This window comes from Orcinus orca, chromosome 3 (genome assembly GCF_937001465.1).
Source record: "Orcinus orca chromosome 3, mOrcOrc1.1, whole genome shotgun sequence".
NCBI lineage: Eukaryota > Metazoa > Chordata > Mammalia > Artiodactyla > Delphinidae > Orcinus > Orcinus orca.
In genome coordinates, this window is record NC_064561.1 from 111,803,612 (window position 1) to 111,947,790 (window position 144,179).

At 36.1% G+C, this 144,179-nt stretch overlaps 1 long non-coding RNA gene across 1 annotated transcript; it reads right to left on the minus strand.

Moving 5' to 3' along the window:
* Window positions 1-12,904: 12,904 nt before the first annotated feature.
* Window positions 12,905-79,933, minus strand: LOC125964089 (uncharacterized). The gene is made up of 4 exons (XR_007476724.1): window positions 76,697-79,933; window positions 75,479-75,535; window positions 69,275-69,327; window positions 12,905-13,133 (listed from the first exon to the last, which is right to left on the minus strand). It is a non-coding gene; the product is annotated as an uncharacterized LOC125964089 (long non-coding RNA).
* Window positions 79,934-144,179: the final 64,246 nt, after the last annotated feature.

A 144,179-nucleotide genomic window follows, 5' to 3' on the forward strand; every position in this document is an offset into this window, starting at 1 on the left:
ATACTCTAATACAGAGCTATTTAAAAAATACCGATAGAAACATGTAATGTGTTTAATCATATTAATGAAGGTTTACAGTTCTGTTGGAAACTTTGAGTAATATTAGTAATAATACATTCATAAATCATTTAAAATTAACAAAAATAGAGAGGGCAGGCAGCAGAAGTAAGAACTACAATCCTGCAACCTGAGGAACAAAAACCACATTCACGGAAAGATAGACAAGATGAAAAGGCAGAAGGCTATGTATGTACCAGATGAAGGAATAAGATAAAACTCCAAAAAAACAACTAAATGAAGTGGAGATAGGCAATCTTCCAGAAAAAGAATTCAAAATAATGATAGTGAAGATGATCCAGGACCTCGGGAAAAGAATGGAGGCAAAGATCAAGAAGATGCAAGAAATGTTTAACAAAGACCTAGAAGAATTAAAGAACAAACAAACAGAGATGAATAATACAATAACTGAAATGAAAAATACACTAGAAGGAATCAATAGCAGAATAACTGAGGCAGAAGAACAGATAGGTGACCTGGAAGACAGAATGGTGGAATTCACTGCTACAGAACAGAATAAAGAAAAAAAATGTAAAGAAATGACGACAGCCTAAGAGACCACTGGGACAACATTAAACACAACAACATTCACATTATACAGGTCCCAGAAGGAGAAGAGAGAGAAAATACCAGAGAAAATATTTGAAGAGATTATAGTCGAAAACTTACCAAACATGCGAAAGGAAATAGCCACCCACGTCTAAGAAGCGCAGAGTCCCATACAGGATAAACCCAAGGAGAAACATGCTGAGACACAGAGTAATCAAAATGGAAAAATTTAAAGACAAAGAAAAATTATTCAAAGCAGCAAGAGATAAATGAAAAATAACATACAAGGGAACTCCCATAAGGTTAGCAGCTGATTTCTCAGCAGAAACTCTACAAGACAGAAGGGAGTGGCATGAAATATTTAAAGTGATGAAAGGGAAGAACCTACAACCAAGATTACTCTACCCAGCAAGGAACTCATTCAGATTTGATGGAGAAATCAAAAGATTTGCATACAAGTAAAAGCTAAGAGAATTCAGCACCACCAAACCAGCTCTACGACAAATGCTAAAGGAACTTCTCTAAGTGGGAAACACAAGAGAAGAAAAGGACCTAAAAAAACAAACCCAAAACAACTAAGAAAATATTAATAGGAACATACATATCAATAATTACCTTAAACGTGAATGCATTAAATGCTCCAACCAAAAGACACAGGCTCACTGATTGGATACAAAAACAAGAACATATATATGCTGTCTACAAGAGAGCCCCTTCAGACCTAGGGATACATTCAGACTGAAAGTGAGGGGATGGAAAAAGATGTTCCATGCAAATGGAATTCAAAAGACTGCTGGAGTAGCAATACTCATATCAGATAAAATAGACTTTAAAATAAAGAATGTTACAAGAAACAAGGAAGGACACTACATAATGATCAAGGGATCAATCAAAGAAGAAGATGTAGCAATTACAAATATATATGCACCCAACATAGGAGTAGCTCAATACATAAGGCAACTGTTAACAGCTCTAAAAGAGGAAATCAACAGTAACACAATAATAGTGGAGGACTTTAACATCTCACTTACACCAAGGGACAGATCATCCAAACAGAAAATTAATAAGGAAAAACAAGCTTTAAATGACATAATAGACCAGATAGATTTAATTGATATTTATAGGACATTGCATCCAGAAACAACAGATTATACTCTCTTCTCAAGGGCATATGGAACATTCTCCAGGAGAGATCACATCTTGGGTCACAAATCAAGCCTCAGTAAATTTAAGAAAATTGAAATTGAAATTATATCAAGCATCTTATCTGACCACAACACTATGAGATTAGAAATCAATTACAGGGGAAAAAACGTAAAAAACACAAACAAATGGAGGCTAAACACTACGTTACTAAATAACCAAGAGATCACTGAAGAAATCAAACAGGAAATCAGAAAATACCAAGAGACAAATGACAATGAAAACACGACGATCCAAAACCTATGGGATGCAGCAAAAGCAGTTCTAAGAGGGAAGTTTATAGCAATACAAGCCTACCTCAAAAAACAAGAAAATTCTCAAATAAACAATCTAACCTTACACCTAAAGGAACTAGAGAAAGAAGAACAAACAAAACCCAAAGTTAGCAGAAGGAAAGAAATCATAAAGATCAGAGCCGAAATAAATGAAATAGAAACAAAGAAAACAATAGCAAAGACCAATAAAACTAAAAGCTGGTTCTTTGAGAAGATAAACAAAATTGATAAATCATTAGCCAGACTCATCAAGAAAAAATGGCAGAAGACTCAAATCAACAGAATTAGAAATGAAAAAGGAGACGTAACAACTGACGCTTCAAAAATACAACGGATTGGGCTTCCCTGGTGGCGCAGTGGTTAAGAGTCCGTCTGCTGATGCAGGGGACACGGGTTCGTGCCCTGGTCCAGGAAGATTCCACATGCCACGGAGTGACTGGGCCCGTGAGCCATGGCTGCTGGGCCTGTGTGTCCGGAGCCTGTGCTCCACAATGGGAGAGGCTGCAACAGTGAGAGGCCCATGTACCGCAAAAAAAAAAAAAAAAAAAAAAAATACAAAGGATCATGAGAGATTACTACAAGAAACTATATGCCAATAAAATGGACAATGGAAGAAATGGATGAATTCTTAGAAAGGTATAACCTTCCAAGACTGAGCCCGGAAGAAATAGAAAATATGAACAGATCAATCACAAGTAATGAAATTGAAACTGTGATTAAAAATCTTCCAACAAACAAAAGTCCAGGACCAGATGGCTTCACAGGTGAATTCTATCAAACATTTACGGAAGAGGTAACACCCATCCTTTTCAAACTCTTCCAAAAGATTGCAGAGGCAGGAACACTCCCAAATTCATTCTATGAGGCCACCATCACCCTGATACCAAAACCAGACAAAGATACTACAAAAGAAGAAAATTACAGACCAATATCACTGATGAATATAAATGCAAAAATCCTCAACAAAATACTAGCAAACAGAATCCAACAACACATTAAAAGAATCATACCCCACGATCAAGTGGGATTTATCCAGGGATGCAAGGATTCTTCAATATATGCAAATCAATCAATGTGATACACCATATTAACAAATTAAGGAATAAAAACCATATGATCATCTCAATGGATGCACAAAAAGCTTTTGACAAAATTCAACACCCATTTGTGATAAAAACTCTCCAGAAAGTGGGCATAGAGGGAACCTACCTCCACGAAATGAAGACCATATCTGACAAACCCACAGCAAACATCATTCTCAATGGTGAAAAACTGAAAGCATTTCCTCTAAGATCAGGAACAAGACAAGGATGTCCACTCTCACCACTATTATTCAACATAGTTTTGGAAGTCCCAGCCACAGCAATCAAAGAAGAAAAAGAAATAAAAGGAATACAAACTGGAAAAGAAGAAGTAAAACTGTCACTGTTTGTAGATGACATGGTGCTATACATAGAGAATCCTAAAGATGACACCAGACAACTACTGGAGCTAATCAATGAATTTGGTAAAGTTGCAGGATATGAAATTAATGCACAGAACTCTCTTGCATTCCTTTACAATAATGATGAAACATCTGAAAGAGAAATTAAGGAAACACTCCCATTTACCATTTCAACAAAAAGAATAAAATACGTAGGAATAAACCCACCTAAGGAGACAAAAGACCTGTATGCAGAAAACTATAAGACACTGATGAAAGAAACAAAAGATGATACAAGTAGATGGAGAGATATGCCATGTTCTTGGACTGAAAGAATCAATATGGTGAAAATGACTATACTACCCAAAACAATCTACAGATTCAATGCAATCCCTATCAAATTACCAATGGCATTTTTTACAGAACTGAAACAAAAAAACTTAAAATTTTTATGGAGACACAAAAGACCCTGAATAGCCAAAGCAGTCTTGAGGTAAAAATATGGAGCTGGAGGAATCAGACTCCCTGACTTCAGACTATACTACAAAGCTATAGTAATCAAGACAATATGGTATTGGCACAAACAGAAATATATATCAATGGAACAGGATAGAAATCCCAGAGATAAACCCATGCAGATATGGTCAACTAATCTATGACAAAGGAAGCAAGTATATACAATGGAGAAAAGACAGTCTCTTCAATAAGTGGTGCTCGGAAAACTCAACAGCTACATGTAAAAGAATGAAATTAGAACGGTCCCTAACACCACACACACAAATAAACTCAAAACGGATTAAAGAACTAAATATAAGACCGGACACTATAAAACTCGTAGAGGAAAACATAGGAAGAACACTCTTAGACATAAATCACAGCAAGATCTTTTTTGATCCACCTCCTAGAGTAATGGAAATAAAAACAAAAATAGACAAATGGAACCTACTGAAACTTAAAAGCTTTTGCAAAGCAAAGGAAACTACAAACAGACAAAAAGACAACCCATAGAATTGGAGAAAATATTTGCAAACGAATCAATGGACAAAGGATTAATCTCCAAAATATTTAAACAACTAATGCAGCTCAATATTAAAAAAACAAACAACCCAATAAAAAAATGGGCAGAAGACCTAAATAGACATTTCTCCAAAGAAGACATACAGTTGGCCAAGAAACACATGAAAAGCTGCTCAACATCACTACTTATTAGAGAAATGCAAAACTACAATGAGGTATCACCTCACCCAGTTAGAATGGGCATCATCAGAAAATCTACAAACAACAAATGCTGGAGAGAGTGTGGAGAAAAGGGAACCCTCTTGCACCGTTGGTGGGAATGTAAATTGATACAGCCACTATAGAGAACAGTATGGAGGTTCCTTAAAAAACTAAAAATAGAATTACCATATGAACCAGCAATCCCACTACTTGGTATATACCCAGAGAAAACCATAATTCAAAAAGACACATGTACCTCAGTGTTCATTACAGCACTATTTACAATAGCCCGGTCATGGAAGCAACCTAAATGCCCATCAACAGATGAATGGATAAAGATGTGGTACATATATACAGTGGAGTATTACTCAGCCATAAAGAGGATTGAAATTGGGTCATTTGTAGAGACATGGATGAATCTAGAGACTGTCATACAGAGTGAAGTAAGTCAGAAAGAGAAAAACAAATATCGTACATTAACGCATATATGTCAAACCTAGAAAAATAGTACAAATGAACCGGTTTGCAGGGCAGAAATTGAGACACAGATGGAGAGAACAAACGTATGGACACGAAGCGGGGAAAGTGGCGGGGGGGTGGTGGTGGCGGTGTGATGAATTGGGAGATTGGGATCGACATATATACACTAATATGTATTAAATGGATAACTAATTAGAACCTGCTGTATAAAAAATAAAATAAAATTCAAAAATTCAAAAAAATATATATACTGCATGATAATAAAAGAAAATTAACAAAAATAGGTTAGCTCTAAGAAAAAAGTTTACAAGAAAGGAAATATAACTATGATACACTTTATGATTTAACTGTGAAAAAATGTTACATAGAAAAATAAGTTGTGAATATTTATTTAACCAAAAGTTTAATATAACTCTATCTCTAGGGTAAAAGGATAGAAGTTATATGTGTGAGTTTAATATTATTTTTCTTTTAGAACTATGTTTATGAATTACTCTAATTTTTTTAAAGCTAAATTTGTAAAATAATAATGAATTCAGAATATATGATAAAAAAGTTTCTTGGGACTTTGTGTCTTCAACTGTCCAGTAAAATTATGAAAATATGTGTGGTTCATTTATTTTAAATAAAATATAGACATTTATCTAAAGTTATTTGTAAATGAATATGAAACACAAATAATATTTTGGTTTTCATTTGTCAAGTTTTTTCTGACAAAATTATATGATAACCTGAAATGACATTCTGTACTTCATGCTTGACTTTCTCAGCAGGTCAAAATGAGACTCATTTTGGCAAAATATATTGAAAGGGTTCATCATTTTTCTAATTATCTTACTTAATCCTTTCATATTCATTAATTCTCTCCTTTTGGACTGGTGTATACTTTATATACAATAACATCCCCTAATGTTAAGTGGATACCTTAATGACTTTTGACAAATGCATGTAGTACTCTAAACATCATTACATCACGATAGAGAAGATGTCCATGCCCTGATTTACTCTCTGAACATCATCATGCATTTTGACTTTCTGTTCCTTGATTGTTAAATTCCTAACTCTGCCAACTTTTTATTTGTTAATCAGATCCCAATATCACTTTCATTGACTTCGTGAAAACCTTCATCACTTTCATAACTTGCAATTTCACTTTTGCTTTTGCAACACCATATTGTTAAGTTAAACAAGCAGGAGTCATAAAATGAAAACACTAAAGGAACTTTATCACTTTCCTTTTAAATCAAGTTGATGTGTGTACCTTTCTTCCCCCATCCCCATTCCCAGATAAAAACTCAAGCAGTCCCCATGAGTTCACTGGTTACTCCTAGTACTCAGTCTCAATTAAAAATTTTAAAAGTCCAGACTCAAATAATAATTGAAAGTTTGAACTTGATACAAGTTAATCTTTCTAAATTCTGCACTTGTTAGCAGAAACCCCCCGTAGTTTCTTGAGGAGGCAGGGTGTAAGTTCCTTCTTCCCTCTTTCCACGTATGGTATTTCTACATGACATTTCTATCCCTTCTATTACTAACTAGAGTTTCTGCCAATTCCAAACAAGATTAAAGCAAGTAAAGTTCAGAGAGATGTGGAAAGAGGCAGAAGAGCCCAAGGAGCAAAAATTTCTCAAGTGATTGCTCCAGTTATGAGATGGTCTCAAGCTCTTTCCAGAGAAATGCTTAAATCTACCACTTTTTTCTGTGTTTTGGGGAATGTTCTTGCTGGATTTCTCCAACTTTAGCTTTTGTGACAGAATCATTGTTGTCCTTTGGCTCAGTGCTTAGTATTTCCTCTCAACTTCTGGCATCTTCTTGAGGTAGGTTCCTTCATTCTGTAGCAGAAGTCCTCATGCTGCTTTCTCTCTGATCCAGGCTGCTTTGCCAGATGTTTGTCCTTTAGCACTGGGTTCACTGTGATCTTCTACTGCAAAGAACACACTTCAGGCTATCTAGTGATCCAGCTGAAAACCCAAAATGGGGATCAGGCACATCCCTACATATACTCATGCTCAGACAATGAGAATCCCAACCAGGCTTTTTCCAAAGAAATTATCTCCTTCAAATTTTTTCCAGTTTCCTATAACCTGACCCTTTGATAGTCTTGATTTGTTTAATCTAATTATTTTGATCATCTACTTTAAATTTCTATGACCATGTCTCAATCAAAATGGATACAACGATAATCCCATTACAGAGATATACCACACCTGACAACTGGAAAGATAGTGAACTATGAAAATATTGAGGTGGACACTAGAATTAACTGTTGGGGAAAATACCTCAGTGGACACTAATTTCATAAATGACAGTTTGTTTATGAATAATTTTCAGGTTATAATGATTTTTACTTTGATATCCAACTTTGTAACTGCAAGAGTTTCTATATTAAAAATCCAAGTAAAGAGGATAAATGCCAGAATGACGGTGTTTAATTCTTCATTAACTTTTAATCTATGTCCTTTCCATATAAAATGCTCTCAAAGCAAAGCATTGGATCTCTTTCATAGTACATTCTCCCTTTATGGCAATGTTTCACATAATAAGCCCTATGGATCCTGTAAAGGCAAAGATATAGTTTTACACATAGAACCTTTTAAAACTTTCCTAGCTCACTTTCCTACCTCTAGATTCTTCCCTAATAATCCATGGAATGTGCTACTGTTAGCCTAATTTTGCTAAAGTACAACTCTGATCAAATCATTGTGTAATAGAAATGCTTCAGTGATTCCCTGTTGACAATAAAATAAAATTCTAATCCCTTGGCCTGGCATCATGGCTCTCCAGGATATGACCATCATTTTCTTTACCAGCCCAATATTTTTCTACAGCCTTTGCAATTTTCACAATCCTTGTGTTCAAAAGTTACAGAACCACTTTCAGTTCCAAGTACATGTCCAACACTTTCTCGTATCTCTGGCTTTACATCCATGATGCCCTAGGACTAGAATATCTAGAACACACACGTGCCCATACGCCATGCATGCACCCATCTTTGCATTGCTGAATCTTATCCACTTCTTAAGATCCAACTCGCAAGCTGACTAGTCAGCATTTCCTGATTCTTCCCAGTTAGTCCAATTATCTCTTTCCTCTAGATTTCAGTTTATCTGTACCTACCTTATGATACTTATTTTCTACTTAGATTTTTTTAATTTTTATTTTATATTGGAGTATAGTTGATTTACAGTGTTGTGTTGGTTTCAGGTGTACAGCAAAGTGATTCAGTTATACATACACATATATCCATTCTTTTCCCATATAGGTTATTACAGAGTATTGAGTAGAGTTCCCTGTGCTTGTTGATTATCTATTTTATATATAGTAGTGTATATAGATGTTCTTTTTAAAATTTGTTTCTGTAGCTCCTTTGTGAAAAAGACTGAATTTTATATATCCTTATCTCACATAGAACTTAAACCACTGCTTATGTAATAATCATGTAATAAGATATATTCAAAAAAATAGTAATTTCTATGGACTTGCCATATATTGCCCTGTAATAATATTGAATTTGAATACCTTTCAAAGTAAGGGAGAACAAAATTTATAATCTTAAACAACCTTTCATTGGAATTTTGGTTTCGAATCTGTATACATTAGAATTCCTCCAGGTAACATAATATATATACTGTTACTGCTGAAAAGAAAGCAAAATAGCACCTTAGGTAAGTTACTCTCAGTCTCAGCTTCCATATCTGTAAAATGGGAAAATAATACATTGTGAGGATTGACCAAAATGGCACATATACAAATGGTGTCTGGCAGATAGATGTGTTTACTCAATAAAATGATGTCAATTCCTATTAGACTATAATCTGCCACTACTTCTACTGACATAGCATTGTCCCTTAATTCTACTGCCTGAACACTCTTACTCCCTACTTTCTATACCATTAAGATGAATATTTTTAATAAAATTAATATAGGCTGATTTTTTAAAAAACTATTATAAAGATATGTGAAAAATAAATAAAATCCTTCCTATTGTCATCACCTAGAGATAACTATTGTTGACATTTTGGTAACACCATTCCAGGCTGATTTCTATTTCTATGTCTTCATAAATATATAAATGTTTTATTAAACATAGAATACTTAAAACCTGATTGTTTATTTAATAACTTATTATACCTCCTCTATATAAATACACATACCTCTTTCTCTATCTGTCCATCATCTATCTATCTATCTATCTATCTATCTATCTATCTATCTATCTATCATCTCCCTATCTACCTCTCTCTGCCTCTGAGAGAAAATACAAAGGAATAATATACAATATATGTATATATGTATCTATTTATATATTCATGAAATTACCTAAACTTTTTAGTATACATGGGAGTATAATTTCTATGCTAAAGTTATGTACTGTTTTATAGATATTAATACATATTGCTAAATTGCAACAGTATACAAAATGACTATTTTTTCACACTTAAAAAATCTGAGCATTAATATAAAAATTCACTGATTTGCTGAGATAAAACTGAGATTTTATTGTTTTAATAGGCATTTTTGTTTATTAGTGAGATTAAACATTATCCATACACTTATGTTCAGTTGTTTTGTTGTATAATTTTGTCTCTAATGAAAAGCTAATTTTAAACTAAAGTTACCTACATGTTTACCTTTCAAACATTATTTTTTTCTAAGTTACAGTATGCAGCAAATAAATTAAAAACAAACATTCAGCAAGGTGTTTTTAGAAGCTGACAGCATAATATATTTTAAAAAGAAAAAGTAAAGCCGGGAGAACCACCAAGCACACAGTGCCTTAGAGCTCCTCACTATAATATACTGAAACACTTGCAAGCATGAAGACAAGGCTGAGTTATCATAAACATTTAAAGTTAAATATTAGGAAAAAATAAAATTATGTATTAGATTTTAGAAATATTTTCATCTAAATTGTTAGCACTTGGTAGTTGGAAAGTTGATATTCAGTAGTCTAGAAATTTCACTTATGTGAATACTTTATTCCTATGATGAAAGATAAAGCATTGATTTATTTTATTCTATTGTTACAAAATTACTTTGTATACATAAAATACATACATACAGTTTTATGACCACAGAATATAATTTGGCATATATGTCAAAATGGTATTTGGACTTCTCAACTCCCATATATTTCCATAATACTGTAAACAAGAATATAGTATAAACTGGAGGAGGTCCAAATTACTTCTTCTTAACTCTAAATTTTCACATAATATTTCTTTTTCGCTAAGTGAAAACGCACTAATTTTCTTTAAAAAAATTGATTTTTACCATCATGGTAAAAAACATTGCTTAGAAGAAAACCTAATGTATAGTAAAAACTCAAGACATTTGTTGAATAAATAGCATTAAAGCAAAGTGACATGTTTATTTTTATGAACAAGAACATGCTAAAATCAAATGATTACTGTTAACTAAAAATATTTAGTCATTAATCAAATATTTGATAAAGTATTGTTTATATTTCTTGCATATATAATAAATTAATTACACTATGGATATGAAAAGCATGCAGTATGATCTTACATAGGCTAAGATTTAAAACCCCTAGGTTTTAGTCCTGTGGCTCCTCTAATAATTATGTGATATTGAACAAACCACTTAACCTTCGTATCATTTTCTCCAGCTGGAAAACAGTAATAATAGTAACTCCCTATGCAGCACAGACGGTTGTTGTAAAGATAAAATGAGATAATAGATGTAGGAGTGCTTTCAAATATAAAACTTACATAAATGTAGGATAATATATAGATGTGGTCAGACAAAAGGAGAATCAGAACAAGCCCACAAAGGCAAAATAGCTAAATCTGACTGCAATGCTTTCAACTCTGAATAGAGTTAGATAAGGAAAAATAACCTAAATAAATCCTGAAGGAACTAGGTTTCCTTTTAAGAAGAAGCAATTTGAAATAGATAACCTCTAAATGTCCATGTTGTACTCTGGATACCAGCCAAAGAACCTAAGTATTTCTAAACAGTAATAGGTGGGAGACTGGAAGTTCGAAGTCTGTGATTATTTTGTCTTACAAGGTGAATTTATTCCCTCGTGTCCCACATAAATGCACATGTAACTGACAAAGGAAATCTCAGTTATAGTAACAGTTTGCCCACACTAGTAGAGTGATCTAGAACAATTATTTTTCTTAATCTCTGAAGGCTTCATTTTTCACATGAGAAAAATGAAGATTATATATACACTATTTCCATAGAAACTTCCAGAATTAAAGATATACACATATATAAAGTATGGAGGCATGCATATATGTGAAAACTTTGCAAATATGTATATTACAAACATTCAGAAATATAAATTCAGAAATCCCCTACACTATTGATTCAACAATATTGCTAAGCACCTAAACGTTGCCAAGCATTGAGCTAGATCCGACCGATACCAAAATAAATAACCAATTTATGGCGCTCTATAGGAGGGGATGGCTCTCAATAGGAGGGGATATTTCAATAAACAAAGAATACAAAATTATGTATATATTTATGAATTATGTATGAAAAAGTGTCCAATTCCTGGCTCTTACCACTTAGTCCCAGAATATTAAAACTGAGCACTTTTAAAAAGTTGAAATTGGGCTTCCCTGGTGGCGCAGTGGTTAAGAGTCCGCCTGCCGATGCAGGGGACATGGGTTCGTGCCCCGGTCCGGGAAGATCCCACATGCCGCGGAGCAGCTGGGCCCGTGAGCCATGGCCGCTGAGCCTGCGCATCCGGAGCCTGTGCTCCGCAACGGGAGAGGCCACAACAGTGAGAGGCCCACGTACCGCAAAAAAAAAAAAAGTTGAAATGTTTTTAGGTTGCTTTTTAATTTACAGGAAAATAAAGATTTAAAAGGTACTTTCAACATTCAGAAGAAAGGCTTATATATGTATATTCAATTGCCGATGGACTAGAGATGATGGCATTGTCTGTCCAAAATCTTATATTAGTACCATAGAACTTTTTGTCATATTATAAAATAGGTGTACGCCAATTGAGTTTGACTTTGTTTAAACTTTGGAACTAGAGTCACTCAAATCAAAATAAAAAATAATTACAATTAAAATGTAAGCCTCTTAAAAATAAAGTTAAATTTCACATACAAATGGTTCTGGTTTAACAAAGCTAATTACTTTTTTACCTTGCTGATTCCTTTATTACAGTAGGATTTATCAACTTTACTGGTTTCTAGAATCAAATTATCCTCATTTTTAAATTATTGTTGCTTTTGTTTTTTTCAATTGCTAAACAAATTAACCCCTTAAACAGCGTACAGTTTTTAAAAGTGTTACTTTAATCATCTACCTTGAAAATGCTCTCTTTCTGCTTGTGTTTCCTCTCTATAGTTATCAATAGTCTGATTGAAAACTATTGGCACTGTACAACTTGGAGATCATTTTGATTAACATACTAAACTTAAATTGGAATTAATCTCTGTTTCCCTGATGTTTTTTCATAGAAATAGCTAAGAGAGTATCACAGAGACACTGGTGTCTTACATGCATTATAATATACTTTCAAATAAGGGTAGATTGTTGATAAAAACATTGTGCTACAAGGAATGTGTCCTAATTTCTGAAACATAATTATTTTCTTAATGTTTCTGGGAAGCATCAAAAAAGTATCTAAGGTTATAAAGCAGAAACTAACACACCACTGTAAAGCAATTATACTCCAAAAAAAGTAAGTTCATCGACCTACCTAGCTTCTCCAGTAGTGTTTAAACAGCCACTTAAAACAGCACGCAGGGGCTTCCCTGGTGGCGCAGTGGTTGAGAGTACGCCTGCCAATGCAGGGGCCACGGGTTCGTGCCCGGGTCCGGGAAGATCTCACATGCCGCGGAGCGGCTGGGCCCATGACCCATGGCCGCTGGGCCTGCGCGTCCAGAGCCTGTGCTCCGCAGCGGGAGGGGCCACAACAGGGAGAGGCTCGCGTACTGCAAAAAAAAAAAAAAAAAAAAGCACACAGATTTCCAGATCTAACAGAATGACAGATGAGAATCTGGAGAATATCAAAGAATTCACAATGGTTAAAAATTAGTGAAAAGAGGAACCCATGAATTTAAATCTTTCCATGAAGTGTTTGGCCAAATCCAGATTTCCTTGATTTTCCACTGATGATTTCATGGAAGAGGAAACAGGATCTAAAGCCTAGAACCTGATAAGGTAGGGAATGTAATAAGAAAGGCTCCATATCAAGGTAAGACCTCAATGGACACACCACCAGTGTAATGGTGAAGTAAAAATGAAGGTGCCACAAAGAAGAGAAGAGGAAGAAAAGCTGACTGTCTCAAACTTGGCACTAAGTAAAAGGAACAGACAAAATTTCTCCCCTAAGAATTTGTTGCAGTCATATCAGTCCTCTAATATATAGTAACTATTGTCTGAAAAGCCTCATGAGGGAAATTTAATTTTAAATGTCTCTGGCTTGTTATTATTTGAGGGAGTCAACAGAAGCAAGCATGAATCCTCTTGGAAGAATATAATTTTAACCCAAGTAGGAATGAATTCCCATACAAAAACTTTTACGGTAAATAAGCAGCTTACGTTAAAAAAAAAAAAAAAAAAAACACGGGGGAAAAGGTACCATGGATGATATCTAAAAGAACAGACTAACAGCCGATTCATATCCTTAAAGACTAGATATTAAAATTATCAGCAAATATAAAATAAGTATGATTAATATGAAAAAATAAATATAAGACAAGCTCAAAAATTCAAGCAAGGAAAAAGAGTCCATAAAGGGTATCCAATCATACTGAAAAAGAGCAAAACATAACTCTTAAAATGTAAAATATTATTAAAATGCAAAACTAACTGGACATATTTAAGAGCATAATGTTCATTGGTGAAGTGAGAATTATTGAATTGAAACACAGAACCAAAGAATTTATGTAAAAGAAACATTCAAACAAACCAATGAATGGAAAATTTTAAAGATAGTTTAAAATGCTCCAATGTACTAGAACTTTGAATTTCTGAAGAAAAATATGACAAAGAGATGAGGCAATTGTCAGAGATCATGGCAAAGAATTTTTCAGGCTATGGGAAAGCACTAAACCTGAGTCCAAGAAAGCCAAATGAAATTCTAGTGTTATAAATAAAAATAATCACATCTGTATCATGGAGAAATTACAGAACATCAAAGACAAAAAGAAGATATTAAATGTAACCAGAGAAAAAATAAAGATCCAATACAAAGGAAAGCAATAAAACTGACAGCTGACTTCTCAACAGCAACAATGGAAGACAAAACATGGCATATTTTCAATCCTCTCTAATGTCTGTATTGGAAGAATATATAGTTCTCTCTATTGCAAGTGGGAGAGCCAACTGGTACAAACACTTTAGAGAACTCTCAGACAATTTCTTAAAAAGTTAAATGTATATCTATCCAGCAATTGCATCCCTAGACATTCATCCAAGAGAAATGAAAATATACATGCACAGAAAGACTTGTACACAGATGTTCATAACAGGTATACATGAAATCCCAGTACTTCTGCAAGGCTAAGGACAGTGGCATCTGCATAGCTTCCGAACCCCCAATACTGCCCCAAACAATGAAAAGAAGATAAAATTAAATTCTACAAAAAACTATGTCTTCAACACCATTTGCAGATAGACAATACTAAAACATCAAAACAACTATAAGCAAAAAAAGAAAAATCACCACAACCCTGCATACCTTCTCTCCTGTTCCCACTCCACCCCTGCCCTGTTGCAGGGCTTTGAGGCAAGCAAAGGCAGACCTAGAAAAACTCCAGGGAGGAAAAAAGAGGAAACTAATGAAGAGTTCTGAGGGGGAATCAAAACAAGTTTCAGGAATATTAAGTTCACCCAAAATACTAAAAAGTGTCCAGGCAGATCAGAGCATGGACTATAGGGAAGGAAGTTCAAAGTACACATGATTTAAGAGCTCAGGTTCAATCTAAAAGGGGTACTTTTCAAAATATATAGCTTCTGGGGAAGAAAATAGAACAAAGAAGAATGGGAAAATCACTCTTTGCCAATTGGGTGGTGAAGGGGAAAAGGAAAAAAAAAAGTATATATATATAGCCTAGAGTAAAATAATTTTTGCCTATTTCCCTCATAAAAGTGAACACAGCCAATTGAAGTATCACACAACCAAGGGGGAAGGAGGCCTGTCATTTAGGAAAGCTTTTCTAGGTCTTCCTTGGCTTGCCTCAAAGTCCTAGATGTATATGTATACATGGGGGAAATCTAGGCTATGTCATAACAAAAGAGAACCATAAACCAGAGGACTTATAACCTCTGTTTCACCACACCAATACAAAAACAAATAAACAAACAAAAAGACAAAGTACCTGGACTATGCTCTACTAATAAATTAGGATGACATTAAGCTAGGAATCTTTTAAAACACCTAAATACCTTAAAGAGGAAGTTCAATAAATCCATATTAAACTATTGTAAAATATCAGGAAACAAAATGTCACATAGGTTAACTGAATAAAATCCTCCCTCCTGCAAAATAACCAGGAAGCAGAAGAAAATGAAAAAAATCAACATTCCAAATATGATTAAATATGCTCAACTCAGCCTTCAAGGATATGAGAAAGCAACTTGAATTAGAAATTCAAATACAATAAACAGAAACAAACCTAAATAGAGAGAAGTGATAAAAAGAAGTTGATTGAACTCAGGAAAGAAATGAAAAAACAAAAACAAAATTAATTCAGAAATAAAGAATAAATCACAAAGTGTCCAAAGGAAAATAGACTCAAATAGAAATTGAATAAGGGGCACTGAAAGGCAGAAAAGCAACCAAGAAAATAAAAATCATAAAATTAAAGAAGTAAAAAGGCTTAGAAAGTAGTAGAAATGGAAGACCAGCAAAGAAGGAATAATATTCTTATTACGTGAGTCCCTAAAGGAGTAGAACAAAATGATGGATAGAGCAAATACTTAAAACTATAATGCAAAATAATGTCCGTTTTTCTTCCTAAATGGCAGGCCTCCTTCCCCCTAGTTGTGTGACTCTTCAATTAGCTGCATTCATTTTTATGTTGAAAACAGTCAAAAATTATTTTACTCAATCAAATAAGATGATCTTAATTCCCTTCATATTTATAAAAGTTTATGTTTTTCAAAACATACAAACATTTTAAACTATTACCTACAATTCTGTAAACTGGAGAATGTGCTATTCCCATTGAGTGGATGGGGGAACTTGGCATGATAGAGTGAGACCTTGCTTAGGGTCTTCAGCTAGATAATCACAAACCTGGTTCTAGCAGTCACATGTTGAATTCTGCTCCCCAACACTCTTTAAAACACATGGATGTAGTCGCTGTACTGAATCAGTCAATATATGTTGAGTTTATACAATGTGGTAGCAATTGAACCAAGTCACAGGCTGTCCAAGCTCTCTTCAAAGATCCTTTCTGTGTTATCATGCTGCTATATCGATGCTGCTTGTAGTGTTTTTCTTAGATCCCCTTAAAAAATGAATGCTCTAACCAGAAATTTTAGCATCTCACTTTTCCAGGCCCTATATCAGATTCATCTACTATGGCTTCTCATTGCAGAAAAATGTGTTATTGGGGTTTTTTTTTTTTGCCTCTACCCTCCCTTATTACAACTGATTTTGCCAGGTAGAGCAGCAACAACTATAAAAAATTCTTTTATTTTTTTCCTATCAAAAAACAGTTATTCAATTTACCAGAGTTAATAAAAGTTGGAGTTTTTTTTTTTCTTTGTCTCACGTGGCTGGGTCACAATGATTTCACACACACACGCACATGTACACACCCAAAAACCTGTTTCCAATATATTTTTCTTCATTTCTAGTCTCAAGGAGTTTTTTTAAAAGTCACGTTCTATTGACATAATAATCAGTCTCTATTTTAAGAGTTCAATCTCTACTATCACCTACTTAAGAACAAATTAGCTACTATATAATCAATGGAAACTAAAATTTAAGATGTAGGAGTTTCAAATGTCTATTACAGCTAACCAAATGTGAGTTCCTACTGAGACCCACACTACATGTAGAAGAAAAGGTGTGGTTTATGCATAAAAAAGTTGTTTTTGTATCCAAAAATACAGCTCAAATCAGTCTGAAACTCTCATCTTAAAGGATGGTTCTGAATTTCTAGCAGCATAGTAGATATTTTCTGTTGAAGAGCTCAAAGCAACCACTGTCTCATCTGTGTTTTCTTCCCCTGTATTTAATCAGTCACTAAGTCTATCAATTGTTTTTCAAGTTTTTCTCACTTGAACCCTTCGTTTTCATCATTACCACCATTCTAGCCCTCGCTGCTTCACAACTGGACTGCTAATTCATTTCCCTATTTTTAGTCTCTTTTTCCTCCAATAGATTATATGTACTGCCACAAGAGCAAGATCAATGTCGCCGAGACACTACTTTCCCATTGTCTACGCGATGCAGGTCAAATGCTTAAAACTGAAATTTAAGACCCTTGTAGTCCAATTCCAACCTGGCTTCCTCACTTTCAACTTTTACATAAGTCCTTCTCCAACTAAACTAGGATAGTCAAACCAACTCACTACACTATGTTCCATTGTAAACTCTTATGTAAAAGAAATACATCGGCTAGAATAATTTGAGTTGATTGATAGCAACTGAGCACTCAATTCAAAACTACTTAAATAGTAAGTGGTTTATTATCTCACCTAACAAGAATTCTGCAACCGTTTTTCTCAGCTTTGTTTTTAATAGCTCAATGACATCAACGACACGTTATTTCCAACCTTCTGCTTAACCATGCTTGCTATATTAACCTAAACCTTCACAGATTGGAACTATGTAAGCTCCCATCTCTCAATCACTCACTTGGTAAGAAGAATGAAGTCACTTTTAATAGTTTAGACAAGCTAAGATTCACCCACTGTAGTTGGGGAGGTACCAGGATCCTTTAAAAGACAAAGACACTACAGAGAAAAATCAGGGCTCAGTTAACAAGACCGTCTGTTAGAAAGGCTAAGATCAATTTGCCATTAAGAGTCTACCTCGCCCTTGAAATTCTTGTGTCAATTACATATTTATTGATTAATATTTATAAAAGTTAAATTGGCTTTAACTATTATAGCAGTAGACTACCTAAAAGAGATAATGTATTGGTTAGCTGCACAATAAGAAGGAGTTTATCTGATTAAAACTTATATAACCCATTACCATTAATATAAAGAAATACACATACAAAACACACATACACAGACACACACACACACACCCCACACACACCCCTAAACAGAAAAACCAACAAAGACTTGCAAAATTTAGCTATATTTACAAGACATATTCTGTCAGATGAGCTCTAGATGAGCTCAGTTTGAATGAGGAAACTGAATTTATAGGAGCAAATGGCATGCAGGATCCCATTAGAAGTACTAGAAGAGCACATGAGAACTTAGCCTCCATTATAATTCTATTGGCAACATCAGATTCCTTCAAAAATAAATCTGAAGGCACTTTCTTTCAAGGTAACTTTCTTGTTAAGGCCGAATCTGCTACTTCTCTTACACATTTATTCTTTTATCTTCAGGACTGTGTTTTAAGAAACATTCAGAACTCCCCAGGAAATTCTTTAACCCAGCAGAACCTGTCAGAATGGGATCTTGTCAACTTACCCAGCTGCAAATAGTGAGCCATTAGTTTGCTATCACCTTCTTTATTATTCTCTGTGAGAATTATTATATCATATGTGATATGAGCTCATGGGCACCACAAAGAAAAAAATATTACAAAAGATCTGTAAAAAATATCTTATGTGGAAATAGCTTTTATAGTAATTAAAAAGTAAAGAAATAAAAAGACAGAAATATGTCTAATTGGGAAATGTTGTATTGACACCTCTGTAGGAAATGGTCACATTAGAGCTATAAACAACTGAGAGAATGCCTTTTCTTTAATTTTCTGTCCTTAGAGTCCCTGTTTTTTTTTTCTTTTCCTTTTTTTTTTCGCTCTTTTTATTTATTTTTCCAGGAAAATAATGCATGTACTCAAAGCCTTAGATAAAATTCTGGAAAACAAATTCCACTCCAAATAACAGCAATATTAAAGATGCCCCACTTTGGATTCTTTGCTACATGCTAGCTATTGTCATGTGGAAACAAGATGTCTACCCTCCATATCTCTAGCCTACTGAAGTTGTACTAAAGTATCTGTAGAAGGATGAATTCTGACAACGAGGACCAAAAAATATGAACCCTACAGCCTCAGACTTCATATGCTTTTGTGTACCAGTGGAAGCAATTTACATTAATACTCCAAATATCTGTAGTATCCTCATTTATTTGACTTGCAGGTGGACTTCTATTTTCTGAGTTTTTCCTCTACAATTTTTTCCAATTTTTTTGTCTGCTAACCTGCCTCCACACATCAAGCTGTTTTTTGGATACTGTTGTCACCAGTGAGAGAAGCTAGAACTGAGGGGTATTTCTCTGGGCCAGATACCTCAGTGGTGGTTCACAATCCATTGCTGAAGCCAACTGGACGTTATTTGTACCAGAACTTCATCAGTACCACCTACCTCAGAGTGAGAATCAGTACTCTGACTTTTTGTATTACATTTCATCAAGGGCTGTCCTACAGCAAAGCAGCCTAGAGCCCAAAGATTTGTACCCTTCTAATCCATAAAGTCAATTCCCAAGAGCCCTCAAATGTCAAAGAGATGCCTGGGTCATGATGTGCTCTGCTGTCCCCAACATGCTGTGTAAGAACTCACACTCCCCTCTAAGATACAGGCCTTGACCTTGGACACACTCTGTCAGACTCCTTTTATGGTGAGCCCTTTCTCAAGGCCCACACTTCTTTCAGTCCTGCTTTCTTTAAGATAGCCCAAATACGTCTCATATTTTATCTTTTTTGAAACATAATTATAAACAATGACGTAATTATAAACAATGACCTAATTATAAACAATGACATAATTATAAACAATAATTATAAACATAATTATAAACAATGACATAATTATAAACAATGACCTTAACTTCTCACAGACTTGGGTCAAATTCAGTTCAATCTCATTTGTGACCCTGGGTAAATGGTTTACTATCCCAAAGCCTCAGTTTCTGTTTATGATAATAAGGAGTAAAACTTTTCTCACAGCGTTGTTGTAAAGATCAAACGCAGTACATTCTGCTTCTAACACCATCTCTAACATATTCTAAATACCAAATTTTACATTTTTTTATCCTAGAAGCTTTCCAAATGCAAAAGAAAATCAGTGATGTATGAGCAAATAAGAAGAAAACAGGGCTGTTTCTGACCCTTTTTATCAAAAGTTTCTGGGCTTTGTACCTGCCCAGACAATGTGCCTGAAATGTGCTGTCATAATAATAAATAGCACAAATTACAAATTGGTTTTGATATTTAATTGAGTTTTTAATTCTACTGGAAGATTGGGAAACAGTCACTACAATATTGGATCTATTTGAAAATAGAAATAATTTAATAAACCTTAAGCGAGTCTAAAACATATATTAAAACTTGTCTTTTGACTGTTGTAGTCTTTAAAAATGTCTATTGAAAGAGCAGATGACTCACAGAAATTAAGAAAATATTAACAATAATTAAATGTGTGAACCCACCAAAAACAGGTTCCATTCCTTTCCAACACATGTACATGCAAACACACACACACTTGCATTAAACTCCATCACTTACACATAATCTATTCTTCAAATTAGGTTTATAAGAAAACATAGCAACATCTTTTAATAGTTGATTTTAAGTTATTGGTAACATTATTGTTGTAATTGATTATGATTGAGAAACCTGCTGGAACTTGGAATAAACTGACTCTGTTGCACCTCCACTTTCTTGTTTGAACACCATGATATGTGGCACATCTGACTTATTTACACCCATTTAATAGGGTTATTTTTGTGTATTTTTTTTTTTACTTTTCAGAGATTCTTAATTAAATAAGACCAAAAATACCTGATAACTCTAGAAACTGACAACAGAGAGAGAGAATAACCACCAATAAAAACAGATAGGCCACGTAGTCCATCACATTGACTGAAAAACTCTTGCGAATATGGAATCATTATGTTTTAGAAACATGTAAAGTTTCAGGCAAGCTAGGGAGATCCCAGTGGAAACAGGGTTTGTCTGTCAGCTGCCTTAATCAGAAAAGGGGCAGATCTTCTAAAATGTATGGATTTGGCAGCCATATTATGATTGGTCCCCCAAATGAGAAAGTCAATCATCTTTTAACTTGAGCAAAGTCTGATCCTGCTGTCTAGAGATCTTTTTCAAAAATAACATTTTCCAATTTTTAATGTAAAAAGTATTATAAATCTTATCACATACTTTCCACTAGTTACTTACTGGTTGATATTTGAATTTCACTTCCCTGACCCTTCCATACAGTCAAAATAAATAATAGCTTATCCTCAATAGTGAACAATATTATTTCTGCAAAATTTAATCAACTGCTACAAAACACACACTGGTTTCCATCTGTGTTTGACTCTTACCGTGTAAAACTTATTCCACTTTGGAAACAGAAGTTTAAGAGATGCTCTTAAATGTGAACTTTCCATTTCCTATCCAGGTGTTTTTTAACAGTGTTCCAATGTAATATTAGCATTTTTCTATCTCAACAACCTAAAAGTAAGCTCTCATAATATTTGCCCAGTTAATAATGCTCTACAGAAATATATACTATTTTCCTCCAATACAATCACGGAAACATATTTATGCAGCATTGCATTTTAAAATGCTCTCGATTGATTCCTCCACAGAGCTTGCTTGTCACAGCACTTTGTTAACCTACCCAGTACAGTACAGTGTATCAGACAACTTTGCCTTGCGTTGTCAATTAGGAAAAAAATAATAATAGTAACAAAAATAGTCTGCCTTCCAAATTCTCAGCTGCCCCAATGCTGAAAACCAATGATGTGTAGAAAAGAAAAACCCTCATAACTCCTTGCCTGATAAATGAGTAGGGAGAATTTGACAGATCAGAACGAGAGGAAGCAGCCTAAAACATTTGGCACCATGTGCGTCTGGCATACAGAGACTGCCTGTCAAATGCCTATGACTCCATACAGCAGCTAGGGACCCTATGGAGCAGCAGATGGGCCATTAAGGTAGTATTAATGTAGATGCCATCAGTTTTCAGTTCTGACTGGGACATACTCTTTAGAACTATGAGCAGCTGCTGCCATTTATTGTGACAGCTTCCTGCTAACTTTTGCCAACTGGCACAATCTGACTCTTTGTACCTGAGCTATTAAATGTGTGACTTCCACCATTTTATTCCTCCAGAGAACGCTTTTAATAATCCTCTAAAGAAGAAATGAAGCATTTATCACTAAAGTGAATATACATACCATGCCGTTCTATTGTATAAGACTCATTAATGTAAGGTCTATGAAGTATACAGTGTACTTCATAGACCTTATATTAACACACTTTTAGTAAAACCAAACATAGATCTTTTCATATGTATGGAAACGTTCAAGTGAAAATGATCACTCATACTAAACCTAAATCTTTAATGTAATATTTTTTAATGCAATATTGATGTACTTAGCTATGAAGTAACTGGAAACTTTTATCTTTTGAAATATTTTTCTCTGATGAGCAAATTTTTTTAAAAACTGTCACATGAAATATAGTAGTAAATTAACAAACCAAAAGTAAGTTATTTCGTGGCTCTCTAAGTATAGGTAAATATCTTCATCTCAAAAGGTTCAGATACACCTGGTGGTTTATTTAATATGTGTAAAGAAATTTTAGGTGTATGAATGGATTTAAAAGCTCGTGTCTCTACTATAGATCACGCACAATGCATTATAAAGGATGGTAATTGTGTATTTATCACCTGCAGAATAATTCCAACAGAATGTGCGACCAAACTATTGGCGAAGCAGCACTCTGCTGCCTTGCTTTCACCCAGCTAGACTTCTAGGGATACACTGCATCATTTTTTATTATGTCGAACAAGAAAGCTCACAGTACAGCACAGCATACGGTTTGTCAGACAATAAAAACTGCACCAAGCCATTATAAAAATGGTTGGCAGACATATTCATTATGCTGAGCTAACGTCTTTTCTGCTTCAGATATCTCTACAACCTGACCAGTAATCTATGTATGAGATTTCTAAACAACTCTCACCCACTCAATACAATATTTCATAGGAAGGTCTGTCTGTGTATTTATACATGTGCTCACACACATGTGCATACACACATGCTCACACACATAGACAAATGTTAAATCTCAAGGCAGCTAAACTTCCTAAATTCATTTAGATATGTGCAATAAAGAAAATGCCCCTATCAGAAAGCATAATAGAGGAAAGTTTCAAAGATGTTGACATTAATACAGCTTTTGAAATGCCTAAGATGTATGAAAGACATAATACAAAAATGACATTTAAAATGCTCCATGTTAACATGTAAAGGAAATATGTGAAATAATGATTGTTTATATAGAGCAAAGGATAGTTAGAGGGATGGCATCTAGATGTTAAGGCACTCTCAGTGACTCCCACATTTTCTTTCTTGAACAAATCTATGATATTTGACAGAATATCAGAAGCTTCCTTTACTACCTGTGAGTGAGTGAGAGAGTGTGTGAGTGTGTGTATGTGTGTTTGTGTGTGTTTTCACATGCCTTTACTTGCCTTTGGTATTATTTCTAACGGAGTTGAAAGGTATTTACTTCTGGGAAACTCCAAAGAGTGGAACATTATATTATAGAAATGGACCTGAAGAATAATATTACTGAAAGTGAGCATGATTTACAAGAGCTCAAAGAAAACTAAACTTGTTATGTTAAAACTTAGAACTTGACTATAAAACAAACATATTAAAGTTCTACTTAAAAGTTACATGATTTATTATTGTTGTTTTAACATTTCAGTTACCACACTGTATTTTTTCCCTTTACCTAAGCGTACTGAAATCACAAGACAACATGAACTTGTTTTGAATGTTTTAACAAGTAGTGGCATAAACGATGAAGTTATTTTGCAGTAGCTAACTTGTATCAGCCTTTCATAGGTTAACAAAAAGGAACCTTGCTTAATGCTGTAAAAAACTGGCAAAATCTGAAATGATTTTTGAAACTTCTCCATTTTTTACTTTGACTTGGTATCAAGTTAATGATGCCACTATATGATAAACATTTTGAAAATAATCTAATAATGTATTGGGAAAAAATTAACATCAAAACATGAGCACTGCTCACATTTAGCACCTGTAGCAGTGTTCCCTCAGAGGGGTATTTAACTAAGCTTCTGCAGAGAGGGGTACTCTGTTTCTTCATGTGGAAACCAAAACCCAAGAAATGAAACTACCATAGTGTCTCTGTTGTATGAAAAGAATAGATCCATGACCAGAGAATCTGGAGAGCAATTCTTTTAAGAGGAATTGAGAGTTTTAGAATGCTGTGCTGATATAATAAATTTGGAAATGATCCCAGAGAATTACATCACACATGTATTTCCAAGGAAAACTAAATTCAGAAAGAGCTACATGAAGTTTATATTATTGGCCTTATTTGAATACTACTGCTTTGGAGTGGTGATTTCGTACTTTTAAAGGTATATCTTATACATGTTATTTTCAAGGAAAAATCTAATAGAATATTTTAACAAAAAGCAAAGGATAGAAAGGCTATCTATTCCAATAAATTATTACATAATTATTTGTAATATATAATTCTAAATAATAAAATGATCTCTGGATAAGAAATTCTATTTGGTTTTGTGATCAGGGTCAGAAAATACTGATATTTTCAAGACTCATGATTTAAATGTTTATTGAAGAACTAAGAATAAGCAACATTACCTTTCAGATTCTATCTGCAAGGATAGTTTTGTAAATCACTGCAGTATCATATGTGGTAATGCTGTAACATCAATGAATATATGTAATGTCAAGTATTTTCATCAATGATATGTTTCACACACAATGGTGAAAATGTTTTACTAAAAGTCTATCCAAAGAATCTAAAATCTTTGAAACTCTGAGGAATCTTTCCATAGAGGAATTACTTGTATTCAATATTTCTAATCTGGTTCAAACTGCTATTGTCACTATTATCTGAATAGAAATATTTTACTGAAATATGAAAAGCGTGTAAAAAGGTAAAGGCCTTAAAGAGAGAATATACTTTAAGAGTTATTTTTATTAGAAATAAATGAACCTCTACTGTGACTTTTTTTAAGTTAGCAGATTTGGTCTTAATTAATAAAATGAATTTAGCCCCTTATGTTTTGGTTTTATAACCTATAGGAACAGGAAAACTTCATTGCCCATTTTAGATGTTTGTAATAAATTAAGATCATATGGTACTTGAATATAAAATGTGACAGACATTATTAATAATATTAATAATAAGTACCAAAATCATGGAATACATCCACAATCCCACCCAATCCATAAATAGGTACTGTTGATTTAATAAAACAGGCCAAAAGACAGTTTTTTAAAATACCTGTTTCTCTTTATCAATCCACATATTTTATGAATTTCAAAAGCATATCAATATCCTCTGTGGTTCAGCTAAAGTAAACAGAAATAATTGGAACAGGGACAGCTAAATTATTAGAGATTTACTTGGCTAGAATAGTACACTTTAAAGTACAAAAAGTTCCATTGGTAGTGATTTCTCAGAAAATTAATAGGGTTACAATGCTTGTTTCTTCTTTTGACTTTTAACCTTCATGGGAATAGTTTATCTAGAAAGGTGTTATTAAAAACATACAGAAACTTTAAGTTAAAGCAAAATTACATCCATTTGCATGTTCTTGCTTAGCTCTTCACTCTTATCAGATAAGCTCAATAGTAAAAAATGCCTCAGTACACATAAAGGAATTTCAGTTATAATATTGATTTCCCTTGAATTTGAAAACTAAACTCGTGGGCTTTGAGTGATTTTTCTTCTTCACACAAACAACCACATACAGATGTGTACCATATGCAGATAAAGGGGAATAAAATTGAGATCCACTCCAATCATCTTTCACCAAACTATCTCTTCCCATTCTTTCATACTTCTACTTATAGCTTACTTCCTCTTGAAACCCTTACAAACCATCTTAACTAGTCTTAATTCAATTTATAACTTGTTTATATAAAGAAAAAAATGTTTACTTAGCCTAGAATCACTCTAGTCTTCCTCCTAACCCCCAAATTGGGGTTATCCGGAAGAAATAAATAAGCGAACAAGAAATAAAAAGGCTAATTTGTAAAGCCTAAACTAAGTAATGATATAAATTGTCTATTTAAGGAGTGATTATTGTCTTGAATAACAATTCTCAGTTTCTCTCCACTCCATGTTTTCCTTTGTAAGATGAAGTCCAGGCGTACCAAAGTGTCCGAGACACAGAAGTAGGGAAAGGTCAAGCCCTCAAAATGTCCACCGTCTCCTCCAGGCTCTAAGGTTATGGAGGTGCTGGCCGTGGAGGGGGAGCATCCTGATGGCACAACATAATCTGACCTCTTAGTCTCTTCGAGAAGAGGCAGCATCCCTGTATGATTTAGGCCTCATCTAGGCTTGTGCTGGTGCTACAAGAATTCTTTCATTTAATTTTAAACACTTGAATCTGTAGCCATCCGCAGCAAGGTCCTTCTGGTGAGCCGTATATTGGCCATTTCCTCTGTTATAATGTTGCATAAAAACTCGTCCCCCACGTTTTAGTGACCTGCAAATACAAATTTATTTTTCTTGCACCAAGGTTTGTGGTTTGGCTTGAGGGACTCTGCTTTAGGCTCTAGATCCTGTTCAGGTCATTTTTATGTGTTTTTTATTTGGAGGGCAGTGACTACTCAGATTAGGATCTTTTCATGATGAGTAGCAGAAGTGCAAGAGGAGTCAGTAAAAACATGATGCTTCCTAAATCCATGGCACAGACTAGCACACTGTCACTTCTGCCCAGAGTCCACTGGCCAGAGAAAATAATATGACCAAGCCAAAATCAATGGAGAGGAGCTTGTCAGAAGCACCAAAAATTTAAATATTAGAGGGCATGAGTATATATTTCTATGACAGAAGCTAGTGACACATATTAGGAACAATAATTCAATTCACCACATCTCCTCTGGAAAACTCTCTAGCCTGATTACCATCTGCTCCTTGGTCCTGTCTTCGTCTTACTAGCTAAGCTCCGGTTTCTTGTTACCTGACCACAAAGAACTGCTGTGCTGTGTCTGAGCTTCTGCTCTCCCTCTCCACAGACCTTATTTAGCCCTCCTTCCCCTCTCTAAATCTAAGACAAGAGACAATCTGGCTGATTCTTTTTTCTCTGTTGCTGTTCTTCACAGCTTCTAATAATCCTACTCTAGACTAAAAACGAAATTTCTACTATATCATATCCTCTATCTTTGGTACTTCAACTTCCTGGGAAACACTAAGTGGTAAACAAGGATATTTTCTTATGTATTAGAAGAATTCCATGATGCAAATCCTCCAGGATCAAATGCTAAACAAAACAAAACAAAAACAGTGGGTATTTGGAAAATTTTCCATCAAGGTGATTGCTTTGTTTGCAAAGTTGGGTACCAAATTTGTAATTCTATTTTTGAATATCAGAAGCTGAATACCAACTAAGTCTTTCCCATTACATTTCCTTATAACACACACCTATTTCCCTTTAGACTTTGATGGCTAGGGAGAAGGTTATGTTTTCTAGAAAGCAAGAGATAAAAGAACATTAAGATTTTTGGTATTGCCATTATATATACAAGGTTATATTTTCCTTTTCTCTTTCAAGTGTCAACTCCTTGACAGTAGAATATGTTGTATATAGATTTTTCCCTTGTTATTAGATTTTTCCCCTAATAACAATTAGGGGAAAAATAAATATATGACATAAGCAAGAATTGTTGCCTTGAGACTTGATTCCTGGTAAAGAAATACTGATTGAAACAGCACTTGCACCCTCATTTAGGAATAGGATGTGCACAGGAAGAAGGAAAAGGAGGGTGGAAAAATGATTCTAGGAGTTCAGCTAAGGCAATGTGTAGGGAAAAACAGAATCAGTGTGCTCAGAGGAGACGTGTTTTTAAAAGTCAATAAGTAAAAATAAAATGAAGCTTATGTTAATCCATATTTGTGACAGTAAATTCACACATATTAAAAAAGAGATAGTATAGTGAAATACACTGTATGATACTATAATGACGGATACATGTCATTATACATTTGTCTAAACCCATACTCTGTACAACCGAGAGAGAACCCTAATGTAAACTATGGACTTTGGATATGTCAGTGTAGGTTCATCCATTGTAATAAATGTATCACTCCGTTCTAAAAGAAATAGTCTTGAAAAGAGAGAGAGGGAGAGAAAGAGAGATCATGTCCTTAAAACAAAGGTCAAAAAAAAAATTAGCCTACCCATCAGTCTAAGGATCTATAAATGATAGGTTGTGCTTTTGTATTCTTCAACATTCAAATTTTGGGGCTTATTTTGAAGGGAGATTATTATGTAGAGATCTTTAGAGAGCACAAACAATTTCTCTGGTTATAAAAAGTATAATTCTGGGAAGCAGTACCAAGAGAGAACAGCCTGATCTGGTTTATAATAATATGTATGAGTAACGTACAAAGCAATTTTGTTTGGGAAAGAATATTTTTAAAATACACCTGCTGGAATAACCGAAATATCTCATTATGTTACCTTTTAATCACTAGGACTTAATTTTATTCAGAATATTGGTACTTTAACTCAGTCTACTTCCATTTACATTTCCATTGAAGGTCAGGGTACAATGTGTATACTATGTATAATATCTGATGCTGGTGACAATTTGCTAATAATTAGGCTCAAAAATGCCTGTTGATAATTATCTTTCAACATGATTAATACAGGAGGAAGTATTGTGAATTAGGTATAAATATTACTGATTTCACAACAGAGAATTGTGTTTTCTTAATGATTTGCCATCCAATGCTCTTTTTTTAGAGGCGAGGAAATAGCACTATTTCCAGCAGACCACAGGCCATCTCATTGTGCCTGTGATATATTGGCTGTCTAAAGATCTTCCCTCAAATAAGCAACATATTTTCTTTTTAAAATGGATTGTTTTGAAATATTCAAAAATACATGTGGCACTAAAATATGAATACAATTTAAATCAGTTTATATTTTAAATAAATCCAAGTATTTTTGAAAAGTTATTTTTAATACTTCAAATTTTTTGGCACTTAGTTCATACTGACATTGTTTCAGATAAAAACTGTTCTGTTAAAAAAGAGACCAGGGGCTTCCCTGGTGGCGCAGTGGTTGAGAGTACGCCTGCCGATGCAGGGGACACGGGTTTGTGCCCCGGTCTGGGAAGATCCCACATGCTGCGGAGCGGCTAGGCCCGTGAGCCATGGCCGCTGAGCCTGCGCGTCCGGAGCCTGTGCTCCGCAACGGGAGAGACCACAACAGTGAGAGGCCCACGAACCACAAAAAAAAAAAAAAAGAGACCAAAACTTAAGGACAAGGCAGCAATCAATCTTAAAACTACCTATTTTTTTGCTTGTTTCCAAATAATAAAATTTTTACCATAATCTGTAATATCTATTTTAGTGATGTATACTCCAGAAAAATTCTCCAGAATTTTAGCAGGTAATAAATGTATGCATGTCTCTAGATAGCCATGTCTTTAATGATAGAACTTGTTCTCCATGAGGAAGAGTTTCCTAAATTTTAGGATTTTTTTTTCTCTCCCCCAACTAGTGTACTCTTAATATGTATTGGAAATTTATTATAGACTCTTACAGGTTTTTTAGGATCATATCACGGCCCTGCCAATTTAGTAATAACAAAAGACAAAATGCATGCTTTATTGAGCATTTGCTATATGCTAGACACGCTAACAAATGCTTAACATAGCTTATCTACTTTAATCCTTTCCTTATGGGATAGGTAAGCAAAAAAGTAGACAGATTCATTATGTCACTGTAGGTCCAGTAAACAGTTGCACTATTTTGAACTTTATTCTTTCAAAATGTCTTTGTGATGTTGAAAAGTCAGTGTGAGAGTGGTGAAGGGGTGGGAATGTGGGAGCAGGTGTGGAGGGAGGAGAGAGAAGGCACTAAGAAGATAATAATGCTAGTGTTAGAAAACATCTAAAATCAGTGTGGACTTGGTGGCCTTGGAAGACTTCTGCCTTCTCTGCTAACGTTCAAGACATGATATCGCCAACAGATATGGAGCTCAACATCATTTTCTAGATTTCCTTCCAGAAAGGCATTAGGTACTTTTATGGCAAAACACTGCTTTCTCCATTTCGTAATGTGTGTTAGTGTGTGTGTATGTGTGTGTGTAATAAGGAAGTAAAAAACTTTACAATGCTTTCACTCTCCTCATCAGAAATTCAATGAGATACAATTCTATTATTGATGGAAAAACAGGATCTCTATCCTGCTTTAAATCATAGTCCAAATAAGGAATTTGGCCTTATATATGCACATCAAAACCTCAACAATTCTCATGACCTTTCAGGCAGTAATTAAATTTCTCAAAATCTAAAATTTCAAAAAAAGATACCAAAATCAGACAGTTTTATTTATTTAGTGTAAAGTGAAACACTGGCAAAAGGCTAAATGCTCACAACTGCAACATTATATATATATATATATTTATGTGTGCCATATATGTGATATCATGTATGTGAAAATTATATATAAATTTTTTTAGTCTTAAATCCATATAGTATCATATAATATTAGATGGAAAGCACAGGATTCAATACTGTATAAAAATTCAGATGGTCTTCATCATATAAAACAAAAAAAGTAAGGTAAGAGACCTACACCAACATCTTTGAGTGTTTATATCTGAATGGGATATAACATGTTCTTGTTTTTATTTACTTACTCCTTGCCATTTCTACAATGAGGATTTACTACGTTTATTTTTGAAAAACTAATGCATTTAAAATTACAAGCAACTTATCTTGCTGTACCAGGTATACTTAATGAAACTAGATTTTTGAATTAAAGATTTTTTATTTTGAAGTTGATTAGATCTTTTAAAATTATTTCACAAATTATTTGCTGATGTCAATGATATTTTTGTATTTTAGATTCTACTTTAACAAATTTCAAAATCATTTAACAAAAATACATTTTAATAATCGAATTTATTCAAGACATAGGAAAATAACTTTTACTTAGGACAATATTAAAGAAGATATATTTAAATGGCTATCATAAATCAGAGAACTGGCTTCAAAAGTGTACATAAAAGTGCATAAGTAATATCTATACTGAGACTTAGCATTACTAAGTGCTCTACTATATCATTATAGAAAATTTCATTAGAAGAATACATGTTGGTCTGGTTTTGGATCCTGGATACTTCTTTAAACTTTGAGTCCAGAGAAGGGGGGTCTATCAAGAAAGGAGTAGATTTTGAACTTGAATGTTAGAGTTATGCTGCCTTACCTTTCTACAGTGTGTTATGTTTTCAAAGCTCTTTTACATTCAATTTATATTATTCTTACAATACCACTGTGAGGTATACAGGCCAAATACTTAATGAAGTTTGAAGAGTTTTGTGACTTTCTCATAGCGCATAGGTCTCAAATCTATGAACAGAGGCCAGATCTTATAGTCCTGTATTTTTTAAAGTAACATCCTTTTTCTTTCTAAAGACAGTTCTTTAAACCCAGGTAAGGGAAAGGTTGTAGGCAATAGGATCTCACTGCATGAGTCAAGTTATGTCAGATGAGTGATCTCCTTTGTCTAAATATAGAATGAAAGATTAAAACTAGAAATTATATGCACATAAGCTTGTCTGTTTCCCTCTAGTTCCTATTTCAGATCGCATGGTTCTCATCCGCTATTACAGCGCAAGGTGCCTAGAGTGTGTTTCCAGTTGTTCCTAGAGTTTGGAAACTAATAATAGTTTCCTAGTCATTATGCAGCCACAGAAAAACATTAACTAATATTTTGCCTCAGAACTCTCAATCAACATTTTACTCAGGCACTTCTGACATGCAAATTCATTAAAACAGTCTAAAAGGAGTGGGCACTTAAACAGCATGTTATGAAATCTATTCCTGGCCTTATGGAAAATGCATGTTGTATTCATACAGAAGTAAGGATACTAAAGTTACTGTAGTCAAAGTAGCCAGCCTTCTTCCTGATGCAAAGTAATAGGTTTGAATTTTGTTTTGTTTATGACCATTAAAACATTTCAACGAAATATCCATCACATATGTTGTTGAGTAAACTAAACTGAGCCACAGACAACGCAGACACAAAAACAATGGTGCTTCTGAAGTTTGTGAACAAGTAGGAGATGTCAGTCTTTACAAGTGCAGAACTTTATATATCAGTTTAATAAATTTCCAAATACCTTATGACTCCAGTGATTAGGCAATAGAGCTAATTACTCTAAGTATTTTTTTTCTTCAAGGCTTACTTCCTACTTTGACTCATTCAACTGAAACAATTAGATTCACCAAGAGAAATGGGTAATGTCTTTTCAAACCATATTTCCCATAACACTTAGTTTCCTGCAGCAAATCATTAAATAGTCAACAGATGCATTTAGTTTTCACTCTATACAATTTCAAGCAATTGTTTTGAAACAAGGGCAAAAGTAGTTTTTTTTTTTCCTCTTCTACCAAATATCTTCTCCTGCCCCAGTTAGACAGACAGGTTATTAAAGAAATCACTTTGCTCCTGTGCAACTTGCATACTACTTTCTGTTTCAACATTCTGAGGGGCGATATCAAATGCCATGAAAGGTCTTGGGGCAAGAAAGTTGAAGAGGTTTAAAGTTCACTCTGTGAACAAGGAAATTACTAACTGTTGATACATGCAGTAAAGGAACCATCCCTGTTAGTAAAGATTAGCATCCCACAATTATAACACCTAGGAAAATATATGCTCCAGAATTGACAAATTATCCAGAACCCCCCCCCCCAACTTCCTTTTGTTTCATCCCTAAAATATAAAGCAAGCATACTTTAGTGACATGATTTTTTTTCTGGCACCTTTCCACAGCCAATTCCATTCATGCAGAAAAAGGATGAAATTCCATCATTCGAGCATGACATCTCAAAATTCAAACTTAATGAGAGCTTTGGCAGCTTCTGTCGAAGGCAGACAGTGATTAACAAAACACTTCAGAGTACAAGGCACAGCAGTGCTCAAAGAAAACAGTGATGATCTCCACTTAATTGTAGAAAAGCCCAAAGCATCTGCCAGCCGAGGAGAGCTAGAGCCATAAGGAGCTATTGCTCAGATAGGCTGTCATCTCCAGAGATCAACAACCATATGCTCAGCTCAAGCACAAACTCCAAAGAAGTTAATTTTCTGACAAAATACAGGGATAAATATGACATTCAAACAAGTGTGCTCACCCATCCTGAACACACGTTCATCTGCACGCATCAGATTTATGCATCATTTAAACACAAGCAAATATAATTTGTTTGGAATACAAACATTGCTGCATGGGTACAGGTATAATTAATCTTTGTCTGCTCCACAGGTTCTTGTGTTCTACTGGTTAACCACGCTTTCAACAAACTTTTGATGAATGGAGAAGTCACTTGTTGCTTCATACCTAAACACACACCACACTTGTTCAAGCTCTTGAAATCAATGCAAATTTTTTAACACAAGATGAAAAATTAGCCTTATTATTGCTACGATTTGAAGTGTGATATACACACACACAGAGAGATCTATCTTCCTGTCTATCATTCATCTATCTATCTGTGTATCTATCTGTCTATCTAATCTATCTATCATTCTACCTATCTATGAAAGCAAAGCTGAGATCTTGACAAAACATTTCTGAGATATACTGCTTTACTTCTCTCTCTCTCTCTGAAATCAAAACTCTCTCTCTCTCTCTCTCTCTCTCTGAAATCAAAACAGATCTTGGCAAAACATTTCTGGGATACCGCTTTGCAAATAGAAGCAAGGTTTTCCCCCTGAGAGGTGGACATTTCCAGGATAAAATCACCAGAGAAATTGTTTGTTAGTACCTGTGGTCATAATGTATTCTAGTCGAAAATAACACAAGGTAAAAACAAGAAAATAAGTGAGAAATGGGTGTTGTACATAAGGGCTACAGAAAGTTAAAAAATAAGAGGTTGCCTTCTAAGAAGGAAAAACCCCCATATTCTCCCAACATTGAGAGGTGGAGATTCCTCTTGAGGTAATACTTCCCCCAAAAATGCAAAATGTAGCATCAGGTAGACTAGATTCAGCAGGCTATCAACTGTGAATGTCTTGAAAACAGGTGTTTGATTTAGCATTTGCACACTAACCAAATGGTAGTTAATTTTTCAGAGGTGAATAATCATATTCCTTATAAAAACTAAAGTATCTGATGGCAAAAAAGGGCTTCAGTAGCAAACCTAACTCCTATTTTGAAAAACACTCCTAATGCCCTTCACAAAAAAGGAATTCAATTTCTCCTTTGTTTGTATCATCAGCATCTTCCAAGGTTGCACACTGAAACTTAAGTGTTAGCTTATTTTCTAATCGTAGCCACTCTCCCCACGTTGAAGTTACAGTGGAAAATGTCACATTGTCATGTCCATGTATAAGCTTTGTTAGAGTCTGAGTTATCTTGTAATTTTGATGTTATTTTTGATGTTATTGTGCCATCATTTTAAAATATTTTAAATATTTTATAATATTTAATATTTTAATATTAAATTTAAAATATTTTAAAATATTTAAATATTTTAAAATATTTTCTCTGATTATAGAAGTAATTTATTCTTAAAATAATTTATAAAATGCACGTAGATGCAAAGAGGCAGTCTGAATCATCTTTAAAGCCACAATCAGCAAAAACAAATCAAACAAAACAAAAACTGGTTAATTTTGATAAATTTTCCTAATATATATACATGTATGTAAAAAATGCCAAGCCATTAAAATATGTTTATATGTTTATTTTTTCTCCCTATACTATACTCTGAACTTTAAGCACTACTCATATAATTATATAGATTTGAAAACATTTTTAAATGGCTAATTAACATCCCATTGCATCGATGGACTTATTTTACCATGAGTTATTTAACCACTTCCCTCTTTGGAGTTTTTCTAATTATTTGTGATTATAAAACGGCACTATAATGAAATTCATTATAAAAGTATTCTTAAATTATTTCAACTGGAGTTTCAAGATCAGTTGATACGATTATTTTTAAAATTTTGATATGTGCTATTAAATTTTCCTCAAGAATATTGATGACAAATCAAATGTAACCAGATATACATGAAGATTAGCACTTAATGGCATCTTCATTGATAGATATTCCTTTTAACTAAACCATGTTCTAGATTATTATATCAAAAAGAAAAGGGTTTCTTTGGAACAAAATTGAATATGATAAAATTGATTTAAATGCTTCTAAATTAAGGTGATTTGGGTAGAAGGAATATTTACAAATTAAATTTTAAGTGGAAAACTATAAGAATATTCGTAATTTCAATTAGAATTGAAATGTTATGGATTTGTGGTAAAAAATATACTTTTTACTTTATGAATGAGATAATAGAGGAAATAAAAGTCTATAAATAAACAAAAATAGAAAAGGCAACAAAAAATAATTCAAAGACAAAAGAAATACTTCTGACCCATAAGTACAGTTCATCCCTAGATCAAAAATATATATGGCTGGGCCCGTGAGCCATGGCCGCTGAGTCTGCGCTTCCGGAGCCTGTGCTCCGCAACGGGAGAGGCCACAACAGTGAGAGGCCCGCGTACTGCAAAAAAAAAAAAAAATATATATATATATATATATATATATATATATATATATTTAAGACTTTTACACACTTTTCAAGTCTGTCTTCAAGCATGCACATACGTCTCTTGAATAACTCTGTTTGAACATTCTGAATCCTTAATCTACTGCAGTAACTTTTCCATCAAACTTCATAAAATAAAATGTTCTACACCTCACTGCTTCTATTCCCTCACCATCCTCATCCTGATTAGCTGATTTGACTTCCATCCCCCCTATTCCACTGAAAACACTTTTCTAAGCACATCATTAATTTGTCTTTCTGGGTGTCTTTGGTTTATTTCTCTCCTTCTTTCTCTTATCTTTGTATTTCCTTCTTCTTGAAACTATTTTCTAATATGTCGAACATATTCTACCCCCTTCCTTTGCTCCTATTTTTCCTTCCTCTGAGAATGACCTCTCCCTCTTTTCTATCCCCAAACTGCTTTTTTTTTTTTTTTTTTTTTTTAGAAATAGCAAAATCAACACTTGCTCCAAAAAGCCTTCTGTCATGGTTGGGACTCTAAAGAATTCATGGCACACATTTGGCATTGATAACATATCACCTACTAGTACTCTTTTATGAACACGTTTTAACTCTCACAATAAATTTTAAACTGCTTGAAGGGAGAAGGCCTGAGGATCTTATATTTATGCATTTATTTGCCTATTATTTCATCCTTGTCAAAGAAGCCATACTATCAGTAGAGTCCAACTGTCTTATAAGGACCAGATGACTCTAGTATCTCTAAGAGTCTATAATTAAAACTGTCTCCTCTGCAGTCATTCCTACTCCTTTCTGTGTCATATGATGTTTATTCTATCATTCTGACATTACCATGAGCATTCTCCCATGAAATACTGAATTTTAAAATACCTAACATAATGTCTAGAATATAACAAATACTCAATACTTTGATACTGCACGCTCTCTCTTGCTTCAATTCTCAGTCCTTATCACTTCATTTTCTGTAGAAAACTGCCATTTCTTGGCCTCTAAATATCTGACTTATCTTCCTGTTTGTGGGACTCTCTCTCCCACATTGTGTTGTACAGTCAGTTCTGATCTAACATGGCATATGTGTTCCTAAAAATTGCCATGCTATGCAAAATTATACACTAAAATCACTTGACTTTTGGGGAAAATGGGGTAGGAGCACAACTTCATCAGTGACACACTTAAAAATTTTTAAACCTAACAAATATAATAGCACAGTTTTACACATCAAGTGATTAAGAAACTCATAAATAGTTCAATAAGTATGGTACTTTACCTTGACAAACACCTGAAGTTTGCTCATGAGTGAGGGTAGTGATACAGCATGTGAGTTAGTGGGAAGGGGCGGGAGGACGATTACCTGAAGCAGGATAGAGCACTGTAACACCAGATGTGGATGGCTGTGACTCATAATACTCAGGTATCTGGTAGATGTAGAAGTTTGTTTGTGGGTGGGTAGGTGAGCGTGTTTTGTGTATTCCTAAATGGCTCAGGTCAGTTGAGTAGTTTCCTGCATTCACCTAGTCTTTCTCACAATCATAATTAAAGAAACATGAAATGTTCATTATGCTCAAACTGTCCCCCAACATATCAATTGAAATTTGTGTTTTCAAAGTAAGTGTTATATCAGAAATGCATGCACATACCACATTGATACGGGCTTTTCTATCCCAGTTTCTGAATGCCCCAAATATTGCCAGCTTTGTGTAAAACTCAGAACAAGAACAGGCTCTTCAAATATTCCAGGTTCAATACAAACGTTTCTGTCATTTGGTCCTTTGAACCAGTGGGTCTATTGGTGCCCCCATAGCTGTGGTGGGTTGGGCTGCCATCTGGAGCTTATTATATACAAAAGATAATCACAATATCTTTTAGGGTTTATAGCAAAATTATGTCTTCTTCTGCAAATAGCTGTTTTCTTTTTGAGAAATAACTCGTGACTTTTCCTACCTTTCACTGTTAAACAACAGATAACCATATGCCCGGACCTGATTAGTGTTAAAGCCATAAACTCACAGATGTAGCCAACATCCATTGATTGTCAAGTGAAAGTTTTACTTATTGTAAAGGCCAGAAGTGCCTGAATGTGTAAGTTTCAGGAAAACTTGACTTACACTCTCAACATGACAATTCTTGCCATGCTTCTATCAATTTCTTAATCCACACTTATGGATTCATGACTATGATTAGTTACCTGAGGAGGAAAAATCTGAATTTGGTTTATAGCTGGCTTTGTACCATATGCTAGCCCAAACTAGAGTGTACCCTAAGGGCAAGCCAGGAAGAATAGAAAATAAAATCTTCTTTACGGTAGAACTTTGTATGACACATCTCATTGTCCTCTTTACCTGGAAGGATAAATAGTCTGATTTTGTACAATACAAGGACATACAATACATGGATAGTCGCTAAGCTCTGGTCAGACGGTCAGAGATTCAAAATATTTGAAGATTAATAACAAACTGGTTTAAGAGAAGGTATCTGGGTAGATCTATTGAAATAGTTTCAGAGTGGAAAGATGTTTTTATCCTTGAATGCTCACCTCCATTGTCACAGAGGTTCTCAATAATCAGGCAAACAAGATACTACTTTTTGTGAATGCCATTTAGCCTCTTTTTCCCAGTATCCTGCTTAAGCCAGTACTTTCAAAATGGGCTAACAAACAAAGTGCCAGTATGGCAAAGGCAGAGGCTAGATATGAGCCCAATTAAATGAACTCCCCTTCACCCAAACTGATATGGCTACTACCCTGCTAAGTGTCAGGATGCCAACATGATAGATCAATCTAAAACCAATATATCCCTAAAATCAAGCATCCACTTGATGGCTTGCTCATTACACTAAACTATTTCCAGCAGAGACTCGGCTGACTGGAACAAAACCACTTTTTCTGCATTTGGACTTTTCTTCTCTACCTACCGTGTTTCTGCCAGCAAAATCATCTGGTTTCTTACTGGATGTCTCATTCATCATCATCAGGGAATCTACTTTATAGTTAAGGAAGTAGGTAAAGGACTGATGCCTACAAGTTTCGTTGTTCTTACCATATCAGTTACAGAAATAGATGAACTTATAGAACTGAAAGATGGTCTACCAAATGCAATGGTGTCAATAGGTAGACAATGCCTTGAGCCGTTGAACTGCTGTCCTACATGATGAAATGGCTGCCCTGAACCAGCAAAAATATATGAAAAAATGGAGTTGCTATTTACTGAGAAGGGACAGACTGCAGAAGGAGGAAGTATAATAGAGAGTTTCAGGATTTCTGTTTTGACATTTTGAATTTGAATTGTCTATTAAATATCAGTGTGTAGACTTAGAGAAAAAGGGGTCTAGGAAAGATTTATATGAGACTCATCAACAAATAGATGGTATTTAAAGCTAGTAGACTAGATGAGCTCACCCAGGCAGCGAAAGTTGAATAAATTAGAAGTGGTCCAGTGATCTTATGGCTCTCTGGAACCAACCAAGGAGACTAAAAGAAGCAGCCACTAGGCAGGGCAACCAAGAGAATGGTGTCTTGGAACCTAACTGAAAAAACTTTCAAAAAGAAGAGGGTAATTAATTATGTCATAAATGCTACTGCAAAGTCAAGCTGAAAAATGATCATTACATTTTGCAACATGGAGGTCACTGTTGCCTATGACAACAGCTATTTCAGTGGATTGATAGGAGCAAAATCCTGATTGGAATGGGTTTGACAGAGTTTGAGAGGAAAATTCTTGGTAATAAATATATATGCAATTTTTGAGGAACTTTACTGTAAAGGAAAGTGGTTGGTTACAGAAATAAGGATAAACTTATGCCATGATAATCAAGCGAAGGTAGAACACAAATACTACATATGCAAATGCATTAACAGGCATGGGAACCTGTTGGAAGTTCTCTTCTGATACTTCCCTGCTTCTGTTTTCACTGTGAAGTAGGTAGCAAGGTCATCCACAGAGTGTGATGATATGGACCTGCTATAATAAGTTTAAGGGGAAAAAAGAAAATGTGAAATAGTGGTCAAGCACAGGGGAGGAGTGTGGGAAATGGAGTTGCACTGAGGAATGGAGACCAGTCACCTTGCATGTATTTTTCTCTAGTCTCTTTCAGCTCTTCCTGCAGGTTCATGGAGTAAGTAGAGAGTTATTTATAAAATGAGCTGAGGATTTGCTAAGCCAATAAAGATGTAGAGATAAGCAATAGTAAAGATGTAAGGGGGTTGACTATGATAATGGCCCATGTGATCTAAACCAGCAGAAGGAAAGTGAGGATCATGTGTAGCTCACCCTGCTGGAAGGAGTTAAATTCCTTAGTTTCTGCTCTATTCATCTGGGCTCCTAACAAACACAGTTTTTTATTGTCATTTACATATTGTTTTGTGTATCTTGAGGAGTAAGTTCTTTCAAAAACCAACAGCATGATTCTGATAGCAACTCAGTAATAAATAAGTGATCACTGACTACTAGCTTACTGTTTGAAATAGTCATTTATTCAGTCATTCCATTTCTGATCCCCAGAGAAGAAGAAAAATTAGGTAGTGGGCTTAACTGTGTAGCAAAACATTTTCAAGAGGTAAGAGAGAAGAGGATAAATCATGAGGTTTGAAATCACATAGACCTGGGTTTGAATTCTGGCCCAGCTGCTCATAAGGTTTCTGTCACCAAAGCAGGTAACTAAACTTCTCTGAACCCGAGTTTCCTCATCTTCAAAAGGAAGATAACACCTACCAGTTAGCTTTGCAGTGAATATTAAATAAGATAACATTACTTAATACCTTGTAGGCCAGTTTAATTTTAAAATGTACTTACTTTTTTCTGCTGTCAGTTGATATGCCAAAATTGTATTATCTGATATGCTAGTTTCCCTGGGTACTGTGTAATAAAGTGATTCCACGGTCAAATACATTTTAAAATGCTGTGTCAAACAAGGGTAAACAGTTTTCTTGACTGTAGAACTTCTCAGAGGGTTTGATAGGTTAATATACTTTTGTAATTTGAGAAAGTGTTATAACATGCAAGGTATCCCATAAGTATTTGACAGAAGAATCCATTCCATTTTTCCCAAATATTTAAATGGCCTACTATTTCACAAGATGTACTATTGGGAGAAACTGTTTTAGACATTTCTCTGCCTGAATTTCTACTCGGAAAAGTCATTCAAGGATAGCCAAGCTCTATATACTCTATTTGGCAGAGCTAATGGCATTTTCAAAGGCCATGCCATACTTTTAAAGATCTAGCATAGTTATTTTCCAGGGGAAAAAAATTCTGCAGCCTCTTGAGGAATCTAATTTTAAGTATAGCCTTTTCCCTAGCTAAATCCTCTGTATTTCAAGTTCGGTCAGCTTCTTCTTACTCAATACAATTTTGTCACCATAAGTATTTTGTCACACCCATAAAATTTGAAAGTTGGAATACAGATCATTTATTCCTTCATTTTTTTGCTATCTCAATGAGTTTTCATATAGCATAATTTATTAAACTATTTTTATTCTATAATACATCTAACTAAATTTTTGTAATCAAATTATATCATATCTTACACAGAGAAAACAAGTCAGCTACTACCTGGATATATAGTTGTTGAAGGAGATTTTTTAAAAAAATCCCCCAAATGGGGAATAGTTATAGAACTATACTGGAAAAAGAATACAAGTACCTTGTCTTTTTTATCAAAATAATGTCATTCATTAAGCAAGTACATGAAAAACCTTATTTCTAAAAATTGAAACTCATTTTTCTGTTTCCCTTATTCCCTTCTGGAATTTACCTCATTGTGCCAGTAAAGACCAGAAAGTTACTCTGCCTGCATCTCTCTGATCTTTTATACAGTTAACCAAGAAGTGAACAAATAGCAAATAAAAGATCATCACTTTTTTACATAATCATTTTTTCCTAGAATTGCACACAAATCTGTGGTCTGCCTTAACCACTGAAAATTGACATTTCCCATATCCTCGGGTTAGTGTGACATTAACTGGAGCATCACATTCTGCTAGTATCTCTTTCCCTTATTATTTTTACGCATTTTATGCTATTTTTAAAGTCATGCTGTTGAACATGTCATGACTGAATATGAGTGAATCCAAATATCAGCTCTTTTAATATGAATACAAATGTCAGATTGCAGGCAAGCCCTCCCTGCTTGAATTTGATAACAGAGAACGGGTCCCATGTCCAGCTAATGCTAGAATTCTATCTCAACCAGGTGTCCTTATAAAAGTACAAGCATAATGGTATGAGCATAATTTTAAACAAATTCAGGAAAACATAAATGTTTCAGGTTAATTTTGAGAGGAAAGTAAAGCTTCAAATCTATATGATCCAGTATCAGCCTAAATATGATATGAAGGAAAATATTAACTGGATCTTCCCAGGTAATTTAATTATCAGTTTCAGATTGTTAGTGACTAGTCCGAATGGGATAACTTGAAAATAAAATAACATTAGTTCCTTCTTTTTTGTTATTGGATTTTACATTTATTCTCCTTACTGGGTAGTACCTATAGCCAAGTCGTTTAGATTTTCAGTAATCCATTTCAAAAAGTGACCACAGGTGACAGGGAGCCTTTTGACATTCATCTTTTACAATTTTGATCCCAACAGTTGTTGAAGGAAATCACTGAAAGTTAGGTGACCCCGGGGTCTGGGGCCCTTTGACACAACATAGTTAGTGCATCAAACACAGGTGCATGCCAACCTGATTCTAATTATCTTGATTGCTAGAAAGAAATATCTTTTTACTTCATTTCAGGGTAACCTTCATTTTGCCATTCAACTGAAAATAATAATACTTAATGTGAGCTACATAAAGACTTATTTTGCCTTTGCAGCATCCTGTGCTCTGAGCAATGCCAATCCATACTTCTTTATTTGGGCAAATCACTTTCTCTTTGAGTCTGTGGAAGAACCCCAGCAGAGGGAAGGATACTTAACAGAGTCGCAGTATATAAATAGCTCTGCTGAGAGCATTACAAAGGCTCTGTTGTGCTATCACACAGCAAAGCCAATAATATACAATATGAAAAATCCCTGCCAAGTGCATAGAGAATACAGACAATGTTTGCCATTTCTCTGATCGGCTGTTTGTTATGTGTTGCAAGAGTTTATAGCCAGAGAGTCAGAAAAGTCTACCACACCCCAAAGTCTTTCTATTAGAACAATAACAACAACAACAACAATATAAGCCATAAACACACGCACACAAACACATGTGTGACTTGAAAGACATCAGGACAGCATTAACAACAACAAAAAAACAGTGGGTGGGAGTGGAATTGAAATGCAAACATTTCTATAGAAAGAGAAATGGAATTTTCACAAAGCACCAAAGCCTTGTATAACCACTTTCTTGAAGATGTCCTCTGTTTTCTGAAAGCACATCAATCCACAGATTTGTAAAAGAGTTAGAACATCAAGATTTTTAAGGAAAAATCATACTTTAAAAAAGCACATATGAATTGACTACCTTCTTGAAAATAAGTAAAACAAAGCCATTTTATTTGCCACGAAAAGTTAAAATTTTATTTTCAGAAGATGAACTTAAAATATGGCTCAGATGCATAGCAAGAAAATAAGATACTTGAAAGCTATGACTTAAGATTCTCTTTGACTTTATCTGCTGTATTTGAAGATGTGGTCATCAAATACACATTCAGGGCATTTTGATTTTTACTACTTTCAACAAACATTTTCAATTTTCTATGAGAAAGTTTTTCATGGAAATTATATTATTATGTTTTACTATAATGCCCTAAAATATAGATAACATTGCAGTCAGATCTTTTAAAATTTCTCTTGCCTTCTCACCCCATCTCTCCTTGGTCTCCTTTACTGTGATTCTTCCCTGTTTTATTTCACCTACAGTTCTCTGATGCCCTCTTTTCTCTTCCATTTCTGTCTTTCTTTTTTCCAGTCACTTCTAAAATCATTCACAACCCTTCTTTTGCTTTTATCTTTATTTGACATAAACCTACTTCTGGATTTCTCTCTTCTTGATTTCTACCACCACCCCCAAAAGCATGAGGCAGCACTAGAGATTTCTTTTGAAATAATACTTTATAAATTTTCTCAAGTTGTGGAGAGCAAAATGTTCAAGCTAAACTATTCCAGCATACGCAAAGTTCCTTTAGTGGAATCCAATCATACATTATATTCCAGTTCAAAATTCACCTCCACTGTGAAATCTTTCTCTCCTTAGGAAAAAATGTTTGCTTTCCTATCTGTCCCCCAAAGAACTGTATACATGACTCTACTTTGGAACTTATGTTATCTTATAGAAAGTTGTCTACGTATTCATCTGGCCTAGTAAAATCTTGATTGGAAGATATATGGCTTATATATCTTCTTATTTCCTATATACAAAATGATATCCTAAACCCAGCAGGTCCTCAATAAACAAAGCTTAAAGAAACACATACACCCAAATTGTTCTGAGTTTATAGCCCTGCTTTCTATTTATTGGGGAAGTCACTTAACCTATACAAACTCAGATTCCTAATTTGCAAATTTACTTCCTAAGGTGGTGAAATAATGCCTTTAAGGCACTTAGCACAGTACCTGGCAGCACATAGTAATTGCTCAATTTGTGTTAGCTGTTGCTTCTTGGGAAGGTGGACCTCTCCTAATATCAATAGTTTTGATGTGGTTGTAATTTCTTTTAAAATAAAACTGCTAGAACTCTCCCAAACACTTTTTTATGGCCAACATCATCCTACAAATGTGCTGCTGGATGTCTCATTAAATGATATATAGATTCCCTAAAGGTGAAGTTGAGGACTTGAAACTTTTTTGTAATGGGCATCACGAGGGAGTAGGAACTCCAGATGGTTCACGGCACAGCCAGCTGTCCAGGGAGCATTGCTTGATGAGAGCTCTGGCCCAGGAGAAGAGGGAAAGGTAAAGGCCCATCTGAAAGTCTGGCTCAGTGGCCTAGGATAAGACTGCATGCACATCAAATATGAGACCCATCATCTGATCCACTCATGAATCATTTATTATTACCCCATTCAATGTATTGCATGATTGTAAATTCTACTACATTAAAGAACAAACTAGCTAAGTCTTGCTTTGTATATAATCATCTTTTTCTGGAGAAATCTTATTTTCTTCGTAGTACCCTTAAAGAAAAAAAAAGTCACAGTCTAAACTATACCAAGAACATGATATAGATTCCTGGTGTTCTGCCTGAAATAAATATATCTATCTATACAACAAATGATTTCTTGACACATTGTTCCTGAAAGGCTGTTGTTTGTACTATGGGTAGACATGAGAGAAAGCTTCAGAGATTTTATTTCTTTCTGGCAATTAAAAAAATTTCACTTTCACTTCTTGCTGCTCACATCCAACTGCTTTTTCAAAAATAAATCTCAAAATTTCCCTAAATACTCAAATTTCTGAAACTGCTTAAAAGAAAAGAATCTAGGTTGTTTCCTCCCCTTAACTGTCTTAAATACATGGACCTTGGTTTAGATATTACCCATATCTATTCTTTTCCACTCATCTTTGTCTATTTCTCTACTCTGTACTTGTATCAAGTTTTTGTCACAAAGGATGCTACTTTGCACTTATATCAACTGAAACTCATCCCGATTGTTTTGTTAGATCATTTTCCTATTTCTTCAAGGTCATTTTTATTTTCACTGTTACTTCTCTCAACCAAGCAGCCCTTACAATAGATCTGAAGTATGCAGTTACCAATACATTTGAAAAAAGTGCTTGACTACTTTCCCTCTTTATCTGAAGTACCTACACTTCCAGGAATATCAGGCACTACCCTTGTCGTTTTCCAAGTCTCTAAATGGGTTTCCTCCTGGCTTTACCTTCCTTCTTATTCAGCCTAGAATCCTTAGACAGTGTCTTAAGTTTTTCTCTTGCTAGCACCTTTAGGATCATACTTCCTGTGTCCCTGTGCTACAAGTATTTAGCCCTGGATAAGCCCAGTCATCCACTCTCTACATTTCTACATACATACTGAGCAGTGCTAGAAAAAAATCACAGAAGCATGTCATTTGGTACATTTACAAATATATAGCTTCTGATTTTAACAATGCCCTCTAGGTTGATAAGTAATTTTAAATACATTTTACTAGTACCCTTTTCCATTTCTAGAGTATTTGTCCGAAGTTTTATTATTCCTTGGAAACCAGTACTAAACTTTTACCTACTTACTCCCAATGTATATTTGCCTCTTATTTTGAAAACCAAGATCATCTGGAATTTATTTCCTCAACTTCCTGCCTCTTACCTTTAAAAAGAAAAATGATTTACTCCTAAAACATTATAACCTCATCCCATGCTGCCTCCGGGAAAAAAAAAAAATAGCCCTATTCCTATTCAAAAATAGACCTTTTCCTCCTATCTAGATCTGTGGTACTGCTGAGTGATTAATTTTTTACTGATCAAAATCATAATAGAAAAGAAATAAGGAGTTTTTCATAAAGCATTTAATATCAAGGACCACGTTAATTCTGAGGGATACACTTCTACCTCACTCATCTTCCACTGAAAAAGAAAAAGAAGATTAAAAACATATATATTTCTTGTTTACCCACTCTTTATATCAGACCTTTTTCTTTTTTATTTCTTGTTTCTTTAGAGTCAAGCTTCTAAAGGAATAATATACATCCGCTGTTCAAATTCCATAATTCCCAGTCACTTCTTAACCGCTACCATTTGATTCCTATTCATTAAAGTTGCTTTTGTTAAGGTAAGTAACCACCTCCTTAATCATAAAAGCCAAGGGTCACATTTAAGTTCTCATTTTCTTTGATTCCGAAGATGCCTTTGGCACTATTGACCATTCCCACAGCTTTGAAAGTTTTTCCTCCCTTTGATAATTCAAAATTCTTTTGTTTCTCTACTTACTTTCTGACAACACTATTTGTCCTCCTTTTGGAGCTCTGCCTTATCTACAAGGGTCTTAAATTTTGATGTTCCTCCTGTGCTCTCTTCTTAGTTCATTCTAGTCTCACATGACTCACTTTCTGTGTAATCTCATTCCTATTCTTGATAACTTCAAATAATCTGGATCTTGACAGATATTTTTATAGAGCTATAAATCTGTTTTTAACTTCTCATTATGCATTTTTATCCATACATCCTGTTAACCTTCAGTTAAGTGTGCTCAAGGTACAAATCCTTTTACTCTTACATTTTCTCTCTCCATACGTTCTATCAAAATGGTGCTACCCTTGAACTAGCTGTCCAAGTCAGAAACTGCTTCTCCCTTCCTTCCACTCTCCATCCAGTCAGTTAGCTAAACCAACTTGCAAATTTCTCTTGTCTTCTCAATTCTGATGAGCACCACCTTAACCAGTTTCCCTTGATTTCATCATTATGGCCTTCATTAAAGCCATATCATTCTGACTGGAAACTCTTTCAAAATGCACCTGGAATGATCTTTCTAAACTGGCATGGTTTCTACAATCTACAGGATGTGGAGCATTTTTTCACTAATTATTAGAGAAATGCAAATCAAAACTACAATGAGGTATCACCTCACACTGGTCAGAATGGCCATCATGAAAAAATCTACAAACAATAAATGCTGGAGAAGGTGTGGAGAAAAGGGAACCCTCCTACACTGTTAGTGGGTATGTAAATTGGTAAAGCCGCCATGGAGAACAGTATGGAGGTTCCTTAAAAAACTAAAAATAGAACTACCATATGACCCAGCAATCTCTAGGCATATACCAGGAGGAAACCATAATTTGAAAAGATACATGCAACCCAATGTCCAGTGCAGCACTACTTACAATAGCCAGGACTTGGAAGCAACCTAAATGTCCATCAACAGAGGAATGGATAAAGAAGATGTGATACAAAAAAAAAAAAAAAAAAAAAAAAAAAGAAGATGTGATACATATATGCAATGGAATGTTACTCAGCCATAAAAAAGAACAAAATAATGCAATTTGCAGCAACATGGATGGCCCTAGAGATTGTCATACTGAGTGAAGTAAGTCAGACAGAGAAAGTGAAATATCATATGATATCGCTTATATGTGTAATTTAAAAAACAGGTACAGGGCTTCCCTGGTGACACAGTGGTTGAGAGTCCGCCTGCTGACGCAGGGGACGCGGGTTCGTGCCCCAGTCCAGGAAGATCCCGCATGCCACGGAGCGGCTGGGCCCGTGAGCCGAGGCCGCTGAGCCTGCGCGTCTGGAGCCTGTGCTCCGCAACGGGAGAGGCCACAACAGTGAGAGGGCTGCGTACAGCAAAACAAACAACAACAGAAAGACAGGTACAAATGAACTTAGTTACATAACAGAAGTAGAGTCACAGATGTAGAAAACAAATTTATGATTAGCAGGGGATAAAAGGGAGGAGGGATAAATTGGGAGATTGGGATTGACACATACACACTACTATATATAAAATAGATAACTAATAAGAACCTACTGTATAGCATAGGGAACTCTAGTCAATAGTCTGTAATGACCTATATGGGAAAAGAATTTTTAAAAAGAGTGGATATATGTATATGTATAACTTATTCACTTTGCTGTGCACCTGAAACTCACACAACATTGTAAATCAACTATACTCCAATAAAAATTAAAAAACAACAAAAAATCTACAAGATGAAGTCATGCTCTTAACCATGCTTTTCAAAGCCCCTGCCTCTCTTGTCATATTTCTCAGCACTCTTACACATCTTTCTCATGCTGCCTTACTAGACAACTTAGTGCACCCATCATGCCTTATGGTGGGCACATGTGTCCCTCTTGCTGCAATGTCCTTCTTTTTCTCCCAAATTCTTGAGCAACCTTCAAGATAGAGCTGAAAGTTCTCTCTGATACCTCTTTGGTTTCTTTTAGAGTGTCTGTTAAGGGATTGCTTACTTGCTTTGTTCAGCACAGGATTATAAGCTTCTTGACTAGGAGGAGTTTGCCTTTTTCATCTGGTATGGAACCTGGTTTGTTGCAGCCACTTAACAGGTGTGCACTGGTAAATAGTACTTAGCCACACTGTAGTTTTTCAAATATCCTGTCCTCCCGTTTAGAAAAGTGTGAATGGCAACGAAAACCTAATTAATTCAAAAATACTTTTTATTCTTAAATTTTAGTATTATAACCATATTTTATTAGACTACTCACAGATCTAAATCTTTTCTTCTTATGGAAGTTTAGAGGAAAAAGTGTAAAATATGTGACTCGGTCTTTGGCATTCTCATAGGTCCCTATTGCAGTGTCTCTCCCCTCTTTGAAAATGCCCCCTCCCCGAGCACCCAAACTCTATCCCCCACCTCTCCAGGCACCCAAACACTATCCCCCTAAGCACCCAGACACTATCCCCCACCTCTCCAGGCACCCAAATCATATTTCTGAAGTTAGCAGAGTAATAGCGTAATAAAGATTGAAGTTACACTCCTTCATGATAACTTTTATTTAAACATGGCACTTTAAAAGACCAAAAAATATTCAGGACCCAAAGGAATTATACTCACATGTGCATTTTAGACTCTGAATAACAATTGGTGGAACTGTTTTTTTTTTCGGGGAATGGTGTGAGAAGAGAAAACTATTTAATGCCGCTTAAATATAACGACTCATAAGACCAGATGTATTGTTAATTTCCTGGAAAACATATCAGAACTGGTTTGAAGACAGGCCTTTAGCTTGCTTTTTAAAAACTAATTTTATTTTCTTTTTCAACACTGAGGAAATTAGGATTCAATGATATGCTGCTGAGCACAGAAAATATCATTCAGGAACCAACCAACGAACACAACTCACGAGGTGATGAGCAAGGGATTAGGCGACGTAGCATAGTAAGCTTAAAGGAGTTTAGAAAGAAAACCGAAAAAGGAGCGTGCTTAAGAATACCTGGGGGACTTCCCTGGTGGCACAGTGGATAAGAATCCGCCTGCCAATGCAGGGGACACGGGTTCGATCCCTGGTCCAGGAAGATCCCACATGCCGTGGAGCAACTAAGCCCGTGCACCACAACTACTGAGCCTGCGCTCTAGAGCCCACATGCCACAACTGCTGAGCCCACAGGCCACAACTACTGAAGCCTGTGCGCCTAGAGCCCATGCTCCGCAACAAGAGAAGCCACCGCAAAGAGAAGCCCACACACCACAACAAAGAGTAGCCCCTGCTCACCACAACTAGAGAAAGCCTGCGCACAGCAACAAAGACCCAACACAGCCTAAATTAAATTAAATCAAATCAAAGAAAAAAAAAGAAAAGAAAAGGATACTTGGTCTCCAAGAAGTGTTAACTGGTGTTTACTTGAACACATACTTGGAGTGGGGCTGGAGGAGCATGAATAGTTTTTGAAAACTTTTATACAAGTTATTTTAAGCCATTAACCACACTTACTCACTGCTTCATCAATTCACAAGAAAAAAATTCAAAGATGAATAACATTTAAAGTAAGATAAATGAAAAAGGGGCAGTATCTTGAATCTATCATTGACTAGTTCCCATGCTTGTAAACCAGATTTTGGAATAGGAGTATAATTATTAGAAGATTTTTATCTTTCTCTTCATTGAGCTGAGGATCAATAGCATATAAGTTGAGGGGAGAATTTTCCCAGAGTTAGAGAGTTTTAGTAAATATCAATTTGCCAAGCCTTGGTGGAAATTTGAATTGCTATTTACAGATGTGGAAAGGAAAAAGGAAAAAATGCTATTCTTCAAAAGTGTCTTTGAATGTTGGATACTTGATAATAAATTTCAGGTTGATTCAAAATTATTTAAATGATAAATATATTTTTAAACTCTGGTCTCAAGAAATAGTTTTTAAGTTATATCTCTATCCTATTAATCACTGTGACCCCAATCTCCAGAAAAATATCTAACATGTAATGGTACTCAGTAAACAGTTCCTAAATAAATGGTGTAATCCATAAAGTGCATTGATTTGGGCTGCTAATATTAATAAGGTTTAAATGTTTATTGAGAGCTTACTATGCACCAGGAATTGGAACAGGGTTTTCTGTGTAATATCTTTTTTAATCCTCATGGCAACACTATAAAGTAAGTGGAATGGTGACCCTCACTTTAAATATAAGATAAATGAGGGACTGAGAGATGAAGTAGTTTTCCCAGCTAGTGAATGATGGAGTCACACAAGCAGATGGACTTCAGAATCCCTGCACTTAACCACCATGCCATACCTCTTCTGCATCTTCTACTGTATTTTTTCACATTCATTCATTCATTTATCAAGCATTTATTGAGTGGCTTTTAAGGGCTAAACACTGTTCTAGAACTGAGGTTATGAGAATGAGCCAAACACTAAGTATTCACATTCTCCTTAACCTTATTATGTTGGGGAGAGGGATGGGGAAGAAACACAAATTAAATTGATAAAGAAGAAATGAAAAGAAAACACAGAAGAAAGAGGACAGAGTATAACAGTTCAGGTTGCTATTTTAGATAGGAGTCAAGTGAAGCCATTCTCTTAAGGTGACACTTGACCAGAAACAGGAAGAAAGGAGGAACCAAGCTATGCAAACACATGAGAAGAACCTGTCCTAGCTGTGGCCGGGGGTACTCGTGGCTGGGAGCACAGCATCTCCAGAGATGGCCAGTGAGGGCAGAGCAGATGAGAAAGTAGAAAGAGAGAGATAGTGATAACAAAGGTGAGCCTGGAGAAGGCAGAAGACAGCATAGGCCATGATACAAAGACTTTGGGTTTTATTCTGAGTGTTTTGGGAGGCCACTTGAGAACTTTGAGAAGTGAAATGATTTAAAAAATAATAAACACACATAGACATACATCTTGTTATTGCATAGACAATAGGCTGCTCAGGATTGATTATATAGAAATGGGAGAAATATGTGTTTAGAAATGTTATGGAATTAAATATTTTACTTCTGTAACTCAGTGACTCTTAGGTCTAATGGGCTGAGCTGAGAAAATCTGCCTATAAGGAGAAAAGTGCTGAATTAGACCATAACACTGCCAGCTGCATCTGTGTATGGTCCTCTTTTTCAGGCTATATACACTCTCCGAACCATTTCTTTTCTCATTATCCCATATATCTCCCATATACTGGTAACTTATGGGTCAATAATCCCAACCGATACTGCTCTCTTCAGTCTCAGATGCACATATCAAGCACCCTACTGTCCCTCTTCTTGAATATCCCCCTCAAAAGCATTTTGAACATTACGTATCCAAAATTAAACTCTTCATCTTCTGTAAACTCTATTCCCTCTTAAATTCCATTTATAGCTAAATGATATCAACACACACTTATGCAAAGTCATAGTCCTGAGTCTGCTTACCCTTTTATTCAAGAATATTTATTAAGATCCTACTATATATCAGAAATGATATTGAGCCCAGGGGATGCATGTGTGAACAAACAAGTGCAGAGTCAACACACAAATCTTTGAGTCCAGTGGGTCGTGTGGTCAAGAAACAAATAATAGCACAAATGACTAGATATACAAGAAATGCACGGGGTGCGAAAAGATTATATAATTTGGACTGAGAAGTTGGAGAAGATCTCCCAGGGTAATTTTCACTGAATGTGAAACAGGAAGTGTTAAATGAGTATTAAAATCAGTGAGGATTGGGTGGTAACGGTGGAGGAGAGAAAGAAAGAGGGGACGGGTGGGTGACAGAAAGGGGGCAGGAAGGGAAAGAGAAAGAGAAAAACAGACATAAAGAGAGAGAGAGAGTTTATAGAGGGAAGGGAAGAGAACGTATTTTAGATTTTAGGCAGAAGGAGCCATTTATACAAAAGTCCTGGGTATACAGTGGATAATGAAAAGAGAAGAAAGTTCAGGATGGTGCTCTGAAGAACACTAGTTAACTGAGATTGGATTAAAAAATAAAGAGTAGAAACGAAGAGGAAGAGACTAAGGAAAGCCAGAGTAGGAAAAAAAATCAGGAGAGTATAATGTCAGGAAAAAAGCAGTTTTTAAATGCAACTGAGAAGTCAAAAAATCAAGTAAAACGGAGACTAAAAATTGTCCATTGGATTTGTTAACATTGAGATCAGTAAAGACCTCAACAAGAGCAACTTTGTGGGCATGACATCAGTAGCAGCTATAACTGGATGTTTTGAAGAGCGACCAGAACTCCTAGGATTCTGTGATATAAGAATAAAAACCTAAATAGAAATTGTCACATATCCTGAAGAGGTGATTCACACTGTAGGAAATTTGATTGGCCAAAAAAACATAGGAAAAGCTACTCAATCTTCTTAGTGATCAAGGAAATTCTGTTATTATTTCACATACCAGCACACCAGATTAAAAAACATTCCATTTTGGAGAGGGGGAAGATGGCGGAAGAGTAAGACATGGAGATAACATTCCTCCCCACATCAGAAATACATCTACACGTGGAACAACTCCTACAGAACACCAACTGAACGCTGGCAGAAGACCTCAGACCTCCCAAAGGCAAGAAACTCCCCACATACCAGGGTAGGTCAAAAGAAAAGAGAATAAACAGAGACAAAAGAATAGGGACGGGCCCTGCACCAGTGGGAGGGAGCTGTAAAGGAGGAAACGTTTGCACACACTAGGAAGCCCCTTCACAGGCGGAGACTGCGGGTGGCGGAGGGGAAAAGCTTCGGGGCCGCGGAGGAGAGCACAGCAACAGGGGTGCGGAGGGCAAAGCTGAGAGATTCCCGCACAGAGGATCCGTGCTGACCAGCACTCACCAGCCCGAGAGGCTTGTCTGCTCACCCGCCGGGGTGGGCGGGGGCTGGGAGCTGAGGCTCGGGCTTCGGTCGGAGCGCAGGGAGAGGACTGGGGTTGGCGGCGTGAACACAGCATGCAGGGGTTTAGTGCACCACGGCTAGCCGGGATGGAGTCCAGGAAAATTCTGGACCTGCCGAAGAGGCTAGAGACTTTTTCTTCCCTCTTTGTTTCCTGGTGTGCGAGGAGAGGGGATTAAGAGCGCTGCTTAAAGGAGCTCCAGAGACGGGCGCGAGCCCCAGCTATCAGCACGGACCCCAGAGACAGGCATGAGACGCTAAGGCTCCTGCTGCCGCCACCAAGAAGCCTGTGTGCGAGCACAGGTCACTCTCCACACCTCCCTTCCTGGAGCCTGTGCAGCCCGCCACTGCCAGGGCCCCGTGATCCAGGGACAACTTCCCCGGAAGAATGAACGGCGCGCCTCAGGCTGGTTCAACGTCACATCGCCCTCTGCCGCTGCAGGCTCGCCCCGCATCGTGCCCTTACCTTCCCCCGGCCTCAGTGAGCCAGAGCCCCGGAATCAGCTGCTCCTTTAACCCCATCCTGTCTCAGCGGAAGAACAGACGCCCTCCACGACCTACAAGCAGAGGCGGGGCCAAAACCAAATCTGAGCCCCGGGTGCTGTGAGAACAAGGAAGAGAAACGGAAATCTCTCCCAGCAGCCTCAGAAGCAGCGGATTAAAGCTCCACAATCAACTTGATGTACCCTGCATCTGTGGAATACATGAATAGACAACGAATCATCCCAAATTGAGGAGGTGGACTTTGAGATCAAGATTTATTATTTTTTCCCCTTTTCCTCTTTTTGTGAATGTGTATGTGTATGCTTCTGTGTGAGATTTTGTCTGTATAGCTTTGCTTTCACCATTTGCCCTAGCGTTCTATCCGTCCTTTTTTTTGTTGTTTTTTTTCTTTTTTTACTTTTTAAAAAATTTTTCTCTTAATAATTATTTTTATCTAATAACTTTATTTATCTTACTTTATTTTATTTTCTTTTATCCTCTTCCTTTCTTTCTTTCTACTTTTTCTCCCTTTTATTCTGAGCCGTGTGGATGAAAGGCTCTTGGTGCTGCAGCCAGGAGTCAGTGCTGTGCCTCTGAGGTGGGAGAGCCAACTTCAGGACACTGGTACGCAAGAGACCTTCCAGCTCCACGTAATATCAAACGGCGAAAATCTCCCAGAGATCTCTATCTCAACACCAGCACCCAGCTTCACTCAATGACCAGCAAGCTACAGTGCTGGACACCCTATGCCAAACAACTAGCAAGACAGGAACACAACCCCACCCATTAGCAGAGAGGCTGCCTAAAATCATAATAAGTCCACAGACACCCCAAAACACACCACCAGACATGGATTGCCCACCAGAAAGACAAGATCCAGCCTCATCCACCAGAACACAGGCACTAGTCCCCTCCACCAGGAAGCGTACACAACCCACTGAAGCAAATTTAGCCACTGGAGACAGACACCAAAAACAACGGGAACTATGAATCAGCAGACTGCAAAAAGGAGACCCCAAACACAGTAAGGTAAGCAAAATGAGAAGACAGAAAAACACACAGCAGATGAAGGAGCAAGATAAAAACCCACCAGACCTAACAAATGAAGAGGAAATAGGCAGTCTACCTGAAAAAGAATTCAGAATAATGACAGTAAAGATGATCCAAAATCTTGGAAATAGAATAGACAAAATGCAAGGAACATTTAACAAGGACATAGAAGAACTAAAGATGAAACAAACAATGATCAACAACACAATAAATGAAATTAAAAATACTCTAGATGGGATCAATAGCAGAATAACTGAGGCAGAAGAACGGATAAGTGACCTGGAAGATAAAATAGTGGAAATAACTACTGCAGAGCTGAATAAAGAAAAAAGAATGAAAAGAACTGAGGACAGTCTCAGAGACCTCTGGGACAACATTAAACGCACCAACACTCAAATTATAGGGGTTCCAGAAGAAGAAGAGAAAAACAAAGGGACTGGGAAAATATTTGAAGAGATTATAGTTGAAAACTTCCCTAATATGGGAAAGGAAATAGTTAATCAAGTCCAGGAAGCACAGAGAGTCCCATACAGGGTAAATCCAAGGAGAAACACGCCAGGACACATATTAATCAAACAGTCAAAAATTAAATACAAAGAAAACATACTAAAAGCAGCAAGGGAAAAACAACAAATAACACATAAGGGAATCCCCATAAGGTTAACAGCTGATCTTTCAGCAGAAACTCTGCCAGCCAGAAGGGACTGGCAGGAGACATTTAAAGTGATGAAGGAGAAAAACCTACAACCAAGATTACTCTACACAGCTAGGATCTCATTCAGATTTGATGGAGAAATTAAAACCTTTACAGACAAGCAAAAGCTGAGAGAGTTCAGCACCACCAAACCAGCTTTACAACAAATGCTGAAGGATCTTCTCTAGGCAAGAAACACAAGAGAAGGAAAAGACCTACAATAACAAACCCAAAACAATTAAGAAAACGGGAATAGGAACATACATATCAATAATTACCTTAAATGTAAATGGATTAAATGCTCCCACCAAAAGACACAGACTGGCAGAATGGATACAAAAACGAGACCCATATATATGCTGCCTACAAGAGACCCACTTCAGACCTAGAGACACATACAGACTGAAAGTAAGGGGATGGAAAAAGATATTCCATGCAAATGGAAATAAAAAGAAACCTGGAGTAGCAATTCTCATATCAGACAAAACAGACTTTAAAATAAAGACTATTAGAAGAGACAAAAAAAGGACACTACATAATGATCAAGGGATTGATCCAAGAAGAAGATATAACAATTGTAAATATTTATGCGCCCAACATAGGAGCACCTCAATACATAAGGCAAATACTAACAGCCATAAAAGGGGAAATCGACAGTAACACATTCATAGTAGGGGACTGTAACACCCCACTTTCACCAATGGACAGATCATCCAAAAGGAAAATAACTAAGGAAACACAAGCTTTAAATGATACATTAAACAAGATGGACTTAATTGAGATTTATAGGACATTCCATCCAAAAACAACAGAATACACATTTTTCTCAAGTTCTCATGGAACGTTCTCCAGGATAGATCATATCTTGGGTCACAAATCTAGCCTTGGTAAATTTAAGAAAACTGAAATCATATCAAGTATCTATTCTGACCACAATGCTATGAGACTAGATATCAATTACAGGAAAAGATCTGTAAAAAATACAAACACATGGAGGCTGAACATACACTACTTAATAACGAAGTGATCACTGAAGAAATCAAAGAGGAAATCAAAAAATACCTAGAAACAAAAGACAATGGAGACATGACGACCCAAAATCAATGGGATGCAGCAAAAGCAGTTCTAAGAGGGAAGTTTATAGCAATACAATCCTACCTGAAGAAACAGGAAACACCTCGAATAAACAACCTAACCTTGCTCCTAAAGCAATTAGAGAAAGAAGAACAAAACAACCCCAAAATTAGCAGAAGGAAAGAAATCATAAAAATCAGATCAGAAATAAATGAAAAAGAAATGAAGGAAACAATAGCAAAGATCAATAAAACTAAAAGCGGGTTCTAAACAAAATTGATAACCCATTAGCCACACTCATCAAGAAAAAAAGGGAGAAGACTCAAATCAATAGAATTAGAAATGAAAAAGGAGAAGTAACAACGGACAATGCAGAAATACAAAAGATCATGAGAGATTACTATAAGCAACTCTAGGCCAATAAAATGGACAACCTGGAAGAAATGGACAAATTCTTAGAAATGCACAACCTGCCAAGACTGAATCAGGAAGAAATAGAAAATATGAACAGACCAAACACAAGCACTGAAATTGAAACTGTGATTATAAATCTTCCAACAAACAAAAGCCCAGGACCAGATGGCGTCACAGGCGAATTCTATCAAACATTTAGAGAAGAGCTAACACCTATCCTTCTCAAACTCTTCCAAAATATAGCAAAGGGAGGAACACTCCCAAACTCATTCTATGAGGCCACCATCATCCTGATACCAAAACCAGACAAGGATGTCACAAAGAAAGAAAACTACAGGCCAATATCACTGATGAACATAGATGCAAAAATCCTCAACAAAATACTAGCAAACAGAATCCAACAGCACATCAAACGGATCATACACAATGATCAAGTGGGGTTTATTCCAGGAATGCAAGGATTCTTCAATATACGCAAATCAATCAATGTGATATACCATATTAACAAATTGAAGGAGAAAAACCATATGGTCATCTCAATAGATGCAGAGAAAGCTTTTGACAAAATTCCACACCCATTTATGATAAAAACCCTCCAGAAAGTAGGCATAGAGGGAAATTTCCTCAACATAACAAAGGCCATATATGACAAACCCACAGCCAACATCATCCTCAATGGTGAAAAACTGAAAGCATTTCCACTAAGATCAGGAACAAGACAAGGGTGCCCACTCTCACCACTCTGATTCAACATAGTTTTGGAAGTTTTAGCCACAGCAATCAGAGAAGAAAAGGAATCCAAATCGGAAAAGAAGAAGTAAAGCTGTCACTGTTTGCAGATGACATGATACTATACATAGAGAATCCTAAAGATGCTACCAGAATACTACTAGAGCTAATCAATGAATTTGGTAAAGTAGCAGGATACAAAAGCAATGCACAGAAATCTCTGGCATTCCTATACACTAATGATGAAAAATCTGAAAGTGAAATCAAGAAAACACTCCCATTTACCGTTGCAACAAAAAGAATAAAATATCTAGGAATAAACCTACCTAAGGAGACAAAAGACCTGTATGCAGAAAATTACAAGACACTGATGAAAGAAATTAAAGATGATACAAATAGATGAGGAGATATTCCATGTTCTTGGATTGGAAGAATCAACATTGTGAAAATGACTCTACTACCCAAAGCAATCTACAGATTCAATGCAATCCCTATCAAACTACCACTGGCATTTTTCACAGAACTAGAACAAAAAATTTCACAATTTGTATGGAAACACAAAAGACCCCGAATAGCCAAAGCAATCTTGAGAACGAAAAACGGAGCTGGAGGAATCAGGCTCCCTGACTTCAGACTATACTAGAAAGCTACAGTAATCAAGACAGTATGGTACTGGCACAAAAACAGAAAGATAGATCAATGGAACAGGATAGAAAGCCCAGAGATAAACCCACGCACATATGGTCACCTTATCTTTGCTAAAGGAGGCAGAAATGTACAGTGGAGAAACGACAGCCTCTTTAATAAGTGGTGCTGGGAAAACTGGACAGCTACATGTAAAAGAATGAAATTGGAACACTCCCTAACACCATACACAAAAATAAGCTCAAAATGGATTAAAGACCTAAATGTAAGGTCAGAAACTATCAAACTCTTAGAGGAAAACATAGGCAGAACACTCCATGACATAAATCACAGCAAGATCCTTTTTGACTCACCTCCTAGAGAAATGGAAATAAAAACAAAAATAAACAAATGGGACCTAATGAAACTTAAAAGTTTTGCACAGCAAAGGAAACCATAGAAAAGACCAAAAGACAACCCTCAGAATGGGAGAAAATATTTGCAAATGAAGCAACTGACAAAGGATTAATCGCAAAAATTTACAAGCAGCTCATGCAGGTCAATATCAGAAAAACAAAGAACCCAATCAAAAAATGGGCAGAAGACCTAAATAGACATTTCTCCAAAGAAGATATACAGATTGCCAACAAACACATGAAAGAATGCTCAACATCATTAATCATTAGAGAGATGCAAATCAAAACTACAATGAGATATCATCTCACACCAGTCAGAATGGCCATCATCAAAAAATCTAGAAACAGTAAATGCTGGAGAGGGTGTGGAGAAAAGGGAACACTCTTGCACTGCTGGTGGAACGTGAATTGGTACAGCCACTATGGAGAAAAGTATGGAGGTTCCTTAAAAGACTACAAATAGAACTACCATATGACCCAGCAATCCCACTACTAGGCATATACACTGATAAAACCATAATTCAAAAATAGTCATGTACCAAAATGTTCACTGCAGCTCTATTTACAATAGCCAGGAGATGGAAACAACCTAAGTGTCCATCATCAGATGAATGGATAAAGAAGATGTGGCAGATATATACAATGGAATATTACTCAGCCATAAAAAGAAATGAAATTGAGTTATCTGTAGTGAGGTGGATGGACCTAGAGTCTGTCATACAGAGTGAAGTAAGTCAGAAAGAGAAAGACAAATACCATATGCTAACACATATATATGGAATCTAAGAAAAAAAGAATGCCATGAAGAACCTAGGGCTAAGACAGGAATAAAGACACAGACCTACTAGAGAATGGACTTGAGGATATGGGGAGGGGGAAGGGTAAGCTGTGACGAAGTGAGAGGGTGTCATGGACATATATACACTACCAAACGTAAAATAGATAGCTAGTGGGAAGCAGCCGCATAGCACAGGGAGATCAGCTTGGTGCTTTGTGACCACCTAAAGGGGTGGGATAGGGAGCGTGGGAGGGAGGGAGACGCAAGAGGGAAGAGATATGGGAACATATGTATATGTATAACTGATTCACTTTGGTATAAAGCAGATACTAACACACCATTGTAAAGCAATTATACTCCAATAAAGATGTAAAATTAATTAATTAATTAAAAAATATATTCTATTTTGACAACATCAAGTACTGACAATACAATAACATGAAACCACAGGAACACTTATACACTGCTGGTTATGTTGCACCTCTTGGAAACAACTTGCCTTCACCTAGAAAAGTGAAAGATACCCATGTCCTGAGACCCAGAAATGCCCTAGAGAAATTCATACACATGTACACCATGTGTAAATACACTAAAACCTGCACACACACAGTATTATTTTTTAAAAGCACAAAACCTGGAAGTAAATGTCTATCAGGAATAAAATAGATAAATATATTGTGGTACAAAAATATGACAGAGCACAATACAATGGATTTGTAAAAATAAAGGAACTATAGCTACACATATCAACATAGATGAATCTCAAAAGCATACCACAGAAGAATACTACAGAATGATCCAATGTGTAAAATGTTATCAAGCAGGTAAAAGTGAACAATAGTTTTTAGTAATATATACATAGTGGCAAATCAATAAAGAAGAACACAGAGAAAACAAAAAATTCAATATAGTGTCTATCTTTTTGCATTATATATAATATGATGTAAGGGAGATATGAATAAGGAGAGATACATTAGAAATGTAAGTTATTGGTAATATTCATTTAATTGTCCTTTGCTTCTTTGAATCCATGGTATACTTTTTCACTAATTTTTTAAAAGAATGACTAATAGGATAAGAAAGCAATAGGGAAAGTATAGATGATCCTTTGAAGAATCCTATAAAAGAAGAGAGAGAGTGATAAGAAGAGGATGTGAAGACCAAGATAATTTTGTAAGATGATAGAGAGTCTTTTAATACCACTGAATAGTATCTAGAAGAGAGAACATGATCACAGATCCAGGAGAGATAGAATAAGTTCTGAAATAGCTGGGATGGGGACATAAATGAAGAGAAGTTTTCACGGCTTCCTTTTTCTTATTTATTAATTGAGGAAATAACTTTCACACAGATGTATGTGATAAAATACCTAAGGACATAAATCATAACGTTTTTGGAAAGAAAATGTAGAGTAAATTCAAATATTCAAGTCCTGTGTAACTTATTTCTTCACATTTCCTTTTAAAGATATTTTATTGCAGAACATTTTCAATGGACACAAGAGTAAACAGAGTCAGTATAATAAACCCCCATATATCCATTGCCCAGATCCAAAAATTATCAACATGTGGCGTTTATTTCATCTGTACCACCATTCATTTCTCCCATGTTATTTTAAAGCAAATCCTGGATATCATATCATTTAACCTATAAACATTTTCATAGATATCTCTAAAAAATGACCCTTAAAAAACCATATCCACAATGCTGTCACCATGCCTTAATACATAATTCTTAATGTCATCAAATAGCCATAATTGATTTCCTTCTAATACATACTCCAGAAAACTCACACCTTCCACCTCACTAGAGCTTACCTCTGACCAGTACCATTTGAACATAATTTAAAATAGATCCACTGTATCCTTGACTTGCATGAGACCTCAGCAACTTCCAGCCACCAAACCTGTAGATCTCCCCAAATTTACACCACTCTCTCCGACTTGACTTTTTTTAGTGGAAGAATATGTTCTCCCAATCTCCTACTCATGTTTTGAGTCACAAGTTATTCAAGTTAACTTACATTCCAAGTAATTAGTCCTGGACCCACTTATCAATTAGAATTTTATTGCAATAATAGAGTAATGTTTCATAGGAAGGGTTAAAAGAAAGTTGTAAAGAAAACGGAGATCAAAAAAATGTCAAGTCTATAAAAAATTCACAGTGGTGATCAAATTTGGAGTTTCTACTGTGTACTTGGTGCAGAAAAAGAACTCAGTACATGCACAGAGAAGCATGTCAAAATGGTTCAGTTTGTTCCCAGAGCACTGACACCAGCTGATTTCGATTAAATAGCAGTGAGCTGGAAAAGCATTCTGGGTATTGGTATGCAAATAAATTCACCAAGCATTTCTTCCTATGGTTTTGGAATTCGCACAGCCACAAGTACAATGACACGTATATTTTAAAGTTGCATTTTAAGCGAGTAAATATAAGACTAAAACGGTCCTTTAATCCTAAGGGAGTTAAATTTTTTTTTTCTAAGAGGAACAAAAGTATTTCTTTAATATAAGATTATTTTTAAAGTGTTTTCAAAGATACATGGGAACAAATGCACAGGGCATAATCTTTAATCCATAGTTTCAGCCTCAAGACACTGGAATGGCTTTCTTTGAATTAAGACATTTCTGTTTGGGAGTGTTAAAGGAAGGACGTAATTGGTATGTGTACAAAGCAATTAAAGACCAATGACTGTATAGTGAAATGCTGTTCATATAGCCTCTAGAGCATCAGTTTGGCTTTTTTTTTTTTTTTTTTTTTTTGCGGTATGCGGGCGGGCATCTCACTGTTGTGGCCTCTCCCGTTGCGGAGCACAGGCTCTGAACGCGCAGGCTCAGCGGCCATGGCTCACGGGGGCAGCCGCTCTGCGGCACGTGGGATCCTCCCGGACCGGGGCACGAACCCGTGTCCCCTGCATCGGCAGGCGGACTCTCAAACACTGCGCCACTAGGGAAGCCCTCAGTTTGGCTTTTAAAATAAATAGTCTCAATCATTTAATTTTATAGGAAACTAATAGCAATCTGAAGCAGTAACTACTTTGTAAAAACGGGGAAGAAAAAATCATTCTCTCTCCAGTACAGAAATTCACATAGGAAATTTTAAAATATACTTATATGTGACACCTTGATTGTCATTCCCTTATTCTAAAGAGAATGAATTATAATAAAGGCATCTCTGGCTCAGGGAAAATATTCTGGTGGCAGTGCTTTAGTAATATGACACAGCATCTTGATTTTTCTTAGTGTGTCCCCCCATCTTAAATAAAGTAGTATTCGATTCTAAAATTATAAACTGAAATATAAAGTGCATAATGCAAACCATCCTTTTTCTGTGTAAGCCAAGATCACTTTGCCGCATACCCCTGCAGGGGACCTAACAGGGAATTTCCAAAAACATTAATGTATTCAGAAGAAATGTCAAAATAAAGAAAGCCTGTAAACATCGTCTGTGGGAAGCTTTTTTGTGCCCTTCTCGAAAGCAAAACGAACTCTCATTCTCCCACAGAAGTAGGATCTGTTTCTGCCATCTAGTGACAATAAGGCCAATGGGTGCTTAGAAAAGAAGAACATTTTCTAAACAGGCTCAACAAATCCATGCAAAGCAGCCAGGATTTTACACACACATACAGGCACACATACACACACACACAAACACACACAAAGATTCTTTAGAAAGGAGTCTTTAACAGGGTACCCAGAGAGTAAGTGGGGTCTAGATGTTCCTGGCTGATCTCTGAAATAAGAAAAAAAAAAAAAAAAGGATAATAGTATCTATATGTTCAGAGTGCTTTTAAAATTGCCAAATCACTTTCACATGTGCTATCTTCGCAAGAGTCCAAGACACAGTTCAAGTACTGGTTGGCAGTATGGGCTCTAGAGTCAGACTGTCTGAATGTAAAGCTTACCTACTCCTGTATTTGAAATCTTGTTCATGACCCATCCAAGCAGAGGATTCAGTTCTCCTGATTATTAGGCTTTTGTTCACTGCCTATATTTCACGTCCTTCTATCCATTAAGTTCCGTTACACGGCTGCATTATGGTGAAAGCACTAAAGTAAAATATCGCCTTTATTTAAAACATTCTGACTCTGGAACTCTATAGGAATATTAACATCGACAAGTAGATATAGAACTATTTGGTGGCAGAGACATCTGTGGTCAAAGAAGTTGAGGCAGGATGATTATGATCTGAACAACTTATTACATGCATAACTTGTTTTATTTGTGCTTCTCAGATACTGCATCTTTACAAATTGGAGGTTCGTAGCAACACTGTGTTGAGCAAAGTCTACTGGCGCCATTTTTCCAACAGCATTTGCTCACTTCCTGTCTCCATGTCACATTTTGGTGACTCTTGCAATAGTTAAACTTTTTCATTATTAAATTTTTATTGTGATCAGTGATCTTTGATGTTCCTACTACAGCTCATTGAAGGCTCAGAGGATGGTTAGCATTTTTAGCAATCAGATATTTTTAAATTAAGTATGTACATTTCTTTTTTTCGATGTAATGCTATTGCACATTTAATAGACTACAGTGTAGTGTAAATATAACTTTTATATGCATTGGGAAACCAAAAAATTCGTGTGACTCACTTTATTTTGATATTCACTTTATTGCAGTGGTCTGGAACCAAACCCACAACATCTCTGAGGTATGCCTGTATCTTTTGGGGATGTTAGTTCCCTAGCCACCCCTTGGAACTTGGGTTTGAAGGCTTCAGCAGAAAGGAAACAAAGGCAGTGATTACTTGCTACAGTACTACAGTACTATTTATTTCTTTCCTGACTTTTACCTATTAAATAAAGCAAAACCTCTATATTTAACTCAGACTGTTCTTTTTCCATCAGAGAGGATGGGAAAATACAGAAAAGGGGAGGATGACCTTTTCTAGGAATATGTGAGTTCCATCCATAACACTGAATAGAAGGCTGATTATTGAGACATAGACACAGGCTGGTGGAGGGGGCCTGTGAAAGTCTTTTCCGTTTTATCCTTTCCACTTTTTATATTTCTATATATCTCTGCTTCCAAGACCACATTTTCCTGATTTTTATCCTATATCTATGGATGCTCATTTTCATATTCTTTACTGGTTTTCTCTTATCTCCCATATTTTTGCATGTTGGAATCTCAGGGAGTCATTCCTTGGACCTTTTGTCTTTTCTATCTAGTCTCAAACCTACAGCAATCTCATCCAGCTTCACAGCTTTAAAAACCATGTATACACTAACAACTCACAAATTTGTACCTACAGCCATTTCCCTGATTTACATAGCCAACTGTCCTATTGAGGTCCCCATTTGAAAATATAACTGGCATCTCAAAATGAATATGTCCAAAACTGAGCTCCTGCATTTCCCTCTGAAACTTATATGCCCAACCCACCTTTTTAAATGGCAACTCCATCCCTCCACACTGTTTAGGTTGTTAGTGATGATACCATTTGAGCCTCTTGATGATCTGGGCTTGAAATTACCACTGCACGTCCTGGTTACAGCAGCCAGTAATTACTTTCATTTGCCAGGAAAAAAGCATCTTGACTATCGTACCTACGTATGCCTAGCCAATATCTCATAATCATCTTGATAACATACTGGAAGTTTTAACCTCTGGAAAACCTTCTCCAATCTCACAAGACTGAGTCAGGCACCCTTCTCATGTGATGCCACACATTATATACTTGTATACTAACAGTGTGTTGTAATGCAGAATTGTCTAATTACTGATTCAATTGCAAAATCCGAGGGCAGAGACTACATCTGTATTCTTCACCATGTGCTCTCTTTTGAAAAGCCCATGTCACATGCCTAATAAGTATTTTCAAAGTCTTGAATACTTACAAACTATATCCCAAATTCAACTCTTTAACTGTATATCAATGTAAATGTCTTAGGCCACAAATAACCAAAAAATCCAACTCAAATTTCTTAATTTAAAAAAGTTATCATCTTACATAAAAAGAAGCCTCTAGCAACACAATTCCAGGATCAATGTAATCAGAGTTTTAACCTCATCATCAAAGATCTCAGTGTGTCAGATCTGTCCTCAAAATGGTACCCTCATGGTCATAAAGTGACTGCAGTAACTCCAGACATCATATCCAAACATGACAACATTTAGAGGAAGAAAGACACTATCTCTTTCTTGAGTCTCTCTTTAAGACTGAGGGAGTGAGGGAAACCTTGCCAGAAGTGCCTTCTAGACTATCTCTCATGTATCAGTGGCCAATCCCTGGTAAGGGAGAATGAAAACACTTTGATTGTTTTGGAATGATGATTTGGAGTAGACGATTTAAGTATTAACCACCATATCACAACTTGGTAAATTTGAATCACCCCAATCTGTCTAAATAGCTCCTAGTAAAATACCTTTCCAAAATATGTAACCAGAAGTTAAATTACTGAGCACATCCATCTCAACTCTCAGAGTAGGCATGGATATATTTAAAGAAGCAGCTCAATGTGTCAAGACGGCAGCTCTCCTATCCTATTGTTCCATTGTCTGGTATAGGAATGAATGATGTCCATAAACTACCCTCCTATCCTATTGTTCCATTGTCTGGTATAGGAATGAATGATGTGCGTAAACTACTCCAATTTCCAGAAAGCATAACTACCAGTGTTTTTCTGGTCTGTGTTTCTACCCATAAAATGTCATGTGTGAAACTTTCATACCAGAGTACATGCGCCAATTCCCCTGCTATTTGCTAGTATCTCTCTTGGTAGTTGCTGTGTTGGAATAGAAGTAGAGTTGGGAGATAGGGGAACAATGTTTTGTCTCTGAGAGGCTAACACCTGCGAGGTAGAAGAGGAAAGGGGCTCCAAATGGGAGAGAATTATATTTTGATAAACTTAAAATAGAAAATGAACTAGGACTCAGTCAATATGTATAGATTAGAGCTATAATCCATAGAGGTGAGAGAAATATTTAGCTTTTTCTCCTATGATGGAATAAATAGCATAAACCCAATTAAACATCTAAGAATCCAAAGGATACATAAATACTCTTTCAACATTGCTCCAGAACCTCAAAGACATAGCTAATCAAATTGAGAGGAGAGGGAATTCCTGTCACAAATAACAGCTTTCTTCCTTTTATCGTAATGCTCTCTCTCTCTACTCTACTTTTTCAAGTTCACTTAGAATATTTTCACAAGGATCTACCAAACAGGTGGCTAACAGTTATTGAGCATACACTACGAATAGAACACTGGGTCACACACATTACTTTGTTTAATTCACAGAACCATGTGATACAAGTATGCATACTTTCATTTTACTGATGTAAACTGACACCCAGAGAAGTAGAGTAGTTTGTACATTACCAAGTAAATGACTGAGTCAAGATATGAACCTAGATCAGTCTGATGACACAGCCCACTAGGTAAGAGATTAAATTTTATAGAATTAAAAAATTCTTTTATCTCATAGATAATTCTAAAAGGTTGTGTCTCCTACTTACAAAAATTCTGACAATCCTAAAGCATAAGATCCAAGTATTATGCAGACAACTGAAGCTTTTTCAGTAACTGTTATCAGTCGAGTACAACAGTTTATGTTGTGAAAATAAACAATGACGACAACAAAAAGTTTATTACTTGTTCACTGGAACTAACGCACACTATTTTGGCTCACATGTCTTTGACTGGAGGAAGTCTCATGCCCATGCCTAACTTTAAGGGAATGGGAAACTGAAGTCTTTTTGCATGTCCAGAAGAAGCAGAGACCCAAAGGTGTTGGTGAGTGTTAGTGATGTCTATGAAATCACCACTTGGACATCGTGCTCTTTGTTTCTTTGAAGGTGAATTCATAGAGGAGAAGAGCTACCTCTGCCTAGTAACATGGTACAATGGGAATTTATTTGGCCATCTTTGCATAGTTAGTTCTATCTTCCTATATCATGTATGACATTTACAGGTACTACATATAAATAAGGTCTGAAATGAGTTTTTCTACTTATATACTCCAAAAGAAATCTGGTGTCAAAAGCCAAAAGTAGACACCTTTAGAGAAAAATAGAAATGCTTACTAGAAGAAAATAATTTTAATGATAAGAAAAGTGTTTCCTAAATAACAGAGGAGCAACTAAGCCCGTGCACCACAACCACTGAGCCTGCACTCTAGAGCCCACGTGCCACAACTACTGAACCCACACGCTGCATCTACTGAAGCCAGTGCGCCTACAGACCGTGCTCCGCAACAAGAGAAGCCACCACAATGAGAAACCCACGCACCACAATGAAGAGAAGCCCCCGCTCGCCACAACTAGAGAAAGCCCGCACAGAGCAACGAAGACCCAACGCAGCTAAAAAATAAATAAAAATTAAATAAAAAATAACAGAGGCAGATATATTTATATATCTTTCTCTCAGTTTTTCTTTAGAAAACTTAGTAAACGTTATCATTTTCAAAATTACAAAAGAAATGTGTGCTTGCTGTATCACGCTGAATAATAGAGAGGCATTAAAATGTTATTAGCTAAGATTCTTTCCCCAGCTATGCTGCCCTTGGGTTAAATGTTAACTTTTTAGTATATATTCTTTGAGGCATGACTCTATTCTCATACCAATACAGAGAGATTTTTCTTCTAAGAGAAATTGGTTCATACAATACCTGTTTTCCTACAGCTGCCCTTTTACAAATCAAGAGCATCTATTCATGTCAGGATGTATTAGTTTAACTCATTTATATTAATAGATGCAAAATATTCTCTATTAGAACTGTACCTTCACTTATACAATCATTCACCTATTTTTAGATATTCAGAGTAATTCCAGGTCTTTGAAATTATAAACAAGGGTAAAATAAACCCCGTTGTATAAATATTTTATATATTATCACTTTTATTTTTGTATACTGCATTCCTAAAAACAAATAGGCTAAGTGCAAAGATATGTGAATATGTTAAAATAGATAGTGGCATATTATTTTCCAAATGTTTACTGTGAGCCAATACATCATTTATTGTCTAGCTCTGACTCTATCTCAGAGGCAGAGAGAAAAGATAAATGGGTTTCACCTGCATCCTTAAAAAAATTTATAGCACCTAAAGATTTGCTTGTAACTTTTGGTTTTACTCACCAAATGTAAATGAAATGTAAATGAAAGTTATCTCAAGAAATGATGTAAGAAGGAAAAAAATAGAATGGCTGATAAAAAGATAAAGAGCAATTAAATTTATAGGGATTTAACTAGAATATACCTGAGTTCTCCACCACTTCTTCCTCCCTTGACCAACAAAATAAAGTTCAAAGAGTCTTACCTCATAACAAGAGATATTTTCCAAGAAAGGAAATATATTGTTTCTTCAAAGGCTGATATATGTCCAAACAAAGGATACTGTGGTACTGTGTATTTAGTTCATTTGTCTACATGGATCCTATTAATTTAGAAGATGAAGTCAAGGATCCTCACCATTTCAGTAGGTTTGGATGATTTGCTTTCCAGCTGGCTTTTCCTCATGTGACCTAAAAGTATGTAAGAATGCTTTAAAATAAATTCCACATTTGAAAATTGCTAAAGCATTGTATCTTTTAAACAAACATATAATTAAGTATCAATATCATTTCAGAAGTTAAGTAAAGCAAGGAGAAAATCAGTCAGAATTGTAAGCCAAAGTGGATAGTGTGCAAAATATCTTGACCAAAAGGATAAGTCTTGTTAATAACATTTAACAGTTCAAACATAAAAGCAGAACTAGAAGAAAGAAGTGGGGTTTTCCCTCTTTACTTTTATATGCCATCATGATCAATGGCCAGTTACAACAGTTTACCAAAGCACTACAATAATGAGAGTATACTGGTAAATTTCCCCTGTGATTGGCCAGCTCTGCTCTGTTATGTGATCACAAGCTTTATCCCAACCCTAAATGTATCTTATAATGTAACCTGGGCTCTGAAGATGTTTGAGGACTATAAACAGATAAAATGATTACAAGTCCACCACCCAAAGCAAAGAAATGAAGTAATGATGATATAAAAATCATGCCTTACTAACAAAAATAAAGCAGCAATATTGTTTCAATCTGATAAAGAACAGCACATTAAACATGACAAAATTCCTGGTTTAAATGGTTTAAAGCTAAAAAAAGAACGCTCTAAACTTTGATGTTTTCTTATATACCATAATAAGTCAAAATCTAGCCAAATGTATTTCCTTAAGCACTGTTATGAAACTACATTTTATATATTCCATTCCCAATCTTAGGTAGGGCTTCACAGAAACAAATTCTAACAGGAGGCACAAGTGACTTATTAAGGAAGAATTTCCAGGAGAAACTTATAAGGGAGTAAAGAAAGCAGGACATAGAAAGGGGAAGCAGTAAGCAAGGGTGAGATTTCAGGCAAGGTCCCCCAGAGGCTGGTTTCAGACTGATCCTGACGAGGAACTCTATAGTGTACGTTTATATTAAAGTTGTCCTCTCTGCAGGTGAGGAAACTGGGATTTCATGAACCAGTCAATTACTGGTTTGCATGCTCCCAAAAGCAAGTGGCTCCAGTAACTCGAAGACAGTCTTCTGAAGAGAATTTCAAATGCATGCTATTAGATGCAGAAGCACACAGAAGGCGAGAAAACAATGTCGATTGTAAACAGGATCTGCAGGGTTCTGGATGGAGCACTGCCATTTCAAATTTTATTAGCGCCATCTAGAAAAGGTCACAACCAAACACAACCTGTCCCAGTGGATCTAGATTAGGTTACTGTATTTTCAAACATTTCTCCAATCTCAGCAGCTTAAAATGAGAAAAGTTTATTTTTACTCATGATAAATGTCAATTGTAGGCCAGCAGAGGGCTCTGATCATTGACCTGACTCCAGGATCTAGGTCTGACAAGACAGCCAGCATCTTAAGTGTTGTCAGCCACTGCACCTGGGAGGAAGATAACTCTAGAAGAGCCTGTACTGATTAGGAAATATTTTGATTCAGGAGTGACATACATTACTTTTGCTCAGAATTCAATGGACAGAACTAGTCCTATGGCCTCCTCCTCACAACCACAACAGAGCCTGAAAGTTATGTACTATCATACGCCTAAAAGGTGAAAACTGGAAATATTTAGCAAATTAATAACCACCACCATGCTCAATGGATTCAATATCTAAACCATCACTTTTAAACAAGGTAAGACTATAATTAAGTAAAACTCTAAAATTTGAAATCGCAAAGTCAAGAAACGCACAGATGGCTCAAAAAGACCAAATAATTTCTCTATTATAATGAGTTAAATTCTGTTAGCTTAAATCATAGATTGGAAAGTAATAGATTAGAAATCACATTTAAATGTATTATAGAATTTTAGATATAAAATTAAAAATGTAAATGTCTGAAAAAAAATCTCTACATTAACAGGAATAAGAAGAGAGAGGAGCTAGAAGAAAAGGTATATATTTCTCAAGGATAAAACCAAAATTTTCAAAATTCCTGCAGGAAACGTAGATCAAGGAGAAGGACAACAGCAGAAAAAACTTGGCCTTTTGCATGGATGAAAGTATACCCAAATATGCAATGTGATATTATTAAACGTATACATATACCTATCTCCTAAAAGATGGAAATATGATACTAAGATTATTTCCAAAATGGCATGATTTTTCCTTTCTTCAATTCTATATGAGTTTTATGTCCCAATAAATAAAACAGTGGAGTAAAGGAAGAGTTCCTAGTCAAGGATAGATTTCAGAACATCTCTGATTATGCCTCTTAATGCTCAAGAAGGGGCTGCCAATCAACAGGCCCTTGAAGGAAAATGTTATTTTAAACCAAACTGTGGCCAGTTTGGAAATCTCTAACTCAACATTACATTATATAGTACAAGAGAATCTAAGAACAAATACTGGAGATTGGATTTCCAAGGCAGTATGGAAGAAAATTGTATCATTTGAATAGAGAATAATGTGTTATTTTATAGAAGGGTCATATATGGAGGAAGACAAATTATTTACTAATAAACATGACAGTATGCTAGCAAGATGAGGTTAGAAAATTTAAGTATATTTAGAAACCAATGGTTTGCCCATCAATCAATTATTGTCACTTAATTGATAAAACTTACTCAGAATCTACTTAATCAAGTAATATAATCTGAAACTTACTATTGCATAATACCAATCAAAATATCAATACAGAGAAAAATAAATATTTAGGGAGGATTATCAAGAATATGCAGTCCATCCATTCTAGAATCTAGGTCAATGGTTACAATTTTTTTGAAAGAAGGCTAATGCAATAGGAAAAAAAAACAAAACACCTCTCCAAACTGTTTTTTTATCCCCATTCAAATAAAATATACTTACACTGAGTCTCATGGGAAAAAAATACATTCTTATAACTTAGATTATTTACTAAAGTAAAGTCAGTCAGAACATTAGCACAGATATTTTTCCAATAAAATATTTACTGTGGCAGTACTGAGATAATCCACTAATTACTCATCTATTACATTGTACAGTGTTTTAGAGTTCAGTGGTTGATTCAGCAAATATTTATTAAGCACTGTTTATTGGCCAGTGTGTCCCTATGTCTTATCTTCTCCTGGAAACATCCCATTGAGGTTAGTATCATTATTCCTCCTTACAAAGGCAAAGTTATGTGCCTATATTAAAACAGTGAGTTAATTTTTGAGCTTGGGTCAGGAATAACCTCAATACAAAGCAACAAGTACCTGGCTCCTATCATGTGCCAGGCATTCCACTAGCGGGCCCAGGGGTTATAGTGATAAGAGAGAAATGGTCTCTGCCCCCGCTTACCTGGGCCTTTACTACTCCCGGCTCTAGGACATCTTTGCTAAACCTGTGAGGTAACAAGGAACCCCTTTTACTCAGAAGCAACAAATGCCATCAGTTTCCAAGAAGGATCGGGGGATATGAGCTGAACTGATGTTTTATTATAAAGTGGTTTAAGTTGAAGCTTTGGAGCCATTTATAGGCCTGACATTGCTCCTTACTTCTACTGATATTCTCAAGTCTCTCCTTGCACCGGCTGGATCATCAAAGGGTGCCATGACTGGATCATATAATATAGCCACCACTCTCCCATAAAAATGTTTTTTATTGCATTATACCATTGCAAGGTTGCATCTCCCAATATTTAGGGATTTTACACAAAACAGACCTATGATACTCCTTACTCTATGATAAATATGTTTTCAATTTTGCTTTCTTACCATATACAAATATATAAAATTTTTCTACCTGATCTTGGTTTCATGAATAGTTAATATGCTTTTTCAAATCAACTCATTTCCTTTTAACTTAGAGACAGGAATCACATTTCTGTTCTCTGATTGGTTTCTAGAAAGCTTAGAGTCAAATTTGTGATCTATCTTTAGCAAACATATAGAACTTCAGAGCAAATATTTTATATACCAACCTCACCCCTGGTTCAATTTTACTTTTTTATTCTTATTTTCCCTTAACCTTGGCTTTTCCAAACATTTAAAATTCATTTCATCCTGCTTGCATGTTTAAAAGTTCTGATAAATAATTTTTGTTGTAACTCAGAGTACTGGTAAATAAACAACTAAACACTCTGGAATTTATTTGCAAGGGAATATATTCCAGAGTTCATAGAACTTATTTGTTGAAAAGGTAGGAAATGGCAGTAGCAACACAATCTTTCAATAATTTTGAGTAATGTTGATAAAATAATAAAGATGTAAGTCAGAGTTACAAGCAGAGATACAAATTACAGGTATAGACTAAAAAACAGCACACTTAAGTTTCCTAGGTTCACAGAGAGACACAAGCTGAGTTGCTGGTAGAACGAGTTTTCAGTCTCCCTTGCTCCCATGCTGACCATTAGTAGTATATTAAAGGAGCACACTGGAAAATTTGAACAAGAAAACAGATCCATATTTATATATGGTACTAATGGAAGATACAGACGCCGGTGGTCTAATGACCATATATTTATTGATAAGGTGAGGCTTAACCTGAAAGACCCTCTGAGCACATTTATTCCAAATCTTATGAGATGAAACTGAGTCCCATAACAGTAGCAATACATAAAGTTCACGGCTTTGAACTTAACTCTAAGTTCATGAGCGATCATATTCATCATATAAATTTATAGTCAAGGAGACTCTCAATAGTTAAGTCCATTGACTTTCAATTCCTGGTGAATGTGTATGCTGTGATCAGCTACTAAATGGGTTGTAGAAACCTCTCTTACGGGAGCGTCATGAGACTAAAGACATCACCAGGGCAGGAGAGTCAGGTGTTCATATCTTTGCTCATTCACTCCTATTCTAGGACCTACAGGGCTCAATTACAAATAAACTTTCTCCATATTTTAAATTTTCACTTGGAAATGATAGAAATTATCATTAACACATCAGAAATAATACTGCGTAACTGAACATGTGGAGAAATCACCTATTTTGTGATCTAATACGTTGGCAGGATGTTAACCAGTGTGAAACATGAGGGAAACAGACATTTCCCCAGGCAACAGACACGTCAAAGAAAGTATTTCCCATTTTACAATTTCTCAATTCATATTTGTAATAATCCAGTTTTGATAAATAACTATGTCTGGGAATTACCACAGCCTCTAATTCAGGTGCTGAGGTTCCATGAGAGAAGCTAGTAGTGCTGTCCTTACAACCCTCCTACAGCAGACCAGGTCAAGCAGGGGCCTTGGGCTCCAGTTCAGAACAGTGAGGAAGTGCCTGTGGCTTCAGGGCCAATTGCCTGGTCTGAAATCTTTCTCCTGAAATTTATTCACAAGTTACATAACTCCTGAGCTTTGATTTAATTACAGGTAAAATGTAGATAATAAGAACGTGGAGGAACAGGATTATTGAAAGGATTAAATGAGATGATGTATAATAAGGAGTACAGCAACTGAATAAGCTTTTGATAATGTCTAAATAAAAATGCTTTGCATGTTGTTTTTAAGTGAGGAATTTTAAGCTTGATAATGTGCTTATTTCTTGTCCATGCCAGCTTTATTTAAATTAACTGATATAAAGGATACCTTAACATAGTTTATAAAAGGCTTTTATCTTAGATCCTTTAGTTAGCTTAGATTTAAAATAGTAGAATTAAGATCATGAATTCATCAAATATTTTTAAGCAAGAAGAATTATGTTCACAGTTCAATTTTGAAATTAAAGAGAACACAAAAAAGATTGATGGAGAATAAATGTCTGACATCTTTTATAACTATTCTTTATTGAAAACTGTATCATTCAATCCATAAAAGGGGCTTTAGAAAACCACTTTCTCAAGTTAAACCTGGTCAAATGGGAGGTTTTACTTACATTAATAAATCGAATGAACAGTTTTAATTAAAAACTGATGCTATTTTCAAAATAATGTTGAAGAGTAGATTTCTGATCAATTGTAACTGCCAGATGGGAGATTTTCATAAGCTGTTTTTAATATTTCACTTTCATGAGCACATCACTTTAATATGCTGCCTACTAATCTCAAATATAAATGCTATTCAATCACGGTATTAAAATACTGCAATAACTTAAGTACTTTTCTGTAATTTTTGTTTATAGACTTTAAATATAAGGCATGAAATTCAATAATTGAATTAACAAAGCTTTTCATCAAATTACTTTAAGTAAATTTCCAGAGCAAGCACATTGACGAGGAATTACGACATACCTGGTCCCTAAGTTAATGTTGTGCCCGAGATGACAATTCGACAAGTGTCACTGATGACTGCAATGAGAAAAAAGTAATGTATATGTGCGTGTTCCATAGGATTTTTATTTATATTAAGTTTTATGAAATTAAGTTACATTGATATTTATAGTTGAATGTGTTAGAGTTAGTATAAAAGAGAAGGGGAAGCATTGCTTATTTGGGACAGTTTACATTTGTCTAAAAATGACATTTTGCTTTTGCAAAAAATTTTGACATTCATCATTTTATCTGATTCTCAAGATAACCCTGTGATGTAGGGAGGCCATTACTTACTCTGCTTAATAAGTAGGAAAACTGAGAAACATAGAGATTTAAGGGTTTGCTAAAGACACAACACTGATTATAGAGCCCAGGTCTGGAGCGCCCATGATGGTATTCTCTTTTCACTACTTATCCCACATTTAGGGAGAGGTAAAAGGGCTGAATCTCACTCATATTCCTTAGTTAAATGTGACAAGTATTAGAACCTAGAAAGGAAAGAATGAGAAGAATTCATTTTTTACTTTCTCTTAAAATTTCTCAAAAAGCATATAACTATTTTTTGCTTTTTTCTTCACCAGAAGGGGAAAAAAAAGGCAGTAAGAGAACTAGTTGCAAAGTGATCCAAAAAAGTGATAGCAGAGTCTTTATAGACTGACACCATCAGATGAACCACCAACAAACCAAATGAATAAATAGACACCTTGCTCATCTCTAGCTCAGGACTGGACTATGTCCTCTCTTTTTTATTTTGGCTTATGCTCTCACTTTTTTGAAGAAAGTTGCTTTCAAATTCCCTTGCCAGGTTCAAAAAAGGGTTGGAGGATTTTCATAAGGAGCTATACTAGAAATTTTAGAATTTAGCAGCCATAATGAAGCCAAGGATCAAATGGAGGTCAGGGTATAATACATGGTCACAATTTGGAAAGAAGTCATTTAGAGATGGAAACGTCTTCCAAGACATGGGCGTGTGTTTATAAAGAGGGTCAGAATTTGTAAGATCAAGAGTAAAAATACAGAGTATGATATTCTTTCTGTATATGAAGGCCAAGGATAAATAAAATATCCCTGAAAGCAACCCTCAAGGAAGCCCAGATCAAATAAATGCAGAGTTTTAAACAGTGTTAACAAGAGTTTCAATCAGAATCAACAAGATCAAATCCCAAATGACATTTCAGTATTTTTAAGGCAAAATACCTGTGCTGGTCACTTTCATGTATGTTATCTGATTTTCTGTAATATCCTTATGAAGTATGCAATGATATTCCCATTTTACAGATGAAGAAATTAAGATCCAATTATTTGAGTAATTTTTCCAATTGATAAAAAATATAAGCAGGATAAATCCAAGGCTTTTGGAAATCAATGCATTTGCACTGAACTCCTGAATATATACCTACAATAGAACAGATTTTAATATGAGACACATCAGCACATTTGGCAAATATCATGAAGTTTTTTTTTGAGAACTAGTGCCAAGCACTATGGTGCTACAGAGAATCAGAGAGGCATCTTGCTGATTCTCTCTGAGGTGACAGCTATGGCTTCCTCTTTCTCATTTCATCCATGTTATAAACAACCCACCTTGAAGTCATGATCTTCATTCTGATTCAAAAAGAAAACCTGATGACTGTTTGCTTGACTCATGCTCCAGGACTATTATAATACTAAATATTTTTTAATCGAGCCTGTGTAAAGTATTCTCACAGTAAATATATTTGTAATTTTCATACGTTTTTATGGCAAAAACAACTTTACTTGTGACTGTTTCAATTAATCACTCAATCCCAGACTTGGCAATTGTTTTGTAGGCAGTGTCATATCAGGATTCTGTTAATGGAGAAATTAGAGTGACTATTAAGGAGAACATTATTAATCAAATCAGCACTTTTTTCCAGCTATCCTTTACAGACACTGATGATGGGATAAGAAAGATAATTCCTTTGGTGAAAGCCAGTAAGTTGCCTTTTTATTGGCAGAAAAGTTGGGGATAAAATAAAGAGTGCGTTGACTGAAAAGTCTTAGACTAAGGCACAGCTTATATAAAATTTGTTGTATTGCCTTGCAAAGGTTATGAGTCCAACTAAGGAAAAGTAGTAGTCTCGTCTGAAAAGCCCAGCTTCCATGAGTCTAGAGGGCCGACTCAATAATGCTTATAGGACATCAGAAGTTTGTCATATAAACTCCCTAGCCAAGGCTAAGATTTGCTTTGTTATCTAGTATGGCATTGATTTTTGGGTTAATTACTCTTTCCTGAGAAAATAAGAAGTAAGATGATGTTTGTACGAACATTCACTTTTAAAAATAGGCAAAATTTGATGTGGAAGGCTAAAGAGTAGCATCCAGTTAAAATGGGCCATGACTGCATTATTTGAATAAATTCAAGGTCAAATTCCACCCGGTACAGAATATTCACATGAAATAAAAACTTGACACAACATGGTTAGGATATGCGATAAAGATTGCTAAGTGTTCACAAAACTTCCTCTTTTTTCCTTCTGGGCATACCAGTCAAGTACATTTCCTAGTCTCCCTTACAGATAGGTGGGGCCATGTGAGCTTTCATAAATAGGGCACAGACAAATCCCCCAAGCAGACTTCCATGCTCTCGTTCTCTTCCTTCACCCAGCAACCAGAGCAGTTTCCAGTGGAGGCATCTGAGATCCTAAGGATCCTAGGGATAGAAAAGCCACTAGGTGAAAGGAACTTGGATTCTCTCAACCCATACTGAACAGAAACATGAGCAAGAAATAAAGTTCTCAGTGATTTAGATCACTGTAATTTGGTGTTCGTTTTGCATACAGCAATCCCTGGTCTGACCAATACAGCACCATTTTTATCACTCAACAACTGTTAGTTTTCAAGTCTCCCAACCTCCCTATTTTCTAACTCTCTTATGTTTGAAGAAACAAACCTTATGTGCCTTCTCAGATTCTCTTGACCACCTTTTTCTTTCTCTCTTTTGGTCAGGTCCCCATTCATATCAGGTCACTTCTCCCTTTTTGGACTTGGTTGAAATAACACTCTTTAATACAAGGGATCTCTCTTCCTGAGTGGCACCAAAGGGTCAGATAATGCAACCCAATGCTACAAAGGTAAAAACTCTCCATGGAGTTTGACAAATAGGTAATTTGAGATGGGAGTGAGCTGAGGAGACAAACTTCTTTTTTCTTTCTCGTAGGCATGCTTTATTCTTATCAGAATAAACTTCCAGATAAGTTCTATGTGCTGAGTGAACACATCTGCTAAGCAACCTGCATATCTCATCATGCAATGGTGACCAGTGTTGTAAGACAATGCATTAAATTGCTCTGCAAATTTCCTTGCCTCATTTGCATTTTCCTTCTTATTTCAGATGGCTTGCATCTTTCAAAAACATAATAGCATCTTATTCCTTACCTTTCTCTACTTACTGTTATTCAGCATAAGTCCTCCTCTGGGTAGACGAACACTTTGAAGTCCAAACACTTACTATCATTTTTGCCCTGGGAAGTTTCAAAATGAGTTAACTTTCTTAGAATATAATTGAATACAGAAAAAAATTAAAAGAACCTAGAATTGGATATTAGTAATATAATTTCATTATGTTGTTTTAATTTCCTAAAGATCAGAAATAACTATATTCAAAATTTAAATGAGACATATTTCAAAGTCAAATATTGGCTATGTGAGTTTTACCAGGAGCTCTTGTTCTCTTCTACCAATTCAGATGGTCAAAGTTTGTATCATATAAAAAAGAAAACAATGAATCTGTCTCTTCTTTAGCTCCTGGGCATTTTATATATGTTTCCTCACTTAATCTTTACCATTGTCCCATAAGGTAGGTGTTACCCTCATTTTCTACAGAGAAAACAGAGGCTCAGAAGTTTGAAAGCTTTGCATAAAATTACTTAACAATCAGTTATTGAGCTATAATTCAAACTCAGATTTGATACCCAAGTCCATCTAGAAGATTAAAAAGATACATTAACATTTATAGGCTAAAATACTTTTGAAAAAGCCAGAAGTATCTACATTATTTTGCTAAGGTATATTCTTATAATAAGTAGGGTTCCATAAAGAATACCAAGATAATAAGTTATATCCCTCTGATCTGAAAGAATTAACTCAACTTTTTAAATGTAACTTTCACCTAAGGCATAGTTTCCTCAGTAAGAAATTCTGGCATACTTAATAAAGTAACAGATGCTATCTCAACGAACACAAAATATAAGAGCATTCTTCTTTCACTGGGCATTTGGCCACTTGTAAGGGAAATCAGGCAGCTGGGTCATAGCACAGTAAATTATTTAAAAGTCAAATATGCTCACCCCACACCATATGCTGAAACAAGTTCCAGATGTAGTATTAAAAAAGTTTAATATTTTGAAAATCAAGCCAAAGAAAATGAAAATAATATTGAATACTTATCAAAACAAATGACAAAGAAATCATTTTCTGTGCTTTGAATTTATAAAGAATACACAAAGGAAAATAACAAATGTTACCATAATATTTGAAATGTTAATGTTAAAAAAACAAAAACTTTGGGAAATTTTTCAGCCAATGTGGCACTGGATTAAAAACTTGATTACATATTTTTATGTGTATAAAACATGGAATATTCCGGGCTTCCCTGGTGGCGCAGTGGTTGAGAGTCCGCCTGCCGATGCAGGGGACACAGGTTCGTGCCCCGGTCCGGTAAGATCCCACATGCCACGGAGCGGCTGGGCCCGTGAGCCATGGCTGCTGAGTCTGCGCGTCCGGAGCCTGTGCTCCACAACGGGAGAGGCCACAACAGTGAGAGGCCCACGTATCGCAAAAAAAAAAAAAAAAAAAAAAAAAAAATGGAATATTCAAACTTCCAATAGAAAGTCACTAAGAATATAATAGAAAAACTGGCAATAGCTTAAACAGATAACATTAAAAAGAAAAATAATATCAAATACAGATTTGAAAATATTTAAACTTTCTAGTAGCCAGAAAGTGTAAGTTAAAACAAATACCATTTTGACATGTGAAACAAAAATAAAAAAGTAACTAAATGCCCAAAATGCTGGTAAAAGTGCAATGAATTCACCATCCCATTCATTCCTGATGACAATATAAATTGGTACAATTCTTATAGAAAGCAATTTGGCAAATACCTTGTCAAAGTTGGGCCCAATATTCACAGACCAATGAATCTGGCCTGAGGAAATCAGCCAAAATATATACAAAGATAAATTTACTAAGGCCCAGCATTACACTAAGGACAATTAGAAGCAACTCACCATCTAATAGTAGAGGAATGTTTTAGGACATTATCACATTTCCACTGGATAAGACACCTGGCTGTTTTTACAATATTACTTGTAAGGCCTGTTCAAGAATGAAGACTAGCATTTAAAATAAGTATTTCCTGAAACAAAATTATATGGTTCTGATTATTATTATAAGTACACTTTTAATCTTGTAAGAGGACTTCCGGGAAGATGGCAGAAGAGTAAGACTCGGAGATCACCTTCCTCCCCACAGATACACCAGAAATACATCTACACATGGAACAACTCCTACAGAACACCTACTGAATGCTGGCAGAAGACCTCAGACCTCCCCAAAGCCAAGAAACTCCCCACGTACCTGGGTAGGGCAAAAGAAAAAAGAATAAACAGACACAAAAGGATAGGAATGGGACCTGCACCAGTGGGAAGGAGCTGTGAAGGAGGAGAGGTTTCCACACACTAGGAAGCCCCTTCGCGGGCGGAGACTGCGGGTGGCGGAGGGGGAAGCTTCGGAGCCGCACGGAGGAGAGCACAGCAACAGGGGTGCGGAGGGCAAAGCGGAGAGATTCCCGCACAGAGGATCCGTGCCGACCAGCACTCACCAGCCCGAGAGGCTTGTCTGCTCACCCGCCGGGGCGGGCGTGGCTGGGAGTTGAGGCTCGGCTTCGGTCGGAGCGCCGGAAGAGGACTGGGGTTGGCGGCGTGAACACAGCATGCAGGGGGTTAGTGCACCACGGCTAGCCGGGAGGGCGTCCAGGGAAAAGTCTGGACCTGCCGAAGAGGCAAGAGACTTTTTCTTCCCTCTTTGTTTCCTGGTGTGCGAGGAGAGGGGATTAAGAGCGCTGCTTAAAGGAGCTCCAGAGACGGGCGCGAGCCACGGCTAATAGCGCGGACCCCAGAGACGGGCATGAGACGCTAAGGCTGCTGCTGCCACCACCAAGAAGCCTGTGTGCGAGCACAGGTCACTATCCACACCCCGCTTCTGGGGAGCCTGTGCAGCCCGTCACTGCCAGGGTCCCGGATCCAGGGACAACTTCCCCGGGAGAACGCACAGCGCGCCTCAGGCTGGTGCAACGTCACGCCGGCCTCTGCCGCCGCAGGCTCGTCCCGCACTCCGTACACCTCCCTCCCCCGGCCTGAGTGAGCCAGAGCCCCCGAATCAGCGGCTCCTTTAACCCCGTCCTATCTGAGCGAAGAACAGTCGCCCTCCGGTGACCTACACAAAGAGGCAGGGCCAAATCCAAAGCTGAACCCCTGGGAGCTGTGAGAACAAAGAAGAGAAAGGGATATCTCTCCCAGAAGCCTCAGAAGCAGCGGATTAAAGCTCCACAAACAACTTGATGTACCCTGCATCTGTGGAATACATGAATAGACAACGAATCATCCCAAATTAAGGAGGTGGGCTTTGACAGCAAGATTTATGATTTTCTCCCCTTTTCCTCTTTTTGTGAGTGTGTATGTGTATGCTTCTGTGTGAGATTTTGTCTGTATAGCATTGCTTCCACCATTTGTCCTAGGGTTCTATCTGTCCGTTATTTGGTTTTTTTTTAAATTTTTTTTCTTAATAATTATTTTTTATTTTAATAACTTTGTTTTATTTTACTTTATCTTCTTTCTTTCTTTCTTTCCTTCCTTCCCTCCTTTACACAACGAATCATCCCAAATTGAGGAGGTGGACTTTGAGAGCAAGATTTATGATTTTATTCCCATTTTCCTCTTTTTGTGAGTGTGTATGTGTATGCTTCTGTGTGAGATTTTGTCTGTATAGCTTTGCTTCCACCATTTGTCCTAGGGTTCTATCTGTCCTTTTATTTTCCTCTAATAATTATTTTTTTATTTTAATGACTTTATTATATTTTATCTTATTTTATTTTACTTTACCTTCTTTCTTTCTTTCCTTCCTTCCCTCCTTCGTTCCTTCCTCCCACCCTCCCTCCCTCCCTCCTTTCGTTCTTTCTTTCTTTCTACTTCTACTAATTCTTCCTTTCTACTTTTTCTCCCTTTTATTCTGAGCCGTGTGGATGAAAGGCTCTTGGTGCTGCAGCCAGGAGTCAGTGCTGTGCCTCTGAGGTGGGAGAGCCAACCTCAGGACACTGGTACACAAGAGACCTCCCAGCTCCACATAACATCAAATGGTGAAAATCTCCCAGAGATCTCCATCTCATCACCAGCACCCAGCTTCACTCAACAACAAGCAAGCTACCGTGCTGAACATCCTATGCCAAACAACTAGCAACACAGGAACACAACCCCACCCATTAGCAGAGAGGCTGCCTAAAATCATAGTAAGTCCACAGACACCCCAAAACACACCACCAGACGTGGACCTGCCCACCAGAAAGACAAGATCCAGCCTCATCCACCACAACATAGGCACTAGTACCCTCCACCAGGAAGCGTACACAACCCACTGAACCAACCTTAGCCACTGGGGACAGACACCAAAAACAACGGGAACTACGAACCTGCAGCCTGCAAAAAGGAGACCCCAAACACAGTAAGGTAAGCAAAATGAGAAGACAGAAAAACACACAGCAGATGAAGGAGCAAGATAAAAACCCACCAGACCTAACAAATGAAGAGGAAATAGGCAGTCTACCTGAAAAAGAATTCAGAATAATGACAGTAAAGATGATCCAAAATCTTGGAAATAGAATAGACAAAATGCAAGGAACATTTAACAAGGACATAGAAGAACTAAAGATGAAACAAACAATGATCAACAACACAATAAATGAAATTAAAAATACTCTAGATGGGATCAATAGCAGAATAACTGAGGCAGAAGAACGGATAAGTGACCTGGAAGATAAAATAGTGGAAATAACTACTGCAGAGCTGAATAAAGAAAAAAGAATGAAAAGAACTGAGGACAGTCTCAGAAACCTCTGGGACAACATTAAACGCACCAACATTCAAATTATAGGGGTTCCAGAAGAAGAAGAGAAAAAGAAAGGGACTAGGAAAATATTTGAAGGATTATAGTTGAAAACTTCCCTAATATGGGAAAGGAAATAGTTAATCAAGTCCAGGAAGCACAGAGAGTCCCATACAGGATAAATCCAAGGAGAAATACGACAGTAACACAATCGTAGTAGGGGACTTTAACACCCCACTTTCACCAATGGACAGATCATCCAAAATGAAAATAAATAAGGAAACACAAGCTTTAAATGATACATTAAACAAGATGGACTTAATTGATATATATAGGACATTCCATCCAAAAACAACAGAATACACTTTCTTCTCAAATGCCCATGGAACATTCCCCAGGATAGATCATCTCTTGGGTCACAAATCAAGCCCTGGTAAATTTAAGAAAACTGAAATCGTATCAAGTATCTTTTCCAACCACAACGCTATGAGACTAAATATTAATAACAGGAAAAATCCTGTAAAAAATGCAAACACTTGGAGGCTAAACAATACACTACTTAATAACGAAGAGATCACTGAAGAAATCAAAGAGGAAATCAAAAAATACCTAGAAACAAATGACAATGACAACACGGTGATGCAAAACCTATGGGATGCAACATAAGCAGTTCTAAGAGGGAAGTCTATAGCAATACAATCCTACCTTAAGAAACAAGAAACATCTCAAATAAACAACCTAACCTTTCACCTAAAGCAATTAGAGAAAGAGGAACAACAATCCCACAAAGTTAGCAGAAGGAGAGAAATCATAAAGATCAGATCAGAAATAAATGAAAAAGAAATGAAGGAAACAATAGCAAAGATCAATAAAACTAAAAGCTGGTTCTTTGAGAAGATAAACAAAATTGATAAACCATTAGCCAGACTCATCAAGAAAAAAAGGGAGAAGACTCAAATCAATAGAATTACAAATGAAAAAGGAGAAGTAACAACTGACACTGCAGAAATACAGAGGATCATGAGAGATTACTACAAGCAGCTATATGCTAATAAAATGGACAACGTAAAAGAAATGAACAAATTCTTAGAAAAGCACAACCTTCTGAGACTGAAACAGGAAGAAATAGAAAATATAAACAGACCAATCACAAGCACTGAAATTGAAACTGTGATTTAAAATCTTACAGCAAACAAAAGCCCAGGACTAGATGGCTTCACAGGCGAATTCTAACAAACATTTAGAGAAGAGCTAACACTTATCCTTCTCAAACTCTTCCAAAATATAGTAGAGGGAGGAACACTCCCAAACTCATTCTACAAGGCCACCATCACCCTGATACTAAAATTAGACAAAGATGTCACAAAGAAAGAAAACTACAGGCCAATATCACTAATGAACATAGACGCAAAAATCCTCAACAAAATACTAGCAAACAGAATCCAACAGCACATTAAAAGGATCATACACCATGATCAAGTGGGGTTTATCCCAGGAATGTAAGGATTCTTCAATATACGTAAATCAATCAATGTGATAGACCATATTAACAAATTGAAGAATAAAACCCATATGATCTTCTCAATAGATGCAGAAGAAACTTTTGACAAAATTCAGCACCCATTTAGGATAAAAACCCTCCAGAAAGGAGGCATAGAGGGAACTTACCTCAACATAATAAAGGCCATATATGACAAACCCACAGCCAACATCGTACTCAATGGTGAAAAAGTGTACTCAATTTCCACAAAGATCAGGAACAAGACAAGGTTGCCCACTCTCACCACTATTATTCAACATTGTTTTGGAAGTTTTAGCCACAGAAATCAGATAAGAAAAAGAAATAAAAGGAATCCAAATCGGAAAAGAAGTAAAGCTGTCACTGTTTGCAGATGATATGATACTATACATAGAGAATCCTAAAGATGCTACCAGAAAACTACTAGAGCTAATCAATGAATTTGGTAAAGTAGCAGGATACAAAATTAATGCACAGAAATCTCTGGCATTCCTATACACTAATGATGAAAAATCTGAAAGTGAAATTAAGGAAACACTCCCATTTACCATTGCAACAAAAAGAATAAAATACCTCAGAATAAACCTACCTAAGGAGAAAAAAGACCTGTATGCAGAAAACTATAAGACACTGATGAAAGAAATTAAAGATGATATGGAGAGATATACCATGTTCTTGGATTGGAAGAATCAACATTGTGAAAATGACTCTACTACCCAAAGCAATCTACAGATTCAATGCAATCCCTATCAAACTACCACTGGCATTTTTCACAGAACTAGAACAAAAAATTTCACAATTTGTATGGAAACACAAAAGACCCCGAATAGCCAAAGCAATCTTGAGAAAGAAAAATGAAGCTGGATGAATCAGGCTCCCTGACATCAGACTATAGTACAAAGCTACAGTAATCAAGACAGTATGGTACTGGCACAAAAACAGAAATACAGATCAATGGAACAGAATAGAAAGCCCAGAGATAAACCCACACACATACGGTCACCTTATTTTTGATAAAGGAGGTAAGAATATACAATGGAGAATAGACAGCCTCTTCAATAAGTGGTGCTGGGAAAACTGGACAGCTACATGTAAAAGAATGAAATTGGAACACTCCCTAACACCATACACAAAATTAAACTCCAAATGGATTAAAGACCTGAATGTAAGGCCAGAAACTATCAAACTCTTAGAGGAAAACACAGGCAGAACACACTATGACATAAATCCCAGCAAGATCCTTTTTGAACCACCTCCTAGAGAAATGGCAAAAAAAACAGAAATAAACAAATGGGACATAATGAAACTTCAAAGCTTTTGCACAGCAAAGGAAACCATAAACAAGACAAAACGGCAACGCTTAGAGTGGGAGAAAATATTTGCTAATGAAGCAACTGACAAAAGGATTAATCTCCAAAATTTACAAGCAGCTCAGGCAGGTCAATATCAGAAAAACAAAGAACCCAATCAAAAAATGGGCGGAAGAGCTAAATAGACATTTCTCTAAAGAAGATATACAGATTGCCAACAAACACATGAAAGAATGTTCAACATCATTAATCATTAGAGAAATGCAAATCAAATCCACAATGAGATATCATCTCACACTAGTCAGAATGACCATCATCAAAAAATCTACAAACAATAAACGTTGGAGAGGGTGTGGAGAAAAGGTAATCCTCTTGCACTGTTGGTGGGAATGTAAATTGATACAACCACTATGGAGAACATTACGGAGGTTCCTCAAAAAACTAAAAATAGCACGACCTTACAACCCAGCAATCCCACTACTAGGCATATACCCTGAGAAAACCATAATTCAAATAGAATCATGTACCACAATGTTCATTGCAGCTCTATTTACAATAGCCAGTACATAGACACAACCTAAATATCCATCGACAGATGAATGGATAAAGAAGATGTGGTGCATATATACAATGAAATATTACTCAGCCATAAAAAAAACAAAATTGAGTGATTTGTAGTGAGGTGGATGTACCTAGGGTCTGTCATACAGAGTGAAGTAAGTCAGAAAGAGAAAAACAAATACTGTATGCTAACACATATATATGGAATCTAAAAAAAAAAAAAAAATGGTCATGAAGAACCTAGGCGCACAACGGGAATAAATACTCAGACTTACTACAGAATGGACTTGAGGACATGGGGAGGGGCAAGGGTAAGACTGGACAAAGTGAGAGAGTGGCATGGACATATATACGCTACCAAATGTAAAACCGATAGCTAGTGGGAAGCAGCCACATAGCACAGGGAGATCAGCTCGGTGCTCTGTGACCACCTAGAGGTGTGGGATAGGGAGGGTGGGAGGGAGGGAGATGCAAGAGGGAAGAGATATGGGGATATATGTATATGTATAGCTGATTCACTTTGTTATAAAGCAGAAACTAACACACCATTGTAAAGCAATTATACTCCAATAAAGATGTTAAAAAAAAAAAAAAGAAGTTATATATCAAAACTGTTAGAAGGGCTTCCCTGTTGGCGCAGTGGTTGAGAGTCCACGTGCCAATGCAGGGGACACGGGTTCATGCCCCGGTCCGGGAACATCCCACATGCCGCGGTGCGGCTGGGCCCGTGAGCCATGGCCGCTGGACCTGCGCATCCGGAGCCTGTGCTCTGCAACGCGAGAGGCCACAACAGTGAGAGGCCCACATACCGCAAAGAAAAAATAAAAAAAACTGTTAGGAAAAGGCATTCCTAAACACTGGGATAAGGAATAGCGTAATCAAGATAAACAGGGACAGACAATAAAAGTCAACAGCAAATGTTTTGTTAAGTATTGCCTCTTACCAGCGGGATTCACATACACTTGTTGACTGCAGTAGGACATTTGTATCTGATGAGTGAAGAAATTTTCTAAGAGAACATAATTAGGTCAAACCTTTAAAACGTAGAAAACATCACTATCAGGGCAAGTGACACTAAACAGAGCACTGTGATGAAAGCAGTAAAAACTGAGTAACCTTGTAAGTGATTTGTATTAACTTTATCCTAACTTTGCAAAATGGGTGCTTTTCAATAAAGAAATTGGAAAGTCAATTGAGCTGGGGGAGTGAGGAGAGGATATATACAGATAGGCAGACTGATAGAAAAATAAATATCTCTTCTGTGTCTAAGCATTTTGTATATAGCCCCACCTCTACCATTTGTTGAGCCATGTGCCTCCCAGGCACCAGGCACTTTGCATCTGTTATCTTGTTTATTTCCAACCACAACCTTGTGAGGTCTGGATAATGGCTCTTGGAGGGCTATCCATAGCTCCTGAAACCCACTATCAGCAACCCTTCCCTCTATCTGCTCATCAGACTAATTGGGCCAGCTCTCAAAAATACTGTATGGAAACCAATTTTCAGGATTTATGATCTGCATGGTGATCTCACACATCATCCAGCAGGTGATCTAAGAAAAATGCAAAACCAGATATGAGGAGTAGATTGTTGTAGCAGAGAGAAAACAAGCTGAAATGTCATGAGTACATTTGGTTCTATTCTTGGTTCCTGGCTCTGTTGTTCATAAGTTTGGTGATCTTAGTTAAGTCATTGCAACTCTCCAACTCCCCAAGCCTGGGGACCTCATATTCACATCAGAATGACCACCATTTTAGTCAAGAGTTTTTTAATTGTAACAGAGTTTTTTAATTGTATCAGACATGCTTAGGCAAAAGGTAAGATTACCAGAGTTATACAGAGATGTTGCTGGAAATGTAGCTAAATTTCCTCAGAATTTTGGACCAGAAACTACAATGTTTCTAGGAACCTGAATAACTCCTTTTGGAGGCAGACACTCCAAAACCAACCAGCAGGCCTAAATTTGAACCCTAATTTTGCCACTTAAACTGATTTGCTAATAGTGCTTAATATAGTATATGGCCCAATATAGGCATTCAATAAATGGAAGCTATTTTATCATGATTTTATCATTGGGAATAATTCAATAATAATCAGTGACATATTTCCTCCAAAGGGTTGTGAGAATATATTTCATAAACCATTAGGTTTGCAGAAGTAGTGTAGAGAAATTACTAAGAGTTCAGGCTCTGGAGTCAGTTTGCTTGACTTCCAATTCCAACCCTACCGCCTATTAGCTGTGTGACTTTAAGAACATAATTGTAGATTATGATAAGAAGCCATTTGTTTAATGGTGAAGATTAAATGAGCTAATATGTATAAAACATTTAAACTGAGTCCTGGTGGTTACTAAATGTTCAGTAAGTATTAGTTACAAAATTATTTTTTTTTAATTTTTATGTGTTTAGGCATTAAAAATCTAGGTAAACTAAAGGGATTTCTGAAAGAAATCAGAAACCAGTGTGACAGCTACAACAAAGTGGCATTTAATGGGAAAATACAACTTAACTTTGCCCCTAGTCTGTCCTTCTTGTATTTCATTTTCCCTTTTCTTCTTTTCCAAGTCATCAGGAGTAAGGAAATGACTAAACTGACATCATTTAACTGACTTACCATACATTCTAGTGCAGCATCAGCATCACCCAGGAACCTGTTGGAAAGTACATGCTCAGGCACCTGGCACACTCACTGGATCAGAAGCTCTTTGGTGTGTACAGGGTGTACAGAAGCTCTTTGGTGTGTACACAGCACGCTGTGTTTCAACAACCCTCCACATGACCCGGAGGCAAGCTCAAGTAGGAGAACTCTGGCTGCAGATTAGAATTACCTGTGGAAATTAAATACAGATCTATATAGATGCCAGTGCCCTATCCTGAAACAGTTGGATCAAATCACTGAGGATGGGGCCGGGACAACAATACAGATATTTTTAAAAGGTAACAAAAACCTCCCCCTACTGTAGCCAAAAAGAGAATAACTGCAATTAATCTACTCTACACAATCATGATGCAAGTGGCTCTGAGGCCATCACCAAGGATGCCTCTGAAAAGCATGAAAATGGAGGTGGAGTTGCTTTTAAGCATCTCTAATCCTCACATTATAGATACTTTAATACTCTAAGACCTCCCCTTTCCTCATCTCAGGGCACACTCCTCACGTGCATCTGATTCCATAAGGAAACCAGTTCTTAGATCTTTCATTCCTACTGATAGAAAATCTCAGTCAACCCAGAAGAACATTTTAAGTGAAAGTTTATACATCAGCCAAATGAAATTTCAGACACTGGCTAAATGGAGTGTATAAGGGGACAGGGAATGGGGGATGCTTTCCACTGTTTCCTTTTAATTACCCAGCCTGTTTTCTCAGCTACAATGAATTATAGAGCACTGATTATTTATTATATTGAGTGGCATACCTTAATGAATACTAACTCATTTCAAACCTTTTTGGCAAACCTCAGGAGGAACTGAACTAACTCTGTATCGTTCCGAGAACAGCCACTCAGCAGCAGCAAAGGTGCTAATTGGTAGATTTAAGAGCAGTGAAAACAAAACCTGCAAAGATATTTGAAGGCAGAAAATGGAAGCACATTCTAATATGGCCTAGAATGATAAAATTTCTATTATGGTGTGTAACAAAAATAAAGCCATTTTAATGGAATCATGTCAAAGGACCCATGTCTCCCGTTTTGAAAACAAATGTGCTGGCTTCCAGTCAACATTTCCAGGGCTTAGCAGCAGGAGGTCATTACCCTTTGACAATGTTCAGTTACTCAGACATTACCTCCAATTAACAGGTTTTAAATACAAGGATTTCTCTTTTATTGAAAATGGTGTTATTTTTTAAATAAGTAACTATAGAAGTTTGTCAGTAATCTTGTCTCACTGAGCGGGATGATTACAGTTCCTCCTATAAACACACACATACACACACACATCTGAGTCAGCAGAGTACTTGTGGGTGTCCTTGAACCTTTTCAAAGCATGGTAGACAAATATTCTAAATATTCTAATTTTTATATAAACAGTTCACAAAGACATCTTTCTCATCTCAAAAAAAATCAAAAAACAAACAAAAGCTAAAAAGCACTTCCCCATGTTGTTGTAGCCAAGATATTCTGAGTGTTTAAAATTTCCAAAATAAAGTACAAATGAAACTTTTATCAATTGTAATGAATTATGTTTTCTGTCTCGTTTCAGAAGGTATTACGGAATCCTGGATGATGGCCAGAAGCTCCGAGGAGAATTTTTAGCACCCTCTCAGTAGACACATTTATAGCTTTTAACTATACAGAGCACTGGTGTTATCAGTGCATAGCAGGGAAATGATTAAAATGTTCCAGGCAAACTTAAACTTCGTTGTCCTTAGGTGGAAATGAAGCATCATTCTGGGCTGAAACCTCCAATTATATAAGATAGGAAGTCACAGAAAGACATCAGATTTGTACACTGTCAGTCTATACGGCAGATGGTAGTGTCTGGCAGAGCCTTTTTTATAACAGAAAATATTATTATAAAAATATCCACAGAAGACATTTTTAGTTCCTTTACTTAATATGTGGAAAAATTAGAGATTTCTATAGAAATTAGAGGTTTAATAACCAACACTATGAAACAGTAATTTTCTTTGAAATCTATGCATTAACTATTCTGTCATTTCTAAGAGAACTTTTTATAGTTGGAAGTCATCTGGTATTTTCATCTCTCCCTCTCTCTTTCTCTTTTTCTCTCTCTCCCTCCCTCTTAGCCATCTATTTAAATTCAACCTAAATCTATATGTTTTTATACAACAGTCAAATCACACTATAGTGTGTTGTGGTGTGCTGTAAATCACATTTTAGCCTTCCCCAATGTTATTACAAAAGAATTGCCTTTATCTCAAAGGGGATATTTCCTTATAGATGAGGTTTCTTGCAGGTAAAAGTCTCCTGAGAGCTACACTTTTGAGTGGCATGTTCTTAAGCACATTGCATTATGTGTCAGTACAATTAGCATATTCTTCCGGATTGTAAAAAGTAACAATAGCTGACAGCTGAATATGTAGGGAAATGGTCTGTAAAACTATCTAAGAACTAGGAAACCCAGTCCTTGTGTGGAACAAGCAGAAATAGCAGTTTCTGAAACTACTCATTTGAAAATGAATGGAGGAAGATTAGACTCCCAGATGGATAGCCCATTCCTGTCTTATACTGAGACATCATGTTCAGTGTTGATATAGTTTGAGGAGCAAAGGGAGCCCAGGGGATAGCTGAAAGAGAGGGAACAGAAATGGAAATATCCCAGCCTGGTTTTGGCAAAACACAGAAGATGTATCAATATAGCAATGGAAATGTCCCCAAAGATTTTCAAAGACTCTTACTAGCTGGAAAAAGGTTTCTGTGTGCTCAGAAATGTTCTATTGCAGCAGTGAGTGTTCTCAAACTGCCAAAGCACTGAGTCTGGTTCTTCCCACCAGAATGAGCCTGGAAATGTGGGCAGTGAGCTCCACTGCATAACTAGACATAGATTCAGAATGTGCAAAACCCACTGTTAGGTAGAAAACCACAACAAAGGCAAAAGAGCCACAGCCCCAAACCACGATTTTAGAGAATTTTATAAGGCCACCCTCTTAATTATATATACTGGAAGGGTATTTCAAGGAGCTGAAGGAGTATTAGGGTGGCCTGGGAAACAGCATGCTGTCTTCATTCCCTGGTGCATACTTGTTATTTTGATATACTTGTTTAATTTCAAATGTAAATGATAGGAATAAAAATGCCTGAGATCATTCCTATAGCTATCTTTTCTTTGTCCTAAATCTCATTTTTGTAGATAAAGATTATTGAAATTCAAAGATTTTCATTTACAAATAAAATTGGAGAATTAAAAAATATTAGAATCAAGACCCTAGCCTAGGGAAAGAATACCGCAGCTTGAGGACACGTTATTCATTGCAACATGTCACTCCCCTCACTCTCCACACGTCCATACGTAAACCTGAGAAATCCCTGTGGATCAAAGAAGTCACTGGAAAGGGCCCAGACAGTCTCATCATTATGAATTTTACTCTAAATTTACAAATCCATGTAACACTACCACACATTAAGTAAACCATACACGTCTACTTCAAATCAAAATGCACACCCCAATCCCAGCTGTAACTTGATTCCAGTCACCCACTATTGCCTCTAAAACTTTTTACTGCTGCAGAAGCCCTCTCACAGTAAGAACACTGGAACTAACTCATTTACATGTTTTTGTGCTACAACTGCTTGCCCTTGTAGACAAAGAAGCATAATACTTCCATGAAGTCCAGAGTCTCAAGTGTCCCTTATTTATATTGAAATTTCATTATTAGAAACACATCAGAGTCTCCTGGAGGTTCTCTTTTATAGTACAAAAACTTCTAGGAAGTCTATCTTTTTAAGTCCATACACTTTAGAGAGTCAACGCACTTCTAGAATGATAGAAGAGGGGGGTCAAAACTGTGTGGCTGAGAGGTAGGTTGTGGCATGACGAACACAAACATCTTGAATACATTGCCTGGAATCAGTTCCAATAAGTGGCTCCCTGTGGTAGGCAACTTCTAAGGTAACAGGTATTTGGGGCATTTTTCTCTTCCCTGAAGTAACTAGAGGTCATCCTCAAAGACTGCCCTGGCAAATGCCAGTTAATCTTTGGGATAGGTGTAACTTTGGATCAATCAGTCATTGACATCAATACATTATTTATTTCTTACTTCAATTAATATTTATTGAGGCCCCCAGTACTCAGCTGTCATTGTACTAGATGCCAGGGATAACACAGTACTTACCCAGAGGAGAGGAACAGTAAAGTGCAGATTAAAGTGGATCTGTAGGGAAAAAAAATAAAATAAATAAATAAAGTGGATTTGTAGAAATAAGAATTCATTTCAAATCTTGGTTAATTCTGATGTAATGAACTCATATTACATTGGAATATTTCTGAAAATCATGGACCTCTTAGTTAACTCCACATAACCAGCTCAACATCCTTTTCCTTTGTGTCATTGCTAAAATATGATGGACACTTTGATTTTTTAACTTTGATACTTATGAAAAGGATACCTGCATAAAAATGAAATTAAATATTCAATCATAGGTATATGACTTCTTTTCCTGAGATATCCAAGAAACATAGAAGGATTTGGTTTTTCCAAATGCTTTGGTTAAATAAGGATGTCCAGATAGGCTATCAGAGCCTGGTCTCACAGTGGACTCATACCTGCTACAGTCAATCAATTGTTTACTGAGAATCACAGGCCAAAGTACTTTGGGGCACAAAGGGGCACAAAGAGATTGTGCCACAAAGAGACATGATTGGGGCACAAAGAGACATGAAACTCATTCCCAGTTTAAAATATAGATGACAAGCAGAGAAGTACACACATAGTTAACTAAAAATCATATAAGTTCTTGACTTGTTAACTGACAAATATCCAGAGAGTGTAGGTAATAAAAACTAATTCTGGGTGGAGCATACATTCTATTTCCTGATCTATGAACCTCTCTGTTACAGTCTACATGAACACCTACTCATTTTTATATCAAACTCGTAACACCTGGCTGACATGTTAAAAGCCAGAAATTGTGGTTGGTTCATTAAGGTAAGTGCTACTTATGCATCTCTGTATAATCAGAATGTAGCATGATATATTGAATCACAAAGCACGAGAAAATAAATGCTTTTTTTTAAAAAGTGCTTGATTTAAGAACACACAGAACATAGAAGCTTTTCTGGTAATGCTGAGTAATATGATTTTTTGAGTTATATGGCTCTAGAGGAATATGAGAGTTAACTAAAACAAGTCGTGTTCAACAACATAGAAAATGGAAGGTATAAGTCACACCCTAATTTGTTCAGGAAATTTTGTAGGAAAAAAAAAGGAAATACTATTCTCTAATTATCCATTGGAAGTCATGTTAATGTAATTTTGTTCAGAGAACTATTGAAGGGACAATGAAATGTAAATTTTATTTTACTAAGAAACCATCCTGGAACTCAATCTTGTACACATAATATTAGTGATTTAGAGTCAGAAGAATTTCTGGTTATTTGGTGGTTGAATAAATGTTGAGCATATACATTCTTTCAAAATGCAAACATAAGTCTATGACTATATATTTAATTTCATTTTTATGCAGTTATCCATTTTATAAGTATCAAAGTTAAAAAATTAAACCGTCCATAACACTTTTTAGCAATGCAATTGACAAAAAGTAATGAGATATATAGATAATATCAGATAATGTGTTTATATATATACAGATATATATGTACACGTGTATTTAAAGGGACAAAGAGTTATGACTATAAATTCACTGTAATTTCAAATGGAAAAAGAAATGGGAAATTCCACAATGCAATATATTCCCTTTCTACATTCAAACATTCAAACTGCCAAATTCTACCACTTTTTCTTTACAAAATTTCTAAAATCCATCTGTTCCATGATGAAATATACATTTTATCCTACTTTCAAACATATCAACCACCTCATTTCCTACATCACAGTCTCCATGAATGCAGGGATTTGTTAAACATGTGTCCGGTCAAGCCAAAATAATGGAATGGGTAGGACAGGCTCTTCTCTTTCTCCCTCCTTACTTTGTATGCCTGACTGTCATTTCCACCTTGTCCCCTGACTACCGATGAATTCAGAAAAGCCCATGTGTTCCCCTTCTAGGCTAATGACCCCTAGCTCTGCTTGTAGTTATTTCTCTCTCTACATAGTCTTCTCATTGAACCCACTAATCAGATCTCAATTTAGAATGTAATTTAATTCATTACATAAACTACAGTGAAATGTTAATAACTGCAAGGATGTAATCAGCTCCTAGAGATATTTATATTTTAAAGGTTGACTATTATTCAATAAACAAAGTATTAATTTAGCACTGCCTTGGCACTGGCTATGAAGCATTGGCTGAGTGATACACAAAAGATATAGAACAGATTGTCCCTGTTCTTGAGTTTAACACTGTTTGGGTTGGTGGAGACATTGCTAATATGAAAACTTTGAGCTAATTTGTCAATCTTCGATTCCAATACAAGTGGAATTTTCAGTTGGAAGCATTCAAGGTGGGATGGAGTAGGTAGAAAAATCTTCAGGAAGGATTTCAGTCATTAACAGAACCTTGAGAAGCACCTTGGATTTGAAAAAGTAGAGACAATGATTGAGGTTATTTTCGAAGCTGGAAAGAGAATAAAGAAAGGGACAGATTTCTGTGCATTAATTTTGTATCCTGCTACTTTACCAAATTCATTGATTAGCTCTAGTAGTTTTCTGGTAGCATCTTTAGGATTCTCTATGTATAGTATCATGTCATCTGCAAACAGTGACAGCTTTACTTCTTCTTTTCCAATTTGGATTCCTTTCATTTCTTTTTCTTCTCTGATTGCTGCGGTTAAAACTTCCAAAACTATGTTGAATAATATTGGTGACAGTGGGCAACCTTGTCTTGTTCCTGATCTTAGTGGAAACTACTAGAGCTAATCAATGAATTTGGTAAGGTAGCAGGACACAAAATTAATGCACAGAAATCTCTGGCATTCCTACACACTAATGATGAAAAATCTTAAAGTGAAATTAAGGAAACACTCCCATTTACCATTGCAACAAAAAGAATAAAATACCTAGGAATAAACCTACCTAAGGAGGAAAAAAACCTGTATGCAGAAAATTATAAGACACTGATGAAAGAAATTAAAGATGATACAAACAGATGGAGAGATATTCCATGTTCTTGGATTGGAAGAATCAACATTGTGAAAATGACTATACTACCCAAAGCAATCTACAGATTCAATGCAATCTCTATCAAACTACAACTGGCATTTTTCACAGAACTAGAACAAAAAATTTCACAATTTGTATGGAAACACAAAAGACCTCGAATAGCCAAAGTAATCTTGAAAAAGAAAAACGGAGCTGGAGGCATCAGACTCCCTGACTTCAGACTATATTACAAAGCTACAGTAATCAAGACAGTATGGTACTGGCACAAAAACAGAAATACAGATCAATGGAACAGGATAGAAAGCCCAGAGATAAACCCATGCACATATGGTCACCTTATCTTTGATAAAGGAGGCAAGAATATACAATGGAGAAAAGACAGCCCCTTCAATAAGTGGTGCTGGGAAAACTGGACAGCTACATGTAAAAGAATGAAATTGGAACACTCCCTAACACCATACACAAAACTAAACTCCAAATGGATTAAAGACCTAAATGTAAGGCCAGACACTATCGAACTCTTAGAGGAAAACATAGGCAGAACACTCTATGACATAAATCACAGCAAGATCCTTTTTGACCCACCTCCTAGAGAAATGGAAATAAGAACAAAAATAAACAAATGGGACCTAATGAAACTTCAAAGCTTTCGCACAGTAAAGGAAACCATAAACAAGACGAAAAGACAACCCTCAGAATGGGAGAAAATATTTGCTAATGAAGCAACTGACAAAGGATTAATCTCCAAAATTTACAAGCAGCTCAGGCAGCTCAATATCAAAAAACAAAGAACCCAATCCAAAAATGGGCAGAAGACCTAAATACACATTTCTCCAAAGAAGATATACAGATTGTCAACAAACACATGAAAGAAGGCTCAACATAATTAATCATTAGAGAAATGCAAATCAAAACTACAATGAGATATCATCTCACATCAGTCAGAATGGCCATCATCAAAAAATCTAGAAACAATAAATGCTGGAGAGGGTGTGGAGAAAAGGGACCCCTCTTGCACTGTTGGTGGGAATGAAAATTGATACAGCCACTATGGAGAACAGTATGGAAGTTCTTTAAAAAACTAAAAATACGACCTACCATACGACCCAGCAATCCCACTACTGGGCATATACCCTGAGAAACCCATAATTCAAAAAGAGTCATGTACCAAAATGTTCATTGCAGCTCTATTTACAATAGTCAGGACATGGAAGCAACCTAAGTGTCCATCAACAGATGAATGGATAAAGAAGATGTGGCACATATATACAATGGAATATTACTCAGCCATAAATAGAAACAAAAATGAGTTGTTTGTAGTGAGGTGGATAGACCTAGAGTCTGTCATACAGAGTGAAGTAAGTCAGAAAGAGAAAAACAAATACCGCATGCTAACACATATATATGGAATCTAAAAAAAAAAAAAAGTGGTCATGAAGAACCTAGGGGCGAGATTGGAATAAAGACACAGATCTACTAGAGAATGGACTTGAGGACATGGGGAGGGGCAAGGGTAAGCCTGAACAAAGTGAGAGAGTGCCATGGACATATATACACTACCAAATGTAAAACCGATAGCTAGTGGGAAGCAGCCACATAGCACAGGGAGATCAGCTCGGTGCTTTGTGACCACCTAGAGGGGTGGGATAGGGAGGGTGGGGGGGAGGGAGACGCAAGAGAGAAGAGATATGGGGATATATGTATATGTATAGCTGATTCACTTTGTTATAAAGTAGAAACTAACACACCATTGTAAAGCAATTACACTCCAATAAAGAGGTTAAAAAAAAAAAAAGAAAAGAAAGGGACAGAGATAGGAAACAAAATAGCCTGTGCAAGGGACACTTTGGAGGCTAGACTAATCGAATAGGATGTCTGCTAGCCAGCCAGATCAGCAGATTCACCCCTCGGGATAAAGCAGGCAAGGGCTATATCTATTGGGAAGTGCACCATAGTGCAGTGAAAAATAAATTCAGGTAGATTGAGTAGAATGTTCATTTTCTATTGCTGCTTTCCTTTCTGGAGGCTGTAGGGAATGATCCTTTTCCTTACATTTTCCAGCTTCTAGACTCTGCCCAAATTCTTTAGCCCACCAAAGACGCCCACGACCTAATCCCAGGAACCTGGGAATAGGTTACCTACATGGCAAATGGGACTTTACAGGTGTGATTAAGTTAGGAACCTTGATAGAAAAAGACTATTTTGGAATTGCCAGCTGGGCTCAATCTTAACACATGGGTCCTTCAAATCAGTGAAACTTTCCCAACCATGATCAAAAGGAGATATGACCACAGAAGAATGGTCAGATAAATGCAATATTTTCGGATCTGAAGTTAGAGGTAGGGGGCCAAGATCCAAGGGATGTGGGCAGTTTATAAAACCTGGGAAGGCAAGAAATGGACTATCCCCTAGAGCATTCTAAAAGGAACAATAGCCCAGTCCAATAGCTCAATTGTACCCCCGTGAGACGTCAGACTTCTCACCTACATAAATGGAAGATAACAAGTCTGTACTGTTTTTAGCCATAGAAAAGAATAAGCCTGAGGTGGATGGATCTAGAGTCTGTCATACAGAGTGAAGTAAGTCAGAAAGAGAAAAACAAATACCGTATGCTAACACATATATATGGAATCTAAAAAATAAATAAAAGACGCAGACATAGAGAATGGACTTGAGGACACGGGGAGGGGGAAGGGTAAGCTGGGAGGATGAAGTGAGAGAGTAGCATGGACTTATATATACTACGAAACATAAAATAGATAGCTAGTGGGAAGCAGCCACATAGCACAGGGAGATCAGCTCGGTGCTTTGTGACTACCTAGAGGGGTGGGATAGGGAGGGTGGGAGGGAGGGAGACGCAAGAGGGAAGAGATATGGGGATATATGTATATGTATAGCTGATTCACTTGAAACTAACACACCATTGTAAAGCAATTATACTCCAATAAAGATGTTAAAAAAATTTTCAAAAAAAGAATAAGCATACCTAAGTGCTTAAATAAGTGGATATTATCTACAAATAAAAAGCATCATACTCTATTCAGATTCCTTTTCTCCTGTTAAACAACATTTGCCACCCCGAGTGTTAGGAGCTAAGTAAGAGTCCAGTAAATAATTGTATATTTATTTTCATTGATTCTGAACTATGATTTTTCTAAAGTCTTTCATATATTTGTAGTGAAGATGTCATAAAGGTAGTACATATCACTATCATAAAAAACAACCAACCTTGTAAAAAAAATTTCTAGAACAAGAAAATCTTTCAACAAATCATTCTTCAAATAAACCATATTTGATACTAAGTTGCTTTTTTCACTATAAGGAAAATGAGACACAAAGAAATTAAGTTACTTAAAATCTTAAAGTTGGTGAGTGGCAAAACCAGGATCTGAACTTAGGTTCCTATGGCTCTTCATTACTGGATCAGTTAAGTGCACTTGTTTTCTTAGAATTTGATAGTGTTCTAAGAAGGCTAGCGCTTCCACCCTAGGAAAATCGTCCCCTGACAGTCTATTACATTTTACTTCCAAGTCATGCAGAAAAGAAAGAATAAGAAAGTGAAGAGGATCCAACACAGAAGTGTTTTGCAAGTTTGGAGGATTTGTATGGATATAAACTCATAAGAGAAGCCACATAGGCTAAGTCATCTTTGCCCTTTGTTACAAATGAATGTATAAAGGTCATTCCTTCTTAGAACTCTACTTCTGTGCTCTCTTTAGAAAGCCTGCTGCACCAGTCACAGAGCTGCCCTCAGATCTCCTTTTAAGGAGGACTTGCCACAGAAGTGCTGTCAACCAACAGCCTCTAGTTGCAGCAGCTCTGGATTCCACCCAGGTGTTTGCTGTGAGAACACACTCTCCATGGGCAGCTCTGGCCAGTGACGGCAGAGGTAACAAGTTCTAGGACCTGGCCATTTTTGCCCACCACAGGCCCTTCTTATAGGCACCCTCCCCTGTGGAGTTACTCACTGGGCTGGTTGCCACTTTGTCTGGGTATCCTTGTTTTCTTTCAATTTATGTTATTGAAGTATAGTTGATTTACAATGTTGTGTTCATTTCTGCTGTACAGCAAAGTGATTCAGTTATACATATACATACATTCTTTTTAAAATTCTTTTCCATTATGGTTTCTCACAGGATATTGAATATAGTTCCTGTGTCATACAGTAGGACCTTGTTGTTTATCCATTCTATATATAATAGTTTTCATCTGCTAATCCCAAACTCCCAATCCATCCCTCCCCCACACCCCACCCCTTGGCAACCACAAGCTTGTTCTCTATGTCTGTGAGTCTGTTTCTCTTTCATAGATAAGTTAATTTGTGTCGTAGTTTGGATTGCACATATGAGTGATATCATATGGTATTTCTCTTTCTCTGTTCGACTCACTTCACTTAGTATGATAATCTCTAGGTCCATCCATGTTGCTGCAAATGGCATTATTTCACTTTCTTATAGCTGAGTAATATGCCATTGTGTATATATGAACCATATCTTCTTTATCCATTCACCTGTCAATGGACATTTAGGCTATCTCCATGTCTTGGCTATTGTGAACAGTGGGAAGCACTGTTTTCTGAGACTCTTTCCATCCAATTCTCCATCCTGCCTCCCTCATTTCACAGGTGTCAGACCTGCATCATAGTCTGAAGTTTTTCCCTTCTCTTCCTCCCTCTCCTCGTATCTTCAATGCATCCTACCTCCAGTATATCTTCTGCACTTGTAACTCAGTCTTAGCCCCAGCTTCCACTGCCCCTGAACTGACACTCCAAGCTCCAATGATTACAAGAAGTTCAGGAGTCCACTTCCCCACCAAAATAAACTAAGACACACTTTAAAATAACAAGGCTACTTTTCCTCCTATGCGAATCAATTGCTGGTAACCAGGAATTTCTGCTCAGCAGGTGGCCACCTGGATGCATAGTCAATGTTGTTCCACCAGAGCATCACAGGAGAGGCACGCGGGTGGCAACAAGAGTGAAAACTATCTATAAATACTTCCAATCTCCTTGCCAGAAAAGCTGGTGTGTTCTGTTGTTTCATCCATACCTGCAAAGAACAACCTGTGCCTTTATTTCCATCTGCTGCTGTGAGAAAATCAAACCTGTACTTCCTCACTGAGCATATTCCCAGCCTTTGCTTACATTCATACGGCCTGTCACCCTTTCATTTTATTAACACAGGAATGAATTATGAGCCGCCAGAGGAAGTATCATATCTAATGCCATATCTGAGATCACTTCAAGATTATGATTTCTTCTCCAAAATTATTCTAATGCTATTTACAAAAATAATCACGTACATAGCATGTGGTTGAATTTTACCTGAACCATTTACTAGTTCTATTATAAACCTTTGTTTTTCCTTTGCTTTCAACATGGCATATGTGCTGTTTTTTTATACTCTGGTAAAGCAACTTGACAGTTGGTAGCTGTCTGGCTGTTTATTCAACATATGTACCACTTAATGCACAGGTCTCAGTGAGACGGTCCCCAAAGTCAATGCAACTGGGATAAAAGTCAACAAATAGAGCTTTGCAGGGAGTGCATTTACTTGGGGAGAGTTAAGTATTTGAAAGGTGTTTAGCAGTTAAGATTTAAGCCTAATGTCATAAGAATTTACAGGGTCAGCATCTCCCCCCAGCACAGCACATCCTCTGGATTTCACATAGGAGCTCCATATGTTAGGAAATCATCTTTTTAATTAGATCTCTGTAGCCTCATTCTAAGTTACCACTGTCACAAGTCCTGGATAAAATCCTATTCTCAGGAAACCTTTCAGTAAACAGTTAGCTGTAGGTTCTTACAAGAAGATATGGAGACAGATTCTCTCACATTGCAAGTGATTTTAAATTAGCTGCTCTGGAAAGTGGTGGGTGCAGTGTTATTTCAACATCCTCATCTGTTACCTGAGGCTTTTCCCCAAGGAAAGCAAAATGTGCTCAGTAGTGTGCACTTCTGAAAGTAGAATTGGTTAGGGAGTTCTATAGCCTATTCTGGTCTGTCTGGACTAGCAGATGGGATGAAACAGAAATTCCCATCTCATTTTGGCCACTAGGACTTCTCAAACGTGAATCCATCTGAGAAGTAAGGTTTCCTGAAATTTTAGTAATGTTCAAGGGAGAAGGAAGTGAATGGAAATTTATGCATGAGCTATTTTGTACCAAGTCCATTTAATAGATTTTTAGATACCATCTTCCATAAAAACCCTAAAGGGAAAGCAGTATTAATATTTTCACCTTTTTTTTTTTTTTTTTTTTTTTTTGCGGTACGCGGGCCTTTCACTGTTGTGGCCTCTCCCGTTGCGGAGCACAGGTTCCGGACGCGCAGGCTCAGCGGCCATGGCTCACGGGCCCAGCCGCTCCGCTGCATGTGGGATCTTCCCGGACTGGGGCATGAACCCGTGTGCCCTGCATCGGCAGGCGTACTCTCAACCACTGCACCACCAGGGAAGCCCTATTTTCACTTTTTTTTGTTTGTTTGTTTGCAGTACGCGGGCCTCTCACTGTTGTGGCCTCTCCGGTTGCGGAGCACAGGCTCCGGACACGCAGGCCCAGCGGCCACGGCTCACGGGCCCAGCCGCTCTGCGGCATGTGGGACCCTCCCGGACCAGGGCACAAACCCGCGTCCCCTGCATCGGCAGACGGACTCCCAACCACTGCGCCACCAGGGAAGCCCTATTTTCACTTTTTTAGATAAAAAAATAATTGAGGCTGAGTGGCAAAATGACTTTCTCAAGGTGACAAACAAACCACAGCACTGGTCCGATTCAAGTCCCAATTGTGGACGAAACCAAAGTTCTATTCTTAACCAGTGTGGTACACTGTCTACCAGTTATATAGCTTATAATGAAGATGCTTTAAAACTTCTGTAGAAGTTGCAGGGCTACCCAAAATGAGCCTCTTTTGGACCTGGAGTTAGCCTAGGCTCCAGGGATAAATTTACTTCTAAGGTCATCAATTCTCAAATTTCGTGTATCAGTGTGATATTGCGATTTATTATAAGAAATATGTATTTGGTCTTACCCTTGGTTCCTGGATCACACTCCCCAAATCCTTGAAGTTGCCTAAGCACAAAGAGCAAGGAAGGTGTCTTCTGTTATGTTAAAAAATGACTTTTGGAAACCACTGAAAGATGGGGGCTGGTTGCCTGTGGAGCTAATCCAGTGATTAGAGGGTTGGAACTTTTGGTCCCACGCCCGCCTCTGGGGAAGGGAAAGGGAGCTGCAGATGGAGTCAATAATTTAATCAACTGTGCCTGTGTAATGAAGCCTCCATAAAAACCCAAAGGACAGGTTGGAGAACATTTGAAGGTTCTGGGACAGTGGCGCCCCTGGAGACGGCATGGAAGCTCCTCGCCCTTTCCCATGCCTTGCCCTATACATCTCTTCAATCTGGGTTGTGTCCTTTTACAATAAACTAGTGATCTAATCAGTGAAATTTTTCTCTGAGTTCTGTGAGCCTCTCAAGCAAAGTAGCCAAATCCAAGGAGGAAGTCGTGGGAACCTCTCATTTATAGCTGGTCGGTCAGAAGTACAGGTAACAACCTGGACTCTCAGTCGGCATCCTGAGTTGGAGGGCGTTACTGGAACTTCCAATTTGTGAACAGTCAGTCAAAAGCACAGGTAACAACCTATGTTGTGGGGCGGGGGGGCAGGGGGGAGGCGGTCTCCTAGGCCTGAGCCCTTAACCTGTGGAACCTGACACTCTTCTCCAGGTAGACAGTGTCAAAATTGATTTGACTTGTAGGACACCCAGTCGGTGTCCAGAAAGTTGCTTGTTGGATGTGTGAGGGAAACATCGTCTCCACCCTTGCCCCATCCCCTGACCACCAACACCAAATTGTAATTTCGTGGGTACAGCACAAAAGAATCAGACAAAAAATGTTATCTTTTTCAAATTCCCATGGTCCTCCCATATCCTGGATCACGCTGCTGCCACTGAGCCCAACCAATCATCTTCTGTGGATGTCAAGATGTCCTCTCTTGGCAGCCACCATACACCTGGCAGGCAGATCAAAAGTGCCTGGAGTTTTTAGCCTTTCCCTCTACTTTTAGATTTGAATAAAATCCCTTATCTCAGGACATGGGATCTGGCACACCTTGGTTTGCACCAAAAGTAGTTGGCATGCAAAGAAACTGGATGGTACAATGTGCAAATGATGGAGAGTTAACTCACTAACATGAAAACATTCACCAATGGAAAAGAGAAGACAGGAAGGAGCCAAGCAGACAAATTTCTTCTTTCCTGCACGACCTATGGTGGATTATCTCATGCAACATGCCCAGGAATATACTGTGTGCCGAGTAGATACACCTGCCTGGCAACATCATGGCTCAAGGTGAAGCAGTAGTCAGACATATAAACACAACATTTCATTTTTCTTCCACATCTTTTCTTGTCTCATTGCCCTTATTCTTCACTCTCCTTCTCTTAGGTTTGCATATACAAAATAAAATGCTGGCACTTAATCCTTACCTCAGGCTCCATATTCTAGGGAAACTGGCAAACAAAGTCATTTAGTGAATTTAAGAATTACTACATGGGATTGTTAAAATGAAAATTCCCTAATGTTGACTTTCTCTACCTTAAAAATGGAAACTTTTCTGGGTCATTATTTAATTATAGATGCTATCTTTTTTTCACATTGATCCATGCATTTAAAAGAGATTCTGTGGAATAACTCAATTTTCCCAAGTAGTAAGTTTTGCTTTCCTCCTCCATGCTAAGAAAACTACCAATTTTGTTAGAATCAGAGATATGTTTAGAAACAGGCAATGAAACATGATTGGTCTAACTCAGCAATGACAACACTACTCCCAAATTTCCAAGCCTCCCTTGAAGAGGGGTGCTGCCTGTCCCAGCTCTGCATGGGATGGTGCTGGAAAAGCTTTGTTCTAATAATAAAGAAGTACAGATGGGGCTGGCTTAGAGTCTGACACTTCCCTAGCCATTCTTTCTTGAACGTAGACATGATGCCTAGAGATGCAATACCATTTATCCACCAGCTTCAACAGCCACCTACCCATCATAAACGGCAAGAAGAGGAAGAGTAAACATGCCAAGGATGATGGAATAGAAAGATAAAACTGTTGGTCTTCACTTCCTGCAATGTGAAAAAACAATCAAAAACTCTGTTTAAACTATTGTACTTAGGTTTCCTGAGACTTATAGCCAAATGCATCATTAACTGCATCTTGTGTATTGAGTGACAACTTCTTGAAATCCATGATTTCACATGTGGAACTTATCTAACAATGACATTGACTTCAATCTCATAAAAATAGGAAAATTTTAAAAAAACCAACTAAAATAGCATAGCAGAAGTGGAATGTGCAGTAAATTGATACATCACATAAGCCATATATTATAAATACAAGTGTAGGATAAATATTAGTATTTCCCCTACTTTGCAAATAAGAATTGACACCTAAGAAAGAACTAAATATTTTCTTCTTTAGTGTTATAGTTAAATGGTTGAGCCAGTATTTAAACACAATTGTTATGAGGTTTTAACATGTATATTTTTGCCAGTATAAAGCTTTCTTTCCCAAATGTATATTTGGAACAGTGATGAAATTTTTAATAAAGGTTTTACATTAATCCTTATAATGAGACCAAATAGGTTTTGGAAACATTAGCTCTAGTTCTGCATTCTTTCCCACAGTCTTTAATTTTCCAATTAATGTTATAAATCTCCCAAAATAAAAAATAAATTTACATTTATTTCAACAAGGACCCCCTTTTTTTCCCAAAGAATACCTATCAACGTCTTATGAAACACCAGTATTCCAAAGAACAAAGTTTGGGAAAGCTGTATCAGCACAATTGCATGTATTTATTCAATATTTATGTGACATACTACAGTTCATCACTTACTACAATGATTTATATATACTACACACACATAAATACCTCTATCTACCCATCCATCCATCTACCCATCCGTCCATGTATCTATCTATCTAGATATATATTAGAGACATCCAAAAATCTTTAGGCTTGATTCTAAGGGGTCAAATGTCTTTTTTGTATAATGCCCTATGTACCTCAATTTCTCAATACACATTAAACTCTAGTTCCTTATTGTCCTTATAAGCAGTTTCCAAGACAAAAACAAATGTAGGAAGGATTTATTAACTTGTTCAAGTTGACATAGTGGGTCTATAGTTGTAATGAGACTGAAGTTTCTGCTTTCAGTTTATTCTTCCAGTCACTGGGCAGTCCTTCAGTAGTCTATTCAAGCTAACTTTTGAGTTCTGGAAAGTGAGGAAGGAGAAAAGAAAGTAGATAATATTTAATTTCAAAGGACAATTCTTTCTAATTTTCTCTTTTGGGTAAGAGAGGAAACAACAAAAATGTTGTAGTGTGAAACTATCACTTGGAAGAAATCATCTACATTTAAGACTAATTGAAAATTATCAGCATTTCGATTAGCATGGATGTTGTTTATTTTCAGTTTTGCAAGTTTACTGACAACAGTCATATGGTCATAATGGTGATGGAGCTCTTATTTTAATTATGAGTTTTGCTTCTGCAGAAAGAAAAATGTAGACTTATCATGCCTGCTCTAATAGATAATAAGAGTTCAAATTCTAGATAGTACAATGACTTTCCCCCAAACAGATCTTTTCCTTTTAAGCACCAGATCAATAAATGACCCTTTTGATCAGAGAACAAACTAAAACCTCCTCGTATTTTGCTTGTTACTTTCATTTTTCCCTCAAGAAAAGATGAAGCCACTTAAGTAGCAGACCACAAAAGCACAATGGCACTTTCATCGTAGTAAAGAGTTCAAAAAGTAAATAAAACTTTGTGGAACTTATATTCAAGAACAAAGCTAGCACCCAGTAGCTCAATATGCCTTTGGGATTAGGGGTTTATTCAGAGCATCAAGAATCAGTATTTCCATTTAGACATACAAATGATCTAAATAGCATTCATAGGACTTTGAAAGTCTTTTTGAAATAAAAAGCAGAGCAAACTACAAAAGTATAAATTCTAAATTTTCCTACATTATTCCTACTTTGTAGAGCATCTGGTCAGGATGGGGGCTGCCAGGACATCACATATCAATCACATATGAAAGAACACACTGATCCACGTGACCATGGCACAGGAATAGACTAATGAGAACCCAGCAGCATGCCTCTCCTTTTCAATTAGCTTTCTGTCCATTTTCACAGAAATACACTGGGGGAGGAAACTTTGTGGGTATTTGCCACCACCAACAGATCCTTTTCTTGTCTTAATCTATTGAAATACAAACTAGTAAAAGGGAGTTTAAATGCCAAAAAAGTAAAAAGAAACACAAGACAGGTATCCATGGCAAGGACTGACGCACACTTTGGCAGTCAAAATGGATATTTTGGTAGAAAATGAATGATTGGTGGGAGGGGGGAGCTCTCTGCAAGGCTGACATTTCTATTTTTTTAAGAGGTGATATGGGTCATTTAGTGCATAATGGGATAAGGAGATTAAATTGTGAATAATATTAATAAATATTACTTTCAAATGTATCTTAAATGTGAGGAGAAAGTACAAAAATCTGTCCGCATCTCCATCCTCTCGCACATTGACAAAATAAGCATTCACTCGATGGTTTGTTTGGTTCATATCTTCTGTATTATTGAGTAGGCAAAGCTACTGAGAATACAGTCAAGTTTAAGTTGCACACTTTGATCACCTGTTATTTATTTCCTCTTGGCCCTAAGAACATTCAATGCCTATTTTGCTCCCACAATCACAGTTAAACTCACCCACACAACTAAAATCTAATTGGCAAAAAAAAAAAAAAAAAAAAAAGCTTAGATATTTACATGGAAAATATACCCTGAGGAAAAAACCATTCTAATGTCATAACTAAAAAATGACAATTTTGTATTTGAGCATTTCTTGCTGGAAATGTTAATTGCAAAACGTGCCAGCTAAGATTTGCTCCATTGTTACCAGCACATGTGTATCTCATTTGCTCCTTTGTCTTGCTTTACAGCCATACTGCAGTCTCAGTGAGTGATGTTCTTGAATTATTTCTCTTTCCAAATTCTTTTTCCTCTGCTTTCCTTGTTTTACTAGTTCTCAGGTTTCAGTCTGTGTTGTTCCCCTTGTCTGCTACTCCTTCTGGAATTCTAGCTTTATAAAACGCTGTAGTGAAGGGTTGCAGGATTTTTTCCCCTCTACTTCTATACTGCCAAGGGACTCTTTTTGAAGACCTTACTTTTACCATCAAGAACTAGGGAGGCAGACCCAGTGGCCTTAAGGGATTTAATTAGAGTTCACCAAGTTAGAATCTCCGCGCTCTCAAAGACCTAATTTAAATACAAGTTCACTCATTTTTTCAACTATTTCTTAGGCCCTTATTAAAATTTCAGGTTATTAAAGGGAACATCCCGTGTTTTGCAATACACAGAAAATAAACCTGGGTTATGCAGAATCTCAAACACCCTCCAGGTGCAAATGCAGAATTCTGCCAATCGCTAGGAAACTTATAAGGAATTAGCATATAAATTATTAAAACTATCATGGAATTTTGTTGATCATTATCAATTACGTTTATATGTGTGGCATCAGTTTTAGAGGAGATAAACATTGGCTGTAGATTGGTGAGAGAAAATTTGTAATTTAATGTATTTTTGGTCAGTTGTCCTACTATTGCCTTGTATACAAATGATTATTATTATGACTACTCTTTACTTTAGGTGGTGTTATATTCCTTTTGTTAAGCTGTCAGCCAGAACCCTTGTGAAAAACTAATGACAAATCATATCAATTTATAAAAACTTTCTGGTCAATCAAACCTCTGTTACGGTTATGACAGGAGAGCCACGTAAAACACAATTTCTGATTGACAGCACTGCAATTTTATGAGAAAAAAAAATGCTGGTCTTTACGTGCTCTTTCCTTTCTACATTAAGAATTGTGTCTTAATTAGACGTTCTAGCCAGAAATTGGCTTAAAACATGAATTGACTACACCATGATGTCAAAATTTAAACAACTAGCAACATTAAAATCCGCATAACTTTGGCATGAAGAAACACAGAGCAACAATGGAAGGTGCCACTAAGCCAGTTGTCACATAAATAGGAGAAATGGGCAAAAAGAAAAGCTAACAGGTTGCTTCCACAGCATTTAGTTGTTTAAGCCTCCTTGTAAAGATCACTCAAACAGAATAGAAGAAATTCATAGGGGTCAGAGAGATGGAAAGAAAATGAAAGCTTTGTTACTTCAGTTTGATTTGGGGTGCAATTTATAAAACACTTCAACATTGTTTCGTTGCCTTTTTTTTAAATTGCCACCAGAAAGAACACTTCTTAGTGAAATAACTGTGAGAACTCTGTAACAGCTATTGTTTTCAAGTATTTCTCCACTCACATCCCTGTAGTATTATCATATAATTAGCATATTAACTTTCTCAAAGTTAACTTTCACTATGGCTTTAATAACTGGATTGAAGATCTGGGTCTTTCAGAGAGCTAACTGGTGAAACGTAGAATTTAGGTAATCTCTACACTTTGGATTTTTTATCATTTAGATGCTTTAGAGGACATAAAATCTTAGGTACTTCTCCATTTAGTATTTCATTCATTTCATTCTTACAAAAAATATGGCAGTAGAGATACAAATATGAAATATTTTATGCCAATTTACACCATAAGTTGTCATCTCTTAAACCTGATTATTTTTTGGCATAACTGCACAGAAAAATAGTAAAATTGTCATCTTATAAAAGCACACTCTACACGCTAACTTCATTTGTGCGATTGAAATAAAATTGCAGTATATACAAAACAAAACAAAAAAAGCACACTAATTCTCACTTACAACATTACAAGACTAGTTTACTGGTATAAATTCACATGAACTTCCCAAGATGAGATCTTTTTCATAATTTAAAATTTTAAAGTTACGGTTTATAATGATCACCCTGGAGCAGTAAAGGAAAATCTGTTTCTTTAGTGGATGTGTTAAAAATTCTTTCCATTTGCTTTCCACCAAAAGACCATGCTTAAGTACTTCCATTAAATATAAAATATTTTACAGGTTTGCCTTGTTATTTAATGAAATTCAAAATCAGTTTGCAAAGGCAATCGCCCCACTCCCCCAACTCTCCAAAAAAAATCTTCATTTCATGACAAACATAGATTTCCTGAGAGATGGAAAACATTCACTGTGAAAATCGCTATATTTATCCTTGAGACATATTTGGTAAAATTCACTAATTTGCCCAGTGCATAATTGCAGTATGTTCATGGAAAAACAAACTGTCTTACCAATGACTTTAAAACAGAATCCCTCTGCTCTTAGAATTCGATGGAAGCAAGCACTATGTAAATACTAATGACTGAGTATGATCTTCCCAGGCAGTGGGAAGGAAAATGCTTACTTTGGTCACACACACGCAGACACACAATTGTGTGTATATGATCTTTTTAGGAAAGGCCTTTATAATACAGTCATAAAAATAATCAAAATAATGACTTACAAGTAAACATTTAAGTCAGAGACCAAGATTGAGAAAAAAAGCATGATAACTATTTTTCTTTCTTTTTTTTTGTTTTGTTTTGTGACTACTTTTCTAAATCACACAGGTCAGATGCTATTTGCCTCTCCAGTGGTCTCTGAAGATTCTAGGTGAACTTAATTTGCTTTAATTTGATGTTGCAAATTTTTTTTAATAATATACTAAAAATCAAGTGCAGTCTACTTTTGCTTCCCTGTGATGTAATTTTTTAGTTGCATATAAACTAGTTTATAAAAAGGAAATGAATTTTCCAAATTTGAAGGTGAACATAGACTTTCACATTGGAATGGAACTCCCAGCCCCCTGTCCTAGAAGAGTTCAAACACTCCAAAATCATGACCAGATTGCCTTCTGTACATTATAAAGTAAAATCCATTAGACATTTTACTTAATTTAAAAAAAACATAGAATCCGATTTTTTCATCTGATTTTGACTACTCACATATAGGTTGGTATTGCACATTCCTCTAAGTTATTGTGTAATAGATTTCACAAAGAATTATCAACAAAACATAAACACATTGAAATAGTCCTAATTTAACCATTTCTTCTGCTTATAATTCTAGCATCTAAAGAGGCAGGAAAGGGTAGCTAAATTGAAGATATCACGACCATAATAGACCATAAAAGGCTATAAAATGTAGTTTAATTCCTTGCATACCAAAATGTGTTGAGCAAACTAAGTGTAGTTGTTATAAACTAAATATCTGTGTACCCCGCCCCCAGGTTTATATGTTGAAATCCTAACACCCAATGTGATAGTATTGGGAGGTGGGCCTTTGGGAGATAGTTAGGTTGTGAGGGTGGAGCCTTCTTGAATGGGATTAGTGTCATGATAAAAAAGCCCACAGAGAGCTCTCTCGCCCATTCTGCAACAAGATAGCCATCTATGAACCAGAAAGCAGCTATCATCAGACACCAAATTTGCCAATGCCTTGACCTTGGATTTCCCATCCTCCAGAATTGTGAGAAATAAATTTCTGTTGTTTATAAGCCACTTGGTCTAGGGTACGTTGTTATAGCAGCTCAAACAGACTAAGACAGTAGCAATAACTTAAATCATGTACATTTTTGAAAAACACTTGCCTTTGTAAAGAAAACCCCATCCTACATGTCTGCCTCTTTTGACTAGGGTATTTGAATAATATTACATAATTCTTACTATATCCTGACTAACTGAAAAAATACTTATAAAAAAATCAATATATAAAGAGGAGATGTGAGACTGGAAAATCATAAAACCTCACAAAAATGGGGGCAGGTATTATTAGGTAGGGAAAGGACTAAAACCTTCCTGTATTTTTTTAAGATCCTGTCAAAATACTGTATTAAACCAAAAGACATAGGAAGAACCCAGGGAAAGTCCAGAGCTCAAGATTAAAAGCACAGAAGAGTTTCAAATAGAGATTGACTAACTGGAAGGTAAAAGTATAAAATAATATATTCACAGTCTAGGAAACTGCTAGTTATGGTAGATGAAACATTTTGAAGATAATCACGAAGGAATGAAACTCAAAATATATCTAAGATCTACCAGTTTTTCATGCCTATTCTAATCCTTGCTCTCTTCAGTTTAATTCTGGGTTACTGCATCACTCATCTACACAAATGCACTTGATTTTCGGGAAAAAATAAAAAACTAGAAGCTACAAAAATAGCCACTCAACTAGTCCTCAGGCCTCTTGCATCTGTCCTTCCACAAAGATATTCTGTTTATCATTGACCACGAATATGTGAGACTTATGATCAAAAAGGCTCATTTTTAATGTCTTGATTTAATACTTACTGATAGATTCACATTGATTATACCAAGACCATCATTGTTTTCACCTGATAATATAGCAGACAGAAACTTGAACTAAGTGTAAAAGAACTGCCAACACAGCAGTTTTCTTATAGTTTACTTGTGCTAGTACTATTAGTATTGCCTTCAATATGAACTTTCTTTTTTTTTTTTTTTTAATGGGTTTTGTTTTTGTATCCATTAAGTGAGCCTGTGTCGTTCGGTTGGAGCATTTAACCCATTCACATTTAAGGTGATTATCAATATGTATGTTCCAATTACCATTTTCTTAATTGTTTTGGGTTTGGTTTGTTTTTTGTTTTGAATTTTATTTTATTTATTTTTTATACAGTAGGTTCTTATTAGTTAAATATGAACTTTCTATATAGGATTTTTTAAATTCACTAGTAATTGTTGGAGACTTAAATTAGATAAAACCAGAAAATATATGAATCACCTTAATTGAATACTCATCAACTGCAATACGTAGCGAGACACAGAAAGCAAACGAACAACTGTGTGTGTACCGTAAGATAATGTGGAGCATCCTCCTTGCCCTGAGAATAGTCCACATACAGTATGTGTAATTTGTGACTCTTTTGACATGTTGTCCAAGATTGGGTGCCAGTGTTGATCTGTATGTTGAATAGGAATCAAGTTTGATTTTTTTATACAGATTACATCTAGCATTCTAACATAGTATACTGGGTACTCCTCTGGGGTCAATGCATGCCTCACCTCCACACACACACACACATGGGATGGAGTCAATAACTGTATAATACTATCAGACCAACACTCATAAAACTACTAAAGACTGCGTCAGTCCTCTCAAGCATTTACATCATGATCCCTCATGGATTTCCTGTACAAATCCATGTCATTCTAACATTCAGAGTTTTAATATCATCTGCCCTCATTTTATCCTTCTCCCTCAGTTCCCATTACTTCTCAACACTGAAGCCCTGCTTCTTTGCCTTGCTTCTCTACCACACAGTAGACTTTTTTCTAAAAGTGTCTTCTTTTCTTCTATATTCCTGTTCAATTTCTACTTCTTGAAACTTTCTGCAGCTGAGTCCAGACTGCTTACCACTTTTGTAAAATTGTACCCCATAAATCATTCATTCATCTGAAAATCCCTTGCCTTTGGCCTCTTCTGCCTCCTCCCCAATCCATTTTCCAGTCTTTAGTCCTTGTCTTTCATCTGCATAGAACAATTAAACTCTTGCTCGTAAGATAAAGTGAAAAATCTTTAATATGTTGCTTTACTGAGTATATGGCTAAACTCTGAGTAACAAAACCCAACAAAAGAGTGATTTAAACTAGGAACTAAGTTCTTACTAACATAGAACTCTGGGGAAGGCAGTGTAGGATTTAATGGCAGCATACTTCCAGCATCATCAAGGGACCCAGGTTTCTACATTACTGCTTTGCTCTTTGTTAGGTTATACCCTTGGCTCCCATAATCCAAGATGGTTCACTACCCCAAACACATTCCAAAGAGCAGAATGGAGAAAAAGAGAGAGATGGAAAAACAGCCTCTGCCTTGAAGGACAGATTCTATAAGTAATACATTTCATTTTCTCACACCACAATGCCCTAAACTTAATCAAAAGTCACGCCTAGCTAGCAAAGAGACTGGAAAATATAATATTTATCTCAAGTATTTGTATACCCAGCTAAAACTTGGCTATTTTGTTACCAAAAGAGATATGAGTAGATGCAAGTTTATTATACAAGGATTGCAGGGCTCTCTACCATTAACTCCATGCCTATCTCTCTAGTATTTTCATTCTTTTTTACTTCCTCTTCTTTAGCAATAATAAAATTCTTTCAATTCCTCAATCTCTCTTTTTAGCCTGAATCACACTATCTAGAACTGACATTACTGTCTCTTAGCATGTGCCGCAGAGATAAGGAAACACCTCACTTAAGGATGAAGGAATATCTGACTCTCTTGTAGGTATAGCCTTTGTGGCCTGAAATAAAACTAAAAGAGAGGCACCCACTTAACATCATATTTTAGGGGGAAAAAAGCAAGGTTAATGTATAATTCAGAATCAGGGAACCTCTGGTCCTCCTGTACTGGAGATAACCTAATAACCACTTGATGGATGCAAAAGTCTCACATACATATTCAAACAAACAAAAAATTGAGAGAGAAAGCTGAAAAGGGAGGTTGGAGACTTGAAGATTATTCTTAAGAGTTGAAATTTGGTCCTATAGTCCAAAAAGAACCACCATAGGATTCTACTGTGAGATTATTTTAAAAAACACATTATATTCCCAATCACACATTTGTAATCACTTCAAACCTTGAGAATGATAAAATTTGCTATAGGGACATTTCTATTAGTGATTCTATTATAATGTGATAGAATTGAATGGTCCCACTGGATTTACATAACCCTGCATTTGGTTCAAAAATTATAGAATTTCAGAGTAAAGGAGTCATAATGTACAACTTCCATTAATAATACAATGAAAAATCATTTTGTGAAATTCCTATGCCACATCAAAATAAGAAAAACTACCAATAAGGGCAGCATAGTATCCTCTAAAATAATTTTTCAATTGAAGTCATGAAATCTAGCTGAAGAAAAGTGCAAAGTAGGAAAAAATCTATAAAATAACTTGGATAAGTCAATATGAATGCTTCCTTATGAACATTCTTTTGAAGGAACTATCCTTATCATTCAATTCCATGTCTTACTAAAGCAGAAAGTGAGTTGGAAAATCATATGACTTGATTCTACAAGAACCAGTTAGTAAATCTGAATAATACTGGCATAGATATGATAATCAAATCCAGATCTATTAATGACACTGCCATGACACGCATATAAATATAAAAATAAAAGGACAAGAACAGAACCCTGAGGGACCACACATTTTACAATAACTATTTCCGATGAGCTGCTACCCAATAGAGTATGCTGTGTCTGCTGACAAAGATAATTACATTTCAAACCAACTTAATGCTGTCTCAGAATTCCTACTCACGTTTCTGGAAGATCCAACAATATATCACTGTCTACTGTGTCAAAGGTGAGTGACAGATCTAACTTTGAGAGCAGGCATCCATTCTTTCCCAGAAACTCTCACATATCACTGAAGATAAACAGGTAGTCCCTGGTAACGTAATGGACACCCCAAAATCCAGGTTGGAATTTTATCAAATATTAAGCATAAATAATTGTGTCTTCAGGCAAAATATCAAACAAGTTTCCATTCTTTTTTACTTCCTAGAAGAGACAAGAACTAGAAAATCTGTATCAGAGTCTAGCAGGCACATAGTTGATAATCCTTAAATGTTTGTTGAATGAATATATGCATACAATTTTATACAACAGTCAATGAACTAGAGACGCAAAAGGCATGTAAAATAGTATGCTAATAGGTTACAGTATTCTCATTTCTTATAAAAGTATAGTCTGCATATAATTCCTCAATTATATGTGTAAGCAGAGCCAAGTAAGCCCTTGAAATAAAAGATAAAAAGCAAGATAATAAAACTAAATATAACAAAACTTCCCAAAATATGCAGAGATGTCTTATGTATTTCTCCAAGACTTGTTTTCAATCATATTTTTAAGAATAAAAAATAGGAAGATGGGGGCTTCCCTGGTGGCGCAGTGGTTGAGAGTCTGCCTGCCGATGCAGGGGACATGGGTTCGTGCCCCGGTCCGGGAAGATCCCACATGCCGTGGAGCGGCTAGGCCCGTGAGCCATGGCCGCTGAGCCTGCGCGTCCGGAGCCTGTGCTCCGCAACAGGAGAGGCCACAACAGTGAGACGCTCGCGTACCGCAAAAAAAAAAAAAAAAAGGAAGATTTCATACCTGTCGTGGGTATAAACCAAAGGCCATAAGTTCAGGTGTGCGAATAAAAGTCACTTTCATTATTTTCTTTCAGTCAATAACTTATATTCCCCCATCCCACTGAAATGTGGGAAAGTCAGCTCTGTTAATTCTATCGTCCTTGTCGTCCCTTCAGTTTTGCCATTTCTGCTGTTTCAGTGCCTTTCTCAGTACCTAGTGTGCTGTCAGCAGGGAGCTGTAACAAAAATTTGCTAATTTTATAGCTTATATACCAATTTTTTCTCTCCCCAAGTCTCTGGGAGTATTTTCAACATGAGAGACACCTCTCTCATTTTCTCCCATCATACCTTCCAGGACACCTTGCATATTCTCAATGGGACTGGGTCTTACCAAGATAAGCCAGGAAAAATAAATGTGTTAGTTAAGAACAAGTTGAGCTGCTATCACAAAATATTCAATAATATGGAGGCTGAAACAATGCAGAAGTTTATTTATCTTTCATATAACATCCACAGACAAGAGATCTTCTAATAACAGGAGAACTCTACATCTTCAACAAGGGGGTCCCTGTTTTGGGGTCAAGGTGGTTGCTCAAGCTTTCTTCATATCTTATCCAATGGAAAGGACAAATGGACATAGGGGGACATACGTATATTCCTTTTTAGGAGTATAACTTGGAATAAAGACTGGCTTCATTGGTGTGTGACCGGTGCAGACACACAGGCCTCACACTCAGAAGGTAGCCCCATGCTTGGGGCTCTGCAGTCACAATATTAAATTCGTCTTTAAAATTCTTAATAATTTTGTCTTTGAATTTGCATTTTGAAAGAGACGTTCAATGGTACAATGCAACCTGTGCTAGGGGCATGGAGCCTTGGCTCACTCTTGATCCTACCTCCCTGGGATGTCTCCTCCTCTCTGAAACAAGTCTTGGCCACTCTCTGCCCAGCCTCACCCAGTGCTGCTGTCCCTGACCCCCAGCAGGGGTTTGACTATCACAGATAAAGTTATTATCAATATTTGCATACAGGTTTTTTTGTGAATGTCAGCTTTCCCTTCTCTATGGAAAATATCCAAAAGTGGTATTGCTAACTCATATGGTAGGTATATGTTTAACTTCATTAGACACTGCCCATCTGTTTTCCAAGCAGCTGTACGATTTTGCATTCTCACCAGCAATGTATGAGGACTGTAGTTGTTCTACATCATCACCACACTTTATACTATCATTATTTATTTTTTAATTTTAGCCACTTCAATAGTTGTGTAGTGGTATCCCACTGTGGTTTTAATTTGAATTTTCTTATTGGATAATAAAGATGAAGGTATTTTATGCACTTATTTTCCATATTTATATCCTCTTTGGTGAAGTGTTTGTTCAAGTCTTTGCCTAATTTTTAATTGGGTCGTTTGTGCTCTTATTATCGAGTTCTAGGAATTCTTTATATTTTCTGGATATAAACTGTTTGTCAGATATATGACTTACAAATATTTTCTCACAGTCTGTAGCTTGTCTTTTCATTCTCTTGACAGTTTGGCAAAGAAAAGTTTTAAATTTAGATAAAGTCCAATTTTTCAGTTGTTTTTCTTTTATGGATCATGCTTTTGGAGCCATTTCTAAAATCTCTCAGCCTAACCCCAGGTGATAAAAATTGCTGCCATGGGGCTTCCCTGGTGGCGCAGTGGTTGAGAGTCCGCCTGCTGATGCAGGGGACACGGGTTCGTGCCCCGGTCTGGGAAGATCCCACATGCCATGGAGTGGCTGGGCCTGTGAGCCATGACCGCTGAGCCTGAGTGTCCAGAGCCTGTGCTCCGCAACGGGAGAGGCCACAACAGTGAGAGGCCCGCGTACCGCAAAAAAAACCCCCAAAAAACAAACAAAAAAATTGCTTCTATGATTTTGTTAAAAGCTTATAGATTTATGTCTTACATTTAGATCTATGATTTATTTTGTATTAATTTTTGAGTAAAGAATGAAGTTTAGGTCTAGGTTAACATGTTTGCAAATGGATGAGCAATTGTTCCAAAAGTACTTCACAAGACCAATCTTTGTTTAATTTCTTTATACCTTTGTCAATAATCAAATGGCCAGGGACTTCCCTGGTGGTCCAGTGGTTAAGAATCTGCCTTCCAATGCAGGGGACATGGGTTCAATCCCTGGTTGGGGAACTAAGATCCCACATGCCGCAGGGCAACTAAGCCCACGTGCTGCAACTTCTGAGCCCATGCCCTCTAAAGCCCGTGCACCACAACTAGAGAGAAGCCCACGAGCTGCAACGAAGAGTTTGCATGCCACAACTAAGACCCAATGCAGCCAAATAAATACAAAAATACAAAAAAAAAAAAAAAAGAACACACCACCCTTTAAAAAAAAATAATCAGGGCTTCCCTGGTGGTGCAGTGGTTGAGAGTCCGCCTGCCAATGCAGGGGACACGGGTTCGTGCCCCGGTCTGGGAGGATCCCACATGCCGCGGAGCAGTTGGGCCTGTGAGCCATGGCCGCTGAGCCTGCACGTCCGGAGCCTGTGCTCCGCGACGGGAGAGGCCACAACAGTGAGAGGCCCGTGTACAGGAAAAAAAAAAAAAAAAAGTTTAAAAAAAAAAAAATAATCAAATGGCCATATTCATGTAGGTCTATATGTGGTTCCACTGATTCATATGTCTGTCTCTTTGCCAATACTACACCATCTTCATAACTGTCTATAATTTCTACTGAGAAATTATTTTTTATTCAAATAAGTTTGTTTAGCAGCATTTTTTGTGGGCAGCTGGTATTATCAGAGCCCTTAGAGAAAAGAAAATTTGATTTGGTTGGGATGAGGGAATAGCTAGAGAGGGCAATCCTTTTTAGTATGTACGGAGTGTTCGTGTGGTCCTAATCTCCAAGACTGGGACAAGGAGTACATCTAAAAGTGGGTAGATACTAAAGACTGATATTGCTCACATAAAAATGAACGTCAGTCATTTTCTGTGTAGCCTTGTGGACTTTTGCTCTATTCATGTGCATCCTGATTCCCATCAAATACTAAAGGACACAGATGCAGCTTTTTCTGTATAACCCCCTCTATCTTAGAACTATTTGATGAAATTTCTAGCTGTCTCAGCTTCCCTGAACTCCAATTTCTAGCTTCTTAACTCAGCAAGGCCACCAGACACTGTCTGGATCTTCTGGCCATGCTCACAGTCTGAGAACTGCCACCAGGCAGAAATCCTGGATGGTATTAGGGCTCACCATCTTTGTTTTCTTTTTCTCAGGGATAATGGCCTTTTACCATCATTTTCCAATGTCTGAAAATAATTGCTTAACATATTGTTCCAGTTTTCTAGCTGTTTACAGTGAAAGGTGAAAGCCAACGCTTATTACTCCATCATGGTTGAAAACAGAAGTCCATTCTTTTATGTCTAACCCTTTAGAATAATCTTGGATTAGGTGTGTGTATCATTATGTGGATATGAAATATAATTTTATAAAGATTTACATATAGATATTTGTGCGAACATAAGTTTTCACATGATTGGTAGGTTGTGGTAAGGGTGTGGTAACTTTCTATGGTATACCTTTGTAAAGTGGTTGTACCATTTGCATTCTCACCACCAATGGATGCAATTACCATTTGCTCCACATCCTGTGCTTGGTATCATTGGTTTTTATTTTCTATTTATTTTTCCATTCTATCAGGTATGACTTTAATTTGCATTTTGCAGGTTAATGACGTTGAGAATTTTTCATGTGCTTATTTTCCATCTGTTTATTTTCTTTGGTGATATGTCTGTTCAAATTCTTTAAACATATTTTAACTGAGGTGATTGTTTCTTATTGAGTTTTGAGAATTCCTTATATATTCTGGATACAAATCCTATGCCAGATAAAAATATTTGCAAACATTTGTAAATATTTTCACATAGTCTGCGGCTCATCTTTTCATTCTTTCAACAGGTGTCTTTCAAGAACTTATGTATTTAATTTTGATGAAGTTTAACTTAGCAATTCTTTTGAGGGATCATTTTGTTTGTTTATCTATGTTCTTGGCTCAATCCCCTGAGGCAAAAGAAATAAAAGGAAAAATAAACAAATGGGACTTAATTAAACTTAAAAGCTTTTGTACAACAAAATAAATCATAAACAAAATGAAAAGACAACCTACTGAATGGAAGAAAATATTTGCAAATTATACAAGCGACAAGGGGTTAACATCCAAAATATATAAACAGCTTATATAACTCAATTACAAAAAACAAAAACAAAAAAACAATCCAATCAAAAAAATGGGCAGAAGACTTGAATAGACATTTTTCCAACACAGAAATACAGATGGCCAATAGGCACATGAAAGGATCTTCAACATCTCTATTAGAGAAATGCAAAACAAAACTACAGTGAGGCATCACTTCACACCAGTCAGAATGGCCATCATTAAAAAGTCTACAAATAACAAATGTTGAAGAGTATGTGGAGAAAAGCAAACTCTTGTACACTGCTGGTGGGAATGTAAATTGGTGCAGCCACTATGGAAAACAATATGGAAGTTTCTTTAAAAACAATAAATAGGGCTTCCCTGGTGGCGCAGTGGTTGGGAGTCCGCCTGCCAGTGCAGGGGACGCGGGTTCGTGCCCCAGTCTGGGAAGATCCCACATGCCGCGGAGCGGCTGGGCCCGTGAGCCATGGCCGCTGAGCCTGTGCGTCTGGAGCCTGTGCTCCACAACGGGAGAGGCCACAACAGTGAGAGGCCCGCGTACTGCAAAAAAATAATAATAATAATAATAAATATTATCCAGTAATTTCACTCCTGGGTACCTATCTGGAAAAAAACACTAATTTGAAAAGATATATGCACCCCAATGTTCATAGCAGCACTATTTACAATAGCCAAGACATAGAAGCAACCCAAATGCCTACCAACAGATGATTGGATAAAGAGGAGGTGGTATATATATACAATGGAATAGTATCCAGCCATGAAAAAGAATGAAATTCTGCCACTTGCAGCAATGTGGATGGACCTGGAGAATATTATACTTAGTGAAATAGGTCAGAGAAAGACAAATAATATACGATATCACTTATATGTGGAATCTAGAAAATAATACAAATGAATGTATATGCAAAACAGAAACAGACTCACAAATACAGAAAACAAACTTGTGGTTACCAAAGGAGCCAGGGATGTGGGGGGAAGTGAGAAGGGACAAATTAACAGGATTTAACAGGATTAACAAATACAAGCTACTGCATATAAAATTGATAACCACAAGGTTTTACTATATAGCATAGGAAACTATACCCATTATCTTGTAAAAACCTATAATGGAATATAATCTGCAAAAACACTGAATCACCATGCCGTATATCTAAAACTAACACAATATTGTAAAGCAACTGTATCTCAATTTAAATAAGAAAAAAATAAGAAATCAATTAGTTTATATTTACCCATATAGTTACCTCTCCTAAAACTCTTCATCTTTGTGTAGATTCATAGTTCCACTTGGTATCATTTTCTTTCTTCCAGAAGGACTCTTTTTTTTTAACATTTTTTTCATTCAAAACTGAAGTCAAAATAAGATTTAAGGTGAATGCAACTCAAAGAATTCACCACTGCATACTGCTGGCCAATAAAAATATAACGCAAGGCACATAGGTAATCCTTAATTTTTTAGTACCTGCATTAAAAATGTAAAAAGAAACAGATAACATTAATTTTAATAATATAATTTAACCCAATATAACCCAAATATAATTTCAATATATTACCATTAAAAATAGTAACAAGGGCTTCCCTGGTGGTGCAGTGGTTGAGAGTCCGCCTGCCGATGCAGGGGACACGGGTTCGTGCCCTGGTCCGGGAAGATCCCACATGCCGCAGAGCGGCTGAGCCCGTGAGCCATGGCTGCTGAGCCTGCGCGTCCGGAGCCTGTGCTCCGCAACGGGAGAGGCCACAGCAGTGGGAGGCCCGTGTACCACAGAGAAAAAAAAAAGTAACAAAATATTTTACATTATTTTATACTAAATCTTCAATATCTGATGTGAATTTTACCATTATAGCGTATCTTAATTTGGCCTAGTCACATTTCAAGTTCTCAGAAGTTACATATGACTAGCAGCTATTATTTTGGATATCACAGGTCTAACTATTACGACTGACTTAAAGTAACCAACATCACTTTCCTCGGGTTGGGAATAGGAACTCTAGGCAAGGTAGAAAGTATTCAATGGGTATTTTGTAGGCAACTAACAATGTGAATTACACCAACCTTGTATCTCCTCTTCCTATGATGTCTCAATTCTCAGAACAATTATACTTTCTTGAATGTATGATAATCTTGGATTTATGTTACCAAAGATTTTGGTTAGTTAGGACTATGACTATGAGGGGCTATGGAACCAGCTGGCTATGCTTTAAGCAGTAGCAACTTGCTATACCTTTCCTTGGTTCTATATTACAGAAAAAAAGAAAAAAAAAAAAGCTGAACAAAGTATCCACGTACCACTTGTACCTAGTACCTATCACAGACCTCTCAGCAAATATGTAAAAACTAAATCTGCATGACTCAACACAGATCTTCTGCTCATGACCTAGTTCATGATGGGATCCAATTCTCTAAAAAAAAAAAAGACTTTCTGCAAGGTCTTCCAAGCAATTAAGTATAAATACTCGAATTCTCCTAGTCCTTTTGTTACCCCCTCTGAATGACATTAACTCAATAGTAGGTTGTAGAGGAAAGATCTGCCTGGCTGATAGACCTCCTGTTAACCTGAAACAATATTTCCAGTCTGGAATCTGCATCCTTGGAAATAAAAGAAATGACAATTAAAAGCAATGTTCTCAGTAATCTAGCAGACTCTCCAATAAAAGATTTTCCTTTACAGCCAGAACCATTAAGGCTTTATATTAAAATATCAAAATATTAAAACAATGTTGTTTAATAAGCTAACCCATGTAAATATAATCTCCTAGCATTAAGTAGATATTTTATTTTCTGATATAGAAACAGATGAAATGGCATATAGAGGGATGTTCTTCAACATTCTTCCTCTTCTAATTTTATTTTAGAAAAAAGCACACTTCTATATCTCTTTCTAAAAGTACATGGAGAAAAAATTACTAGACCAATTCGAGCCCAATGACTTCTTATATTGCCATATCCAGAAGGCTCTATAGCATAGTGGCTATGATTTGGGCTCTGAAATTAGACTGGCACGTATCCAAATCCTGGTTCCAACATATACTAGTTCTGTGAATTGGGAATATTTATCTTTTTACATCAATTTTTCTCACATGTATAACAGATATAGTATAGATAATGCAGATATAATATAGGAATAATGGAATTAACTGGTATTATATCCATGAAGTATGTATCACAGGGCTTGACAAAGAAAGCTCAATAAATAGCATCTCTGGTTTTGTTTGGTTGATTGCTCAACTTCCTAACAATAGGTCATGTTTTTTGGTATATCTTATATTTTGTTTAAATGTTAGAAACTATGTATACAAGAGCAGTAGAGACTGAAGTAAATAGAATTTATGGGCAGAAAAAAAGAGTTTGCCTTGTCTTTGGTTAGGCCACCTGTATGAATGGCTGAATCCATCTAAGCAGTAGTTGCGTTGGTCTTGGGATTTGTTATTGGTACAGTTTCTTTCTTACTGGGTACAGTATTCCAGCAACTTCAAATTCTTCCAACATTGGGCTGCTATTTTCTTGAACTTATGTGTTGCTTGAAGTGCTAGTGCTGGGGAGTTTTCTCAGCATCTGCTTTTGCTTCTTCTCATTGGAGAGTCTTGTCACTTTTGAAAGTCAGCTCTTTTGGTTGCATTGCGGCTTCAACTCACTAATGCACCCCCTAAGTTATAACTTTATACACTATCTGGTTTTTTGTTTTTGTTTTTGTTCTTAGAATGGGAGTGACATTCTCTTGTGGCTTACCATGTCCTAAGAGAAACACCTAAATTGAAACATTTTAGGAAGTCACTTCTGACCTTTGATGGGAATGACTAAGTAAATTATTTGTAAAGATACAAGTCACACGACACTTTTTTTTTTTTTTTTGCTGTACGCGGGCCTCTCACTGCTGTGGCCTCTCCCGTTGCGGAGCACAGGCTCCGGACGCACAGGCCCAGCGGCCATGGCTCACGGGTCTAGCCACTCCGCGGCATGTGGGATCTTCCCAAACCGGGGCATGAACCCGCGTCCCCCGCAACGGCAGGCGGACTCTCAACCACTGCGCCACCAGGGAAGCCCTCACACGACACTTTTTACATGCAAGGTGCTTGGTAAATATTTCAAATCTAACTCACTTGTGGAGCAAGGTTAAATTCAGAAGATAAACTTCTGTGATCTCAAACACTATAATTTTATAATTCAATAAACTATATTAAACCATCCATAGAAGACTTACTTAATAAAATTGTTTATTACCTACATATATAAGACATAATATCTAAGTAACTCTTTTGTGGAGGTAATATATTCATTATCAGTATCTTGATTCAATTACAGTACTGAAAAGCTCAAAGTCTCTTTTTTTGGAAGCAATTAAAAATCGTAATAAATTATGCAAAGTTAACTTTCCGGCATCTTACACTTTTATTTAAATGAATGTTAAAAGTCAAAATCTAGTCTATATGATAATAATTCATTGAAATATTTTAGAATCTTTTGTCAACCTATGTATGTTCAGAAACCATCTGAAACTCACTTTTTTTCTCATCACTAGGATATATTTGAATATGTAATCTTTTAAAATGGAGAAATATAAAATAATATACACATGAGAAATATTTTTATCAATTTTGAAGTATTACAGTCATTCATTAACCATAATAATTGATTAAAATATTCTTAACTAAACCTCTCTTAGATTACATTACGAGGTTGTGCCTAAAAGATACATTTTTAAAAAATTATATTTGACAAAAATGCTCCACAGGGGATGTGAAATAGTAAAACCTCAAGTTTGAAGTCTCACATATTGGCTGCTGTCAAAGGCATAGAGAAAACATAATTGGTGAGACCACGTCACAGATCTTTAATCAAGGGTTCCTCAACCTCGTCACTATCAACATTTTGGACGGGATGATTACTGTGGGGGCTGTCCTGTGCGCTGGAGGGTATTTAGTAGCATTCTTGGACTTTGCCCACTAGATGCCAGTAGTATTCATCTAATAGTAACAATCAAATATTGCCAAATGTCCCCTAGGTGTAGGGGGCAAGTATATTCCCAACTGAGAAACACAACTAACTATATATTGTCTCCAACACCAGTTCAACCTGAAACATAGATCCAAAGGTAAAAGGTCTCAAACTCTGAAAACCGAGGCTCTCAGAGTGCATAAAGAGCTATAATTTGTATATAGATATAGATGCAGATAGATATTTTATATCTATAGACAGACAGATAGATAGATAGATAGACAGATAGATAGACAGATACTGATATTTTAGAAAAGTCCATAGGATGTTCACCAAAAGGGAATTTAAATGATGTGGACATTACTTACATTTTTCTCAAGATACTTCTATAAAGTTGCATAGAATTAGTAACACAAAACTTAGGCATTTAAATAGAGTAGCACTCTAGGTCTGGGTCTCTGAAGGCAGGAATGTACAGTTACCTAGGTTGCACAAATTATGCCATTTCTTAGATGACACATAATTTGGGATTATAAAAATCTAATAGACATCTGGTTTTCACATATCTTCATTTTATTATTCAGACTTCAGGGAGTTTGCTTTCTTGCAAAATAGAAAATAAAATGAAAGCTGGGATTTATAAAAACAGAAAACAGAAGAGCAACATTGCCTACAAAATGGTAAGTGAAAGATATTTAAAGAATCAAAGAAAATCAATACATTTTTACCCTGCACAACATCATTACATGCATTTGGAGGACAACAGGGTAAAAACTTATTATTTTTACCCAGAGCTTACATCAACCTCCTCTTCCCCATCCCATACCAGTCTTTGTCTATTCAGTCAAGTTTCCCTCATCTTCCTTCACCTTCTGAGGAGGGGTCGTCTCAGCCAAATGAGTTCCTGAAGTTTTAAAAGGTGGAAATGAAGAACTGGCAGAGAATGAATGAAAGACAGAGGCTTCATGCAGAATGGAGATAAAGCCTATACTCAGGTAAAGATGATGTAACAAAAGAAGGAGAGAGGAAGAAGGAGAACAGGAGAGAAAAGAAAAGAGGTTTCCAAGGCTGGGTTTGGAGATGATTTGCATGAGACTTAGAAAATGAGCCAGTGAGAAGTATGAGAATCTTGGGAGGGAAGAAAAGAAGTATATAAGAATGATTATACAGTGTTTTGAATTGGGTCTATTTTAAGTTTTTTTAAAGACCTAAATTAAAGGTTTTTATTACTTCTGGTTACATGTACTTTTGTTTCCCTGAACGTGATTCCTTGCAGAGGCTGGAACAATTAAATCTGGGAACTTAATAAGAGTAAATTCGTATTATTTCACAAGTTTGTAAGTTGGGGCTTTTCGCCATTCAGAATATGGCAAATGGATTCTTTTTTTCCCTTTTTGGGGGGGAGCAGTGGTTATTTGTTCTTTTGTTTACTTTCATTTCTTTTTTGCTGCTTCTGTTACTTTTGTTTATTGAAAGGCTTTATCATTTCCCCCAAACATGAGACTCTTAATTACAGAGATCAAAACCAATAGGAAAAATGATGCTTTCATTTAGAGAAAATTGTTAAAGAAATCATCTCTCATTACATTCAATATATTTTTCACAAAACATATGCTATAAACATGTTTCTGAACTTTTAAAAAATATTTTATACTTATATTTTTATATATATTTAACATTAACTTGTAACTGAGATTGGTTTTGTTTACACAGATGGAATCTCCCATGAGTCTCCAGCTCCCTCAATTGTGTTTTCAAAATGCATTTTCACAATGCCTAGGATCTGCACACACAAAAGCCAAGATTCAGCCAAATGTTCCCTTGATTTTTTTCCCCTCCAGGTTTCTGCCTCAGAACTCAATGAATTAATAATCACTTTATGACATTTAAAACAATGGAAAGGTGTCTTAATCCAGAGGTTCTCAACAGGAGCAGAATTTGCTAGAATTACCTGGGGAGATTTTTTTAATTCATATATCTGTCTCCTTCTGCCTACCCAAAACCTGAAATTTCTAATAGAACTGATATCTGTAAAAAAAAACATAACTTTTCTTCAGAAAATTGTAATGATTTCAATGTTGCAAGCAGTAGAGATCACCTCTGAACTACTTAACCAGAGAAGACATTTACTGATAGTACATTTTGAAGCTCAAAGAATTGCTGAACAGTCTGATTAGCAGATTCAGAATTGGGCAAACCAAAAAAACTGGGCAAGAGCCGGGGCAGTAATCAAAATCACACCCCAAATCCCAACCCAAGAGCACACTGCTGGTCACTGAGTACCAGACGCTGCCCCACGGGCTCCACTGTAACTGGCTCTGGGCACTTGGCATGCGCACAGCCCTGCTTCTTTTGTTACACCTGGAACATGAATGGTGCTGGCCCTATGCCACCTACCATGAAAATGGATCTTCACCCTTCTTCTTTGGTTTACTAGTTCCTAATTCAGAAGCTGGGTGATGGATCTAATTGGCTCAGACAAGCCAGAAGAGGTGCTGGGAGACTGAGTACCTGGCAGTTTCATCTTTGGTGGGGGGGGTTCTCAAAATTAAGAAGTTTAGATGATGGGTACACCCCAGACTTTGGACAAATAAGTATACATATTTGACTCTGAGTCCCTACTAATATAAAGCTACTTGGAAATCCTTCTCTTTATTAGTAAAATAGCGAGTTTTAAATATACATAATTTTTAAGTTTACTAGTGTTTTTTTTCATCTAGAAATGAATATTCTAAAGCACTGGTTCCTAATATACAAGCAGATATAAGCTTAATTAAAACAAAGAAGAGAAAACAAATCCAATAATAATGAATGAGAAAAACATACATCACTCCAGAAGAGTGACCATCTTTGTTTTGCATTTGTTTTACCACATATACTATAAATCTTAATTTGTCCTTTATTGCTTGTATAACAAAAATGGTGTTGGCCTGAAAATGAGGAGGCCTGGGTTTAGACTTGGCTATACTACTAATATACTGTGCTCCCTTGGGTAGTCTTTTATTTTCTCTATGTCTCACGTTCCTATTTTATAAAATAAGTACATTAACACAGGATCAAGATACCTCCCAGAGTTCTTAAAAGACACTAATAATAACCTTCTCATGACTGGCTTCTTCTCGCTCTAGAGCCCCCGCATCACAGTGGCCCTCCGGGATTACTCTATCTAAAATGGCCCCGACTAGAAACTCACTCTCTTATCAATCTGATTTTAGCTCTTTTAGCACGCTCCGAAAACATTTTGTTCATTTAGTTGTTCATTGTTTATCTTTCCACCATGAGAATATAAGTCTCTAAGGACAACTGCCAAGTCTGTTTTACTAACCAATGCATCACCAGCATCTAGAACAGAGCCTAGCACAGAGTAGAGACTTAATAAATACCTGTAAACAAATAGATGAAGGACATAAAACACGTGAAAGCACTTGGGAAAGTTAAAATATCTACAGAAATTAAAATATCTATAGAAACATTTACTTTTCAAGAGTGATGACAAAAGTAGTCTTTTTCACCTAAATCAGGTATATCTGGTGTCAACTCTGCTGTCAATAAAAATTTAAACATTTTAGCAAATGTCACAAATATTGTTCCCCTTCTGATTCTGGCAGCAGTAATGTATTTTTACATATACATAAAGAATTGCATACAAAAAGATTTTATGTGTCTCTTTCAAAATATTTTTCTTTCCTTACAAGGAGAAACTTTCTATGTTATGTGGACAAGTTCCCTGTGATGAATAATACAACATCAGAGGAGGACAGCAGACACCTGCTTCTCTTTCCTTGGTGCTATGGTTCACCTAATACACTCTCATTCTTTCTTTTTTACAATGATATACCATTGCCACTGGCCTTCTAAATGCTCCTTTAATTTCTTCCTCCTGTTGCACTGCCTGATTTTTATGAGGATGAACAAAGAATTACTAGTCCATTTCTATCAGCAGTAAATCTCACTTTTGCCCTTGTTGCTTCTTAACTGTACTTTTAGTCTTATTTTCTGAAAATGATTAATTTGAGTGGAAAGGTACTATATTACAGCATCCTTGGATTCCACTTCTTTCTGACTAACTGCTGTGTGGGTGAAACTCAAATGAATTGAACTTGGCCAAGGCTATGACACTTTCCTTGTAGGATTAGATCAAACCATGAGTACAGAGCCCATGAAACTGGCACTCAGAACACATGGGATCCACCCAGATCCTGATATTACCTTCCCTATTAACTTGCATAAATTATTTCCCTCTCTGACCAGTTTCATTACTTGTAATATGATAATGGAAATTAAGACATCTATAGTTCCCTATGAAATTCACAGGCTAGAGTTTGATGCATGATGTGGCCTGGAAAATTCCCTTAAGATTCAGATTATCTATCTTGGAAGTACAGATAAATAATTACAGTATTCCTTACAGATGTAAAAACAAATCTCAAGAATTACTTCCTCATTTTAATATATAAAAAATAGGTATTTGTGAGAGCTTAATTAACTAAGAGAATGTTTGGTCAACTGAGGTTGAAGAGGAAGTGAAATATACTGAAGGCTAAAGTACCAATCAAAGAACCAAATATTTCAGGTGTCATTTCTAGCTTTATCTAACGATTGCTTTATGACCCGAGAGCAATAGCTTAAAGATTTTGGGTCTTGTTTTCTTATCTGTAATTTGAAATGCCTGCTGGATTTAAAAGTACTGTAATCACTAGTAGACTCTCCAATCAGGCTCTCTCTTTCACACAAGAATTGGCCAAGAACATGCGGAACCCAGAGCAACTGATTTATCACATAGATGCCTGGTTCCAAAAGAAAAGGAAAACTATTATTTGCATGGCATTCACAAAGTACAGATGATTTCACATAGATGTGGGCATTTGAGGGTTTCCTTCTGTTAAGGCACCCAACTGAAACTCAGCTACTTTGAGAAGTAATAAGATGGATGCAGAAATATGCAGAATGGAAACTGCACTCTTCATGTACTGATATTTATATATGGGAAGAGAAGAGATCTTTTTTCTTTGATTGAATGATGAAGGCATGGACAAGGCTAGCCATAGGCCAAATTTTGAGGAACATACCTTTTTTATGCTCTTTACTTTTTAATTCTTCTTTATTTATTAAATCCTCTCATCTCAAGAAGATCATCACTCTTATTTGCCCCAAACAATGACAACACAATCACAGCTGCCTATATACCAACTTCCTCAAGTATCATCAATGTCCTAGTTTATCATTTAAAACAATTCTAATCTATTAATTAAGCAATTAAAATAAAGGGCTTTTTGGAGGGAGAGGGATACTTCTCAAACCATCTGACAAGGTTGAATGATGCTTTAATGGAGGGAAGGCACTAGAATGTATCTTTAAAAGTAATGAGGATTGGTTGTTGCCTTTTACCTGTGACATTTCTGTTCTTGGATCACTCTTCTTAAGAAAGTAGCCAGGCATTTTGAGTTCCTTTCTTGTGCACCTACCTAAGAAAGGATGCCTTTAATTCAGCTTGGCTTATATTATAATCTCATGAGTATGCTTCACTTCACTCTAGTTGCATAGTGATGATATACAACTTCTTGTAGCCCTCAGGGCAAAGTTAGCTCGAAAGCTTCTTATGATGCTTGCTCCCACATTGTGAATTCTTTACAGTCTATTTTAGAGCCATCTCAGCACTGGTTTTTAAAGAGAAAAATCTTTCCTTTGTTGCTTCAAAGATAGGGGCAGAGTAATGTTAATTCCAGGGTAGTAGAAATACCATATTAATAGACAGTAATAGTAATAGGCAGAGTAGTAGCAACAAACATGGAAAAAGACATAAAAAGAAAATTAATAACAACAGTGGAAATGTCTAAAGACAAACCCTGCATAATGGAAGACACAGCAGGTTTTGTTTTTTGTTTTTGTTTTTCTCCTAGGATTGTTTCTATGTGTGGCCCCAGGTGTAGTAGTGAGTTCTCTAAGTAGTTCAAGTTCACTGCTGTAGGTCATGTGCCATAAACTATGAGAATCATGGATGGGGTGAAATGAGAAGCTAAGTAAAGCAATGGTATTATAGATTCTGGAAGGTCTCTTTCACAACCCCTACCAATAAGAGGATTTAGAAATCAAACACGTTAACTCATGTAGTACTTCTTTCTCTTCATCTCTCTGATTTTGCTTAAAATAAAAGTAAATGGTGATCTCTAATGCATTTCTAGATTAGATAAGATTAGACCATGGTTTACACAAAAAGAGCAGCAAATGAATGCATATCTGGTACTTAGATGCATTAATCTCTCAAAACATAGAATGGACAAGTGCTATAATGAATGGGTCATATAGTGGAACAGGACAACAACCTTAATCCAGTATGTTATGAGAAAATATCTGGGCAGGAGTATTAATTAGCAGCTGGACTGCTGGAGGATAGCTGTAGAAAGGGACAAGAGGTGAGAACATGTCAACTTTGGAGAACAGAAAAAAAGAAAATCCATTGCAGGGCTATAGAACACAGCAACAGCAAATTTTAGAGATAAGGAAGATTAAGCAATTCTAAATCAGTGTCTATTGAGGCTGTTTTTTAGGAAGACAAAAAAAATCAGTACAGTATACAGTATATAAAGGATGGACGCTCAATATTTATTTTTATTTCTAAATGGTAAATGATTAACATTGAAATTTTAGTTCTATATGAAAGTTTCTAATCTTTTTTCCATTGAGTAAGGTGAAAAAAATTCTGATTAAAACAGGAGCAAAAAGGAAGAAAAAATGTACAGAAAGAAAAATATCCTGCTCTTCATTACAACTTGTCTTTAGCTGATAAAATTCCAATAGCTATATTCCATTTGGTGAGATACAGGGAGGGGGCAGCATCCTTCCAATTCATATACAATAAAATGAGAAGTCTAACAAACAGAATATTAACTATCCTTTCAAATAACTCAATTGGGAAATAATGATCAATGTCAGGCATAATATCACAGGGTCAGTAAACTTTCATCCCACAGTGCAATATTTTACTATGTTTGCCCCTGAAATCAGTTACAATCTACTCTACCATTTGTCATGTACATCATTTAGATTTTCTGAATGTAAGAATAGTTGACCTTAACCATTCTACAACTGCTAGAAGTTGAAGGTCATGCCATATGTCATTGAAAAGAGAATTTCCTCTGAATTGGCAATAAACTCTTGACTCTGACCTGTGACATTAATGCCATGAAGTAAAATGTTTTCCGTCTTTGCAATTTACATAGAAAGCACATGTACTTTATTCTACTAGACTGTTGTTTTACATCTTCACAAGAATCTTGCCCTTTTAAAAGAAGGTATTCAAGCAGCAAGATTTACTTACTGCTAAAATTAACATGCTTCCAGAGAATTTGAACAATTTCTCTTTTTTCTCTACTGTATGTTTGATAGCTAGAGAAATAAAGAGAGGTAGGTATCAAAAACCTGAATAATCTGAGAAGCCACAAACATGATGTAGTTGAAAACTGAAGATACTGCTTTTTTAAATGTCTGTAAATATTTAAGATCCATGTTTCAAAATCTTTGTCAATTATTAACTTTTCTCTGCATATGATTTGTTAAAGTAAAATAAAAGGAAGGACCCTGGTTAAATACTCTACTGCATTTAATATATTTAACATCTCATATAATACTGTCCCAATTATACAATTTAAAATCTAGATTTTAACTGACAAATGCTCTGTAAGAAAAATGCAATGTACTCATATATTAAAAAAAATAAATAAATCTAAGGTTATATTTCGCTCAGTTCCAAACTCATCTTTGAGACCTTTCATTTTATTTCCTATCATACCATGTAGATGTGATTTTTGTATTTCTTAGTGGAAAAGAGAATAGAACGGTTCTAAAGGCTGAGCACTTTGAGTAACCAAGGCACCATGAAGAGTCTCTATCTTTCATCAGCTTAGATTTAGAAGGGTCCCAGGGAGAAGTGTAAACAGAAAGGTAAGAATAGAATATATTCTTCCTTACACGAATATATAAGTACCTTGACTACTCTTTTACAAACAATGATTTGTGTATCACAAGTGTTTATTGCAACCTCTCTCTTTTTCTAACTCACCTCCATATTTTTCATATATTTAATCATGCTAATATACTCAGTTATTTACCTTCATTTATTCTCTCCTCTCCAACATGATTGTAATGTTCCTGTGCACAAGAAGCACACTGTACAGGTCTTTGAGCATTAATGCCTGGCACATATTGGGTACTAGGTAAATGCCTGTTGGATATTGGTAAGGAAGAAAAAATAAAATTTCATATGTTTAGAATCTATTCTTTATGTAGTACTTCACTTTAGTTTTCCTAAAACTTCCTCCTTCCAGTTGGAAGGAGCTTACTGTGTTTGTGTGCCATGTTTGGGTTTCCATCTTGGCTCCTACACTCATTAATTATGAGAATTTAGGCAAGATACTTAACAATTTATGCCTCATTTTCCCACATGTAAAATGGATATAGTAATTGTACCTACCACGTAGGCTCATTAGGAGTATTATTTGGGTTACAATAAGTAAAATAGCTCAAAGGGTTAAAGGGTGCCTGGTATAGTAAGTGCTATGTGTTTGCTATGATAATTATTAATATCTCCTATTTATCTGAAAATTGGATAATAATACCTACTCCATAGATTTATAGGCACTAACTAAGACAATAAATGTAAAGCAACTAATAATTTTCTGGTAAGTTGGGTGTGAGATATGAGAGAAAGCGAAGTCCAGGATGACTCTAAGGTTTTTTCCTGAGCAACTAGAAGAAAGGAGTTGCTATAAACTGAGATGGGAAAACCAGGAAGAACACTTTTAGGGAAGTAATTCAAGAGCTCAATATTGGAAATGTTAAGTTGGAAATTCTATTAAATAGTTGAATGTATATTTTAGGCAAGCAACTGGATGTAGACTAGAGAAGAAAGAATACAAATCAGTAATTCCAAAATGAAAGTACTAATCTATGGGGCCTATATTGAGTTAATTGAACCAATTGTATACATCAGTTGTTTCTAACTTATTAGATATTTGGGATATTTTCAGAACCTGATAACAGACATATGAACACATCGCACAGAATGTGCATACATTTAATTTTTACGCTTGGAAATTTGATTTTATCCACATAAGCCATATAGACACTGTTGACAAAATTACGATCTTTCTCATTCTAATTTTTCATGCAAAATAACACTTCCTGAAAAATAATTTTAGCAAATTACACAAATAAAATCAAATATAAACTTTATTTCTGCATAAAAGTTAATTTCAGCAGACAGCTGCTATTGTTTGGCTTGAGAAGCTAAAAACATGTGTGGTACATTCAATTTATTTAGATATTAAATGATTTCAGATTTTGTATTTTGGTGGTAGCAAGATTTTAAAACCAAAATTCAAATAAACATACTTTAGTAAATGATATCAGAGTTCTCATGGTTCACTTTACAACATCCTTATAGAATTGTATAAATGAGCAACTGAATTTTATAAGAATGTGAGTTGAGTTCTATTAATATCATTGTCCTCAAACCCATAAGGTCATCTGGTAAAGTCTGTATCAACCCTCATAAAAATGTATTTCGGCACTGAAACACTGACATGGTTATTTATCTCATAGCCTCTCTTCCAAAATGGTGGCATGGCCAAAATATTTCAAATTTTAAGATCACTACTCAAGGTAGAAATAAGAATTTTAGGATCACTATTCAAGGTAAAAATAAGAACTTGAATCAACCTATTTTCCCCATTAATAAAGTCAAATTTAGTATCCAAGATACCTAAGCAGTGAATAAATTTATTACTATAAAGCTATTTTGAATCAGTTGCAAGAATGAGCAATAGAACAGAAAATTAAGAGCACAAGTCATTTACAATAGCATAAAAATAATAAAATACTTAGAAATAAATATAACAAAAGTGGTACAAAATTTGTGCTCTGAAAACTACAAAACATTGTTGACAGAAATTAAAGAAGACCTAAATAAATGGAAAGACATCTCATGCTCCTTCATAAGAACATTTAACACTTAATATTGTTAAAGTGGGAATACTTTCCAAATTGATCTACAGATTTAAAGTAATTCATATCAAAATTCCAGTTAGCTTTTCTGCAGAACTGACAAACTAATATAAAAATTCATATGGAAATGCCAGGGATTCAGACTCTCCAAAATAATCAACACAGTTTTAAATATGCTTTGTGAAGCTCTTTTTTAAGTCATTTAGGAGAAGAAAAGGGTAACAAAGTATATCTATGCCAACTTTTGGATTTATCTATCTAGCCACCTTTACTGGTGGGTTTTTTTTTTTTTTGGTAACTTTTTTTTAATTGAAGGGAAGATTCTTTAAATTCTATAGTGCTTTACAGTTTTCAAAAGTTTCACATACATGATTTCATATAGTCCCATAATAATGCTTTTTTTTAATGCACTACCCTTATACTGCCCCTCCTCCCTTCCCTCTCCCCACTAGTAACCACTAGTTTGTTCTCTATGAGTCTGCTTTTTTTTCATTTCATTCACTAGGTTGTTGCATTTTTTAGATTCCACATATAAGTGATATCATATGGTATTTGTCTTTTTCTGACTTATTTCACTTAGCAGAATGCCCTCCAAGTCCATCCATGTTGCTGCAAATGGCAAAATTTCATTCTTTTTCATAGCTGAGTAGTATTCCATCACATATATATGTGATATATATATCAAACCACATCTTCTTTATCCATTCATCTGTTGATGGACACTTAGGTTGCTTCCATATGCTGGCAATTATAAATAACGCTTCTATGAACATTGGGGTGCATGTATCTTTCTGAATTAGTGTTCTTGTTTTTTTCAAGTATATACCCTGGAGTGGAATTGCTGGGTCATATGGTAATTCTATTTTTAGTTTTTTGAGAAATTTCCATACTGTTTTCCACAGTGGCTGCACCAATTTACATTCCCACCAACATTGTAGGAGGGTGCCCTTTTCTCCACACCTTCACCAATGTTTGTTATTTGTGTTCTTTTTGATGATTGCCATTCTGACAGGTGTGAGGTGATATATCATTGTGGTTTTGATTTGTATTTCCCTGATGATTAATGATGTTGAACATCTTTTCATGTGCCTGTTGGCTATCTGCATTTCCTCTTTGTGCTCTTTACATTTTTATGTGCATTGAAGTAAGTGCCTAATTTTTTTTTTCATTTCAGCTTAAAGAACTCCCTTAGTATTTCTTGTAGAGCTGGTCTGCTAATGATAAATATTCTTAGTTTTTGTTTATCTGGGAATGTTGGTTTTTTTTTAATTTATGAAAAGTTCTTTTATTTAAAACCTGAGTTTGTACACTGGTTTTGTGTTTTATTTGCAACTGAAGATGTTATTCATGTTTGTTATGTTAACTGCATTTTTTTTTACATCTTTATTGGTGTATAATTGTTTTACAATGGTGTGTTAGTTTCTGCTTTATAACAAAGTGAATCAGTTATACATACACATATGTTCCCATATCTCTTCCCTCTTACGTTTAATTTCTCCTTCATTTCTGAAAGACTGTTTTGTTGGATATAGAATTCTTTAAATAGGTCATTTCACTGCCTTCTGGTTACCAGTGTTTTCTGATGAGAAACCAAATGTTAATCTTATTGAGGATAACTTCAAGTGATGAATCAGTTTTCTCTTCCTGCATTCAAGACTCCTCTCCTTGTCTTTAGTTTAACTGTTTGATTATGATGTGCTTATATGTGAATCTCCAAGTTTACCCTACATGGACCTCTTTGAACTTCTTGTATATATCGATTAAAGCTTTTCATCACAAAGCTTTTCATCAAATTTGGGAAACTGTTGACCCTTATCTCTTCAAATATTCTTTCTGATCCTTTCACTCTCTCCTTTGCTTCTGGGACTCCCATTACATATATATTTTTATTATTGATGGTCCTACATATCTCTAACTTTCTGGTTATTTTCCTTCATTCTTTTTTTTCTCCTGTTTCAGACTGGATAATCTCAGTTGACCTGTCTTCAAGTTTACTGATTTTTTTCTTCTGCCAATGCAAATCTACTCTTGAGTCTCTACTTTGGATTTTTCCTTTTAGGTATCATAATTTTCAGCTTCAGAATAACTATTTGGTCCTTTTTTAATAAATTCTATCTCCTTATTGATATTGTGTATATGTTGATACTTAATTCTCATACTTTAACTTTTTAGACACTGTTTCCTTTAGTTCTTTTCACATACTTATAATAGGTAATTTAACATCTTTCTAAAATCCAGTATCTAGGCTTACTCAAGAATGGTTTCTATTGATTAATTTTTTTTCCTGTGCATGGGCCATACTTGTCTGTTTCTTTGCACATCTTGTAATTTTTGTTGAAAACTAGACATTCAGATAATATAATGTTTATATTATTTATATTATTTTATTGTATATTATTTATATATTCATTATATATTTATATTATTATGCTATATATATATATTTAATTATATATATAAAATACTTGGGATATTAGATCCCTACCTCCCAGGGCTTGTTGTTGTTCCTGTTTGTTTAGTGACTATCCTAGACTAATTTTGCAAATTCTGTATACTTTATCACATGTATCCACTGAAAACCAATGGGTCTGAAAACCAATGGGACTGACAGCAGGGCTGTAAGAAACCTAGACTCCACTCATGAAGAGCACACCACACATTTGCTTACTCCTGAAACAAAGTGGAGGAAGCAGATTGAAACTGCCCAGGTCTCTGGCCAGTTTCCCTCAACTGCTCCAGCAAGCACACCAGCCTGAGCTGAGTGACTGCTCTAGCCCAGCTTGCTCCAAGACACAGCTCCACATTAGGGTAAGAGCAGCCAAGTCTAAGGGAAGTGCACAGTTCTGAGGGACAGAGCCAGCTTGGACCTGGCATGGCATCTGAATGGGGAGAGGTGGCCATTGTTGGTGATTACAGAGGCAGCAGGTTGGGAGCATTCCAGAAATCTGACTGGTGCTAGGATCACCACACCCAAGCCTGACCCACACAAAATGCCAATTCCAGCTCCTCTTGCTCTAGCCCTACTCTCCTCTGGGGCAAGGGTGCTGGTGCTGGGATGAAGAAGAGCACACAATTAGAGGGAACAGAGTTAGTTCAGACCCAACCCTCAGCACTTCCCCTTCAGTACGTAGGAACCTGACCCCAAACCCAATAGAGTGGTGTTGGCCACTGAGCAGTAGGAAAGCCCCAGCTCACACCTTGCTCTGGCTGTAGTCTCTTCATCTCCAGCCCTACCTCCTACCATGGTGACAGATGCCGCACACCCTGGGGGAAAGGTGACTCATCACATCAGATCCAACTCTTCCACCAAAGTAACTGGGCACTCACAGACTCTATAGGGATGCTCCCACACAAGGACACCCCTTCAAGACTGGGATAGGTAACTGTCTCACTTATTTTGTAGAGACAGAGAAAATTAAGCAAAATGAGAATACAAAGGAATTTATTTCAAATGGAAGAACAAGAGAAAATCCCTGGAAAAAAAAAACAAAACTAATAAAACAGAAATAAATAATTTACCAGATAAAGTGTTCAAAGCATTAGTAATAAAAACACTAGCCGAATTAGGGAACAGAATAGAAGAATACAGTGAGAATTGTTAACAAAGGAACTAGAAAATGTAAAAAAGATTCAGTCAGAAATGAAGACTACAATAAATGAAATGAAAAACACACTAGAAGGAATTAACAGAAGACTAAGTGATACAAAAAAAAATGCAGAAGTGATCTGGAAGATAGAATAATGGAAATCACCCAATCAGAAGAGCAAAAACAAAAACAATTTTTTTTAAATGATAACAGTTTAAGGGACTTCTGAGACAATATCAAGCATACCAATATTAGCATTATTGGGGTCCCAGAAGAAGAGACAGAGAAAAGGGTCATAAAAGGATTTGATGAAATTATGGCTGAAAATTTCCCAAACAGAAAAAAGGAAACAGATATCCAGGTACAGGATGCACAGAGGATCCCAAACAAGATGGGCCCAAACAGATCCACACCAAGAAATACCATAAGTAAAATGGCAACAGTTAAATGTAAAGACAGAATTCTAAAGGCAGCAAGAGAAAAACAAAAAGTCATATACAAGGGAACACCCAGAAGGCTATCAGCTGATTTTTCTGAAAAAATTTGCAGGCCAGAAGGGAGTTGCAGGTTATAAGGTGATGCAAGGAAAAAAACTTACAACCTAGGATACTCTACTCAGCAAGATTATCATTTATAATTGAAGGAGGTATAAAGAACTTCTCAGACAAGCAAAAACTAAAAGAGTTCATAAACACTAAACTTACCCTAAAAGAAATGTTAAAAGGATTTTTCTAAGTGAAAAAGAAAAGGCTACAACAAGAAGTAAGAATCTATAAGAAAGGAAAAACCCCTCTAGTAAAGGCTATGAATCAAGCACTTAAATATGCTAGTACAAAGTTTAAAAGACAAAAGTAGAACTACAATGAACATAAAGGTGTAAAATATGACATCAAAAACAAAAAGTGTGAGGGGGAGTTAAAAAATGTATATCTTTTAGAATTTGTTTGAACTTAAATGACTACCAGTCTAAAACAAGCAGACATAGTTATAGGTCAACATATAGGAACCCCATGGTAACCACAAACCAAAAACCTATAATTAATACACAAAATCTAGAGAGAAAAGAACACAAGCTTACTATTAAAGAAAATCATCAAACTACAAGGCAAGAAGCAAAAAGAAGAAGAAATGAACAGAGAAGAACTACAATAACAACTGGAAAACAAGTAAAAACTGGCAATCAGAACATATCTCTCAATAATCGGTTTAATAGTCAATGGCCTAAATGCACCAATCAATAGACAGAGGGTGGCTGATTAGACATAAAAAAAAAAAGAGACCCATCTATATACTGCTTACAAGAGACTCACTTCAGAGCTAAAGGCACACACAGACTGAAAGTGAGGGGATGAGAAAATATATTTCATACAAATGGAAATGACATCAAGGCAGGGGTTGTTATACTCATATCAGACAAAATAGACTTTAAAACAAAGTCTATAACAAAAGACAAAGAAGGGCATTACATAATGATAAAGGGATCAATACATAAAAAGGATATTATACCCATTAACATATATGCACCTAATATAGGAGCTCCTAAATATAAAGCAAATATTAACAGACATAAAGGGAGAAACTGACAATAATACAATAACAGAAGGGGAATTTAACACCCTACTGACATCAGTGAACAGATCATTCAGACAGGAAGTCAATACAGCAACATTGGTCTTAAATGACACATTATACCAGTTAGACTTAATAGACATCTACAGAACATTCCATCCAATAACAGCAGAATATACATTCTTTTCAGGTGCACATAGAACATTCACTAGGATAGATCACATGCTAGACCACAAAACAAGTTGTAACAAATCTAAGAGGATAGAAATGATATCAATCATTTTTTCCAACCAAAACAGTATGAAACCAGAACTAACTTACAGGAAGAAAAATGGGAAAAACACAAACACATGGAAACTAAACAGCATGCTACTAAACAATGGGTCAATGAAGAAATCAAAGAGGAAATTAGAAAATACCTTGAGACAAAAGAAAATAAAAACAAAAGTTTCTAAAATCTATGTGATGAGGCAAAAGTAATTCTAAGAAGGAAGTCTGTAGTTATACAGACCTTTCTCAAGAAACAAGAAAAATCTCAAACAACCTAAACTACCATCTAAAAGAATTAGAAAAAGAATGGAAAAAAGCACAAAGTCAGCAGAAGAGAAGAAATATTAACAACCAGAGAAGAAATAAATAAAATAGAGGTCAAAACACAATAGAAAAGATCAATAAAACCAGGAGCTGTTTTTTGAAAAGAGAAACAAAATGGATAAACCTGTAGCCAAAAATGGATAAATGTCTAGAAATATACAGCTTTCCAAGAGTGAATCAGGATGAAATACTTAACAATATGAACAGACAGATGACTAGTAGTGAAGCTGATTTGTAATTAAAAAAAAAAAACAAACCTCTCAGCAAAACAATGTCCAGGACTGGCTGGCTTCAAAGGGGAATTTCTACTAAACATATAAAGAAGAATTAATACGTATCCTTCTCAAACTATTCCAAAAAATTGAAGAGGACAAAACACTCCCAGATTCATTCTATGAGTCCACCATTACCCTGATACCAAAACCAGACAAAGAAACTACAAAAAATGAAAATTACAGACCAATATCTCTGATGAATATAGGTGCAAAAATCCTCAAGAAAATACTAGCAAGTCAAATTCAACAATATATAAAAAGGATCACACACCATGATCAAGTAGCATTTATCCCAGGGATGCAAGAATGGTTCAATATCAGCCAATCAATCAATGTCAATGTGATACACCACATTAACAAAAGAGAGACTAAAAGACACATGAACATATCAGTAGACACAGCAAAAGCATTTGACAAAATTCAATATCCATTCATAAAAACTCTCATCAAAGTTGATATAAAGGGAGCATACCTCATCTAATAAAGGCCATTTATGACAAACCCACAGCCTATTTAACATATATTGGAAGTGGTATTTAACATAATTGAAAGTCCTAGCCATAGCAGTCATACAGAAATAAAAGATATCCAGATTGGAAGGGAAATAGTAAAACTATCATTATTTGCAGATGACATGATACTATATTTAGAAAACCCTAAAGTCTACCCCAAAAAACTATTGGAATAAATGAATTCAGTAAAGTTGCAGGATACAAGATTAATATACAGAAATCTGTTGCTTTTCTGTACACTAATAATGAACTACAAGAAAGAGAATGTAAAAAAAAAAATCCTGTTCAAAATTATATCAAAAGGAATAAAATACCTAGAAATAAGTTTAAGGAGGTGAAAGACCTATACTCTGAAAACTACAAAACTCTGATGGAGGAAATTGAAGATGATACAAAGAAATGGAAAGATATCCTGAGCTCTTGTATTGGAAGAATTAATATTTTTAAAATATTTTAAAAAGCAATCTACAGATTTAATGAAATCCCTATCAAAATACCAGTGGTATTTTTGTATTCCAGAACTAGAACAAATAATTCTAAAATTTGCATGGAACTACAAAAGATTCCAAATTGCTGAAGCAATCCTGAAAAAAAAGATCAAAGCTGAAGGTATTACCCTCCCTGACTTCAGCCTAACTGACAAAGCCACAGTAATTAAAACAGTATGGTACTGGCATTAAAATAGACATGTGCATCAATGGAACAGAATAAAGAGCCCAGAAATAAACCTACATGCTTATGTTCAATTAATCTACAAAAAATGAAGGCAAGAATATACAATGAAGAAAAGCCATTCTCTTCAATAAGTGGTGCTGGGAAAACTGGACAGCTGTACATAAAACAATGAAATTAGGTAGAGGCATCCAGAAAAACCATGCCAGGACTCCTGACCCACAGAAACTCTGAGATAATGTTTTTTAATTTAATAAAGTTAGTAGTGTACTGTTTTCAGCTGCCAAATTTTGGAGTAATTACATAGCAGTGGATAATTAATTTAGGTTTCAATACAAAGACAACAAGACTGTTTATGGAATTTAAAAAGCTAACATTAAATTACCTGTAGAAAACGTTAAAGAATTATTATGACAATTCTAACAAAGGAGGGCAGTAAGGAGAGATTTGTTTCTATCATACATTGTAAAAGGACATCTATTAAAACAGGATGTTTCTTAATTTAGGAAGAGACACAGATCAATGGAAGACAATAGAGAGTCCAAAAACAAAGGATTATATATGTAGGGGTAAAGGGAGGATTTGAAATGAGGGGAAATGATAATTTAAACAATATCTTCAGGATAAATGAGTTTCCTCTTGGAAAAAAATGACTAAAAAAGCCAACATCATTACATATACAAAAAATTAATTGAAGGTGAATTAAAGTGCTAAAAGTTTAAAAAAGAGGACTATGTTTTTTTGTTGTTGTTTCATGTGTTTTTCAGGTGATGAAGAAGTCCTTTCTAGGTAAGACTAAAAAAAAGACATGGAAAGATAGATATATTTGACTACATAGAAATCTCCTTTGTGATTAAAGATACTATTAACAGACTAAAAGCAGGAGGCCCAAACTGGGAGAAAATGTTTGGAAAATATCTAATAAACAAAGGGTAATATACATAATCTAGAAATATATTCCACAAAA